The following is a 144,179-nucleotide window of genomic DNA, read 5'->3' as shown; positions in this document are numbered from 1 at the left end:
GCAGGATATCAAAGCAATTTGGGATATGATCTCCATGATGAGAGGATATACTTAACCCCTCCTCCCCCCCCCCAAAAAAAAACAAACATGAAAAGTACATTTTTGTAATCGTTTTTTTTTTTTTTTTCCCAGACATTTTGTTTACTGTTTTTGCATGGTTATTTTAAAAACAAGAATAAATATTTGACACCATAAACACATGCAAAACTTAGGTTTTTGTTGTGATATATGGTCGGCCTGATCTAATAATTTATGATTATTGTTACCCTATAAAATGTTTTGGGTTTTTTTGGTTTATTTTCTCCTTAAGCCTTAGCAATTTATAATCCAAGTACAATAAGAGAAAAAGCTTCAGCTTGTATGTTCCATCATCACAGTCATGTTAAAATTGAATTAAAAGTAATGCACTTCTGAGAAAACAGCTAAGTGATGTGCTTACTCAGAGGCGTTAAGGGACAACAATGTGAAATCTGTGGTATGTGATGATGCTGAAAGGACACAGACAAGACATGAAGTGACATATAAAGACCATTATAGGATTTTGGCTGTTGTGAATTGCACTGCTTAAATGAGGCAACGTACGGAAAATGAATTAAGTTGCCTAAATTTCACTGTTATTGCTTTGTGCACCAGTCACAGTTTCCAAGAAAATAAGTATTCTCTTGTCGAGGTACTTGCACGAGTGTGCTGTGAGGGAGGATATGTGCGTTCAGGTGCTTGAGCTTCCACCTGCATGTCTGTTGGTGTACATGCAAGTTTATGTGTGTGTGTGTGTGTGTGTGTGTGTTCCTCTCTGCACATTAGCGGTAATTATAGTCAGTAATATCCCTAACGAGGAGAGAGGGACAGGCTGCGTTCAGAGCAGCAATTACAAGTTAATCAGCTACCATGTTGTTGGGAGTAATTAGGCAACGCTGTGAAGAGGATTTAGATCTCAGATATTTACTGCAGCAGTGTGGGAGTAGAGGTGTGTGTGTGTGTGTGTGTGTGTATGTGTGTGTGCGTGTGTGTGCACGGGTGTGTGTGTGTGTGAAAGACGAATAGGTGGTGTGTGTGTGTGAGAATCACTGCAGTCAGGAGACCTTTAAAGGGATTTGTCTTAACTGTTTTCCCTTGGGCTCCTATGTCTACAAACCATACCGTTGTTTTAGCTTAGGTGTTAATTAGGTTTGAGCATTTATTTCCAAATGAATTAATTGATAAATTCAACCACATCTCACTTCTGCATCAACCACTGCAAAATGTGTGGCAGCTTGTCATTTACTTGGCGTGTAAGTATCCTGATTTTGCTTAAAATAAGATGTTACAAGTGCCACCCACAAGCCATGATGGGGTAATATTAATTTCTTAATTACAGAGTATTCCTCATAAATAATTTAACATTTTGAAACAGAATGAAAAGCAACTCAAATCATCTGTTTAAATTATTTTGTGCCAACAGAGGTGACAGGAGCTGGACAATGTCAGTCCACCTGCATATAGTTTACTGCAGCATTACTGTGCATATACTGCTGTGTCAAGCTAATTAGGTGTTAACGTGTTTTGGCGTTGAACGTGTGTGTGAGGCCTTTTTTTTAATTGTTTGACTGGGAGGAGAAAGCTGCTATTCAGCTCCCTGCCAAGTGCCATTTAGGCTGAGGTGCTAATAGCAGGGGTCTGACACTGATACACACACACTTTAATTGTATGTTGTGTTAATGACACGCAGAGGAGGAGGGAGGAAGAAGGGTGAGGGGGAGAAAGACACAGAAAGAGACAGACAGGGATCAGCCAATGACCTGTGTGATGCAGAGAGACTGTTCTGACAGCTCATTGCCCAGTCCCGTCATCCCTGCTGTGTCTGTATGTCTGTGTGTGTGTTCATGCTTTTGTCTGTGTGTGGGTACATGTGATAAACATATTCTCCAATGCGTGATTAGCTGATGAAACACATTAAAATGATGTATCAAATTACCATATTAAATGTTTAAGCTTTTATTAATTTATTTTTCACAAATTCGAAGTACTGAAAAAGGCAGTGCAGACAAAATTGCTTTTAATGGTGACTCTGTGTAACGTGATTTGATTCAGTTCATGTCTGTATTATTCAAAATAACATGCATAATGTGACATTTATGTTGATCCTACATTTATTTACCTTTGTTCTAAATGTGTTAATAATTTTAAACCATATGTAAAAAATACAAACATTTAACTACATTTTGCAGTAAAAAAAAAATTGGCTGAAATAAACCATGCCAAGTCGAGCACATGTGCATATAAGTCGTTCTGAAGCTTGACTACATTTCCAAGCCTTATTATATTATATTATAGTTTTCAAAGAACATGTTCTCATATGCTCATGATCTTGCACTATGACATTTTTTTTGGTCAAATTTAACAAATCATCATCATGCAGTTAGACTTGATGAATGTGACATAAAACATTTCAATCAAAAACCTTTTTTTTGTCTCAGATGATTGAAAGTAAATGTAGATTGTATGGATGAGCTCTTTATTACAGTATTAATTAATGATCTCCCCTGTCTAAAAAAGTTGACTACTATCATCAAAGGTGTCCAATATTCAGCTTTACATTTATACCAGCAATCTGTTTGTAATTGAGCGTCACTCTTTTTTTTTCAAATTAGTATTGAGGTTTATCGGTGTTAAGTGTGGGTGTATCTTTGAGCGTTTGTGTCACTTTGTTTGTGTTTGGGTGGAGCTGATGCAGTTGTAGATGCAATGAATCCGTCACATTCTGTGCTATCACAGAGGCAAAATTGTGTGTGAGTGTCTGTGCATGTCAGGGTAAATGATAGAGGAGGCTTGGATTGACCTCCTAATTACTGCAGCAGTGATGGGAGGAGAGACAAGAGGCCAGAGGTTAATAGCTGGGTTGTCGGACAAGAAGGCAGAGCAGGGAAGAGGAAAAAGGAGGGGGAGCAGTAGAGAGTAGAAGGGAGGGTGAAAGAGGATGGAGGGAGGAGAAAGCAGAGAAGAGGAGGAGATGGACAGACGTTGGTGTAGTTGGCATGAGAAAATGGAGCACCAGTGGCGCCAATATCTGAACCAGTTCCTGGAATTTGTACCTAAAGGTGCCTTACTTACTTTTATTACTCTTTATATAATTACAAAAATGTAATCTTGGTGAAAAATGCTCACTTATCACCAACAGCAATTTATCAAACTAACTAAATAAATTCATGATTGTTAAGAATTTTTGATAAACTTAAGATGAGCTGATGGATGGTTCAACTTCTTCAGAGCTGATTGTGTGGCTGACACATACATTTCAAATATTACAAATTTTGCAGTGTTTGTATTCGGTGTTGTCTCACCCAAAGGTACACTCATGTACTGAAAAAATACTATTTGGTACCCAACCATTGTGAACAAAGAACAAAGGAGAGATGATAGTCATATTGAAGAAATATTTTTCAACACATTTTGCCTTTAGAGATTTAGTTCATGAAGATAATGAAAAAATCGTTGCTGCACCGAGCCACAATTCATCCATTCCAGCAGGCCCTGTAAACCATGTTGTCATTGCCTTTCAAAACAACCCTTAACATTTAGTTGATTTCAAGCAAGTAAAATCAAATTTATCATGAAGACTGTGAGCTTAACACATTACAAAGCAAACCACCAGGAATGTGTGCTTGGCTGTACTTTATTGGCAGAATCTTGACTTATGACATTATATTGCAGTTGCAAGTTGATCCAGGTTCAACGTTTCTTGTACTGTTTTCTGGAGCCCCTTGCATTTTCAGCCTGCACCAGATCTTTAAATGGATGTGAGTGCGTGCTTCCTAACATCTTACCTTTACATGTGTAAAAGCTCTTATACCCTGGTGAAGACAGTGTAGTCCACCCACCCACCTATCAGGTTTGAGCTTATCCCAGCATGCATCAGGTGAAATGAGCAGAGATACCATGAAGAAAAATCAGAGCCTTCTGATTTTAATTACTTCAGGCAGCAGCATCAAGCAGTAGGTGCAGAGTGACCAGTCCCATCACAGGTTGTTAAGGGCTTAACCTGTCATGACACTGGTTGAGTCAGAAGGCCCTTGGGAGAAAAGTTGACCTTGGTTGGGAAAGCATTACTTTGTATTCTCATGCTGTTGTTGAGTGGATTCTAATCTAGGCCATGGGACCAGAGCAAACAATGTAGTTAACTGCTGGTGAATAAAAAAAATCACAATTAATTTAGACAGGCCCCCTCCAAAATAAAAGCAATTTCCCCTCTGTGTGCGTCTGGTACAGTTTGTCTGTTGCCTGGAGCGCTGAGAGGCGATTAGAGCGCCTGAAAAAGGGGGTTAGAAGACAGAACCTCATCAGGAATATGGAACGGCTCTCGGAGACAGACGGAGACACACCAAGTGACACCTATAACCCAATTAAAACAGGAGCAAATGAGAATGCAAAAGACATATTGAGTATCTGCGAGAGACTTACATGCAAATTAATCTGTATTCTGTCTGGTTAGGGAATGGGTGCTGAAAAACCAGTCATTCCTAGAGATATAAATGTAACGGACAGGTTTCTGACAGTTTGTGGATATGTCTGTTCGGGAAATCACTTGAGCTCAGTTTTTTTTTTCAAAGAACATATCATAAAATTTAAAGGAAAAACTGTCACAGACCTTATCCATTCTCCAATAACTGTTCAAGTGATTTACTTTTATTTCAGTATCATGAAATCATTCAATGACCCTCCTTGTCCTGTATGAAAGCAACTGTACTTTACATTTTCTCCTCTCCTACAGGTTTGTCTCCCATCTGTATATCAGTTATAACAGTCAGGTAGACCTAAGGTATTAGGCAACTGGGTCAGCTGGATCCTGTAAGTGTCACCCTGCTTGAATGACTAAGAATGTTGCAGACTAAACTAGGTCTAATAGTCACAAACGATGAAGAGAGTGTCTGTCTTTCATCTCACTAAAAGTTAAGATTGAAATTTCATAGTGTGCTACACAAAAAATCAACAGTTCTGGTTTGGCACAAAAATGACTAACTTCATGTAATACTTTTAAAAAGTTTTGTTCAATAAACAATCACATTAATAACTTGATGCTGGTGCTTGATGCTGTTCTGCTTATCTGAATTGAATTTTTCATTACAAACCATGTTAAAATAACAAGAAGTAAGTGTTAGTAAGATAAACAGTAAAAAAAAAACAAAAAAAAACCAAACACGACTTATAATTGAAAACCAAAGAATATATCCAATACATTGAAATCAAATTGGTCAAAACTAATTAAATCAGTATTTCAAGTAATTTAAAGCACTGCTTTCCCATTCTATGCTCCTAGGGCAGGTTGCTCCAAAATACTTTATCTTTTACAACAAACATAAATAGCAATTAAGTTTTGCCCTGGGACAACTGCTCATAAAAAAGATAGTAGTAAACATGTTGGGGACTCGTACAAGGAACAATGAGGCCTCAGCACTTGTTTCAGGTCTCAGCCTGCAGTCTGAGAGAGAATTGACGTGAGAGCACTGCAGAGTCTGATTGTAAACATTATGGAAACAATGATGGTGGTGTTCTTGTTTGTAATTAATTGCCCTGATTGATTCCGACTGCAGCTTGCTTTTGAGTGGCATTTCATCATGATGTTCTTTAGTTAACACCCCCACTCCCCGCTAATAAGGCAACAATTAAAACAGTCATTTGCATCTAACATTATACCCTCTATTAGCTAGTGAGGGAAGAACGTAGCTGAAGGGGGCAGAGGTTGCTGTGTAAAAACACAAAACAAAATTTGTGTGTAACCATGCAAACACACACAATGACACACATACACACACACACACACACACACACACACACACACACACACACACACACAAGGAACCGGACAGTCTAGCGCACACGCTCAGACTTACACACTCTCTCCTTCTGCACTGCCCAGCTGATTTATGGGAAATGTGACTGCCAGTTCCATGACCCTGCGACGGTACTCCATGTCCGACCCTTGGTACCCTGACACACACACACAAACACACACAAGCAGGCACCCAGCCATCACTCGTAGGAATATGAGTTGCCACGCCAAAAGACGGGGGGGTCCACGGGCTGTCCTTGGGGCTGATTGGCTGAGAGTTGTCAAACGATCACGGCGGCGGCGAGCAGGGGGCCTCTTTCCCCCCTAAAATCAATTTCAATCAACGTGGAGACGCAATATTATCAAATGTCAAGTCCACCGCGGCCCTCGGCCCCGTGCTGCAGCAAAAAATTATTCCTGACAGCCACTTGGCGACTTAATTAAGTGCAAAAAAAGGGTACGGGGAGCGAGGAGGGGAGGAGACGGTGATGAAAGGGAGGGAAGAAGGTGGGTAGGGAGGGATGGGGGGATTAAGAGTCAAAATATCTCAATTGGTCAGTTGGTCTTTTTCTCTGGTTGACTGGTCGTATTGACAAGGCCTCAGAATGATAGCCTCACAGGGGAGCAGTCTGGAAGGGAGGGAGAAGAGGGAGGCCTGAATGGAAGGAAAGGGAGAAGGGTAAAATGGGAGGAATATGGGAAGAATATGGAATATGATGAAGAATCACGAAAAAGGAGACAGAGAGGCAGGATTGGGGTAGGATGTGAATCGATAGAAGTCGGGTGTAGGGAGAGAAGGGTGGACATAAGGGGGGGCAGATAAAGTTAGAGAGGGAGACAAGGAGTAGTGCGTGAGGAGAAAGGATGGAGAGAGGAAGAGAAAAAAGCAGAAATGTAGAGATGGTTGAGAGAGGGCTAGACGGAGGGATACAGGAAGAAGAAGGGTAGACGAGTAAGTGGTAGTTTTTGTCAATAAACTACCACTCCCTCCACACAGACACACACACACACACACACCCTTTCATCCGCTCGCCGGCTCTCTTGATATTGAAATGATTCCTTGGGAAATAAATCACATTTCGATTGGCTGGTAATTGCAGAGGATCGATCAACGTGCTTCGCTCGACCCTCCAAGGGATATCCCTCACTTTATCTGCCCCACACACACACACACACACACACACACACACACACACACACACAGACAAGCGCACACTCAATGGGGACCTTGAACCTCAAGGGAGACCTGATACCTGATTGGGCGAATCAGTAAACATGAGCTGCTGATTGTTCCTATGCAGATTAATAAGAAGGGGGAGGTGGGTGAAAAAAAAAAGAAAAGAAAATGAGAGAGAGTTGGTAAAAGAACGGGAAGGAGAAAGGAAAAAAAAAAACAGGAAAGAATTTAAGATAATAACTTAGGCTGAAATAAAGTCATAACAATGTGAGGCAAAAGATCAGCCAGAATATAACAAGCAGAATATTTATAGTACCATAACCACCGTGTTATTTCCCACCAGAACATCTCACATTTTAAAATGCTGTGTGATTCATGAATGAGTAATTTTGATCAATTCTGCAATCAGTCGGCAGTTAGGGGTCCGTCTCCCTTCATGTTAAACTATGATTTATAAACGGCTAGAGGTCATTATGACGCTACGGGCACTTTATCAGGCTAAATGAGAATGGCCTTTCTACTCATGTTCTCTGTATGACAGGGACAAGCAGGTTGTCAATACAGGAATGACCCTGCTGGAGGGCTGAAAAGACAAACACAGACATACACATACACCGGAACATACAACTGGATGCCTGTTTGCACACATTCAATAACACAAATGGAGACATGAACACCTGCAGCTGTCCGGTACACAGACATTAAAAGGTGGGAAGAAAGCAAGAAAAAGTTTTTAAAAATGTAAAAAGCTACATTGCTCATGCACAGTGTCCCCAAATACACAACTAGGAATTCACATACACAAACATACACAAAGACACAAACCCAGGCAATGGATGAGTCGATACGCTCATTGATCACCTTCAGATTTACAGAAGCAGCACGCACTGTAAACAGCGGCATGGATTTTTCTGTTTCCATAAAATACATACACAATTCATTCACCTTTTAAAGGCAAATCAATGTGCTTCTGTGGACGTAACAAATTTCTCTCACATGCAGTGTAAAAAATAACAGACAGGGTTGTTATTCAAGCATACAATAAACCTGTAGAAAAGCTGCTGTTGAACTGTGAAATATGTTGTCAGGGATTCAGATTTATTTGCACAGCTGGAAACAGCTGATTGACTCTATTTTGAGTCCTCTTCAGAAGTGTACATGTAAGTCTTGATTATGTTTATAAAAAAACAAAACAAAAACAGGAGCATATGTTCTGAGACTCACTAGGGAACATATACAGTGTTTTGAAAACAAACTGACGTGGAGTGGTTGAATGTGCAATTAGATTTCTTACCAACAAACTAAAATGCTAAAATGTTAAGAATAAATAAACAACACTGTGATGATAATACGAAACACAGTCTGCAGAGATTAATATGTAACAGGAAAGATCGAACTCCAAAGGGAGCACAAAAGCAAATGTTTTATCCAGAGAGATCATCACTGAACATTGCTTTGTGTGTGTACGTGCGTGTGTGTAAGGTAGTGGAAGTGCTGCAGAGTTTTCAAACTAGCCGATTATTTTGGTTTTGTGTTGCATGTTAGCCACCCTTCTATTTAGAGGAAGTTTTATTTTCTAACCATTTCAGCGAGGCAGACATCAGTGCCTCAACATCTTAAAAGTACAGCTTTTCGAGAATTTGCAGAGTAATACTTATTATTTATCTCTTTGCCCAATAACAAAGCACCATGACACAGGTACATTACTCCCATTTAACCAAAAAGCATTACTGACGTCAGACATCATCTGTTGTAGGGGGATGAGTCTTGGCTTACATTCAACGTTCAGATTAATTCCAGTGCTGTTAAATGGTGTCACAACCAGTCAAGATCTTTCTCACCATTACCTGTAAAAAATGTGGATGGCTTCCAGGTCTGAAAAATGAAACCAATATGGAAAGTTGCTGTGTCTCAATTCAAGGTCTGCATCCTGCGAAGGACCCTTTGCAGTCGTCGAAGGCAAGTCCCTTGGAGAGACGTTGTTAACCGAGTCAGCCATTGTTAAATGGGATGGTCCAGTCTTTGGAGCACTTCCTGGTAGTGTCACCAGATGTTTTACCCTTACATCATGATTTCTGATGCCCTGGCCCGCTAATGTGATGATCTACGTCACACGATGTCGCCATTTTTTCTCTTTCTTTTTTCTTTTTTGGGCGAGCAAAGAATCTTGGGATATGTGAGGCCATGAAGGATAGTAGCGGTGCATCCTTCAAAAAGAGAGAAAAGAAGGTTGCATTTGGGGGCTGCATTTGAGGAGCCTTCAGATTGGGACAGCCTTCACGCGGTGTAGTGACGTGATTGGCCTTAAAATGCGGCCTCCGCATCCTGTCCAATGGCCAGTAGGGTGCAACTACACTAGTTGTTACAAAGAAATGAGAAAATGACTCTACATATGGAACACTTAACCATAAGCTTCTAATGAGTTTATGGTCTCAATCGCTAGTGTCAGGTCTTCTTCAATAGAGCATGGTGTTCTTTTTATAAAAAAGTAGTCTCATTTGGAGTAAAATACATGAAAAACAGGGTGCTCTTTTAGGCGTTGTCAGCTAGATGCAATAAATAGAGTTATTTTCATGTTGAAACAGGAAGGGGTTTTCCCTAAAGATTCCCTTAAGTTGAACTTTGGTCAAACTTGGCAGGAACAATCTCTGGTCATATACTATAAATGTGCAGCCCCGTTTTGAGAAAGTTATTGGTTCAATTTCGTGTATTTCTATGTATCTCTATGGAGATGCATTATTGTTCCCATCTGCAGCATTAATTTGAGATAAATGAGCTCTCATCTTTGTCTAAAATGTTCTAAATCCCATCAGATATTGCGCCTTTGGGAGTTTTTGAGTTATTTCCCACCCTTTTGTTTTGTAGATTTATCCTTCATGAGGGAGAAAGGGAAAGCCATTAAAATGTTTATATTAGAAATGTGTGTATTTATGGGTGTTGGTTTCTAACCACCAAGTCTAACTTTGGTGGCTTATATCATACACAAACACTCAAACACACACATACACCTACACACCTAAGGGTGCTTTGTGTAAATAAGCGTGCCTGCACCCCTGTAGGGAGGTCAGAACACCCATCCATCTAACCCTGCCTACAGTCATAATGCACACACACACACACACACACACACACACACACACACACACACACACACACACACACACACACACACACAGTTTCTCTCATTCACACGCCCACAAAATCTGTCTGTCTCTCTTTCTCAACACACACACACATACCTCTTCCACCCTGCAGCCATCATTTACTGGTTTGTGTTCAGAAAGTGTTTTGGATGTGTAACACTAGAGATGACACGGGAAGACACAGGAAGACAGAACACTGTCCAGAGGTCACTCTGTGTGTGTGTGTGTGTGTGTGTGTGTGTGTGTGTGTGGCTTTAATGTAGTCGAGCTACAGAGGTGGCAAACACCTGCGGAGTCCTTCTCATGCTGCTCACTCCTTAATGTCTTTGTCCCCTGTATACTAACACACACATCCACGTAGACAGGCTAAATGAAGGATTCAAGTTTTTTAGATAGAGGAGCTTTTTGTTGGTGTATTTTTTCATTTGATGAGTGGAGAATTGAAAAGGATTTTTGTTGTGTAACTCTCTCTCTCTCTCTCTCTCTCCCCCCCCCCCTCTCTCTCTCTCTCCCTCTCCAGGGAGGTTGCGGTGCTTTAGCCTCTTCCTGCGAGCAGACCTCTCATCACCCTCCCTCATGATTTCTAATGTTTAGGGAGGGACTGAAATGCAGAGAAGATAGAGGTGTAGATGGATGGAGAGATGGATGGGGGGAACACACAAATAGATGCAAAGGTAGGCAGGGATTATTTAAAGACATGTTGATAATAGCAATAGTATTTTAATTTTGTTACATTATTTTCCAGGTCCATTTAAAAAAGAAATGCTTATAAGTTATTCTATATCTTTAACCCATTGACCTGCTGGCTTGTCACTTTTGTTGGTACATTAGTCTGAAGTTTGGGGGAATGGGTAAAAAATGATGCACAAGACGTCTCAAATATCTCTGTTTCATAGAATGGTGCAGCCATATAAAACATGAAGTATTGAGTTTTAAACATTGCTTTAGTGAGAAGTGATGAAGAATACACAAGATACTATGAGATGGTGTGATATAAGATGTTTTTTACTAACCTTAATGCTACTTAAAAGCTGTGCACTCATCCACGTGTTGTCATTATTATCTGACTGAACATCTAGAACGAATAAAGGCGTCTAATGAAGTCAGTGAAAACTGTGTGAGTGGATCATACTTGGTTTTGGGATATCCAGAGCTGCAGAAGAATGTAGGCCTCCACCAACACCTCCCTTACCTAAACTGTTAGATCAGGAGAAGGACAAAGGAAATGGAGACACCTTAAATACAACTTATTGTCTACAGAAATCCAAAATGCACATGATATTGATGTGCTAGCTACGGCAAGCTTATAGTTACTATTATTGATATTTAGTTTTATTAGTTATATGATATGTGGGCCAGCTATTCACCCTCAATCAAACTTGCTTGAATGAATTAATGTATGCAAGGAAGGGATCAACATGAGTCATCAAACATATTAAGAAAGAAAAGAAAGGTCTTGTGATGTAAAAGCATCGAATAAGAGACAGGTGAACAACAAAGATATCAACAATGGAAGAGAACTTGAGAGAACTTTTTCATTTCCATTTGTCCTTAAACATATATGGTAAGATTAAGGACAGTTGATTTTGAAATCAGTGATCATTAATTTCATGTGGTCATGTGTATGTGATTTATGTGAAAGCTTTGTGTGATTTTAATAGTTTTTTTTTGGCCCCCGAACTCTGAATAAGAAAACTGTCTTGAATGATGGAACTTGTGAAAAAAATTAATGGTTGCTTGAACCTAGAATAGTCTTCCTTGTTGCTTTGTTGTTCTAATTTTGTGAAGTTTCTGTCATTCAAATATTTCAGATTTAAATGTTGTCATTAAACTGGAATTTTCTAACTTTGATACAATACTTTAAAATGTAGTAATATTTGACACACAAAAGATTGTATTAAAACAGGCATTTAACAAGGCTTGTTTATTTTGTTAAATACAACAGCATCCAAATCAAACAGCACTTGAAATATTCAAAATATGTATGTATCAAAAAAAGCAGAAAAAAGATTGCTGACAAAGATGTGTGAAAGCAAACAGTGAATGCAGGCTGACTTAAACCTGTCTATCCATGTACACAGAAGCCTATACACATACAGTACATATACATGTGTTCATACATGAATGCATAAATACACGCAGTAACATTAACATAAATCAGTACATTTTAACCACAACATAAGATAAGCATGTTGTGGTTACGGGGCATTAGCAGTTGTATTTACCATCCTGACCATCACTTAACAGCGCTCACTGTCTCTGTCTGTGTTTCTGTGTGTGTGTGTGTGTGTGTGTGTGCGCACATGTTTGCGGGCGTGTTAAAGCTTTTAGTAGGACACAGACCGAGCAATTCCTCATCTCTAACTGTCAGAGAGACCTCATCTTGTCTCTCATTGTTGTTTTGTGGTTCTGGCAAACACACACGCAGACACACACACATACACACACACACACACGCATGCATGCACGCCTCGAGAGTGCAGGTCCCTCCTGGTTTGCCCAGCCCACACACAACACTCCACCTCCGCCCTCTCACTCCTTTTATGTTCTTAAATATTGATAAGTAGCTTTGCAACATTAATATCTTAGATGGCTTACAAGAACACTTAAATAAAATCTCACTCCCCCTCGCTCCCGCTTCCTCCCCCTCCTTGCCTCTCCTCTGGCCTCTCACTTGTTTTTCATTTGTGTAATGCATTCATCTGTTTGGGAAGTGGAGGAGGGGGGGATTATAGGGAGTGTGTGTGTCTGTGTATGTTTGTATAATGAAAGTGGGTACTCCTTTTTGGATTAGACAGACCTTTTGATGTGTAAAGTGGTGTGTTTTACTGGACAATCAAAGCAGGGTCACAGACTAAATTGTTACTGATTGGCTGATATGTCTTTATTCAAATCAAATAGCAAGGCACCTTTTGCATAGTTCTGGTTTATTAAAAATGTGATAGACATAGCGCCAATATTAATACAAATACCTTTACCAGTTCTCTCACTGGTGCAACTGATCTCAAGTTAAAGTGACTACAGGCAAACTTCTAAAAATGGAGGACAATTCAAACAAATGTTCCTTTTGTTAGAATGCCCCAATAAAGAAAAAAAAAATGATATCGCCCAAAAAATAAATCACCCCATCCTTTAATTTCTTAGCTCAAGAAAAAAAACTCAAAATTAAAACATACCAGATTCCAGAGTTTGCTTGAATTAGGTTCAAAATGTGATCTAAAATAAAGCAGCATAATGAAAAAAAAAAAAAGAAAAGAAGGGAAGCACTACCAACACCACTACTTGCTTGCTTTTAAGTCATTCGGAGGGCAAAACCGTCATTGCGTTGTCTCCATTTCATTTTTTGGGAGGAAGAATGTAAAGTGAATGCAGAGTGAATGTAGGTGCTTGAGTGAGTGAATAGACAGAGAACTAACACAAGGGAAGCTCATTCAACCACAACCTGCTGTGAAAAAGATGTGGATATATTCACATTTAAGAAAGAGAGAGAATTTTTTTCACTTACAAGGGATGACAGTGATTTGTAACTTAACCCATAGTACAGGGCCCGTGTGTGTGTGGGTGGGTGTGTGTCTGTGTGTGTGTGATTCTGGTGTGTGACTTGACAAGTTTCAATCCTGCTGAGGTCCTGAGAGGCTGTTTGAGAGTTTTAAAGGGATTAGAAGGGGATTAGGGACCAACTGGGAGGGATTAGCCCCCCGACTCTCATAGCTGCTCACATAGTAGATAACAGACACACAATGCCTTTGACAAACACACGCACATATATACCTTGTGACTTCTGGACAGTGTTTTGTCTTCCCGTGTCAAGTGTCTACATATTGTTTCAGATCACTTTACTAACCTTCAGTCAACTTTTCACTGCACTTCCTTCAAAGTCATATCACTGTAATGGATGCCTCTAAAAATAATCTCAAAAACAAACCACATCTGGGTTATTATGTGAGTACACAAACACATGCGCACACAGACAAAAGGGCCTCTTGACCGCGTATTTACCCGAGCGCAGCCTCTTCCTTCAACAAGACAAATATTTGGTCCAGAGCGCTTGCCACTTTTGTGTGTGTGCGTGCACTGCGTGTGTGTGGTATAGGGTGGTTTTTCTGGGGGAAGCCAAATGGAGAAGAGTGATAGGCCGACGTACGGCGAGGTTCATCAAAGTCACGGCGCACGACGGCACTCATTTTTCATTGGCTGAGGGGTCCCGCGCACCTGCAACCTGCAGCAGCCAGCCCACCTGAAAGAGAGGGAGGGAGGGAGGGAGGGAAGAATAAGAGAGAGAGAGAGGGAAGGATGGTGACAGAGAAAGAGTGTAAGAAACAAACATGAGAAAGAGTCGCTTGAAGAAACAAAGAGCATGAGGGGAGGAAGAGAGAAAGGGAGACACGGGTGGTTGGGACAGTTTGAACGACAGCGTTCTCCCTTTTACATTTCACACCCGGACGCTCCTCGCACCGCTGGGGGGGAGGAGGCAGGGAGGAGGTGTGGAGGAGGCGTGTGTGCTGTGTGTTGTTTTGCTCAAGGGAGAAAGATGGGCAGATACATTCTGAAGATGTTATTATTATACGTTTACCTTGTTTTGGGCTCACAGGGGGACAAAAGAACGACACACACACAAAGTGTGCACACACAGACAGCACATATCCACATACTGCACACCAGCAGACACACACACATATAAACGGATATGTGGTAGAAGTCACACTCTGCTTAAAGTTCACTTTGCTAAATCAAAAAGTTGTATTTATTTTACTCACTCTGATGAGACCCTAAGATATTGTTGTATTGGCATTAAATCATCTGATGTTTGTTAGGTGTTTCCCATTTCTCATGATCTGCTAAATGAAAAATGTTGTAATACTGGCTTGTATACAGCCTGTCTGATTGTCTGACTGCTTTTCTCACTCAGAATGTGCTGTGGTGATTTCGCCATGTTCAGAGTTCTCAGCCGTTATTCTGGTTAATTCTCCTTTAGTCTATTCCCGATTGTCACATCCTGAATAACTTCAATTATCTACTGTCATCTAACAACTCTTCTTGTTCAGGTTATGTCAAAAGACCCAGAGGACTGAACCTGTTGCTTTTATAACATGGAAGACACTGTAAGAGTAAGACATGTCAGTGGGCATGTATCAGCCAATCAGAAACAGGCTCTTTCCAGAATACATGTACTTCTTTTTTTAAAGTTTTATTTCAGAGCATAGTAGGGCAGAAGGATTTTTCAAATGCCTTTTTTACAACAAGATAAAAAAGTATGTTAACACTAACAGCAATTCAGTGTGTGTGTGTGTGTGTGTGTGCGTGTGTGTGTGTGTGTGGTGGGAATGTGTGTCACCTGCAGCAGGTTGAGGTCATCATAACCGTGTGATGTCCATCGCGCCTGTCAACACACGTTTGATTGTACACACACCTCGCCGTTGCCCCCGGCAATAGAAAACCCAGCGTCTGTCCGCTATACTACACGCTATACTGGACCCATCACTCAGCCACTGTCACACAGACACAAACACACTCAAGGAGACACACACATGCAGGTAAAGACACATATAAATGGACACAATGTGACAGAAACACATACTCACACCCGCATGGTCCAGCAGACACACGTATCACTTACACACTCCATGCTGCCGCTTTGGTTCAAACATACACACTCTCACTCGCTCACAACAGACGGCTTACACTGGAAATGAAGCTAATCCATCACCTGGAACACACACACACACACACACACACAGCAGGCACCGTCACCTTCACAGCTCACCTACTATCATTGTGACATCCATGCCTGCTGGACACTGTAGCTGCTGTGATGAATTCATATAAATACACACATACTCACACACCCAAGCACAAGCACCGCATAGAAGACCAACGAAATGCATAAAGGCCTTCTAGATTTAGTTATGTTTATTTTGTTAAGTTCCTCTTCAGTATGCCTTCATCCTTGCTTTTGTCCCATCTTTGCCTCTGTCACATCATTACACTAACTGATCACAAACAAAGTAACCTTTGTAACCTTCCTGCCACAGCAGACACAGTCACACACATTTCTACAGATGTCATTCAAATGCTGCAGCATATGATACAACATGTAAAAACATAAAATAACGGGCTGGAGCAAACAGCTGTATTGTATTTGGGAAAGAAAATTAATATTCAGAGGATAAAAGAGAATTATTTAAAACATCAAAACATCAGGCACCCAGCAATGACATTCCAACAAAAAATGCTCATAATGGCTTAAAACGGAGGCTCTGGCTTCAGGGCCTTCTGATCCCTCATTCCCCTGGGCATGTGCCTGGTAAGCCCATTCACAAACCCATCCATTCCTGTACAACTTAATTAATTTAAAAGTCACACCTAAAACTGAAAACAAAGGTAAACACAAAGTGGAAGAAAGATACATGACATAGCTTTTACTGCAATCAACATTTGGAACAAAGGAAATTGAAACATCAGTTTATTTTAAAGCAGTTACACAATTATATACTTTCATAAATGATGAAGTATCAACATATATCTCAAATATAAACCATATCTGTTTTAAAGAAGTTATTATTCACTGTGGTCATTCTTTCTTTCCATACCAGCAGTGAGCCAGTTAATTGTGTGTCTTAACTGTCAAAGACAGGAGACAACACAAATAAACACATTCTCTAAGTAGGGTACTTAAAGAACAGGTGTAAAGTGTAAAATGAGGATTAATGTATATATTTTAGTTAGGTGTGTCAGGGGCTGCTGCTGTGCTTGCCTCTTTGTAGGCTTGAATCATTGGGACATCTAAATGGAACAGAACCATTATCAGTGTTTCCCTTGTACCATCCCCTCTCTGACAAGCCTAAATACCATCTGTTAAATAGGCCTATTATTCATTCAGGTGAAAACACTGCAGCAAAAACAATCCACAGCCACAACTAATGCAAACCAAAAACGAAATGATCCCCCAAAACAACGACAAGAGCACGGAATTCCTTGGAGAAACACTGGCGTGCGTGTTTTGACAAATGTTCGCCAGCAGCGCTTCAGTCTCGTCCAGCAGCTTGCTGAAGGCTACAGCAGCGTCGTTTCGTTGCTCTCTTGTTACTGGGCTGTAAATTCAGCGGATGGGTCCTGTCTCTGCGTATTGATCCGCTCTGTCACCTTGAACCTCGGTATTGACACATGGGGCGACGCTGAGCGGGGAAAAGCGGCAATTTACAGACCCTCAATTATGACATTCATAGATGATGTCACAACAGGGGCATGGGGCTTTTGAGACACACCACTCACACAGTTTGTCGTGAGGGATTGAATCCATTTGTTTGAGCTTTGTGCACTAAAATACACACTCAAACACACACCAAGCAAAGGCTTTCCATCCTAAAGAGCAGTTAATAGCACCCTGTGTGCGTTTCTGCACACACATACAGTACCTCTACGTGTGTGTCTTTGTGTGTGTAAAATCTCTGACAGTCGATCTAATGTCTGCTGTCCTCTCATTCCCCAGACAGATGGTTCACTGGACCATGTCATTAGCAGAATACAGTCAGCCATTATAATGTCATAGTAAATACCACGTATTAGTAGTATGATAGCATGAGGCCAAACATACTCTGCTCCCTGCTGAAACCCTCAGCTCTGTATCTATTGTCCAGTAAGGCCAGGTGTAGCAGTAAAAGCCATGTAATTACTGCACAACAGTCAGACACAAACATTTTTATTTTCCTGCATGAACCTTGTTTGCATTCAGTGATACAACAGCTTCCAAACTGTAGCCTAGAGCTCAATCAGTCAGGTTTGTGACCAGGAACATCTCTTTAGGGAAACCTGAAAAGGAAATGCTGTCCACATCCTAAAAAGTGATCAAGTACAGTAGCCATGCTTCAGCAATGCAGCCCAGTCACCACAATAGAATGTCCTATGAATGGTTTTGTCAGTATTCCTACAATATGTGTCATATCACATTGCTTTACATTATTTTCTTATTGTCACGTATAGAGGAAAACAGGTTGTTGGTGACTTGACAGCTTTGCAAAACAAGAGACCACTGTAAGAGTGAACATTTGTAATCATGGAACCTCTGAAAACATTTTTAACAAGACGTCTGGACATCTCCAGCTGTGTAAGTGGCAGCAAAAGGAGCCAAAAACATGATCACTTCCTAAACCTAACCAAGTGATTGTTGTGTCTAAAGCTAAACGGACCATAAGCACAACTTCGTCGGAACATGGAATTAAAAACTGGACTCAAAGATATGTAAAGTTGCAAAAAAGAAAACAATTCACGATTAACAGGAACGTACATTACCAACAGCTGTTCTGGTGAACAAGCAATAACCACTATTGTTGATGGTGCTTGTCAGGGTAAATCAGAGGAATGGAAGAAGCTCTCATGGAAGCATTTATTTAACAGATTAATGAAAACAATTTTATGCAGGCCTGGACAAGATTTGACTTCCAACAAGTACAGCATCATGAGCTATTGAGAAAAAAAACAGCACAGTTTTCAAAAAGAGCAAATGACTCTGCTTTTGGGCCCTTTTGCCTCCTTTGAAATAATTATAATATTTCTATGACCCAACTTTGGGTCCTGACCTTCACATAAAGCACACTGCTATATTACATTACAAATGGATTTCAAATTGAAGCCATATCATATGTCACATATCTGATTCAGTAAGTAGTGGCCAGGGGCCACCCAGCCATCGTTAATACTGTATTCACAATCCATTGATGAGATCATGAAAAACTGTGCGCGCCTGTGTGTTTGTCCTCCTAAGACTTACCCCTCTATGTATTGACACACACACACAAAGAGAGACACACTCCCTGGGGCCTGAGGGCTCTCAGCGTTGACCGTTGAGGATGTGGGTCAGAATGAGAGGGCAAAGAGGGAGAGGCTCTCAACGGCCCACACAGATGGGCCACAGTCGCACACACTTAGACAGACACACACTCTGGGAGGTCAGGGTTCACCTGGAAAAGCTCTGGTCACCGGCCATCCATCAGTTTTATTACTGAGCCATGTCAAAACAGAGAGTGGACAGGAGATGTGACATACAAACAGATTGCTGAATTCTAACCCTAACCCTAAACTTAAAGATTCAATATAAGAAAAGTGTGGCGTTAAAGTTCTTGTAATGTTAATACACTTATGCACATACTTTGTGCACTTTTGCTTTTTCTCAGAAGGCCTGCATGTATTTATGAATGTCTGAGTGAGTTCATGCATCATATGTACTTTAGAATGAGGTCTCCGAGGTAAGTGTGTCTCTCGCTATGTGTGTGTGTATGTCTGTCTCCCCTTATTTCCCGGAGTTTTCCCATGGGAGAATGGCGGCCATTTTGTCCTGTCACTCCCCCGTGCTTTTTTCCCTCTTCGCCTGTCCAATAATGACAGTTTAATTTGCCAGCCAATTACACCTGAGCGGTATTTAAATGAGCCAATCAGGACTTGTGACAGGATGACTAGTCGCTCCAGTTAGCACTCGACGCAGAGGTCGATTTACTCTCTGACTCACTTAGTGGTGTTGTTTGTACTGTATGGCCAACAGTATTTTATTCTGCTCAGTTCTATTATATTTGTATATTCATTCAGCAGATATTTACTGTTAGTACATACTGTGTACTATGCACATTAAACTGTTTTAAATACACCATTAAAAAAAAAGAAGTCCGTGAGATATTACTTTAATTTAATAGAATATCTACAATATTTTGTGGATTCACAAAAGGACAATAAAATGAAAAGGAGGAAGACAATGTAAAAGAGGAAAGAAGAGAACATGAGGCAGAGTGGAGGGGAAACTGAATGAAACAAAAGGAAGAGAGACTGACAGGGGTCAATCCTAATCCTCTCTTGGCCCGTGTGTAAATAACGTCTAAGCATCTTATCCTGCTCATTTATATAATGGGGGCCTTCACTGAAATACTGTGTTCATAAGCTTCTTGAGGCCTTGTACGTGTTTGCTCAAGCCTTGTGTGTCTGTATGTATATGTGTGTGTGTGTGTGTTTCCACACATACTGTATTTGTACAATTTGTGCATAGACATCTGAAAGTGTAATTGTAAAACGTGTTTTGTGTATGTACTGTGGGTGCTTTCTCAATGTGTGTGTTCTGTTTGTTTGGGTGATAGTGTTGTTGGGTGTGTGTGCGCGTGCGCTCCTTGATTAAACAGCCCCTTTAATCTCAGCTGCTTCCTGCTTTCCTAAGATCCCTTCCAATAAGCGTAAATGCCTCCTGACCGCACAATAACTGTAACTGGGTTTTTTAATACCAAGCGATGGTAAGTAAAAATAACCTGAGTCTAATATCTTCAGATTAAACACATCTTTTACAGTGCAGCTTTGGCCTACTGTGCTGCTTTAAGCTCTGCCCCCCCTCGAACACACACACGTACAAGCACAGATACACACATCCGTAGACACCATGCATTGCATACACACACTGAACACATATACTTTTATAATCACAGTGGCGTAACCATACTTAAAAATATTAAATGTTGCTAGACGGCTTTGCAAATTTCACTGTTAAATAAGTGACCTGACCTGTGAGGCCGTTTGGCACCCTGGAGAAATTACTCTGCTTGACGAGCACGTAGAATCATCAAATGATCACATTTGGCTGCATGCAGTCAAATAGGGAACCTGTTAGAGTAATGACTCACTGTGGTTAGGCCAAAAGCAAGGCAACAATGCTGTCAATGTTGCAGATTTAATTAGAGTAGGAGTTAGTCACTAACTTAGGTCTGATAATGTACCTGTAGCCGGTTGATCCATCAGTCCATCCATCATGATGCTGTACGTGATGAAACGCTGATGAAATCTGAATGATCAAAAATTGAGCTGATTTAACATACTTACTCATACTTTAATCACACCATGTGAGTGAAATAGAAACGAAAGAAAGAAAGAAGGGAGGGCGGGAAAGGAGAGAAGGTACGAAAGCAAACAAGACTATAGAAACGGGTAAACAAAGGAAAGAGACAGATGGGAAATCAGGCTTACGTTTTATGTGTTTGGTAATTATTTCTCTAGTTAATTTCCTTTTGCATTTAGATGCCTTGTTAATACTGTTCATCTGAGATTCATGCCAATAACAATATTGAAAGTGAGTGATGAGGATAAGTCGGGAGAAGTCTAACAACCATAAGAAACAGGACTGATAATTAGAGTTAAGTACAAGAGATGAATGGTGGGGAAATCAGATGAGGTATAAGTAGAGAGACAGAGACGGACATTCTGGCAGTGGTCCAGTCATCACACTGAGTATCTCTTATTGAATTGAGGGTTAAAGACTCCATGTCTATAGTCACAGAGAAACACACACACCCACACACCCACACACCATTGTTCTTTCATGATATCTGGACACCTCTGAGTGAGGGGTCGTTGCACATAAAAGCACAGACACACACACACACACACACACACACACACACACACACACACACACACACACACACCTGAAGCAAAGCATGCTTTTCATAGAGCAAGAAGAAATCCTGCTGTGCGACTGAGAACATCCTCCATTAACTCCATCACACACAAATACACATATGCATGTACATGTCTGTTTCTCTTCATGTCATACACACACACACACACACACACACACACACACACACACACACACACACACACACACACAGTGACGAGAGGAAATAAAAGGAAAGGAAGAGATTAGAAGAAAGGCAAGATAAAAGGAGAGGAGATGAAATATGAAAAGGAGACAAGACGAGGAGACAAAAGAAAAGAGAGATAAGGAAGGATCAAGTCAGGAAAGAAATAAGAGGATAAGAAAGTAAGGAAAATGTAATAAAATTAAAGAAAGAAAGAGATAAGATGAGAAGAAAGGAAGGAGGTCAGGAAAGAGCTACAAAGGAGAGGAAAAGTCATGAAAATACAAAAGTGAAAAAAGGATGAGGTGGAATGAATAAAAAACAAGAAAATGGAGAACAAAGCAGTGGGCAAGATAAATGGCAAAAAATAGGAGGAGATGAAAGGAAGAAGTTAAACATGAGGAGAGGAAGGATAGAAGGAAAGAATATGTAAAAAAAAAAAGAGGGAAGGAAAGGGGAGTTTCGAGGAGATGAATGGAAAGAAGGAGAGGAGACATGAAGAAAAGCAAATGGAAAAGAGATATTAGAGGAGAGGTGGTGAAAATGAAAGAATATCAAGATAAAGAAATGCAGAAAAACAAGATAGGAGATGAGAAGAAGAATGGAAAGAAGCAAGGAAAGGGAATGAGAGAAGACAAGAAATAAAAGCAACAGGACGGTGAATGTGGATAAAGAAGAGAAACAGCAAAGCAGCAGCCAGGAGATAACAGAAAAGGAACAGCTGGAAGAAGGAAGAAAAAAAAGGCAAGGAGAGAGGTGGCGAGAAAATGGCAAGGGAAGGGAAAGAAAAGAAGAAGAGACGGGAAAAGGAAAAAGTAGATGATAAGAGAGAAAAAGGAGAAGGTGTGAAATCATGGCAAGGGACTAAAAGTGGAGAAAAGTAGAAAAAAAGCAGAAAAAAAGGAAAGCAGAACATGAAGAAGATGAGCCAAGACAAGGGAGCGCATCGAACGTCTCCTTTGTTTGTGCTCCATCTGTGTCGGCGTGATTGCAAACAAAACGAGCATCGGCAGCTCAGTTAGTTAGTTAGTTAGCAGGGGAATCAGTGAGTACTTAGGCCCCAATTATCCACTAAATCTGCCTCTCTCTCTAAATGAGATTATTGCCACACACAGAAGCTGTGGCTCCCATTGGGTTCCATTAACTTTGATTACTCCTCATTATTTACTTACAGCTCTGCCACTGTTATTGCTTTCACTCACACACACACACACACACACACACAGAAAGAAGACGAGAGGATGGGGGGGCACCATACAGGGAAACACACATATATTGATATACAAACACATATTAAGTCTGAGGAAGATACACTTAACAAAAGCACAAAGTGTAAGTATAAAGCCTAAATAGTGAAATGGCACATTTGCGCATATAGCAAGAAAACACAAGATCTTAGAAGAGCAAATGGGAATTCAGACACAAAGAAGAGGGATGCAGAGGGAAATAAGAGCTTAAGGATTGCATGTATGTGCCAATGGGAATGAAACAAGAGGGTGAAAGCAAAAGGGGTGAAGAACAGAGAAAATGACTATTTAAATAGAGAGACAGAGGGAACCAGCAAACACCACCATGATCATTTCATTTCATTGCACACATGCTGGTAATACAGTTTTTGGGGGAATGGCATCAAAGAGAGAGGGAGCTGAAAGAGACAGAGAAAGCAACAAATGGCTGTGTGTGTCATTCCGTAGTGAATCTCAAAGACAAAAGGGTGAAAACAAAGTGGAAAAAAAGAACAAGTGCAAATGAAATGACAGCTTTTCTCATTTGTTCCAGAATTTACAGTGAAACCAAAACGATTTCAGTATTTTTTGACTATGACGATGTGAAGTCACAGTTGTTGATAACGACTGTTGCCCGTCAAAGGTAGAAGCAGTGAGGTGATGTTACAGTGCTGGTGGCATGCAGGGGTGAGGGGGGGTTGAGTGGCACAAGCAGAACGGCCCATCAGGATTTTCTCCCAGTGCTCCGGCCTCTTCTCCCTACTTGTAGTGTGTCACACATACAAAACACTTCAAGCTCCATCAGAGAAGAGGGGGCAGGTGAGGATCTAAAAGGAAGTGTCACCTAGTGCCCCCTGGTAACGCAGTTTATTTAGCGCCATTATGAATGGTCAAAGAACCTGTTATGGATAGGGTGAAAAGACAGTAGCTTGTGAGAAGAGCCAGTTGGAAAGGAAAAAAATGTTATGGTACACCAAAGAGTAAAGTGTAGAAGTGCCACTACTTTGTACTGGTGACTCATTCATTTCGAGTGCTGCTCTAAAACCATGTTGATATGAGGCGAGGGTGGATGCTTCTTTGGTATAAACCTCACCATCACACCATAAATGAACCATGGAGTTGGCATATCTGCAAGTAAGTCATACTGATTCATCAAAATGCTCTCATCAAAGTACAATTAGGTTTTATTAGAGCTTGGCTTCATCTGCAATGTCGGTTCACTGAGCAAAGCGGACCCCTGAGTTAAGATTTCCTGCGTTTGTCAGTGGTCATATGCAGTGCATGCATCAGAGAACACTCGTGTAATGTATGTTGAAAGGAAATGACAAACAGTATATTTGTGTCATATGCAACTGGATAAAATGGTGAATGAGTGGAGGCACAAACTCTTTTATTTGAGGTCTCACCAAATAAACGTATAGATTTTTTTTTTAAGTATTCATACGAGCTGGTTGCGGAAACAGAAATTGTAGAACAAAAATAAGTGCTAAATTAAATTGCTAGAGAGGCGGAGAGGATCTCAGTCAACCCCTAAGCAAACATTTTTTTTTTTCCTTCTCTTCGACAGGGAAAGTAACACTTGTGTTTTTAAGGAGGCCCCTCACCACATAAGAAACACCTCCCTCGAACCGTTACTGTAGAGAGGAAACAAGTTTGTTTGGTGACTGGAGAGCTGTTTAGTTGTTGTTTTGGGGCCATGCCCAGCGCTCACGGCACACTTTACTTTAATGCCACACTTTGTGCACTGAGCTGCCACACAGGCCAAATCACCAGGGCACAAGTGTATGTGTGTGTGTAAATGTATTTTGGCGTAGTGTGTGTGTGTGTGTGTGTGTGTGTCTGAAACCCATTACCACATCAGCATCAAGAGATCACAGCTGTTTCGCCTCCAAACTTTCTGGTGGTGTAAAAGAGAGAAGACTATACAGAAAGCCAAGGGAGGGGGAAAAAAAGGAAAAGGCAGAGTGAGAAAACTCAGCTCTGAGGCCTAATTTCACTGACATTGTCCCTCGCCTAATTGCAAAAATCCCTCCGTCTCTCCTTCCCTCCCTGTCGTGCAGCTCTGTGGCGCTCCAAGGTAAAAAAGAAGTCGGGTTCTAATTTCATTTCGGTTTGTCTTAGGACAACTCTTAGATGTTTAATTCTATCCCAATTTCATGTAATCAGGCAAAAGACTTCCCTAGAGGGAGGGCAATGCAGGCCAGGGCCAGGCGTGTGCTATTTGCAAATGTAATTGGTCCACCTTTATTCTGCTCTCCCTGATGTTCAGCCCGTCTTTTCCCTTCTCTCTCCATTATCTTCACATTCCTCTCTCCCTCTTTCCATCTCTTCCAGTCGCTCCATATCCTCCCTTCCTTCCCATCTCCTTCCTTTCCTCCTCCCCTGTCCCTGCCCTCCCCTTTAGGCGAAGACAGCGTGGTTGTTATTGTGATTTCATATTTTCTTCTCATCCCTGCCTCTGCAGCCTCTGGACATTGACTACAAAATCCATTATCATTTGTATATTTTAATTATGCAAATGAGGATAGCTCAGCTGGCCTGTTGGAGGCTGCAGGGGAGAAAGCAGGAACTCCATTGCGGGTGATTACAATTCATCCGCTCGTCTCGCTTTAATTGTAACAAGCTAATTACCTTGTTTCCATTTAGTTTGAACAATGCCAAATAGAAAAGGGAACAGTGATAGCTTTGGCTAACTCACATTGCGAAGCTAGCTGACAGGCATGAAAGAGAGAGGGAGGGGGGATGAGGGGAGGAGTGACAAATGAAGGAAGTAAAAAAAAAGACGGGAAGAAAGACATTGGTAATGCAACTGAGACCGGAGTTTACAGCTGTGCAAAGTTATCCCTGCAAACAGGGTAAATATATGATATGTGTTTGCATCGTTTGCCTTGCAGGATAATGTTGCGTTAAACTGCAGCAAAAAATGTAGTCATGTTGAACTTTTTTGCCGTGTTTCTATGCCCGTAGCCCTGTGCATCATGAAGACTGACATACCTAGTGGTCGTTGGAAGGGAAATAATTGTCGACGGCTCATATCAATAGACCGACGGCTTGCATTAGGGGTTCTGTAAATTCATGATGCTTTTTCTTGCTTCCCTACGTCTGAGTTTGTTAGACATCACACAGCATTTCAGACATTTGCTAAACTATCACACAAACTATCTGAACTTAATTATGTGACTCACTTTATTGATCTAGCGTCGTCATCTGGAAGTTAATTGTGTGCCCGTGGGCATGCAGATGTTAATGATGTTTGTGTCAACAGATTGACCTCTTGCCGACTGATAGTGGAGAAGTGCAAGTACATGAAAAACCTTGAAACAAAAATGTCGACGTAGAAGCAGCACCACTTTTGAACAGTGTCGGGGTTGTTAATCAAAAACAAAAAGTTTCAAATATGACTTGTCACTATTTGAATTAATGCATCACTTTGCTTGTTTACTGCCTGTAGAAAGTAATTTGTTACCACACTCATTACATTATTTTTGCATTACCCCACAAAACACCTGAGATAACAATGTAATGTTAAACTGTAACGGTCCAATTTATGAGACAGCTGATTTTCGAGTCTCATTCCCGGCTCGTCACATACTGACATTTTTGGTTGGTGGCCAACCCTGTTTACCAAGCTAGGACATCATGTGTTAACGACCTGGAGAACTCAAACATCAGCATTTGACAAGTTTTGAATGTAACTCAAGCCATGGCATTATAATAGACTAGTCCATCTTATTTGACATGTGTATCAGTTTGTTGGATTACAGTTGAATGTCAGGAGAGGTTAGGCGATTTGTGAGCAAACATACATTGAAAAGGCTTTTTTCAACGCAGACAATTGAGAAATGTTATGTAACACGCAAATTATTTAATTATCAACTGTAATATGTTTACTGAATTTAAGAATAGTTATTACTGATTTCCCTTATAAAACTGTTCCTAAACCCTCATAGTACTATTAAAAAGTAAGCGTATTATTCTCAGTGATACTGAGGTTACTGTTCTGGTTAAATGCACTCCTGTTTCAAACAAGCCATTGTTGTTGCATTGGCGTTGAGATCGTAAAAACAGTATACACGGATAGGATGATAAAGCTGTTTTAGCATTCAGTGAAATTGTTTGAGATCAATAATAGAGTTAAAGTCAACTAGATGTCATCTTAGATGATATAACAACCCCATAACCAAAACTTGATTCACTGAACAAGTTTCAGTGCCCCTTGTTTCTCTGCTGCACAGAATAAGAGTTCGGAGAAGGCGGCCTCTCTCTTTACACAAAGAACTCCCCTGTAGACTATGTGCAGTGAAGAATTAGTCGAGGAAAAAGCTGATTATTTTATTCCTTGAAGAGCAATATTGTCAAAAAACTTCTCCCTACATTGAAGAACAAAGGCTTTCATCCTGGACTCACACAGGCTTAAAAGCGCATAACAGACTCCTAGTCCGCTTGGATCCCTCTACATGAGACCAGGTTTTTCGTTTCTGCCAGAGGTGCTCAGTCTCATATTCACTCTGTTCAGAGGTTTCTCACTGAAATGAGTCCAGGGCTTCTGGGGATCAAGACCAGGCCTCAGCTGAACAAGATCTCATTATCTCTCCCTCACAAAGACCCATGTGCACACAGATGTGGGGACGTACTGTACATAGACATACACACAGAGATATATATTCACACATGCACACGCCCTGTCACGCCACGATGAGCAGCATGTCACAATGAGGGACCCTGTATGTGTGTCACCATGAACACTCCGACGTGAGGTATATTACAGATTTAAAGGAGATAATATATTCTGCCAAGAGAGCTCATAAGGCCAAACTTCTCTCCCTCCCTGTATTTGATGTGCGTTTTTGTTTCCCATCCTTGCCCTAACACACATTGCATGCAGTATACAGGTGCAGATACACACTCAAGTAAGCGTACGAGAGTTAAACTGAACCTGCATGACCACATTCACTTTTGACATACAAATTCATGTACTCATAAGTGACACATTCCACACACACGCACACACAAACACACACACACACACACACACACACACACACACACACACACACACACACACAAATATTCACCTTATCTCCTGTCTTTAAGAGGCAGCTTGGCATTTTCGTCTTGCCAGCTCCCACCTTCTGCGTGCCCACCTACTTTGCGTTGCCATCTGGGAGAGACTTGAAAGGTATTTGAAACTGTCTTCCTTAATCATTTCCCGGATCCCGCAGGACACGCTGCGTGACGTGACGGAGGAAGGAGTGAGGGAGGGAAGGAGGGAGTGAAACAGGAGGGGGAGGGACGGGGGAGAGAAAGTGATGTCACATATCAGTCAAGTCCTCTCCAAGGGTTCAGGAGGAACGCCCAGTGACACAGATGGAGGGAGTGAAAGACTTGAAATGAAACCAGTTTTTCTAAAAAGACTCAGTAAAATAAGTGTTTTCATTGAGGAGATGCAGGAATCATTAATATTCACAAGACAAGTTATGTGACTCAAGTTATAATCTTTTTGCAGCGATCGCTCAGCTGGGACATGGGCCCCTTTCTGCCACCACCTCCATCCCTTCTCCATCAGTGACATAACTAGTTGTATATTAAGATGACATTAGATTCCATGTTGAGAGGCTTGATTTACTCTCTATGCCTGACCATTAGAAAGTTCAATAATCCATGCTTTTGCTTCTTATATTACCCCCTCATGCTTGATTCCTTCGTAGGCATTTTTAGCAGAACACTCAAATTAAGTAAATTTAGCGAGCCAGCGACAATAACACAGTATTGATAAAGGTTGAGAATACCAGTCGTTTCTAAAGCTTTTTCTGATTCTAGTAGAGTCTGTATCAACTCTAAGAGGTTTTTGAATCAGAGTTGGCTCCTCCAAGTCTGAAGCCTTGGTAACAGGTAATAGTGGATTGCATCATTCAGGTTGAGAAAAAGTTATTACCAAAAGTAATGGATCTTGGGTTCTTGTTCACTTGTGAAGGTAAGGTAATGCTTGAGACCGACAGGTGGATCACTGTGGTCTGGGCATTCCAGTACCAGACTGTTGTCGTCAAGATCGAGCTGAATCTGAATTACCAGTTATTCTATATTTTCTACCCCGCACCCATGGTTGTAACCTCTGCCAAATGACCACAACAATCACATGAAGGAAAGTGTTTGGAATGGGCTTTGCCATATTCCTTTCAATATTAGAAACAAAGTTAGGAGTTCAGACATCCAGAACTTTGAAAGGAGCCAGTTGAGCCTGGGGATGCCTCAATCGGGAAGAGCAAGAGAACATGGGTGGGGAGAAGAAAGTGCAGAGTATCTTGCTCACCCTACTGCCACTGCTGCTAACCCAGATAAGCAATGAGCCATAGGTTGGCTGAGCTGCAGTAATCACAGTGCATTGCTGTCCTTTCACGGAATATTCTGGACCTTTTAATGTCATTCCTATGTAGCGTGTTCAAGTAGCTTTCTCTCAATACGCTGCACTGTGTCCCTGTCCAGGGTGCTGAAATACAAAAATCAAAGCCTTGCTAGAACAACTTATTTCTTTTGTACCTGAATCGTTATTTTGAACATTGAGATCAACATTGAATTAAATATACTCTACTAAACTAAATAAACTAGAAAAGGTCATATTACTCATTGTTTGTCCTTATCAGATGTGTGGAAATCTGCAGTTATAAGACTTGAGCTGCGTATGCTTTAAATCATAATCCTTAAAACCTATGTCACATAATAATAATGGAAACATCTGGGGCCAATAACTCCCATCATTTTCTACTTACACTCGGAACATTAACTTATATTTCTAAGCTGTAGGCATGCACATTAATGAGTACATTTGTGTATCATTGCATCTTTTAATGAATGGTAAATCTCCTGTACTTTAGTCCATACTCAGGGCTCTCCCCAGACAGTGGAATCGTGGCGCTGTGCCTCTATACTGCTAGTTCAGTGCCACTATACTCATTTTCAATGTTAGCCGCTTTGTAGTGGGTGAGGGTGATGAGCAAGCATCCGCGTGTCCCCCGCCTGACAGCGAGAAGCATCCTCCCACCCACCCCCGTCCGACAATAGCGACCGTCTCCCCCCCCCCTCTGACGACATAGCCATAGCTTATTTACTTTATAGTCCTAGATTCTAGTAGAATCAATGTATGAATAATTAAATCCATCAAGATTCAAGTTTTTCAAGTGTCAGCCACTACAAAACAAAAATATATTCTACACTGTGATTATGTACATATCAAAAGGTCAAGGAATACTTAACCTTAACTGTAACCCTTTGTACGGAAATGTGCCGCCAGTCTAACCTCTGATCCTATTACAACTCTCGATTACTTTCAGATACAGATGGCATGGTATGATTAAAAGCTGCTGTAAATACCAGAAAGTCTTAATGTACAGAGACAGAAAGTAAGTGATTTGATATCCTTGGTAAATATGCAGCGATCACAGATCACCCAGTACAGCGGCTAAGTGACTTGATGCCTATTTGACCTATATGAACAGTATTACTGTAAAACGCCATGTGTCTCTAACTACCCAGCCACTGTTGTTGAAAACCCCATAACTTACACCTTGGTATTTTTCGTATCTCAATAATGAAATATAAATTTGAATTACACATGTCCAGACAGGTTCTGGCAGTTCTCAAAAATATAGAATCCAAGCAGCACACTTTTCTTCATTTCGGTAGCCACTAATAAGCTTTCTTTAGGCATCTATGGGATTTAATGATGACTGCATCCATATGTCTATAGCCATATGTCATCCGACTGTGTGTGTGTGTGTGTGTGTGTGTGTGTGTGTGTGTGTGTGTGTGCATCTGTTTATTTGTCTGTGCGTGTGTGTTGTTGGCTATATGTAAATAGTGATTCAGGTGAAATCTGTAATGACTTACTAGTTACATGTCATTGTGATACACAACTCTCCAAAATTCTTCACTTCTTTCTCACTTACCTTCCAACTGTAAATAAAGATGGCCCCTGAATGAAGGCGTACCTTTGGATAAGATACAACGTGTGAATAAGAAAACCTTGGAATTCCAGTGAATTACTTCATTTGTAAGATATTAACAGTTCAGTGTGCATGTACGAAGACAAGCATGTTTGTAGGTATCTCGCCATTTGTTTATAAACTGTGGTAAAATCATTGAGGTAAATGCGTTTTCACTTAAAGATTTCATAAGACATGCAATAATCTTAAATGTCAGTCTACATTCCCACTTCGTACATACAGCACTGTACATGATGTACATTATGCACACCCAAAGATGTGTGCAAATGTTAAAAGCTCTCCCCGGAATGTGTTCGGCCTTTGGCCGAGGATGAACTTTATGGTTCAAATACATCTCAGAGGCTTATAAAATTGTGAGCTGCATCAGCTGGAGAGATGACGGCCATATGTACTAATCCCATATCCCTGGTATGTAGGAATCACAGCCTCTGACAGCACACCTAAAAGTTTGAGTCCACTAGGTATGCTTCATGATATGACTTATTTGGCTTTTCAGCCATGACCTGCAGTGATTTAAATCACAGTAGGAAGGCCAATAACACACCAGCAGCACTGTCTGCCTGTCTGTTATGTTATGTGTATAGGTTGTATTCTATTCTCTGTAAACTGGTAATTAATCTCTTAATGTCTGCTTAACTGGACCACATACTTTTTCCACAGTTCCTAATTATGAACATCACAGCTATTAAATACTGTGTCAGCATCATTTTAAGCTTTTTAGACTGACTGTATGACGTTTGTGATTACACAGTAGCCTTCTTGGTTGATACCAGAGATTTAACATTACCTCAAAGTATCTTGAGTTTTGGCACATTTATATGTTTGTATGTTTTAAATGTTTTTCCAATTCTTACTTTTGTACTAGGCTGCTTTTTTGAAAAGGATTCTGGAACTCACTGGAAATGTCAGATCAAAACAATATTGATATGATAAGAAATCTTTTCAAGTGCAACATTTTCAGCTTTTTAACAAAGGGCAAGATTTGTTGAAACATTCTGCCTTTACACAAATTGTCTTGCATAAGAACATAAACATTAGATCAGAAGATAATGGCAGGTATTAAAATGTTCTTTGACTGGTGTTTCCCTTTTTAGCACGCATCAATCAAATGTTACAAAGGCTAACGGACAGCACATTTAAAGATCTACTTTCTCTTAAATATCTTGTTTATGACCTCTGGCTTTCAAATACATCTCAGCGGTTTAGGTTGGGATCAGGGAAAGAGAGTGAGGCAACAGGAGAGAGTTAGAGAGGAAAACATAGAGAGGGATTTGAACATTTCCGTTCATTTAGAGATCAGACACTCAGAGGATCATCTTAAAACTGTGTCTGAAAAATAACCATTTTAAATCTCTTGCGCCACATGACCCTGCATTTCTCTCCTGTACTCATGCCTGAGTGTGTGACATGTACATGCACTAATGTTGGAGCAAACATCTAAACTGCACACACAAACATGCCGCATGGTTAAAAATATGTGTAAAACCCCAAACATTAAACCCAGATGTGATTGTTGAACATCTCATTCTAAAAACATGGCTGCTTTTATGGCGAGACTTTCCAACATGTTTTGGAACTTAACTCTACATGACTGCCCCCATTCAACCCCAAGTGCATTAGTACAGTGCACTGTAAAGGGAGTTTTGTCACCACTTGTGAACAATCCATGGATGCAATGCAAAGACAAGTTAGGGTTATGGAAGGGACCTGAATTTTGCAGTGCTCCTCATCCAGAAAAAAACATGAATGAACCAAGCACTTTACGTCAATAATCAGAATCTGGTCCACTGACTCTAAGATTTTCAAAAGAGGGGATTCAACAAAAAAGGAAAGAATACCAAGACGGGTTAAGGGGTCAGAGATCCCCCAACACATAGACACATTTTGAACATCAGATTAATGAACATTTCAGCACATTCACATTCACATCCATGTCACCCATGTAAACACCTTTGACTTTCAACCTGGTCAGACATCATTGCCTACAATCTACAGTTCTGAATGAGACTGCCCCAGCCCGGCGGAACTTCTGCTTTGTCCCCTCGAACTAAAAGAACTGATCTACCATCAAGTTCTTTATTGTTTCTTTCTTTAAATAGAGATTATTCTGTGACGTATGATGGAGAATTGTGCAACATTTGTAGGCTTAAAAAAGGTGTGTAATTGAACATTTTCTGCATAACAGGTACAGGGGCATTTTTAAAATGACTTACTACACCCAAGAGGAAGCATGTACAAGGCAAACCAAACAGGACCCAGGACAGAACTTTGGGGAACATCAAAACAGATGAGGAGGCATAGCTATAAACAGTAACTATCAGAAATTCACTGTCAGAAAGGAGAACCAGACATGTGTCCTGCATGATCATTGCATTAAGATGTCTTTGTAGAGTGGAGTGGTTGGCAATATCTTGTTTGAAATAGGCAGGGTCATGATCAGGTTGTGAGTCAGTACAGACAATGACTATTTAAACTTACCTGGAACTAAAGAGATCTAGCCCCAACCATAAAAAACAGCCCCAGATCAGTAGTACAAAGAAGTTTACATCTGTCCACATAGTTTTGGCCATCTTGTGTACACTGTATCCTGTAATGACCTGTACCACTTTTTATGTCAATCTGTTTTTAAACATCTGTATTTGCGTGTCACTTTCTGCTCCCTGCACACAGAGCACTTTCTTTGTTTTTAATGCTCTGCATTAATGGTCTCATGATTAAACTTCTGGGCCAATCAGAGTAGCAGAAGGCCTGGGATTACCACTCCAACATCTGGGGGCTATGCTAATGGCCCGCATATGTTTTTAATGTTTAGATTTAGACATCAACATGTTGCTCTTAATTTCATGGAAGAGGACGAGAGGGTGAGTGAGGATGGCGTGGGGTGGGATTTTGTCTTAAAATAAGTAAATCACGACTGATGACAAGAGACCCACCCAAAGTGTGTGAGTGTCCCTGAGCACTTAAGGAAGCCCAAATAGCCCCATCTGTCAATTTTACACTGTGTGATTCTTACTTAGCGCATAGAGCCCCTGTAAGTGTAATATGCTGTGGGGATTTGATAAAAACCAAACACACACGCCAAAGACACAAACATATTTATGCTCTCAGCTATGATTTTTAATCCATGTTTTAGAGTGAAAACTGGAGTGTTTCAAGAGTCAGAGTCAGGTTAGCGGGCCAGTTCAGGACAACTGGATCTAAACTGAATGTGTCATAGTTTTTTCTTTTAGTGTTGTTTTTGAAATCATCCCTAGAAACAATCATCAGGATGTTTTAACTGAAAGATAAGAGGAGGATAGGATGTGTTTAATTTCAGTTACATTCACCATGAAAGTTCAGTCTTACTGAACTCTGACAGAGAGACAGATACATTGACCTCTGGTTACAGTATATAGAGTGTTGCTATTTCAGTCAATCCCTTTTTGTTGTGTCATGTTAATAGAAACAAACATCAACAGTGCCTTAGTCAGTTTTTTTTTTTAGTTTAAATGAGACAAAGCAGTGCTTTGAGCTTCATGCTAAAAATCAGGATGCTTACATGCCCCCATTGACAATGCTAACATGCTGATGATTAGCAGATTATATTTACCAATGTCCTCATTTTAATGAGGCCCATTCAAGACATAAAGTAAAATACTGTTAAATTCAGATTTTAAGCAGATGACTGATCAAGAGTGAAGAGGACGCCTCTTGGAGCCTTCAATATCTGTTGTAAATTTAATGGAAATCCCATCCGATATTTGTCGAGAGTAACAAGCAAGATGTTTTACTGTATGTTCAGGCATTTTTAAGTAGACTTTAGTTAAGCAAACTCAAATTTTAAATGTAACACCAATTGTGTAACAGCAGGTTCACATAAAATCCATTCTGATCATAATTACTGCACAAAAGATGTTTAACTGCCCTGATTATCACACTAAAATGTAATCAGACTCAAAAATAAGTCTTATAATTATGTAAGGATAATGTACTGCATGAATGAACCTCAGTTGGTGTCCAATGTTGGCATTAAAAATGTTTTTCTTCTCCTATTCATAACATCTGTCATTAGGTTGTGAAAAATAGATTATATTAATGTTGAGGGGAATGTTTGTGTATGTACTTATGCCAGCGAGCGTGCGTCATATGTGTTTGTCAGTTAGCACGTCCCTCAGGCTTGTTGTGATATCACCGTCGCAAACAGTCAAGACTCAAATTTCTGTCATCATTAGTGCCGTCAGATCAATGTCACATATCCCGTGTGTCTCTTTCAGCCCTGTTGTTAATCCTTCAGTTCACACACTGTTGTAGAAGGGTATTTACGCCTCAGTGGATCAGCAGTGATTCAGCGAGAGATCAAGCAGAACAATAATAATAATAATAACGATGATAAGAGCTGTTTTGATGCTGCGTTTTAATGCGGGGGATTAGCACATCAAAAACAATACAGATGTAAAACCCACACATATGTGCTGCGGATGATCCTGTTTGGAAGTTGTTGTGTCAAAGAAACAGGATGTTTTTTTGTGTGTGTGTGAAAAGTCAATCCGGATACATTTGCAAAATTAAAAAAACAATAAAGTGAGGAAGGTAAAGGGACACTGACGCAGTGTCACTTGTTCTTAAACCTTTACATTTCCCAAACGTTGTCTTTTTTCCAACAGGTACGAGTACTTATATACTATAAGCCCATCTGAAAAATATTAACTAGTGATAAACTTTTCACTGGTAAACTAATCAAGAATAACTCAAAATAAACAATAACATCATCATGGAGTTGGACTAGTTCTTTTGCTCATAAGAATTATTACATATCTGGCAAAATGACAAACTGTGTATGTTATTTGTTATCTGCAAAACCTGCTGTGTGTGTTTTAATCTCCGGCTGCATGCTTCTCTGTGTGTGTGTGTCACTGTGCCTGCCTCTGGTGTGTGCCTATCTGTGTCTTGCATATGTGTTTCAACTTAAGCCACATCATCCTCTCACACTCAAACACAAACACACACACACACACACACACACACACACACACACACACACACACACACACACACACACACACACGCACACACACACACACACACACAAAGAAGAAGAAAAAAAGAGAGGTAATACTTGTTATTTAAACACCAGAGCAGATAGGCAGCTGAGCAATAATTATTTTCTGGAACAATAATTATTACCATTTAATTCTGTTGTTTACCATTTTGCCCGGTGGCCCCTCTTTAAAAGCCAGCCTCTATCTATAATGGCGAGCCCTTGAGCAGAACTGCATTTAAGACAAATATCAAATAATTAAAAATCAAATAATTGAAAAATAAAAGTGCTGCTTTTTTGTGTGTGTTTGAACATTAATTGCCAGTGAAATGTGTGAGCTGGTTCTTCCCAGGAGGTGGTTCTTGGTAAAGTTTGGTGTCAGATTTCATATTTTTGCATATTAGGTTTTGAAATTCATGTTCTACAATGACATGAAGTGATCGCTTGGAGTTATATTATCCAAACGGCAGCATTTCTCTGTTTCCTTCACATTATCGTAGACTATTATTTGCCCGTCTGTCAACAAGGAGAGAGGTGGAAGCTTTTTACATGCATTTGTGATATGTGATTTTTCCCTTTTATTTTGCCATTGTTTTAGTGTCAGTGACATGTTGTTGATCGTTAAATTAGATTTTTGCCTGTCTATTCTTTTTACATCATAGAAAAGATAAACAGAGATCAACTCTAAACTGTATAATCTGGCAGAGATCTCTGATATTGTGCTGTATGTTTGAGGGGATTACAAGCCAGATCACAATTAAAGCTTGTCTGGGGTGCAGGGGCCATCCTGACATGGGACGACACAAACACCAGGTCCACACACACACACACACGCACATGCACACACACAGAAACACATGTTGGGATTTAAGCTTGCATTCCCTGACAGTGGAGAAAAAAAAAAAAACATGCTGATGAAGGAATACATCACTGTATTATAATTGTTTTGGGTTTTTTTTTTATTTTAGATTGACAATTGTCCAAGTTCACTTATCAGAATGATGAATGTTGATAACTCCCAAGGCTCAACTCACACACAATATGGTGGATTTGCAACCAAAGAGGAACCACACGTTGGACATCAATGGCCACGGTATGCACAGGCCTCAAGTCACAACTTCTAAAATCTTGGCACATCTTCCCCCTTTTTCTACGGGAAGGGAAATATTTTCTTTCCACTCCATAATGACAATTCCTGGCGCATTACCAAAAGCTATTTTGAACGTGTGTTGAGTTTTTTGTGGGCTGAATTCCTTTTCCTTGGGGCAAGACAGCTGAAGTAAGACATACAGATAGGAAAGAATATTTTCAGAGGAGAGATATCCCCGTTTCATTTTCTAACATGAGAGTTGCTGTATGAGCCCAGACCATTTTAACTAACAATAGTGCTCTGATGGGATGATCTCATGTTTTAACCAATTGTCAGAGGGACAATAACAGAGGTGTTTACACACCCACATTTATAGTGAAACAACTGCTGATTGATATAGCTGATGAGGTCACTGATGGCTGTCTTTCTGTTTGATGTCTGTGGGAAACCAAACTCTTTCCCCTCTCTCCTTTTTATTCATCCCCTCCATCCTCGTATCTCCGCTTCACTCTCGTAGCCTGGTGATTAAGCGGTAGATTAACCTCCAGTCCTCATTAATAATAGAGGAATAGAAAAAGCCCTGGTTGTTCCGCTTCCTGTCTGCAGCACTAATAGAGCCCTTAACGTCCGCATTAACGCAGCTCTTGTTTACTCTGGCAGATGGACAGACGAGCCAGAAACATGGAAAAGTGGAAAGGCGCGACTAATAGATTCATCGCATGTGGTGAGATGCATTTAAATGACATGGCCAAAAGTATGTGGACATGTGATCATTACACCTGTATATGATTGTTGGACATGTAGCAGGAGTGCAATTTGGGACTGGTTCCCATTCAGCCACAAGAGTGATGGTGGACAATAAGGGTACATTTGACTTCATCCTATTGGATTTCAGTGGGTTTGGGGGTCATAGCTCTGTGCACGCAAATCAAATTCCTCAACATAAAACTCAAAAAACGTTTGATTTATTGACCTTGTTTTTGTGTATGGGGAACCGGTAGCACACGAAAACAACCAACACATTCTCCCTCCCAACTTGTCATATTCAGCAGCTTGGTCAAATTATAAACCTCCACCAACCCCTCTAGGTGGCAAAAAAAACTATTGGTTAGGAATTGGAAAAGATCATACTTTGGGTTTGAATACCTGCATTCAGTCATGTAATGTATATATGTTCATGTTCTTATGTTACGTAAATAAAAACTAAATCACTTTCAATTCTTGGTCACAAACAGGATGTGAACCCTGGCCCCCAGAGGGGATGTCCAATGACTGACCCACCCAACCACCCTGTGATTGGACGTTCCTCGCTCTTTAGACTACTGCACTAGAAGGACGCTTCAAGAAACACTGCTTAAGAGGCACCTACAATATCAAAGATACAGCCGCTGAACAGGTTGCTGCAGTTGACATGTTGGGACTGGTACAGCTAATGGAAAATGCTGGAGCAGTAAGATTGTTTTTGGGATGAACGGGGGGGGGTCTCTACCTGTCGATCAGATTCAAGCTGCTGCTCTTGCTCCTTGATTTACCGAGGCTCAAACTTCGGCCACCCTGTGACCCAAAAGGTTGCGAGTTTGATCCCAGCAGTAGTATGTGCCCATGAGTAAGACTTGCAACCCTCACCTCACCTACTGTCAGTTGCTGTATGAGCGCCAATAAAATGTAAAAGTGCAAACACAGTAAAGAGACAAAATACTTTCACTTCCATTAATCATGCCTTTTTCTTTTCAAATGTGCTCATATCGTTTAGGAGTTAAGCACTTCACATATGAGTACTAGGTTAATAACAATGAAGAACTTAAGGTTTTGTTGAAAAATAAGCTTTCACACACATGCAAACACACACACACACACACACACACAGATTGAGACAATACTGAGTACAGGCCTTATGGGACGACATTTGTGGTAATTCATTCAGAATCCATTTTAACGCATTGTGCAGGCCTAAGTGCCAATCTTCCTTTTTGGTGAGTTTCCATGATTTTATGTCCCATATAAAACGACGCAGTTTCCTTCACAATGGCCTATTTAAGTTACATTACCGGCGAATATTCCCCAGTAAAGAAAATTAAGCCGTGATACTGTGAGATCATCTCGGTTAGTTATCTTCTCCCCGCCGAGATGTGTCGCTTTGACACCCCGTGGAGAGCTGAATGATTCTCTTGGACGAGAGATAATAGTCTGATACGGAGTGTCGCTTGCCTCTGATCTCTCTTTTCTGTGTCGCCTTGCCTCCCTTTACAAACCTGACACAAAAAAGATATGCTGTATGTTCGGTGTTGTATAATGCTGTTAACCATAATTAGACTTACAAGGGTTGACAGAAGTAAAATGACGTTGTATGTATCAAAACTGTTAAATTAAGATGACGGGACAGAGGCTAGAAGAAGTGTTCTTCCCAGTTTCCTCTTTATTTACATTCCTAGTTGAAAGTTGCTTGAATGAATCCCAAAAATGTGACAATTATCAACACATGTATTGCATTGCTGAATCCTAACCTATTGTGATAAGAAATTATGTTTGTATACAGTATAACAGGCACAAACAATATTAATCCACCATAAGTTCTACTGACATGTTACCGCTTCACTTTCTTGTACTCTGTTCAAAGATCGATCTGAGCTATATTCAGATGGTAAGACATTTAAAAAACCAGTACGGTGGTTTAATATGTTTTAGCCCATTAACCTCAAATTGTACAGTATGTTACATTACTGCCACTGGTTTTCTATAGCATACCACAGGGTTTTTTAATAGATTTCCTGGCTTAGATTGGTATCAGAGCTTTACCACAAGCACACAAACATGCAAACAAGAAAGTGTTGTCAGAACATTTCAAGTCCATTATGAGTAGGTGATGATAAAACTTTCACCACAACAGAAAGCCAGCTAAATACTCACTGAGTGGATTTTAAGGCCAATAGTAGTAATGTTTTTGTAGTTACGTAGTCCATCTCTGTGGTGGAAATCGGGACACTTGCTCATGTACCGCTCTGCTGCTGAGAAATGTGGCTCACCTGTCCACATTCAGGGAATTGAAATGAACAAATCAGCATACCACAAGTTGAGAACTCTGCAACTCTCATGAAAATTGGAAAAATACGTATTTTTGATTTTGGGGTGAACTGTCCCTTTGATGCCACAGCTGAATGGAGTTTAACAAATCTATCAGTGTCTTTATTATGTTGGATTTTTGCATAGTGCAAACAATTTCAGGCATTTTGCTTGATGGTTCCTCAAACAAACAAACAAGAACACACACACACACACATCAACACACACACACCGTACCTCACCCCCTCTGACCTTGTAGGCTCGCTGCTCGCCTTTAAAGCGCACTGTAGCGCCCAGCAGTCTGCCTGCACCGGAGCTAATTGGCTTCAGCTCAGTGTTCAATGTTAACGTCTCATTACTCATTCCACTTAGAATAACTTGCACAAGTTTGCTTGTGTTCAGGGGTCATTAAAAGTCAAGCAAGCCTTTAATTACTAAGCCGGATCGTTCAGTAAGTAAAGTTGCGTCTCCCGGCAGCTCTGAATGTATCAGTCCTGTTCAAAATCACTCATGAAACACAACTGCAGTCATCCCATGTCGAGCAGTCAAGAGCTCCACACGCCATGGCAAAATTAAATTGATCATGGGAATCATAAACTAATACCATAAAATATTAAAGCCTTTCATTGTTTGTGACAGGTCATGATTCATTCTACCACAGAGACACCATTTGTGTCTAGCATATATATATGGGAATATCAAAGAAAAATTAGAGAGGATAAAATTGCTACAAGGTACTCATAAACTCACTAAATGCATTGTACACACGCTATAACTTCATGTTGCTATATTGTATGGCTATATACATTCACCAGCTCCTTCATTAGGTACACCTGTACAGTGTTACGCAATCCAGTAGACAGCTCTGCCATTAAAGGGTTTTTGTTGACATAATTTTACTTTATGTTTATTATTGAGATTATTGTTGGTGCTTGTATGCTGCTGGAGTGCTTGTATACTGAAAGGTCTTCCTAATATTTGTCTCCTCATGCATGTTTACAGATTATAAGAAACATCTCTCGGTATAAGGTAGTCCAGTTCAACACCGCTGCAAAGTCCAACCTCAGTAAAAAACAGATAAAAAACCTCTCTGTCAATCGAAGCTGAACATTATGATCTGTAAAGGCAGAATTTGTAGCACAGCTTTTGTATTTGATTGCATTATATTGCACAAGTGGCCTAATGAGGTGGCCGGTGAGTGTTGATTTAGTGTAAGGCTGGTTGTTTTAGACCTTTCACCCTGGCATCAGTGTGTAAGTGTGAAATGCAAAATAATATATATGCAATTTTAAAGGTTGTCTCAACACTTATTTTAATGGTCGGCTCTATTTTCTGTGTGCTCAGAGACAGACTAGATCACCTGATCCCGTCTCAGAGGGAGACTGGTCTGTACGGAAATGGAGTCAGTTTAATCGAATTAAGTTAGGTGTGGTTTTTTTTCTTTTTCTTTCTTCTTTTTTTATTCAAAACACTGCAGGGATATCTTGTGATAGACACCCCAAATGTCTCTGGAGTTAAAGATCTGGAGCAGGTAAGACCCACTGTGTTGTTAACCTACTCTCACATGAACCTGCATCGGTCTGACACAGAATCAACATTTCTATATGGACTTGTTTCAAGTGTCTCTTTCATGTAATGCAAACGAAATGTTGTTTTTTTCTTTTTTTTTTATAACCTGCTACAAAGACATGTGTTGTTGTGTTGTATGTTTTTATATTCCTGATGTGATAAATTGTCTTTCTAGTTTTACTATTTTTTTGTTTACTTTTTATAATCTTCAGTGGTTGTCACAACAGGACTTGTTTATTTTGTTAGTTATTTACTTGATCGTGTGTTATTATGCACCACCTTCCATTTTTTATAGTTGAGAGGAAACTGCGAAATACTCACAAGCTCTCACACCACTGCACAGGTAATTTGAGGTATTAAGAAACAAATGCACTTTAATTTTTGACCCCTCCTTTTGTGTATAGCTTGCCTCCATTGCATTATGGTCAAATTAATTATTATGAACAAATGTGAGAAAAAAAAAAAACTCATTACTTTATCTTGAATGATAAACATTAAAACAAACACAAAAAATAAATAAATAAAAGACTAAAATCCTCTGGGGCCTAAGCATTCAATTATAAACGATTTAAGGCCTTTGGTGCAGTTATGGTTGATCAAAACACTCAGCCTCTCTGAACATTGCATCATGTGTGCCTGTTTTTTTTTTGTTTTTTGTTTTTTTTGTTAGAATAATTTTTCAATCATTCACTCTGGCTAATGTTGCAGATCTTCCATGAAATACGGGAATCTTTAGTGGTTGGTCTGCCGTGCTAATTGGCACAACCGCCTCAGGCATGCTCACATCCAACAAACTGAGGACAGGGAGAACATGTTAAGATGGAACCACGACAAATAAAAGCCAAATCAGAAACAGATGGCTCTATATGAATATTACACGGCGTGCTGCTTCAAAGGGGACATTCTAAATAATGTTGTGAATAAAACGAAAAATGACCAAAATGTTATAAGGCATTAAAATAGGAGCAATAAAAATTAGCTTTAGGATGCGGTGGATGTCAGCGTAGCCTGATCACGTGCTGCTGTGCGCCCAGATGTGTCAATTTAACTAAAACTGTGAATAGAGTTCAAAATTGTTATCGCAGCCGTTTATTATAGCCTACGTACTTTATTAGTGCTGCAATAAAACAGATGTTAAGAAAGAGAGAGAGAGAGTCATGACCCGCACGCATGGTGCCACAGCGGCACGAGCGCACGCACGCACGCACCCGTGCTCGCGCGTAAGACCCACACCCCTCTTCAAAATCCACAAATAACCTTTTTTTTCCCCTCATCAAGTTGAATGGGCGGACTTAAAAACAACGTCAGCACTCGTCATTATGATTTTTTTTCGCCCAATTTATGTAAGATGTGTGTTAATTGTAATGCACAGTTAAATCTTGGCTGCAGATCAACAGAAGAGTCCCATTCAGTAAAAGACGTGCGGCATTAACTAAGGATTAAAACTGGGGCAAGCAGGGCGACTGTGCACCATATTGTAGCCTACATCTGCCTTTAAATCCACAATAAATTAATAAAAGCACTGGCGGATGGTTACACCGAGGACTGGGAGATGTGTGGCTTGGCACACAGTTAAACACTGATTATATTCTGATGAAGGAATAATCTGAAACAATTTGGAACGAGGCCGGGAAATACTTTTTGTTATATTAAACCAACCAGATTAAATCCGTGGGACAAAATTCTTCACTTTTTTGGGGGCGTGAAATGTTTCATTGATATAATCATAAAATCGAGGCTGCGTTGTGAGTCATGTTTGCTCCGGTGTTTTTTGAGAAAAGGAGGTGATGCATTTCAATATGGTAATCGCTCACCCGGGGCATGTTTCATTTATTGACAGATTTGATGTTAAATGTCTCGAGCTCACTTAGTGTTGTAGCTCTTCATTTATTACGTTTTGAGCTCACTCTCTCCCTCTCCCTCTTCCTCCCTGCTTTGACCCTTCGAGGTCACACAAGCAATTCTTTTTTTAAACGCATGATTAATTTCTCAGTAGGGCGACCGGCTAATGCATTATGAGAAAAAAAAAAAAGTGAAATGTATTCCAAAGGGGCTAATAGCGCTATTGTATTCCAATAAGCCCTTTTCCTGCTTCACATGGTTTAGACATGCTCCGCTTTTGATAACATGTCAGTGACATCTGTCTCAGGGAAGAGAGAGCAAGTTGCGCATCATCTCAGCCCTCACTAAAAAAAAAAAAACAGGGGATTTGTCGGTGATTGATTCATTAGTGATGTCAGTGCAGCCTAGCTCATTGTCTTTTTGTAGTTTTAATATAACATTATGGCTGCATTTCTTGGCGCGAGAGTATCAAGGCTTCCAACAAATAAATTATATATATATATATATATATATATATATATATATATATATATATATATATATATATATATCTATATATATATCCGGACAGAAATCTGCGGGTAAATGTTTAAGTTACGCTAATAATACATGAAAAAATCCCATAAAAGTTACGTGGCCTCATCACTAAGCTCCCAATATTTCTGAAAACATTTCATGATCTTTTTTTTTCGTTCGTAAAAACATGTTTGTTTTTTTTATTAGCTAACTGTACCTGTGTTTTTGTATCCTATCATCATTTCCTCTCATCGCTCTATTGTGACGTCAGCCGTCTCGATAGCTGCGGCCCTGCGCGTGGCTCGCGCCCGTCGGCCCCCCTCTCGTCCCACCGCAGCCAGTGTTCCCGTGGCGTCCGTCCGCGAGACAAAAGCACGCGCGGTGACAGCCTAAATTGGTTTGAAAAGGAGCAGATGGGGCTCGTGCTCTCTGCTGTGTCGCTTACGCACAAACAAACACACACACACACACACACACACACACACGGATTTGAGTGAGGGTAAAAGTGACCCTGTCATGTTTATTAAGATGCTATTGAGAAAAGATTGGGCTAGAATAAATTACAACCTTTTTAACCAGATTGAGAGAAATGCTTAGACAGAAAAAAAAATACTATACAAAAACAGGTTTGATTAGATATTAATTACTTTTTTTTGTCTTTCTTCTTTTTTATTACTTTAAAAGTTTTTGTGAGTTTCAGAGATTTTATGGATAATAGCGAAGGTGACTTTTCTGTTTTAGAGTCTACAGCATCTAGAAAAAGAAATGGCTGACATTAAGTTATAACTTCTCTCTAACAGATATCAGGATACAATATCTTCTTTTTGACTTGCCAAATTACTCACTAAAGTGTATATGCAGGGCTTAGAATGTGTGACTGAATAAACTCACCAGCTGTTTTATTGCATCCCTGCTTGTTTTGACCCTGTAGTAATTATTTATTTCATCTTAAATCTGAATGCCTGCCTCAATAACAGCAGCAATATTGTGCATCCTGCAAAGTTGGTCTAACCCCAGCTCTTTGAGAGACAAATTAGTTCTTGTTTTATCCAAGAATACTTCAGAGAAGGGGTCTGTTTAACAAAGTAATGGTATTCTCTATATAAACAATCCTCTTGAATATAGAGTTCAGTGGTAATCTGTTACCAAAAACATGTTATGTTTGACATTTACACTGTGAAATTTACACTGGAGGCGTACAAGGTTTTTGTTTTCTCCATCCCAGACATGAAACACAGTAGGCCACAGAAGAATTGTCCTGAAAACAACTTCATTAAGTTCTTTTAATTAACAAGCGCAATCAGTATTTGGGACACCACTTCACTGCATCCCCATGCAGAGTCAAATGAGATCCTTCCTTGCCTCCTTCAGCCATTTGCTGATGACTATGAGGCAGCTAATATCTGGGTTACAGACTTCATATTTAGGTCTGTGCCTTCATATCTGTAATTTGCCTGCATATTTTTAGTGGAAGAAGTAATTGAGCAGCAAGAGCAAGATGCCTGGTTTAAGATCTTGGAGCAGGGCTGTAGCTAGGAATTCCTGGGACCCCACAGTGAGAGTCTCAGATCTGGACCCCCGCCTAATTATGTTCAATGAAATAAAATTACGCTGCAACTTTTGAGGGCCATCACTGCCTTGTACAGAATTTGGCGTTAGCTGTGAGCTGGTCTGACTGCTAATTACAACATACAGACTACAGAGTGCTTCCCTCTGTCTGAACAACCTACACATGCATACAGAGCCTGTTTCAAAGAAAGAAAAAAAAAAGCCTCCTTATCGTTGAATGAGGGAATCAGCTTTACTGGCAGACCTCTGATGTCCATCTGCTGCCTCAATCTTTACTCTTTCTGTCTGTGGCCCTGTGGTCAGAAGGTTTTCTCCACCTGTGTTTAAAAGCCACAGTTCTGATGCCAGGTTCTTCTGGCTGTCTTCTGCCAACCTCGCTTTTAATCAGAGAGTCACACTCCTGGGTTGTTTTTTCCAACCATAAATATCTAAAGACACAACTCAAACACACACAGTCCACCAGCAGACCTCCTTTGACGGTGATATCTCCTAGTTCTGTCACTAAAGGTGGCGAGCGAACTAAAGTTCAGTTCAGTTCTCTCCCTCGGAGACTTTCATCGAGTCGTTTCGTGCGCGCGCCACCCTGCACGCGCAGGATACCGTCCGGGCTCGAGCGTCCGCTCCGTTTAGTTTGACTAGAGACGTCATATTAGCGGTTCAGTCGGACGGCGCGTGAATGAGAGGAGGAATAAAGTTGTGTGTGCGTGGAAAGGTGTGCGTGCCTGTGTGTCCTGGACGGTGGGCTGAACTCGCGCCGCACGCCAATCAAACGCAAGGCAGGTGCGTGGGGGAGAGAGAGAGAGAGAGAGAGAGAGAGAGAGAGAGAGAGAGAGAGAGAGAGATTAGGACGGCGCGTGGCGTCTCTGAAAAGCGAATAAAGCCGGCGCGAGCGGCGCAGTTTACTCACATCTCACGAGCTGCTCACTCGACGGGGACAGAAGCCGGTGCACTCAGTCCATGCGTTTCCCGGATATAACTCCGTGAAATCGTTTAGTTTTACGTGTCAAAAATGAGTTTTTTAGAGGTTTGTAGGATAAATCCATTTCTCTCGTGACGGAGATATTTTTTATTTATTTAATTTTTTTTCTTTTGACGCTGTGACCATTTGGGGGATTATTCTCCGGAGTCAGAGGTAAGGACTGCTCGACCACTGATGTAAAGTTGGTTAAAATGTTGGTGAAACTGTGAGACAGAAACAGAAACCTGGCTTCAAAATGATTTAGAGAAGAAACCGCTTGTAAAGATTTGTGTGGATAGCTAACATTCCTTTGCATTAATTTGGAATTGCTATCGTCTTCTACTTCTTCTTCTTCTTCTTCCTATTATTATTATTATTATTATTATGATTATGATTATTATTATTATTATTATTATTATTATTATTATAAAACTCTCCCGTTTAGTCAACTAATGTGGTTCTATGTAAGTTTAACACGATGCCTGACTGAAATGGCCTACACTGTTACTTTGCTAGAAACGAAACTGAAATAAAATCATAGAACAACTTCGATATCATGTGTAATGTGAAGCCAGTGTCTGAACACTTCAGTTAAGGTGTGCAGACTTTGTTGTTCGGCCCACACAGCTCGTACCGTATCAGTTCGTATTGCGCTGTAATGAGTTGTTCTAATTCAAAACCTGCCTGTTTAGAACATCGTAAAACTACATTATATTACGCTAATGTTTTCTTGATATAATGTGTAAATAATTAGTCATGAATGTATATGGAATTTGTTTTTTTGTTTTAAAAAAAAAAAAAAAACATTTGCTGACATTGCTGAAAGAAAGTGTTTTCTCTTTTTTTTCGGAAGTTGTCAATATTTTCTTCTGTTCTTAAAACATGACACACGACATGTAAAATTACTAGAATATAAATTGTCAACTTTATGAAACATTAAAGCCAAATAATCTATAACTTTTGATATTAAGCAAAAAAAAAATGCCTTGTGTTGTACATTCATCGCACAATTTGTAATTGTAATTGTGTTAATCTCAAAAGTAATTGCGTGATAGATTTTGCTGTCATCCAGCACATGAAAATGTATCGATACAAACTTTAATTTTACAGTACATTTTCTGCCAGTTTTATTATGATTCTTCATAGAAAATATATGTGAACAAATTCGGGACAAAAAATGGAAGGATACATAATTTTGACCAGACAGTGTCACTTAAAGGAGGCTGACTTGAAAATAAAATTGTGCTGGGGGCCGAAAAATGCCACATTTCTGTCTGTCTTTGGGACGAACTTTTTAGGTTACAACGTTTTCTCAATAACAGTTTGTGCTACATCAAAATACGAGATCAAAACATTAATTTGTCCCTATTTATTTTGGAGGAAATCTTGATGAAATTGTACTTTAATTGTGACAATTATTTTAGAAGAGTGTGTTATTATTCTGTCTCATAGTTTGTTCAACTACTGTTGAAAACAAACCAAGGCAAAAACACTCATTACTTTAGAGCAATGAACAAAGAGCCATGAAATGCTACAATGTCTATTGTCTTGCGGATATAATTTGATAAATAAAAAGATTGCCTAAATAAAACACTTTCTGTTTCTGTATTTTTTTCTGTACTTTTTTAATTAATAGGAGCAACAATAGCACCATAACATGTTGGATTTTGCTTTATACCAAACGCTTTGTAAAACCAGATCAATGATTATTCAGTATATGTTTCTCCTATGCCCTCAATAATTTTGTAAGCGTGCTTGTGATGACAATTGCATGTTTGGGTCCTTTATTCTTTGTTTTTTGCTTTACAGTGATGTCGCATATCCAAATTTAATTAGTTTAAAAAATAAAGTTTATAGATATATTTTGGCTTATGTCTTCAGATTGGAAATCACAATTACTATTACCTTTTTTTCTTTATTCAAAAAAAACAATTGTGACCTTTAGCTAGATAATAAATCTTTACTGTTTCATATTGTGTGTAATACAATGGGTTTAGAACATTTAACAAGAAGGATTTTTTTAGGATTAAAAAAATAATGCACATGGACCTCTTCTCTTCCCTTCTTCTCATGCAGGTCGTTCTACAAACACCTTTCCTCCATCATGGACAAGACCCATCTCTCAAGCCCTAATGATATTATAATGACGAGCTCAACAGGCCCCTATCAGCAGGAACCCCTGACTCCACCCAGATCTGCCCATCACCACTCCTCATCCTCTTCAATGTCCTCCCCCTCTCCGTCCTCCTCCTCACCCCTCAAGCCCAACCAGGTCGGCCAGGTCATCCTGTATGGCGTTCCCATTGTGTCGCTGGTCATTGATCACAATGAGAGACTCTGCCTGGCACAGATTTCCAACACACTCCTCAAGAACTACAGTTACAATGAGATTCATAATCGTCGGGTGGCGTTGGGCATCACGTGTGTCCAGTGCACTCCGGTTCAGTTGGAGATTCTTCGGCGGGCCGGTGCCATGCCCATCTCTTCACGCCGCTGTGGCATGATCACCAAGCGTGAAGCAGAGCGCCTGTGCAAGTCCTTCCTGGGAGAGAACTCACCGCCCAAACTCCCCGACAACTTTGCCTTCGATGTGACGCACGAGTGCGCCTGGGGTTGCCGCGGTAACTTCATCCCGGCACGCTACAACAGCTCAAGGGCCAAATGCATCAAATGCTCCTTCTGCAACATGTACTTCTCCCCAAATAAGTTCATTTTCCATTCCCATCGCACGCCAGACGCCAAGTACACCCAGCCCGACGCTGCAAACTTCAACTCCTGGCGACGACACCTCAAGCTTAGCGACAAAATCCCAGCCGATGAGTTAGTTTATGCGTGGGAAGACGTCAAAGCTATGTTCAATGGAGGCAGCCGGAAGAGAGCGCTGCCCTCGTCATCCCACTGCTCCTCCATGGGCTCTATGAAGTCTCTACAAGGATCAGTGGTGCCTCACATGATGGGACCCGACCTGGGTGCCCAGAAAAGAGCCCGCTATGAAGATGAGGATGATCTGGATGGAGGCAGCCTCTCTCCCCGTAAGACACCTCGTAGCTACCCTGTCATTCCTGTGCCAAGCAAAGGCTTCGGCATGCTGCAGAAGTTCCCTCCCACGTCGCTCTTCCCCTCGCCTTACCCATTCCCTGCGTTCGGCCTCTGCCAGCAGAAAAAAGACGACAGTGACGTTTCAGGTGCGCAGAAAGGAGCAGGGTTGTCGGGTCTTTTGTGGCCAGGGCGCAAAGACACTTTTTATCCCCCGTTCTGCATGTTTTGGCCACCGAGAGCAGCAGGAGGAATCCCTGTCCCCACCTACCTCCAGCCTCAGCCCAGCGCCCTCTCCTCCCTGGCAGACAACCCCTCTCTCAGGCAGGCCTTTTTAGATCTCTCAGACCCCAGCGAGCCCGGAGCTGTAGCTGGCAGTGGAAACAGTGTCAGCACAACCATGGCCCCGGGCAACGGGGCGACCGCACCCCGATCTGGGCTGTTTGACCCAGAGTGCACAACGGTAACCCCCGACCTTCGCCCTGTGACGTCTGAAGGCTGGCTCAAACTCCTGGACACCCCAAATCTCCAAGCCAGAAAGCCAAGCTACGGCTCAGCGTTCCGCCCTGTGATCAAGGATGCTGAGAGCATTGCCAAGCTCCACAACAACAGCGGAGGTGGCACTGGGGCAATGGATGAGGACTTTGGGGTCGTGGTGGCCAGGTCGGACCGCCACCAGCGGCTATCGCCCAGCAGCAGCTGCAGTTACGGAAGCGAAAGTGGAGGAGACGGAGAGGCAGAGGGAGTGGAGAGTGAGGAGGAGGGGGAGGTGGATGTGGAGTCGTCGAAGCAGGAGGACGAGGAGGAGGAGGCAAACTTTACGAACAGGCCGTCACAGACTCAGACCAACCTGTACCTCTCTGCACTGAGCGACAATCCCGGAGAGGAGAGGGGGAAGGAGAGAGGGAGTGGCGCGGCGTATCCCAGCACCTCCCCTCCCTCCTCCTCGGACCTCATCCAGCAGGAGTCCCCCAGCCTGCCTGCCTCCCCTACTGCCAGCCTGCCTCTCTCCAGCTCCACCCCACCTCACCGAGAGGACCCAGCTTACAAAAACGTAAATATCCCCCCAGGCCACTTTAGCTAATTATTATTTAAATGGTGCTGCAGTCGGGCAGTGATGTGATCTGCATAAGCAGATTGATAGGCTGGTTTCTCCCTGTAGAAATTGAAACAGTCACCCCACTCTGATCCTGCCTAATAGGCCCAGGTGTGGATTGTTTAATGGCCACGGCGTGTTTGTTCTCCCTCTGTCACCCCAGCCTGTTAGGGCAACTCTAATCTTTAACCTGTCGACTCCCACATTAACTAGGCCTCCGAGACGGAGGCGGAGGAGGGAGGTAGAGTCATGAAGAGCATTTTTAAACCAGCACAAGTGAACCCATCCGCAGATTAACATACTAGAAATACATCTCAAGGGAAAAATGGTTTTACCTCATGTTACAAATTAGGTCATAGCAAAGTAATGTTGCTATTACTATTATGAGTGAAATTTTGCACAAAACATATTAAAAAGATTGATTAAAAAAAATATAACGCTTGAAGTAAATTTGGAAAACCATGTTGACACAATCAAAATCAAGCGGCCTGTAATTTATGTTCCAATCTGTTTAATTCATCCACTGTATATAGTTCATTACAGGCGAGAGATTCTAACCGATCATATGTTGTTTCCAGCTTCACAAAAATAGAGACGAAGGACTACCTGCGTACGCAACCAAAGACAACTCCAGCATTTCTGGTAAGCACAGGCTTCATTTTTAATCTTTTAAGAATGTTAAAGGTGGATCATACGCTATAGAAAATACAATTTTGCTCACAAACATTGCTCAACAAAAGTACATTTGTATATCACATAAGATTTGTAAAATTCATTTTCTAAACTGTTAAATACTATTATCTTAGAAGTTTAAACACATTATGTACTATTCAGCATTTGCAAAAACCAAAATACGGTTTCTCTTTCTCTAACATATGTCATCTACAAAAATCACTTTGCTTTTTGCTCTACTGTTTGCATCGGTTGCTTGACCCTACATCTTTCGCCCTGCAGTCGTTTTACTACATCTTGGTCTCATCAAATGTTTGAAAAAGATTTTTTACACCATTTCATCAAAAAGCATTACACAAGCTATTTCAGCAAACTGTTACACACTATCTGTTTCATCAGACGTCCGAGCCAGTTGTATTATAGCATCTTTGTTTCATTTAGTGTCTGAGTGAGTGGTTTTATAGTGTCGCCGTGTCCCTGTGAGGCTCATATTCCTGTGACGTTTCATTTGCTCCTCTCATCTCCCACTCTGACCCTTTCGCTGAAGAAAATGTCTTGTGTGTGTTTTGTGGCGGTGTCGCTCACACACACACACACACACGCACACACACACGTGCTCAGAGGACACACACCGTGTGCACACTTAGTTATCTCCATGTGTCTGGATAACCAGCTCAACCAATGGTCCTTACTGAAAATCTCTTCCTGTCTTGCCTCTCTGTCTCATTTTCTCTCAGAGGAAAACAAAGAGCAGAATAGTTTCTTTGTACCGGAGAGTGAGACCTCAGCGCCCGACTACTGGAGGGAAAGCTCAGGTACACACACTCGATATGTTTTTGTGATTGTAGAGCAGCTGCAGACGGCAAACTACAACTTAATAGATGAAGATAAGACAGCGACATTTTGAAAAGGTACTCCCAGAAGTCTTATTATCAGAACGGCAGGGTTAATTTAATTTCTGCATTCATTTTTTACTGGAATGTAATTTGAATTTCACATTGCACGAGGACATCTGAGGTCTGTATGAGACATTGGCTTGAATCACGATCAGGTAAACAAAACGAAAACACTATTGCAAAGGCAGCTTTTGACTGTCAGCTGCATCTCTAAAAACTAATACACAGAGCGGGGATGTAATTTATTCTCAGCCAGACATTAAAAAGAATTGTCAATATTGAGCGGCCGATAAAAAATTAACACATTATTTTATAAAATATGTGTGTTATGTAATGGCGCCATAAGCTACAGTTGGTATTGTCTGTTGTAATTCAGCACACACAGTGCCAACGTAAAAATGTTCACACATAAAACAAACAATGCCAATTACAAGACTTTCATTTGGAAAAATAATTTAACTTTACACATAAATTACAATGTCCTCTCATTACACAAATGAGACTCTTCAGCTTCAGCTTTATCCACCTCCATCTCCTCCTCCTCCTCCTCTCAGACAGTGAGTTCAGGGATTCATATAAATACAAGGAGAGATGGAACCGCAGTGGAAAGCTGCCTCTGCCGGTGCTCTGCCACGGCTGCTCTCTTTAGCGGCGCTGTCGCCAGGGCTGTTACTCTTAGGGGGGCCGTTATAGTTCAACAAGAAAACATCAGCTCAGAGATAAGCAGCCGCGCTAGCAATCTCCATCCTAGACCCATATCACCAACGACATAATTGCCTTTTTTTCCCTTCCTCAGCGCAAAAAACCCTTCCCTGTTTGAAAAAGATCACAGCTTATTGCCTTTTTATATCTGTCAGGAAGACATTAAAAGTGCTTTATGACATCTGTGCCAACATTTATATCTACCCCCCCACTCCCTCAACCCCTACACACACACACACCGTAATGATCCCAGCGCATAATGTATAATGTATTTCGAAAAATTACACGAAACAAATTAAATGAGACCACCTTTCCCCTGATTGCCAAACGTCTCCCTGGGCGGTGGGAAGCTCTACGTGATTAGAAGGCCTGATTCCTCCGAGTCCCACCACCCCCCCTCCACTGTCTTTAAACTCTCCCTCTGTTTCTAGGGAGAAAAAATAATCTAATTTTCCATTTATGTAATGCAAACCGCCTTGGCTTTGACTATTCACGGTTAATTGACTGTCAAACGAGGTTGTTATCCTCGGGCACTGTCTGCAAATTTGCTTGTCAAATGAGACAGAGAGAGGAGAGGAAAGGAGAGAGAGAGGAGAGAAGAGAGGAGAGCTCTCTCTGTTCCAAATGAGAGAGGGAGCGACAGAGAGAGAGAGAGAGAGAGAGAGAGAGAGAGAGAGAGAGAGAGAGAGAAGTGTAGGGAGGCTCAAGGAGCCGGGATGTGAAATGACTGGAGGAGAATATACATATCGAGTTTGCTGGATCGCTTCATTTAAGGCGCACAATGCCTCATTGTCACAATTCAGACGCGAGCACACACACAACACATTCATACGTACACAGAACAATATAGGAACTTTCAGTGTGGTAAATTTGAAAACAGCGTGTGATGTGAAGATGTTTGTTAAAAAGGGGGAGATGGTGAAGTTTTAAATCAACAAGTACAGTAGCTTCCAGAGTTCTCCAACAGTCAAATTCATTTAAAAAGATCACGGACAAACATCACAGGATGATAGGATGATGATGCTAACTTTGATAACACTGATTTCCATTAATTTTCGGCTCTTCCATCGTTATGCAGACACTGGTGATGGTAGTAAAGTAACACTGCAATTTATACAAATAGTTTAATCTGGAAACTTGGTGGAATGGACATTTAAACTTGTACTTTTCAGCACAGATCTTCAGTGTTAAGAGCTGCAAAATCAATTTACTTTAAATTTCTGGATGAGAGTGTCTTTCTTATGTTTCCTTACCAGGAAGCAATACTATCCGACAGGAGAAGACTGAACATATCAGGGAGCGAGTGCCTTAAATGTCTCCATTTACAGTGCCGTCATAGTGTTATCACACACTTACACTGACATCTAGAGGCCAGAGAGTGAATTACAGCGCTCTGCTGGATAATGGCAGGGGTGTTAGACAGAGAGAGAGAGAAGATGAGACTGATACGAAATCATGTGTTTCATATGAAGCACTCTGTCTGATGTAGTGTTGGAATAGAGTGGTACAACAATTACTCCATGTGCCTGAAATGTTGAAAAGTCTTTGTCTAAATGTGGCCTGTCTCTCTCTGTGTTGTCAGGTGATCAAAGCCACGGTGCGACTTCTCCTGTGCCGCTAAAGAAGGATGTTGAGAACATGGAGAAAGGTAAAGACTGTTCATTTGAGTCACACTCACAATTCTCACTCCTGTACCACCGAAAGTAGGATCTGTCTTTACAGTATATTCATTTCTAACAATCCTTTTTGCATCTGTCTTCCTTCTCTTGCAGAGGAGCTCCAGAAGGTTCTCCTGGAGCAGATCGACTTCAGGAGGAGACTGGAGCAAGAGTTCCACGCTCTGAAGGGCACCTCACCATTTCCTGTCTTCCGTAAGTCTTTTTTTTTTTTTCACACTCTGAAGGGCAACTTCTCCTTGTCTGTCTTTTTAAAGTTCCTCCCCTACCATCTTCATCCTCCATCAGCTGTCTTTTATCACTGTGCTCAATCAGTGACTCAAGTGATAACACAGCTCAGACTAATCACAGATTGTTTTGTGCTAATTTCAGATAACTTCCAAGACCAGATGAAACGAGAGCTCGCCTACAGAGAAGAGATGGTCCAACAGTTACAGATGGTAAGACTACTAATGACACAATCAGTGCTGAATGCTGCTGGAAAATAAATATAATGTATATGCCTTTAAATGACTAATGTAACATCCTTTCATAGATGAATGATAGAAAAAACCTCAGTGCTTGCTTTGGTATTTGATTTTGAAAATGAACGTAATTAAGATCAATTATGAAATACTTACTCAATGAAATATAGATACAGAGTTTGAACAGGAAGAAAAAAATCAAAATCGCATGAGGAAATGTGACTATAATAGCTCAATTATCACTCCAGCTACAGTAGACTGCAGACATCCATGTCTTCAAACTAAAACAGAAATTAAATGAAGAATAAATAAAGCCCTCAATTGGATTCGATTGGACTCTTCTGCTGTTGCTTATGTGTCCATCAAAAGACGGAGCCAGTCGTTTAGTTTGTCTTTCATGGGTGAGCAGTCCCTCTGCAGTCGTCTGAGTGTTTCCGTCCACATCAATCACCGGAGCAGCTGGCAGACATGCTGACAGACGGCGTTTGTCTTTGCTTTCTGACACAAGCAACAACTGTATACGCTTGCGTGCACATGGCCGCAAACCACATCCACCAAAAACACACGCAAGCGCGTGCCGCATTCATGTAACCGCAGAGACAGGCGACTGAACGGGCATTCGAGCTAATTTACGAGCATGTGCGTGCACGCTCAAGTGCACGTGCGTGCATAAATCGTTCAAAATTGACAAATGCGTCTCGAAGCAGCAGATGGATCTGTCTGAGAGTAATGACACATTCGTTTCACACAGACATTCAAATGAATGCCAACAAATGTTTAGATTTATGTTCCTGCAACATGTTTTGGAAATTGATTGAATATCACACCTAAACTTTGTATGTTTCTGACTTTCTCTTTTCCCTTTGTTCTCTTTTCAATTTCATTATGATTTCATTATCAACATTTACCAGACCATATCAGTATACTGTATAGCGCATATGAAGAAAAAAAACTTAAGTATCTATATAAATATGTTAAAGTTTTGTCTGTTTAGAATTAATTTAACATTTGAATCAAACTTTTGCTTCTTTCAGATTCCCTACGCAAACATCATCAGAAAAGAAAAGATCAGCTCCCATCTCAACAAGTAGCTAATAGGTGAGTGTTTCTGAATGAACTTAATGGAAACATGTCAACATAGGTAGTTGTCACACGAGGATATTAACATTTGACAATTTATAATGCAAAACAGCTTTTTTAAAGCTGTTTTGGAAGCACGTTTGGCCTTAATTTGATCATTTACATCCAGACTAACATGCACTATCTGCAAATTAAAGTGCTATCTTTTACTTGGGGTAGTGATCGCTTTTAGATGTTTTACTTGCTTGAGAATTAGTTATCCTTGTCCAGCATTCTCAACCATGTGGTAGCATGTACATTATATTCTAGTTCAGAACGGCTTTCACTTTCACTCGCTCGCTAAACACTTTCTGTAACAGACTTTAAGTATCAAGACCTCAGTCTGTATAAGAACACTGAACATGAATGTGAAACTAATATAGGCTTTTTATTCATGTTTTGTCTTTGCAGATGGAGGCAACAAAATCCCACATTAGAGGAAGAAGCTGCCTGAATTTCTGTCCCATGGTCAATTAAAAAAACAACTTTCAAATGATAATTGACAGAGAAATATTGAAGAGAGACGACAAACAGGAACAAATATGACACTTCATAGTATATATAGACATATCTTTCATTTCCCTGGGACTGCAGTGTTGCTGCCTCTGCAGCACAGCCTCTGTTAATAGCCCTGCACTTCAACTCCGTCTGGTAGGAACACAGTCGGACCAGCTTGTGCTGCTGTTTGGTAGCACGCTGGTAAAAGTTTGACTCTTTGATCCTCTTCCCTGAGTCCACTTTATTCCCCAAACTGACTGACCTGAAAGGGGCCCAAACTGGCAATATGAGGGGACACAGACGGACTCCTGCTCTTTCCGTCAGACTCAAAGCTTTACCCAACCAGGACCAAAGCAACCACACCCTTCCTTGTTTTTTGTACATTTTAGGGCTGAAGATCACCAGGAAGGCAGTCATATCGCTCTGAACTTTTCCAAACTCTTAAAAGACGAAGAGAAAAATGACAGTCTTGACTGCTGCTGGCCCAACTGTACTGTACATAGACCAAACTGTGGATGACGATGGGATTCACACTAAGATTGTTGCTGTTATTATTGTTGTTGCCCTGAAGAGAAAGAAACATACCAACCTTTATTTACTGGCAACATTTGATCCCAAAGGGATTCTCCTCATCATGTCCAGTTGTGTTGTTTGAACAAACTATCCCTGTGAATACTAAGTATCAACATGATGCACCCAGAGTTTATCTGCTACATTTCCCTCACTTGAATATGCCAGATGAAGAACAAAACAAAGGGGAACAAATAAATAAAGTATCAGTGTTTTGGGTTTTAAACCTCATGATGCAATTTGATCAGTATTAACACAGGTGGGTATCACAAAAAGGCTTCGCGCTTTATGCAAACTGTACAGTTATTGAGCAGTTTTAGTATGTGGGTGTGATTTCTCTGAATGTACAAAAAAACGTACAGTATGACATTCAATGCATTTCAGATTTGACATTTTTCACCTCTTCTACCGTTAATTTCTGAGCACATTGAACAGCTGGAGAGTCCTTTGCCCAAAGGCACCCTGAAGGTGCTTTTTACCCTTCGCCCACTTTTTCATAGCATTTATCGACAGGCTTCACTTCCACTCAGAGGTGGAGGCAGCTGATTAGATTTGTGGTGTCTTCAGATGGACACTGAGAGGCCGTATCTCTGTGTTTCCAAACGAGCTTGGTCCGGGCCATTAGCAAGGAAAAAGACTGAAGTTGGTCGGTGTTGTATATCTACCTGTAAATGATTTCACCTGACTGTATAACATGTCATACGTGTGAATACTGAACCTCACAGTGTGACTATCTATGTGTTTGTTTGTTTATTTATTTATTTGAGTATCAGGGCTCAACACCCTGACTGTGAAATATAATTTATTCTAACGTGAAAAGAAAAGGAAAAAGACATGATTACGATGGTGCAGTCAAGTGTATGTCATAAAGAATAAAAATGACCTCAGCCACCTTGTTTATAGAATGAGATGAATGAATGGATGAAGCTGTCATTTACTGAGAGAAATGTTATCCTTATAAACTGTTAATGCAGATGTATTTAAATATGTTCTTGTAGTTTCTCTACTATTTATGTGTAAATTAAAAGTCTATACAATAACCAGGGTGTTGTTTCATGTTTAGGTCTATTAACTGTTAATTTTAGCCAGTGCCTCTGTTTTTCTTTTTAATCTAAATTCTAGATTTGGTTTGTCTGACATTATCATTTTGACTGATAGCAGCACAAGCATATTGGTGATTACAGGATTATTTCATATTTTTACATTTACATGATAAAAATAGATCAGGTCAATCATATGTGACTGGACAACTTATTAAGTCAAAGGCTTACATGGTGGAAGAATAGAAAAAGATAAATTACATAAAAACATACATATAGTACATACTTCTTAAATGAAGAGACCTCACTAACTGATGCACAGGTAGGAAAAAAATACACAAACACTTGAACAGGATAATTATTTTGTGATTCTTATTATTGGTCAATATTCACACACACAAAAAAAGGAGAAAAAAAAGGCCAAAAGGTGATTTTTATTTTATTTAATTTTTCAATATATATTGACATTCTCTCTTTATAATCGCTCCTTTTTCAGAAAGATAACTTGAAAATGGTGGATATGAAACACAATGTGGGCACAAATGAACAATAATAATGTTAAAATAATAATAACCAATAATAAAAAAGAATACTTAAGTTAAGGACTTTAATAAGTTTAAATCAAAGTTTGTTCTGCTGTACGACTTCCGCTTCCCCTTTACGGCATCTGCATCTCTGGGAGTGGTGACCGGAGGGAGGAGGAGACGAAGAAGAAGTTGCCAGCATGGCGTTTACACTGTACTCTCTCATCCAGACTGCCATCCTCTGCACTAATGCAATCGCCGTGTTGCATGAGGAGAGGTTTCTCAGCAAAAGTAAGTACTCTGACATGTTTTATACGACGTACATTAAACATTTTAATGAAGTGACGCCGCACAGCAAGCTAACTGCAGCTAGCTAGGTGTGTAACGTCACGGCACTGTTAGCTGCCTGTTTACAGCACTGAAAAGACTCTGAGGATGGCTCATTAAAGTATATAGTAAGATAAGATTTGTTGTTATTGGAAGCTACTTAAGGGCAAATTTAAGGGAGAGCTGCATGTTTAGGGGTTATAATGCAAAAATACACATAAGTACACTGTCTTTTTACTCTCACCAGGTGATGCTACCTTTGTGATTTTAATATTTTTTTGATCGACTTATTTATATTTTCCTCCTCCTGTCTCTTTCTCTGTGTCTCTGCAGTCGGCTGGGGTGTTGATCAGGGAGTTGGAGGTTTTGGGGACGATCCAGGAGTCAAAGCCCAGATCCTCAATCTCATCCGCTCAGTCCGGACTGTCATGAGAGGTGGGAAGGCTGGTTTCCTTGTGTCCTTGAGGAAAAACATTATATTTAATTGCTGAAATAAGCAGAGTTTTGAGTGAGTGTTATATTTATTAAGACTGGATATCATCTAAAATGTTCTGTCACTTTTGCCTATGAATAAAGGAGTTTTTGGAATGAAAAACAGAACTATTCAACACAGTAAAACACAGTTATCACTTGCATCAGTTTATAATATTGTCTAAACATAAGACAGACACGCAAGAACTTTTCATAAACAGATACAGTAGAAAATCAACTGAATCTGGAAATATTTAATCAGAGAATACGTGAACTCACCAGACTTTTGATACTTGGTTCTTTGTGCCACAGACGCATTTTTTGTACTACCCTTACTTCTGTAATGATGAAAACTTGAGTATATGTAACTGACTTAGTGCCTATTTACTTTCCTGTTTCCACAGTGCCTTTAATAATAGTGAATTCAGCCTGCATTGTCCTGTTACTAGTGTTTGGCTGACAGGGGCGCACCGAGCGCCAACATGAAGCCGGAGGACCAGATGTGTGCCAAAGAACAACCACACACTCACACTTAGATATGTGTCATTCAGAGACTCCTGCCTTTGCCAGTCATCTGGAGGGTGAACAAGTTTCCCAGGGAGCTGGGATGGGAATAGAAAACCATAACCAAAGAGAAGAAGAATTGACCCGTCACCTGCCTGAAAATATGGCTGGTGTGGACACCAAAAGGATGAAATGGAAATTATCTCGGAAGATTTTAATGTCCCACTACATGATGAAGATTCGCTCACAATCCAAAACCTTTGAGTGTTTGTCCTCACTTTCATGATATGTTACCGCCATGAATGGCATTTTTCCATGTGTTTTATCATGTTACAAATGAAAAACTTCAGCAGTCCAGCTGAGCAGTATATAACTATTTATTAAGTGTTGTTACATTGCTATCCAGGGCCATATCTATATATAGCTATATAATTCTTTTTTTAATTGCTTTGTTGGTGAAGATCAGGAGCTTGATGATAGTGAAACAAAATGTTCTTTTTATGACTTCCTCCAATTTGTATTTTAGACCAGCATTGTGTATTTTCCTGGCCTGAAATGTAAAAGGGTTTAGTGTTTTCACCAATTTTGAACTTGAATCCTGTTAAGTGAACGATATTTAAGTCTGTATACACCCGGGACATGAGTCTGGATTTGTGCTAATAGTGTGTACTGTTTACACATCAGTAGTAAATGCCACAAACAGAATTGGGAAGATATTGAGATTGTTTTTATTTTGGCTTGAAATAAACATCTTTAGTTATTTTCATGAAAACTCTTTCTTTTGTTTTGCTGTATTTACGGGTGTGGAGAGGTTTAAGATCAGTATGTTTTTTTTCCACCGGCCTCATAGATTAAATCTACGAGTTAAAGCTTTGTTGTAGTTGAGTTCTTGGGGGAATCTTCAAGCTTTCATGGGATTGCAATTCACGTCAGTTCTTTAACTTGATCAAGAAATTATTTTCACTATTTTTACAGTAGCCCTCCACTTCTTCTTTGTGTAAATATTAACAGATTCCTGTGGACTGTTTGCCCGTCCATCTCTGCTCCACTTCATCAGTAATCCCCATATGTTGTGAATTATCTGAGCTCCACAAACATTTTTATTAACACTACTCTCCTTTTCGATTCTGAATACGCAGGAGGGAGGGAGAAAGCGAGAGGGGAAATAGGGGATCTGCTGGAATTAGAAGCATATGTTTATCAGGGAGATTTGCACAGTAAAGCCACTTTGATCTGTGATTAGTCCGAGTTTAGCTGCGGGTTCACAGGAAAATCTGTAAGCGATCACAGGCGACTGCACATGAATATGTATCTGCACTTCACAGGTCAGGATGTGTGGTGTTTGTGAGTCTGTGCTGTCAATAATAAATCGTAAGAGTGGTGTTTTGACAGGTTAGTTTCCACTCCTATTCATTTTTAATTAATTCTTTGTGGAAATGTATTTAAAAAGTAGACATCAAATCTGTTATAAATTGATATTTGTCTATAAAAAGTTATATCTAATGGCCAACAGAGCAAAAAAGATAATAATTTTGCCACATGTTAGAATTTAGGATTAATACTGAAATTGGAAAAAAGAAAAAAAAATCACTTTCAGTGTACTTTTAATGTTGTTTACTAACACAAAATGTGAAAAGGTGATGGACAGTAAGGGAATTTCAATTCCCAAAGAATCATCTCAACACATCAAATGAAAACACAGAGTAGACATGTTGAATTTCAATAACATTAGTGGATCTTTTCCAAAAAATCCACACTAAAGGAGAAAAAAAAAAAAACATAAAATCACAAATCGAAACATTCACTCAAAACACGTATTTTAATGAAAAATGATTTTAAAAAAGATGGAATTGATTTAGGATATTTTGTCTGGACAAACACATTAAAAGCCTGAGATTAGTTCAACATCATGTTTTTCATAGTTATGAACAACACAACATTAATACATAAATGAAAAATAAAAACAACACTGGGAAACTGTTGTTCACTATATCAAAAGAGGATTTGATCAGTCGTGTCTGGCGTCGTGCAGAGAGGAGGTTATTATCGTTTTGATAATACCTACCACCATATTAAATCTATCTGGATGGCCTAAATGACCCACTAATGCCATACATCTGTTGGTTGTTAGTGCAATGGGATGCATATGTTTTTTCTTTTTTTGTTTTATTATTCTAATGAGTGATTAAGTGGTTTGGGATAACCCTCTTATCTGATTATAATGTATAAGTTGGAAATGAAATAACGTTGAAGGAGAGAGAGAGAGAGTAATGTCAAAATGAGAGTGATATTAAAAAATGTTTTTCTAAAAACAGGATTTAAAAGAGGATAGAAGCAGTAATGGCGTTTGAGCTGTGGGGGCAGCACTGAGCTCAAAGAGGCTGAAACACACTTTTGACCAACGAAGAAGAAACGTCAACAGGAAACAGGAGCAGCTGCTGTTGCTAAAGGTTAGCACGGTTAGCAGTGACATCCCAAATTTGCGCATTTTATTCAGTTACTGAGCAGTTTTGCCGATTAAAACCTTAAATTTTTGTGTCTGCAAAGATGTCGCTTAATGTGCACACATGAAAAGTTTTAGTTACGAGCTTCAAAAGCTGCCACTTTAGCTGTTAGCATCATTCACTGTAGGTAAGACATTGATATTAAAGAAGGTGTGTTAAATTTAAACTGAAACATGATGGCGATTTTTTTTTAAAAAGATATACATGTAGTAACTTTTGACAAGTATTAAACATAATCTCACCGTAAATTGTTTGAGAGGTGCCAGCTTGTAAATATCATAACAGTTGGTGTTGCTGTTCATAAAATGTGCAGATTTCATTTATATGCTCATAAAATCACAATGGAGGGCCACAGAAGCACGCACACTAATATCAAAGTATGTTCAACTGTGCAGTAAATGTGTAGGCAAAACTTAAAACATAAAACTAACAAGATTTTCGACTGACTACAATATCATGAGTCTTAGAGCTAGAATGGGGGCCAGGTGAAATGAGATGTGATACTTAACAGGAGATGAACACTGTGAAATCCTCACAGTTGAGACAAGAAGCAAATTAAGAAGTGCAAGTAAAGAAATATGTACGAATTTTGAATATATGAATAATACCATGACTATAATGTTGTGCAGGAGGGTTAGTGATGCTGTCAAAGGTGTAGACACAGCAAACAACAAAAAGTATGCTCCTATATTTAATGTTATCCTAGTTTGCATCTAAAACATAATCTTATAAAACAATACCACCACCAACAAAGTAAATCCTTTATCTTCACCAGACTTGGGCAGATATTAGACATTATCAAACACAGTGATATTTGCCGTTACAGGCAACATTTTTCACCATATGCAACATCTTTGTGATTCTTCATCAGAGTGGAACTGCTCTGACCGTATTTTAATGACTCAGTGTTATGTCTTGGCGGCTGTCGCTCAGGGGTAGAGCCAGCATCTTGTTATCGGAAGGTCGCTAGTTCGATTCCCCTGGTCTGCATGTCAAAATGTCCTTGGGCAGGATACTGAGCCCCAAACTGCTCTTGATGTGCTGGTCGGCACCTTGCATGGCAGCCACTGCCATCACTGTGTAAATAAATGTATGAATTACTGTCGCTTTGGACCAGAGCGTCTGCTAAATGCTCTAAATGCAAATATCTCACCTGGCTGGCCCTCTAGAGAGTAAAGGGAAGGGACACACTAGCTGCGATTGATATCATACTATTACACGTAATATATATCTAATATGAAAGTTCCTATTTGATATTACTTTGTTATTTAAATGTGGCAGTGTTTGTGGCAGTAATACCTGTTAATCAACTACTACTAATCAACATGAAATAAAAATAGCAATATAACTATATATTGTAAGAAACTACTATGTTGCTGCTTACATCTGCGCTCATGCTTCTATACTAGGACAGTTATGTGAGGAGGCCTGTGACATAAGACACTGACAGATATACAGTTCTTCAAATCTTTTTGCCTTATTGTCCTGTTCAATGGAAGGACCTGCATAAACACTTGACAGTCATTTATAATGGTTAATGTTCACAAGGTCATGTAGAAAACTCAATACAAAGGTCGGTGTTAGAGAATCCTGAAGCTTGTTCAGTTACAGCCTCAGTTTCCCTTAAACACCCTCATCACACACACACACACACACACACACACACACACACACGCTTTGTGTGTGTGTGTGTGTGTGTGTGTGTGTGTTTAAGCTATTATGGATGGCATTAAGAGCATTAATTGCACCCTCGCATTGATAACTACATGATGGAAATCCAAGCATGTCTAAATAATGGGGGCTCACACAGGGAAAGAGCAGCAAAATACAGTCCCGAAAATCTGTATTCTAGGCAGGAAGTCATAAATTCTGGGAACAAACTGGTCAATAATCCTCTCAGTTTGGTCCTGATGCAGGTTTGAACAACGCAGTAATCTGATAAATTCTACCGATGTGAATTATGATTATAAAGGTCTAATCTTTGAAATAATACATTATTAAGGCAGAATAAGCTTTTTTAAAACTGAGTAAAGCTCCATTTACAGCGGACCTTGGTTATATTTGGTGGTTTAAAAAAAATAATAAAAATCTGAATCAGAGACTGAACTCCAAGCAGCTCTTATCTAACAGCGATGCTCAGCGGGTGTCAGGTTTTGGTGAGGACTGAAACCTGTTGAAAATGGCCTTTGTTGATTTTTTTGGCTGTTTTCTTTTAATTCAAATTAAGTGAAAGTAGAATTTCACAAACCCAAAGGCAGTGAGGAACATAAATGCTGCTTTTAGTGCATTGCTATGTAAACAAACTGGCCACTGAATCTCTTCCAGCTGCAAAATGTCTTCAGAACCTCAGCTCATGTTCACCATCCGTTCTCCCCTGCAGGTCTCCAGCATGGCGGGCAGACGGGCTCTGAAGGCCGTGCTCATCGACCTCAGTGGAACTCTACATGTAGAAGACACAGCGGTACCCGGGGCGCAGGACGCCCTGAACAGGTAGGAAACAGCCCACCTACCTTCTGGGGTTATTGCATTATTTATTTGAGTGTGCCTTTAACTGTGGGATGTTTATACTTTGGTGCTGTCAGGTTGCGTCAGGCGTCTGTGGCTGTGAAGTTTGTGACCAACACAACAAAGGAGAGCAAGAGGAACCTACTGGAGCGACTGCAGCACCTCAACTTCAACCTCCAGGTAAAAACATCCAGGGACATTTAGTGGAGATGGAAACTGTGATTTTGAAAAAAAAAAATATAAAATACATAAGACAAAAACAAGTGTGCTGCTTCTTAAACAGAGAATCACATCTTGTGATCTTTGAATTCACCTGAAATTCAGCACATAAAATGTTGCTTTGCTTTCTCTGTTTCTTGTGTTTGACTTTCGGACCGCTGCCTCTTTTCCCCGGCTTTGTTTTTGAAAATGAACGTTCACTCTGCAGGAAAAAGAGATTTTCACTTCACTGAGCGCAGCGAGGAGTTTGTTAGAGCAGAAACAACACAGGCCGCTGCTGCTGGTGGAGGACAGCGCACTGGAAGACTTCACTGGTAGGGAGCTCTGTGTGTGTGTGTGTGTGTGTGTGTGTGTGTGTGTGTGTGTGTGTGTGTGTGTGTGTGTGTGTGTTAGAGAGAAGGAAAGAGAGACAGAGAACTTGCCTCAGCTGTTAATTTGTTTTTATTTATTTTTCATTTTTATTTCCTTGAAACTCATTTGTTTCAGCAATCAAATCAAACAACCTGAAAATGAAAAGTCACTGTAGATATTTCAATTATTGTTCGTCACTCAGTATTTTTCAGCGTCAAACCTTATAAACAGATACAGAAATACAAAAGCCACCTTTTTTATTTATTGTTGCCTTAGCAAATAATCAATGCATTCAATTTATCAATTAACCCTGTAGTTTGCAAACTGTCAAAATGACCAATAGCATCACAAAGCCCATTATGTTTACTTACTGTGACCAACATGAGAAAGTGCCAACCTCATCAGTTCAACCCATTGTGAACCAAAGAACCCCTGTCTGCATGTCTGTCCCTCGTGTATGTGATATCTCCAGGTATCGACACATCAGAGCCAGATGCTGTCGTCATAGGACTCGCTCCCGATCACTTCGACTACCAAACGCTCAACAAGGCTTTCAGGTGGTGCACTCATTGATTTGACGCATTCTTCGGTCAGTCACAGATTGTTTGAGATCCAGTTATTTAAAGACGTATTTCAGACAGGTTAGGTGATTGGGATTATTTGCCTTTACTGATTTTCCTACTTTGCTTTTATTTCCTTGAAAAAGTGGGGTCTAAATCAGCGATTAACTTTGATAATCTGCGCTCTGAACAGATAAAATTGCAGAATCACTTACTATACAGTTCTTTTCCTTCTTTATTCTGATCAGTTTGATAAATGCAATGCAGCCTGGTGATCGTGTACATTTGTCCCCAGAATGATTCTGGATGGAGCTCCTCTCATTGCCATCCACAAGGCTCGGTACTACAAACGTAAGGATGGCTTGGCCCTCGGCCCCGGGCCCTTCGTGACGGGACTTGAATATGCTACAGACTGTAAAGCCACTGTGGTGGGGAAGCCAGAGAAGACGTTTTTCACACAGGTTAGAAATTGATGTTTCAAGAAAATAGAAGAGGCTTTCATATTTATCACAAACATTTAAAATGCACTCTAACTTGACCAAGAGTTTAACTCTTTTTTTTTTTTTGCACTGTCTTAATGAATTGATTGCATGTTTTTGAGGCCTCACATTTTCGTTTCCCTTAAACAGGCTCTGTCTGATTTAGGATGTAGCCCAAATGAAGCTGTCATGATAGGAGATGTAAGTATATTGTCAACTGTGATTCAATAAGCAAGTTAATTAGGGTGTTTTTCAACATTTAGTGCAAACGCATTCCAGTAGACAACGCATGGAGAGTGCAGGCAGTTGTGAGTCAATAACCAAATACAAACTACACGGTACAATATACAGTGTTCAATTTGAATGATGAATTTGTTCAATATATACATTCATTTTCACTATTTGCTAAAATACTTTTAGCCAGCTCTGGAAAACTTGAAATCCAAAGGAAGTGAAACCTGATGAAGCAGAAAAAGATAAAAGTTCTGCTGTTGCTGTTTTTCCACAGGACGCCAGAAACGATGTGGGAGGGGCTCAGAATGCAGGAATGTTGGGAATTCTGGTCAGAACGGGTAAGACAAAAATCTCTTTATTTGTGAATGTAAATGAGTCAAACCTTCACGTAAAACCATAATTATGACAAAAGAGGCACTTTTAAGATTTACCGTACTTTTGTTTTCGGGCAAGCTCATTTTCATGAATCTGAGATTGTCAGACAGAAACTCTGGTCTGTTTAGGCCCTTCTTTGTTTTCTTGGCTGCCTACAACTTTGAGTGAGGAAATGGAACTCCTTAAAAACCCAAGCCCCTATACACCTTCTGTTTACCTTTTTATTTCCTCTGGGGCTTGTAGGAGGTACTTGTTATACCCAGAAGGGCATTTGTTTATTGGGCATTTCCCCTTGTTTTCCATGTTTTATGTTTATATTTGTATGCAGGTTGGGCTGGCCTGTAAACAAGTCACTGCCAGCACCGCCACAATATCTTACATATCAATGTATTTTTGCCTATATTCTTTTCTCATCTCTTGGCTTCCCACCCTCTCTCCTGTCATCTCTCAGGTAAATACAGAGCAGGAGACGAGAATAAAATCAACCCCGCTCCCCACCTGACATGTGACAGTTTCCCAGACGCTGTTGAACACATCCTGAAGAACCTGCTATAAGCTAGAACCAACAGAATCACCTCCAGTTATCACTGTTAAAGACTTTTCGCGTTATAAATAATTTTCTTTCCTCCAGTGTTGAATTATTTCTCTCACCCTCGTCTGATTAAGGAAAAATAACCATCCTATAATGTTAAAACTAAAAGCCACTGCCTGTTGCCGTTAATACAAAGTTGTCATATTTCATCGTTTTGAGTCTGAATAGAAAATATTCAGCGGGTGACTATTGTTTATTTGTGCTCAGGATCTTTGTTCACATACACGAAATGAAGAGAGACTGCATATAAAACAACAGATTTCAGGTTCTTGTTCCTAATGTTTGTATTTACACATTTATTTACATTTCTTTATACATTCATTCATTTCAGTGCCTTGTTTATCCTTTTCGGTGTTTAACTTGGTCTTTTTCTTCTCTCCTCTCAGAAGACAAATCATTTGACAGGCGAAAATGATGAATAAAAAATGTGCAGCATGAGTACAAACATCCCCCCAGGAGTTATACCAAATAGGCACACAGAGTGCTTTAATTTCATTTAATTATTTTTGCTCAGCTAAAGTTATGTCACAGGCAGTGTGTTTGTAAGATGATGTTTAAATGTCAGGGTGTGTTAATGTGTGACAAAAATATGGGACTTTAAAATAAGTTATTCAGACAGACTCGTACTCTCTCTCCCAGGCTGCGTATCTGTCCATCAGGTTTCGGGCCGAGGGTTTGGTGTGTGCGACGACGTCCAGGAAGTCAACCGTTGTTACAGTTTCCAGCTGGATGGCAGGCATGTCAGAATCTCCTGTGAAGGAGAATCCCAGTGAGGCTACAGTGTTTTATCACGGACACTTGACAGAAATATGGCTGTTAATGGGAATATTAAAGTTGTAGGTTGTTGAACCACTACCTTCCTGATGCGACTCGAGAGCGTCAAAGATCTTGCGGACTGGTCTCATGGCGGCCTCCTTACACACCAGTCTGATGTCAGAGCCAGAGTAACCCTCCATCCCCTGAGACACACACACAACCAGGCACGCAGTTTTATACAATGTGCTCTCGTCTCAGTTGTACCAGACGTACATGATAGTTTACAGGAGTAAACACAATTTTTACAGACATAAAAGTTTTATTTATTTTAATCCAAACATGACAATTATAAATATCAGAATAAATTCATAAAAATAACTTGGGAAAGAAAATGTGAAACAGCTAAAGGATTGAACACTTAATAAATAGTTGTAACTGTAACACACCTTCGCCAGAGTTTCATAGTCCAGCTCAGTTCTTAGCTCCACCCCTCCCGTGGAGCTACGAGGAGGTAGCCAATGAGAGATCATGGCTTGGCGCGCGGGTGCGGAGGGAAGACTTACAAGAATCCTTTTCTCTAACCTCCTCAGCATGGCGTGGTCCAGTTCCCTGAGAGGAGGGCAGGAACACTTACACAGCAGTAGAAAACAGTTCGCTTCTTGTCCAAATGTCCTCGATTACCCATATTTGTCTTTTAAGTAAAGGTTTTAATTAAGATAAAAGATAAAATATTAATGACCACTGAGGTTTGTACTCATGTGGTGTGTGTTTGAGTTAAAGTGTTACCATGGCAGGTTGGAAGCAGCCAGCACAAACACCAGATCCTCTGATCTGGCCAGCCCGTCCATCTGAACCAGCAGCTCGGTCTTCATCCTGCGGCTCCCCTCGTGTTCCCCTCTGAAACAACACATCCGCCTGCTGTTACATCAAAATGTATATTCACCACTGCATCAGGCGTTTAGTACTTTAAAATGGTATCCATGCTCAATATACATTAACTATATCATTTAAACTTTGTACAAATGTCTGATGTTTGGTCGTAAAAAAAAGTACATTTCCTGGGATTTAAACTTTACAGATGTTCACAGTTTTCAGTTATCTGTCTTACTTGAGGAAACCTTGACAGGACACATAGCTGTTGGTGGGCAAGCACAGTGGCTAATACAGAAAGTGAACCCCGAACCTACAGCATTTGGGAATAACATTCCAACCACTTGGCGGCTGAGCTCACCCCATGCTGGTTCCTCTCTGGCTCATCACTGACTCCAGCTCATCCAGGAAGATGGTGGATGGGGCGTGGTACCTGGCCAGCTCAAACAGAACCTGCAGGCATAGAGACAGCCAAATTCATACATATCCCATCTAACTCAAGGTAAAGCAGACAATGTGTCTGAAATACAGTATGTAAAGTTGTCGCGTGTGTAGCAGAATAACCTACCCTGACCAGTTTCTCAGAGTCTCCTCTCCACTTGCTGACGATGCTGGAGGCTGAGATGTTGAAGAAGGTCGTCTTGCACTCTGTAGCCACGGCCTTCGCCAGCAGTGTCTTTCCTGTGCCTGTGCAGATGCGAGTCAGATGGTCACAAGACGTGCATGTTAGGAAGAATTAAAATGTTTAGGACTCAGTGAAATTATTTTAAAAAGGCCACTGATTGAGTTTGCTTTCACTCAGCAGCAGACGTCTGACCTGGGGGACCATAGAGCAACAAGCCCTTCCACGGAGACAGGATGCCTGTAAACAGCTGGGGGTACTGTAAAGAGAGAGAAGGAGTCAAATATATAAACTACAACAGCACAGACAGACCTTTTGTAAATCACACTGTAATTCTATAGCTGCAAGCACATTCTTCCAGCAACAAAACATACATTACAGTTCTCTGCAGACTGAGCTGAGTGCAAACAAAACTGATTTTCACTTGATTATTAAGCTGTCAGTGCTGCAAATACCACTTACCGCGCAAATTAGTCTGAATTTTGGTTGGCAAACAGAGGCTGAGTCCAATCACCAAACTGACCTTATACCCAAGAGAATATATAATAATGGAGACAGAAGTTGGGGATTGTGGGAAGGCGGAGGTGCGGTGTTATTCAATAAAACAGGCCGGCAGAACAGAGGACAGACACATCAGTCCTCATCTCCGTCTGTAAATGTCAAGAGGATGCAGACAACCTGATTTGTTGTCATCATATCCATGAGAGGGGTCTGGGTGATGATGATAGAAGTGTGTACATATTTTCCCTGTGTGTATGTGTGTGTGTGTGTGTGTCCTGACTAATGTGTTTATGTGGCAGGTTTTTGTTTGTATGTGCAATCTTTACATGCAGAATCGCAAAAATCACGTGAACATAGGATTATACATACATTCTGCGTGGCATGGCACGTGTGTGTGTTCCTTCCTTCCTCCCTGTCCATCTATCCATCTGTGTATGAGTGTGTTCCCATATTATCCCACATATAGATTTAATGTCAGCCTAACAGAATGGCCTGACCCCGCCACCCTCCTTCTCTTTAAGCCTTTTAAAGGAGATGTATTCAGAATCGAAGACGGGCGAGCGGAGCTGAAATACCAGCGTGGCCGGGCAGCGGCCGCACCTTAATGGGATAGACGACGGCCTCTTTGACTAATCGCTTGGCGTCCTCCAGGCCGATGATGTCCTCCCACCGCACATTTGGGCTGTGCAGATAGATGTCCTTTAGGGGGGTGTGAACACACACACAAACACGCAAAGTGAGGGATGCATGTGGAAGCTGGAAATGGATGCACACACACACAAACACATACATACATCCTGGTGCGATTAGGCTTGTGTAAATAGGTGTCCTTTAGACTGAAACATCAGATAAGGGAAATGGATAGAATCTGGGCCTTCATTAATACAACAGATCAGTTCATTCACAACAAAGCTCTCTGCTGCTCTCTAGTGGACACACTTGGTGTGTCACATAAATCACTTGAGGCCTGTTTCCACATCCTATCGCCACAACTTTACATAAAAGCAGCTCCTCAACATGTTTTATTTTGAGCATTTGTGCTTCTTATTTGTCAGTGCTGGCAGGATAATATGTGTAAATGTGAAGTACCCTGCTGATGATTGCAGCCAGATCCCTCATTTCACCGCTCATTCCAGAAAAGCCGCTCAGAGGCTTCAGCAGCCGCTCCTGCAACAGAGCATGGAGAATCAGCATTATCAGTCTTACTATTGTTTGATCACTCGTGCATTTTATGTTATTCAAATGTCTTGAGAAATCAAAAGAAGATCTAAAATGATATTTGTTTTTCATGTTTTACAGACCGGATTTAACGGTCATTATGAGGATTTTTGCTATTTTCATTTCCTCCTCGTTGCTCAGAGGCACTGGTGTAATTACCATGTGGTCTGAGTAACTGCCAGCTCCTTTGACAGCGTCAGGGACTGGACCTTTGCCATCACCCATCTGGCCCTAAGACAGCCGATACAACATTGTGACACATCAATCTTGAAAATGCATATTACTATTTGTAGAAAATCACCACAAATGACAGGGAAATCTCATTTGGACAACAGGATTTTCTGGGGAAAACAAAAAAAAAACAAAAAAAACAATCCCCTTCATCCACGAATACCAACACAAAACTCCCCAGTACCTTTCTGTCCACGGCTGCTCCGTTTCTGATGGAGGAAACGTTGAGACCAAACTCGGACGACTCTGGAGAAACTGAGGAGCCGTTCTCCTGGAATATGAAAGCACAGGCATCACCATGTTACAATAATCTCTGTTTATTCTAGTTTTCTAACATTGGTTATTCTATGTTTACATTTGCATGTGAGCTGGCCGCTGTCTTCTTGGCTCCATTTCCAGACTGTGGGCTCTGGGAAGGGCTGATTTTGGGGAGAGGCTTCACAGCTGAACCTTGACTCCTGACACACAGACAGTAGAATGTTTTTTTTAATTTTAAATCAGCTTTTTGATTTGTATGTCACTAATGTTGTATATACGTAAGCATGTGTGGACAGCATTACATCCTGAGCACGAAATAAAAATCAAGCCGTGAGACTCACCGCTTTGCTACACCACTTCTTGCAAATCTATTTTCAGCTTGGCCTAAAAAAAAAAAAAAAAAAGAACAGAAAACATCAACTAAATGCAACAGAGATTTAATGAGTGCATCCCAATAATTCTCCTGACACTACCTGGCTCTGCTGTTCTCCTGATGAGTTTGGGGTACTTCTGGAACTTGACGTAGTGATAGCTCTCATACTCCATCAGCACCATCTCCAGGTCGATGTTGTCGCAAACCTCGAACCTCCTCACACCCCCATTAGTCTCCTGGTCCAAGGCCACCGCTGCGGCCCCGTAGCTGGCGAACAGACACCCGACACGAGAACTCACACACATGCATGGCGCTGGAAACATCGCACAGCGACACAAACAAGGTCATCTAAGTCTGCTGTCTTGCTCATTGAGCCCGCAGAGTCGAGCGTGATTTAGTTGAGATGTGTTTTGTTGATGAACTGCAGAGACACTCGTACACAAAATCCCTCACACACCTGCCTCCTCAGTAACGTGCAAATGAACCCTTACACATAAACTAATTGCATTTCTGTCCATTCACGTTGGACTGTTAACATTTGCCACCATGCCACTGCTCGTCAGTCACACACAGTGGCGGCTCTAGACACGTTTTAATAGGGGGACCAGGTTGGAGCTGGATTTTTACATACAACCCGGGATAAAAGGACAAATCCCTCATTCAGACAAGGGATAAATGAGACTTAAAACAGTATTTACAATTTCAACAATTCTGATTGGGTAGTAAACTGCCGAGACACTTGTATTATTTCCGCCTTTCCCTTTAGTACAAAATCATTGCAGGAAATCTTTCATTGTATTATTGACACAGACTCCCTGTTGGGGGGGCCACAGGGGGGTCCAGACTCAGAGTTACGGGGGCACTGGCCCCTGTTGCCCCCCACCCAGAACCGTCACACATTTCCCAACATACATACAACACATACTCATACCGACCCCTGTCCCAGCAGGTGTTGGTATATGAGGATGAGGAGGCTCTTCCTCCGCGTCTCAGTCCTCAGCTCTTCCTGTTGGGACAGCGACACAGATCATTGAGACTCAAGCACAATGACGTCAACTGGAATCATTTAAAGTTTGGTTGAGTGAGTGTGTTTTGATTGTAGGTGGAAAACCGGTAATCAAAGGCCTTTTTCCCTTGAATTTTACAGAAAAAGCACAGGTGAAAACAACGGTCACTTTGGGCTTTAATGGCCATGTGTCTCTGTAAGTCATGACACAGGAAGCCCTCATTAATGATATTATTAACACCTCTGTCTGACATGCCAAAGGTCTACAGTTAAGTAAGAGCATTTAACTACTGTTCTCCTCTATTATGGTTGTTTACACATGTGGAGGGCATCACCGTGGGGAAGGACAGGTTGTGGACAGAGACAGGCTGCCAGCAGAGGGCGACAAAACGCACCAAATGAGAGCCAGCTGTGTCGTTACCTAGGCAACAAGCGGACGCCGATTTAGTGTGGCTCTTGATGCGGCTTGCAATTTAGCCCAATTAGCTAAACGGCTAACTGCTTCACGGCGGGTTTATCTGCCATTTGCCGCGGAACACATGTATAAAATATACTGACCCATCCTTGGACACATATGTTACTTGTCTAACAAGGACAGTCATTTTGGCTTTAAGCTGAGGTAACGTTAGCCAACACGCCCCTCTCTCTCCCAAGAAGCATCGACAGTTAGCTAAAAGTTGTTAGCTGACCAACAGTTGTCCGTCATATCGCCTTGAAAACAGAAATACAAAACTCCTCTTTCACTCACCGCCTCCCGGACTTGATGGGCGATTTTCATTGATTGATATGAAAGCTCCATAATGATTGTGAAAAGTTTGCGAGACTGTAATTCTGTCAGTTTTTATGCTGTTCGTCCGTTTACCGTGTTTTCGTCTCGGGACGTATGGATGTCCCCTCGTGGGCCACCGTACATACAGGTGTGAAGTTACTGTATTCTGTCCTGTGTCTGCCTGCGTGTCTGTCAGTAACAATATTTAAAAAAAGACAATGTGTATACAAATAATGACTGTGACAGTGCCACAGGGCAGCTAAAAGTGTGTGATTATAGTAAGCTTTCATCAATTGGTATAAAATAATTACATGAATTAGATAATAACTATTATGAGCAAGAGATCATTTGTGGTTGAAAGGTCTGAAAAGAAGAGAAATAAATGTTTTGGTCTAAGAAAAACGTCATGTGACAAGTAAATAAGGCTGTCAAGTCTTTAATTTAAAAACAAACAAACGAACAAAAATCTTGTACTGTATTTTTTCCGCAGATCAAAAACGTTTTCCATGTGAAGCATCACAAACTCAGCTTCAGCACAAATGGTAAGAACAGCTGAGATTGATTTAGATCCAGTTTGTGTTACTTACAAATATCGCTGTTGTTGAGAATGAAGCTTCAGTCTCTTTTGAGGTCTCATATCTGTTGCTTCTACTAAATCATGTAAAAAAGATTAAACATAAAAACATCCTGTGATACTGAATGTGTCCACTGGAGGGCAGTGAGGAGCTTTGCTGTGTCCAAAGTGAAGCTATCTATTATTGAGGGCCCAGGTTCTATCTAGTTCCCTTATCTGATTGTTCATTCCAAAGAACACCAGTTTATGCAAACCTTATCGCAGGTGGATGTGTGTATGTGTCTGTGTATGTGTGATGGCTTTCTAATAGTGTGAAATAAATCTTGCTTTGTATTATTTTGGTATTGTTTGCATCGGTTCTCTGCAATCGTTTATGCTTGCATCCATAACTCACAGTGATCGTGTATGCTCACCCCTGGGGTGGGAGGACATCGTTGGCCTGGAGGACGCCGAGCGATTAGTCAAAGAGGCCGTCGTCTATACCATTAAGGTGCGGCCGCTGCCCGGCCACGCTGGTATTTCAGCTCCGCTCGCCCGTCTTCGATTCTGAATACATCTCCTTTAAAGGGCTTCAAGAGAAGGATGGTGGCAGGGTCAGGCCATTCTGTTAGGCTGACATTAAATCTATATGTGGGATAATATGGGAACACACTCATACACAGATGGATAGATGGACAGGGAGGAAGGAGCATCAGAGTGGATGTACAGAGGCTCAAAAGCCAAAACAGCCCATGTGCAATGGTATGCAGCACGTGTACAAAAGCATGCACATTCACACACTCTCACGTCTATGCATGCACACACAAAAGCAGGCACGGGCAAACACGAACCCACCTAGAATACACACACTTCTATCATCATCACCCAGACCTCTCTCATGGATATGATGACAACAAATCAGGTTGTCTGCATCCTCTTGACATTTACAGACGGAGATGAGGACTGATGTGTCTGTCCTCTGTTCTGCCGGCCTGTTTTATTGAATAACACCGTCTGTTCACGCTGCATCTCTCCACCCATCGCAGTCCCTGAGCAATGGGGACAATAGTGAATTGAGATAATTTTGAATAAGTTAAATCTTGTGTGTACATACTGCAGATTCTGAACTAAAAGAATGACCTTGGTTAGTTTTTACAAAAATGTGTCATGTTTGTGAGGCAACAATTTTTTTTGTTTCATGACAAAATGTAAGATTAAGGATGTTTTAGTGTAATTTTCATTTTCATATAAAAGTTTTGAGAATATTTTGTTGATTACCGGGACAATATTGTGAATTGCAGTTACGCTGGACTGGATAATCAGAAGGGGGAGAGCCTGGGGTGTCAGGTGTGACACTGTGGTGGTGGTAAAATGGTTTACATGGCTCATGGGTCAGATCGGAGGGCTCACTTCAGAATTCTGGCCTGGTTTTGTCTTAGCTTTGTACAGGGAGAAATACTTTTCCAGAAACAGGCAACAAAGTCTATCCCTGCCATCAGCTTGGACAGATAATGGATTTCTGCACATACTGCAATTATAGGTCAGTACAAGACCAATATGTACTGCAATTACACACTTTCGTGATGAATAGTGATAACAACCCCTATATTCTAGTGGGGCTTCGACACTAGTAAAGGCTCAGTACAGGTGAGTTCTTTGAGACTGATCTATTTTTGTAGTGGATGTAGTGCTAAAAAACAAAACAAAACAAACAGGCTTGCATCATTTGCCTTCAAAAACATTTATTTTGGCACTCTCAGTTTTACCTTACAGTAAATTGCACATCCGAACATTTAGGAGGTTATTTTCTGTCTTGCCATCCATCCATGAGACCACACTGCTATCTATGCTTCAGTACATAAGCCAAATTACTCCAGTTTTGGGTAGTTCAGAATACATTTTGTTCAATACATTATAATTTAACTACTGTGGAAACCTGATATGGTCCTGGGTGGTTTCAGGCAGGTTCAAGTGTGGAAATGGTGTAACCAGCAGCAGTGATACATTTGTGTAGTCCACAAATAATATTTCTTAAAGGCTTTGATTTTCTGCAATTTCTTCTCAGTATTATGTAGAGGACGAGGCCTGTGGACATCATTTTGTTTTGGCCCTGTAGGGCTAGTGCAAAGTTCCAGACAATGAACAGAGGCAGAGTAGTGTCACTTGAGCAAAAAAAAAAAAGAAAAAGACATCATTCAAGTTCATCTCAACGATTACATTTTCAAACTGACTGTACCAACACTCTTTAAGTTCACGGAGCTCCCTGAAACAATTCAGATGCAGATTTGAAGTAAGTCACCTTTTACTAATTCAACCCACCCCATTAAAAGAGTACAATTACAGTTAAACACAGCAGAGGTTGGAAGTATAGAACAGCAGCATTTTTCCATTTCAAACTGCTCCTGAATTTGTCCAAAGAATAAACGTAAATGTCATTAAGTGATTTGATTCATAGGATAAACCGCTACCAAAGTTTAGAGACAGAAACAAAAAGGACTGGTATCTTTCATATTAAGCCTGTAAAAGTTGGGGCTGTGTAAACATGTGGGAATTGCACCTTTAAAATTTAAAATCTGTTGTAGCACAGCAGCTCTGAAGCTCTGGGTCAACACCATGACAGTAACTGTAACCGTTAAAACACTGCCGTCTCTGAGCTGGCATGAATCAGACTTTGACTTGTACTGAGCCAGAAACAGGACACTGAATACACATCCAGACAGTTTTCTTCAACACATCCCTTCAAGTTCTCAACATTTTCAGAAAAATATATAGCACAGAGAGACAGTTTGATTGATTGTGAATGAAGAAATGGAGCCAAAAGTCAAGACAGGCTTGGTTTTTGGAACATACATGCTTTCTTGGCTTCTTGATGCTGGTTTCCGTTATTGGTTTAAGACATTAAATAAGGACTCTCATTAGGTCCAAATGCATATACATATGAAGTGAGTATTACTTCAGAAAATAGTGGCTTTGCATTATGTATATTGTTTGATTTACATTCCAAATTAATCATTGCATATTTGTTTCAAAAGTAATTCCTTGGTCCAGAGTTTTCATATCACAGCTTCAGTGTTTCACAATTGATGCTTGTTTTTCAAAGTGGTCGTTTACTAAAAGAGTTAACAGGGACTTTAAGCAGTGAGGGTAGAGGGATGATTTGGTATTTGACTTTTATTTCCTCCAATGCTGCTGCGGTCCCCTCAAAAAAGTCACTGCTCAAGATCCCCAATAACCCAGCGCCTGGTTACAATTTATTGTAAGAATCTCATTTGAATATTTAACTGTATGAATGAGTTCTTTTGGCTTCCATTCTTTAAGAAAAAAAAAACACATGGATGCCGTATTTTTAATGGGCACTGAAGACTTTCTGTATGTGGGCAGTTTGAGCTCTCAGAGGAATGTTCATATTGTGCAGTAAGATGCTGATTATCACTGTTGGACTCTGGGGGACGAGCTAAGGCTTCATTCAGAATGATGTGTTCTTGTGTGTCATTGATTTGGGGGAGAGGTACAGCCTTTAAATCACTGGTAGGTGTTGCAGTTTGATGTACAGTAACAGGGTAAACAGGGATGTGATCACATTTGAACTGTCTACAATTCCAGGTTAAAATATTTTAACTTTGAATGATCTGGCACAGATGTTTTCCTCATGCTAGATGTCAGTGGTCGGGTGGGGGGGGAATGGCGTGCGATGACAAGGCGACCTTTTGGTGTCCCTGTGCCGGTGTTCCGAGCCTCAGACAATGCCGGCCTCTGCGAATAGCGTGCCAGCCTCGAGCAGCATTCCTTTGACGTAGACGCGTACGGTGTAGAACATCGTGAGGAAGTCCTGGGTGCTGAACAGGGTGTCTGCCAGGGCGAATCCCAGCGTGGAGGGGATGAAGCCTCGGCCGTACTCCACCATCCACGTCCCGGCGCTCCACTGGACCGACGTGGCCTCGCCGACACTGTGTACGATGGTGTCACCTGTGTGGAAAAAAAAAAGATATGGAAGGAAGTCTTACTTATCTAGTTCACTCGGTATAGAAAGTCATTCATAAGAAGACATAAAAAAATTCAGATTCAATGAGTCACCCGGATAGTATATTTCACTCTTGGTCGTCCCCTCCTTCCACTGTCTGAAGGTGCCGGATATGATGGTGTCAGAAATCTCAGCCCAATAACGACCTGATGAAAGAAGAGAGCAGGCATGGAGTCAGGTTTCTCTTAGTTTCAGGTGATTATACACCAAACAAAAGCACCAATATTTTATTCCATTCATGGCCCTTAATACTACACTCTGCACCATGAATTCAGTGATTTGATTCGACTGTGACATATTTAAAAACAAACCATCTTGGAACTTCCGTCTTTTACGCATGTTTTACAGCAAGACAAACAGACATGACTTTTCCATCCCCATCGTTCCTCACCAGAGTGTCCTCCTGTGTCCACCGCCGTACCAAACAGCAGCAGGTACTCTGTGACCGAGGCGTGGAGGAGGCACATGGAGCCCATCCAACCTCCGGCGTTCACAAACACCCACTGCAGGTCCTCGTCTGGCAGGATGTGGCCAGGATACCTAAGTTCAGTTTAGACTTTATCAGCTGCTTTTTAAACATATGACAAGTAATCACACCAGAAAGGTGATTGACTGACTATGAAAGAGCACGGATGATTGTTGTGAAGGGCATGATGGACATTGTTCACATTTGGAAAAAAAAGTATAATAGCCATCACTTCCTGGATCCCCAAATTTGAATATATTACTAATGCAAAACAGTGTTATCATTACCTCTTCCTGAGCTCCACCACCACTTTGGAGAAGGCCTGCTCATGGTCCTGTCCTGAGAGCAGACATAACATAAATTGAAAGGCACTGAGGGGGGAACAACTTGGACTACACACAGGCGTGTTTGACTTTACTTTGCATTTGAGTGAACTGCAGCTTGGTCTTGACATACAACTCCACATTGTCAAACTCACCTGCGTACTGTTTGGCCAATCTGGCGACGTCTTCTTTGTTGAACACATACTGCTTGGTGGCCATCCAATGCCGCAGCAGCAGCACAACCAGGACGGTAACTGCGCCGAACAAGAACAGTTTTAAACTCGTTCTGACTATAGACATGGTTAAAAACAACAGCGAACAGACAGAGAGACAGCAGCAGGTCGGACTACACGTGGAGAAAGGGGCAGACAGGTAGCTCCAAACACGCCATCGGCAGAGGAGGCGTGGAGTCATGAGAAGACAGCTGCTTCCTGATAAATCGGGGGCGGGGAGTGGCTGAGCAGCCAATCAGAGAGCGAGTCATTCGCGTTTGTGACAGCAACTTCAAGGTTGCCAGCATACTGAAAAACCCCCGTTAGGTAGATTTGATCTATTTTCCATGTTTCTATAAAAGAGTCATTCATAAAGATACATTAAAAAACGCTAAGGTTAATGAGAAAAATGTTATTTTTTGTTTATCATTATTTTCTTGTTTTCACCCTTATTTCTGGACTTTTAGAGGTGCGTCATAACACGTCGATTTGTCCAAAGAGCACGTTTGTTCTCGCTTGTCAGAAAACAGGAAGTAGGCTGTTAGGTAGCCGTGTTAGCTTAAATCCAAGAGTAGTTGACAGCTGAACACTGGGGAGGTGAGAGTTCCCAAACAGCGCCGAATGACCGACCGACATGAGCGACAATAAAGAAGTCAGTTTTGATCCTAAAGGTATGAAGCTTTGTGAGCTTTCGGAGCAGAGTAATTCAAAACTGAGTTTTAAAATCTTGCATTTTATCTTTGCTTGCTAACGTTAATGTCCCAAAACAATGTCGTTGACCAAATATAACAACATATTTATTAAACCAAAGTGATTTTTTAATGGAAAATTAACAAGCCGAAATTAACGGTAGGTCATAGCATTTCATAATATGTAAAAGTGTATTTTACCCCGAAGCTTCCTTTCTCGATAGTAGATTAGCTATTAAATTAACGCTTTTCTCGACGGAGTTCGGTCACATTGGATTTCCATTTCATAAAAAGAACGTGCAACTACGCTGAAATCAATATGTGGTGGTGTCAAGTCAGTCCAGTGCTGGGACACAATTACATGATGAAGCTAATTTATCATGCCTGCCTTCACCCATTGACAGAGTGCTTAGTTAACTTATTGCTCTACAGTACACAGGCAGCAGCTGGACAGTCATGTGACTGGAGTTCCTGCTGCTTTTACTGCAACAAAAACACTGTCATCGATATTATTAACCACATATGTACATTAATCACATGTGCCTGGTTGATTTTTGGTGTGCTGTTTATGTGTAGTGAATTATGTCATTTTTTAAAATTTTTACATTTCATAGATTTATTTATTTATAAGTGACTTATTAAGTAACAATAAATCACCGGCTACAACAATGCTTGGTAAATTTAACAATACACATCAGCACCACAGATACAGATGACTAGATGGTCTGGTGGACTTCATCAGGTCGACATCTTTGACCTTTTTTGCTCTCAAGAGACAGAGCAAGAGACTCAGTAGGCTAACCTCTGTAGATACATGTGACTACATTGAGTTGTCTTTCGTCCTAACCCCTCAGACCACCAACACCTGCGTTATAACCCTCTGCGGGACACATGGGTCCTTGTGTCGGCCCATCGCATGAAGAGACCGTGGGCAGGTCAGGTGGAGAAACCTCCCGAGGAACATATACCTAGATACGACCCCGCTAACCCACTCTGTCCTGGGAACACACGGGCAAATGGGAAGGTAAGATCAGGTAGATACAGGTAATTCAACAGATGCATATATGCCAACATGAGACCACACAAGGCAGCTTGTTAGGTCATGGTTTCCTTTGAACCCTGGTACTTTTAAACATGTCTTTCAGTCTCTCAGCCACTACTTTTACCTCAGCTCCACCTCTCTGTCTGTTTTCTCCAGGTAAATTCACACTATGACAGCACTTATGTGTTTGAAAACGACTTCCCTGCTCTTCAGCCAGATGCTCCAGATCCTGGTGAGGGCCATTACTTACTACAACAAGTAACTGTGTTACCTAACAGAAAATATTTAAAGGGCTTGTATTATGCTCATTGTGTGCCAACTTATTTTTTTTATTGATTACTTGTTTTTGTTTTTCAAGCAAAAATGTCACTCACTTTGAGGTTACACTAACCTATAAATCGATTAACCGTGAAAAATAATTGGCAAATAAATTGCTAATGAAAACAATTGCTAGTTGCAGCAGTTTTTGTGGTTAGTCGTTAGTTACACTCATGTAGATTCTTTTTGTTGATTTAACTTAAGTCAATCAAAGGTTTAAAATAACACTGACTATTATACCTTTACATAGAACATGTAATTTTGCAGGTTGTTTGGCACATCATACTTTATTTTTGAGATAGTTTTATGGCAAAATCAACTATTTGATCGCGGCTACTGGTATATCAAAGTACTTGGGCTGAAGAGCAAAGCAAATGAATTGCTGAAAGTGTAACACATTATTGACAACTTACATTTGCTGTTGTGTTCTTCAGGTTCTGATCAACATCCATTGTTCCAGTCTAAAGCTGCCAGGGGCGTCTGGTAAGAGCAAAGCTTCATGTCACAAACTACAGGTTGATAAATGTGTCCTGTCTTGGACAACTGCACAAGTAATAATTATTTAGATTGATACACCCATCCTGTTATGTATTGAAAGTGACTGAAAATGTATTCAAACTCTATACTAAATCCATTCCAATACATCAAATAACATCATGTATTTGTTATGTTGTGCTTTTTACCGCAATATTCCAATGAATAAATGTTAAACACATAGGTAACATGATTAACATGTGGTTAGAAGGTCAAAAAATATTCTGCGATGCATCTTAATCAGTGTTCTTGTTTTAAAAATGATAATGCATTCAAATTTATGACTAATTGCATCTGAACTGATGAGTGCAATCAGAGCAGTCACGCTGAGGCGCCTCTTGTTCATTGTTGTCATCATCATCATCATAATCAGCTATTAGGTGAAGCTAATTTTGTTAATCAACGCGCTGCGTGCCACCTGTTTTCAGGACATTTTGAACTGTGGCAAAAACAAAATCACAAATCCTTCCACCGTTCAAATATTAAGATGGGTGTGTGTCCTCTGTGGCACCAGCAGATGGGGATGTTTTAACACCACTCTTTTGGATTTTAGTCCAGTGATGTGTACCCACAGACCCTGTGTGTTGGTAAAAGGGGGATTAAAGCTTCCCCTATGGCCAGATCTTGCTTATTCCTGGCACTATGTTATATTCAGTCTTGAAATGTGGACAGCGCTCTGATCTGTAGCCTCTGACTGTTGGATTTATTCACTGTCAGAGTTTATAGACAATCTGAGAAGCCTAACAGGAGAGCTAATCTTTTGTTAGCGTGCACTTACATCATCAACAGAGAGTTAAGTTGCACGAAGGCTTCGCTAATAAAGTTTTCTCTCTCCGGAAGCTTTACCTCACACGGCTCTTACTGTGCCATGGATCAATCAGCAAATGATGCTTCATAACGGCAGCCCACTCACTCTTCATACCATATCAAAGATAAGGTCCTCAGTCTGCAGGTAACACTGTGCTTTAATCTTTAAAGACGCTCAGGAACAATCCCACATTTCGGGAATCCTCGGATGATTCTGCCTGACAGCAGAGTTGCGCAACAGCTGAATAATAGATTAAATCAAAACACTACGCTGCAATGTGCCGGTTGAAACCCGAACCTGGTGTTTGAATCCCATACGTTGGCAGACGTTCAGTCTGTCCGTCCTTGCTTGCCACACGCGCCCACAGAGTAACAATGCAGGGATACAGCACTGATTGATGTGCTGTACTGTGTTTGTATTGACTGTTAAATGTCAGAGTATTTTTTCCTTCCTCGCAGATTGAGTCTTTTTTTTGTGAAGCAGTGGTTGTATGCACTTTTTTTGACCAGTACAGATTTTGGTGTTTGTGTGTGTGTTTCACAGTCACGTCAAAGAAAGGAAGTTGGAAACTGGACTTCTTGTTGCCCTGCAGCAACATTCAGAGAGCCAATTAGAGGGGAAACAAAATGGGAAATGGGATTTGGGGGGGATTTGGGTCGTGGCAGAGAAAAGAGAAATGGGTTGAGGAAATTCCTAATGACTTGTATCACCCCCTTCTCACTCAAAGATTCCTTTTGAGCAAAATGGTACAAAATCCTGGTACAAAAGATTTAGCAACACTATTTTACAGGCTTGATGGTGTCAGGAAATGATCTGTTATGTAACTGTAATTCCTTAAGAACCTGCATATAGCAGACAGCTGAAATCTTATGTCAATCGTTACACTTCACATTAAGTACAGTAAAGCATTATTTTGTAGCATAATCCAGAGAGCCCAGTTAAATATGAATTAAAGGCAATCGTACAAATCAAGAAATAATACAGTTTCTTTGGGATTCAAATGTAACTTTCAGCTCTTGACAGGACATTTCTCTGAAAATCACCAACCGCCTCTAAATTGCACCCAACTTAAACCACTATAGTAAGATCACTGTTATGTCAGTTCCTGGTTCTTTCTTTAAAAACTCAAATAAATGAAGAGGTTATCACTCTGTTATGCTTAGAACACTCTTTTTTGTTAATGCAACACCAAATTACATAATTATAAAAGTCAAGATATTTAGTTTCCAAGAATTTTTTGTTGTTGAATGAGTTGTTTAGACATCATTCAACCCACCTGATACAACCTATTAACTGATGTGTATGCTTGCTCTTGTTTTAAGCCATCCCAGCAGTGTGGCAGTGTCAGGTGAGGTGTGATAACCTTTGCGATGCCCTGACTTTTTTAGCTAGCACCATCATTGTCCAATCATAATTTCAAATGTAAGCGTAATGATTTGTTTCAAGCAACACTATGTATTCCCACAGTTTCCAAGTGCAACACCACTGCTGTAAAGTCAAAACCCAGGTCTGTAACAATGTCAGACATAATGTGGGCGCCAACTACAAACAAAACTCATTATATTACAATAGTGTTCAGTGTCTTGAAAACTTGCATGTTGAAGTAAACATGTATCGTGATCCTCACGAAGTTCACCCTATTACATGACACTGTACCATCAAAATGATTTTGGAACTGTTCTTTTAAGCTGAGAAAGTTACATAATGTTGCTTTAACCACAATATTACAATATTACACCTGCACAGCATCAGCATGTAAGCATTGTCACTGTGAGCATGCTAATGTTGGGTTTCTGTTACATTGTTTTTAAGTGCTTGTCGGAGGTCTACGCACACACACACACAAAACATAACAAAGTGCTGGCAGCTCCTATAATACTCATGAACAATTCATAAATACGACCATTCGGTTTTGCTCAGAGCATAAACACCAGAGTCACGTTCAATTATTGATCAGGAACTAGCTGTCGGGGATCTACGAAGAGCCTGTCTGTCGATACAAATTTCATTTCACTGACTCCAACAGTCGTGCTTGTATCCCCGGGGTGGCACAGGTAAAACTTGGAACTAACATACACATGGACATGGCACACACACACACACACACACACACACACATACACACACACTGAGGATGTGGCTCAACTATACCCTCTTCTAAACTCTGTGCAGCGGTTCAAACATCATTACAGGCTGTCCTGAGGCCGTGTTTCTTTTCAGTTGGTCATGCTCACTTTTTATAAAGAGAAGCGAGTGCGAAATGTCTGTCTCTTATCTTTCCAATTAACGTGTAAAAACATCTGATGTCTTTTTTTTTCTGCGCATTATATCTCAATGTGACCTTCTACAGAACTTTTGTTGTCAAAATACTCTCTAATTTAATTTAGATGGGTTTCACAGGATCTCAAGAATAATCACAGGAAATCTGAGGTATTACGTATATAATACACTGTAATATTGAGCAAAAAACATTAATCTGGTTCCACAAGTTGTTAGGCTTTCCTGTTTTTTCCTTTAAGTGCTACCATTTTTCAGCTGGTCTGAAAGGCACCACTAACAAAAGAAAATCCAAAGAAAAAGATGTCGAAGAAGTCAGGTAGCTGTTTTGTGTGGTCTGTGAGAGATAGACTCATTTCACACCATTCAGCATCGTGCGTCAGATATATTACAGCATTGCTTTTACTTTTATAACAAGGCCAATCCTGAATACAGAAGATCAAGGCTTTTTTTTTTTTCATACGTGTCACGGAAAACTCAAACAAGACAGCAGCAGCGCAGTCGTGACTTATTAATTGCAAACGAGGATTACAAGAGCAGAACATCATAATAAATAATAAAGGAAACGAGAGAGCCCGATAGAAATACGGATCCAAGATGGAGTGAGGAGTGAAGAGTGAACTTCTTTTGAGTAGCGTTTTTCTTCCAAGGTTTTAACACCTGGGATCAGTGCACATGAAAATGTGAGAGAAACGGAGTCAAGGCAAGTCAAGATACCCATTAAAAGTATTAAACTCCAACTTTTTTTCATCTTTTTACTTGTTACACATGCACTCTAAGAAGTACTGACTGACCGTGAGAGTGTCACTTAAAGAAGGTGATCCGTTAACAGCACAGTGTTTGACGCCATTTTCTAGCATTGCTCGGTGCCAATCCACAGGCTGACATATATCTCAACAAATATGTGATGGATTTCCTGGGGAATCTTTGCGTTGGTTCTGTTATCTTTGCATCCAGCACCATCATCAGATCCATGAGTTTGGTTTGTGACCAAATCTCTATAAAACTAAATTCTCATCAGCTTCAGCTTTACTTTATTTTGAGTACAAATTAATATGCTGTACGCTAGACTAAGATGGGTGCCGCGGTCAGCGTTAAAAACAGCATGATAGCGCTGTCGTCGTTAGCAGACTAGCATGCTGATGTTATTTGCATTTAGCTCAAACCAGCACTGTGTCATGCCTCACAGTGCTGCTAGCATTGATGCAGGCTCTCACTGTTGCTTTCTGTTGCTGAGTCCAAATGTCTGGACTTAACCGCTCCAGCAGACCTTGCAGGCATGTTCCCGGGAAGTCTGTGAGTGCTGAGCGCTGTCCAAACGCACAGTTCACCCAGTCCACCAGGGGCCCCGAGCGGAATTTCTGCAGACTTCCAGAGAGTTCACTTGGCGTGCAGACTTCACCGGATTTCAGTGATTTAATTACACACAACTCAGTGCAACATGGATGCGATGTTATCACTTGCTTACCAAAAAAATCCCCAAGAGAACACATTATGAATGTTTATAAAGTGGTTATCAACTTAATGAACATGTTCAACAACATTATGGTGCTGAAATGAATAGAAGTACAGGTTATAGAGCATTGATTCCCATAGCGTGGGTCGCGAGAGGTAATTTACGATTTAAAAAAAAAGTCTTTACATTATACCTCATTTTGAAACTTTTCTTATCCCGTGTTATAAATCAGGTGTTAGAAGGGTTATGCTAAATACCAGAGATGCTTCATAATGTCAAGAGGTAAACTGTATAGCTTTATACAAAAGACTTTAGAATTAAATACGGGCATTAAATTATCATCTATTCTGATGTGACAGTTTGTTACGATGGTGCTGCAGTGCTTAAGGAACGTGAGCCATGGTTTGAGTAGTAGTAACAGTAGTATGGGCCATGATTGTAAGAGTACTGTAGGCTTAATTATATGTTGATTCCGCTACAGGAGATACTTGATGTTCCCTGCAAGGTGGAAAGAAATGTACTTATATCGGCCTCGTCAGTCGGCCCAAATGAGTTTAGGAAACATCGGTATGTTATGTACCCCTACTCAATACACTGCTCATGTTTCAGTCCTTAGCCTGACTCTCACCAGAGGGAGGTATTTTAGCTCAGTTCTGACATACTCAACATATTTTTACCAATGCATTGTAATTGATTCTCTGTGCAGCCTGAATTATGTGATATTGATACAGTGCATCATCATTCCCACACCAGCCAGCATCTCTGATGGCTCCTCTCTGCCTTCCTCTTCATGTCTTTTTCAGCAAGGTCATGTGTTTCCATCCCTGGTCGGACGTCACCCTCCCTCTCATGAAAAAGCATGAGGTTGTCAAGGTGATTGACAAGTGGGCGGAGCTTGTTGAAGAATTAGGCGCCACATACCCCTGGGTTCAGGTACTGTAGTCGGCGCATTTCCTGTTCACACTCACACATTATTGATGGAATTTCTCCCGGGGGGTCGGAAACGTATAAAACTGTAACTGGTAAACTTTTCATCCCGCACTCCAGCGTCACCAATCAGTTGCTGTTCTGCTCTCACATATTTTTCATTTTAATGTGCCTTGTATTGGATTGGATAAAACTTTAATGATACCCCTGGGCAAACTCGCAAAGTTCAAATGGCGGCAGTGCGAGAGAGAGCGATTTAAATGAGATGATATGTCGAAGTTTATACGACTGGTAATTGAACTCTTCCTTTATCACATGCTGAGACTGATGCAGCCATTAAGATGCTGTGTTTCTGTTGATAGGCATTGACGTACGTCTTTACTGGTTATGTTACATTAATAGGTATACAGATGGACTGATGAGCGAATCTGGAAGAACACAGAGTACCCATAACCCCTCATAAGCCGTCACTGGAAGCCTTACATCGTGAACAAATTAAACTGTTTTTTTCATAGGATAAATTACGATAGAGCTTTCCCTCACGGATCCTTCCAAATATATTCAAGCCCATTTCTCTTGTTCAGACTCTGTATGACCAGTGTGTGCTGTGTAAAGCGTTGCCATTCTTACCTTATGTTGACAGGCAAAAGTGAAACCCATAGAGATACTGCATATTCTACACTTCTGACCTATTGTACCACAATCCAGGCGAAGGGAGTGGTCTCTTAGCCTGGATTGTGGTGGATGTTGGCAGCTTTCTCTGCATGGCTGCGAATCCAAATTCCTATTCAAAAACGCCTTGCCTCGCTGTATCAGAACAGGACACTCAATCATTCTGGATCCCTGAAGACTCCCCGTAAAATAAACAAAAGCACACAGCCGCAGGGGAACTAGATGCGTTAACTACCAAATACCAGCACCGACGACAGCGCCATGCTGCCAGATTAGTCTGTTCCTCCAGAGACAATTCTGTTGAGTCTCCTCAATCATCATTTCAAAAGTACTACAAAGACTTTTGACTTTGACTGAATAAAAGCATTTTTCTGTAAGTCACAGTTTACTTGACCAGCCCAGTGCTGACATCCAACATACTGCCCTTCCTCGTCTGTTAATATCTTTGCGGTCTTTGTGATTTACCCCACCTATATGTTGTCGCTCCCCATACCCAGTGTAAAAGGTAAACTAACCTTTCCGTGTATTTTCTGTTTTTAGATCTTTGAGAATAAAGGAGCTATGATGGGTTGTTCGAATCCACATCCTCACTGTCAGGTAGGAAATGCGAACCCCATTCCTTTTACATAGGTGTGTGCACAAAATGTGTAAACATTGAGTGATTTCGACTGCATGAATTAATTGTTCATCCCTGAAGTGAGAACATGAAGGTCAGGAAAAACATACTTTCCATAAAGTATGTTTTTGATACACACAGTCCACAGTTTCACAACCTGCATAGTCTCATCTCTCTCTGTTTGCCTATTTGGAAAGGTGATGCAGGCAAGATGAACAACTTGAGACATTTCCTATCAAACTGTCGCTTCACAGTGTGTCGGGAAAGAGCACAATCAGGACAAAAACAGACAGGCGGTTAGCGGGGGTAAACAGAGTGATAGGTTGAATTTCAAGCAGCGATGCTGTTGTCAGTGTGGTCAAAATAATATATCAGCTCACCAAACAGTGTAGAAAACAAGTGAAACTGCCTTAAACCTATAATGAAAAAAAACCACAAGCACACAAAGGAAGAGAGGACAATTTATAATTTATGGGTATTGCTTTTATAGACTCATTCACCCTTCTAGGTGTTTTTGTGTTCACTCTGACCTATGAGATGGATTTCTGAATGGTCAGGGAAGCTAAAGCCATTTCTCCACCTGTATATGCTTCAATAATAATTTAAAATTCACAATTCTAAAAAAATGTGTGTGTTTATAAAACTTATAGGTAAACACAATTTGTCTCCAAATGATTGCATTCTGTTTTTGTCTACATTTATGTCCAAACATTTCCCCAATAGAGTATTGCATGCTGATATGATCAGCAAACACATGTAAATAAAGATAAGGACAGAAAAATGATGGTACACAGATGAAAACCACTTCAGATAGCAGACAAAATAAGGTAGCACACAAATCAAATCCTGCTATTTTTTTTTCTGCACGTTTCCAAAATGTTCAAAGGAATAGCTGAAAAAAAAAGAAAGTTTGCAACATTTTTACCAACCTAAAGTACGCTAATTACCAGGTTATACCGCATACCCAAAATGTTGAACTGTTCCTTTAGGATAGAGCCTTTTAACAGTAGACTTTTTTTACTTTAATGATAGCTGCACTATATTTAGGTGAACTACTTCCAGGACGCTGGTTTTGTGCATGCTCACTCACTGCCATTGCTCACTGGGAATTAAGCCATCTTTAACATTATTGGTCACACAGGCTGTTTTCTTGCTTTTAAGCAGCAGTTTTGCCAAATTTCCTTTCACATTGTGTGTACAGGGGACAAGAATATTAGAAGTGAAAGCAGAAAAAGATGCTTCTAATAACACTACCATATTTTACCCCCAAAAAGTACTTAAAATAGAACATTTGCAAATGTTTGAGATGAGGAGCTCATTAAAGGTATTTTTGTAATGTAGCCGATTGTATTGATAAGTTCCTCCTCCCTGGTTGATTAGTAGCCTGAGTCTGTGCTGTAATATACAAATGAACAGCAGAGGGCAGTATGTGACCTCAGAATAACATGGTTTTCATAGATGCTCTATGAATGATCAGGTCAGATTTGTGGTTGAGGTTTTTATTTTTATTTGTTGCTTTAAAAAACAACACGAAGACACAGCCACTGTTAAATGAGACGTTTTCTCATTAAGATATAACCCCAGCAATACATTATGAATCTCAGCTGCCGACAAAGCATTGTTTGTGCTTGTGTAATTGCTGCCAGATCAAAAAATGTGTTTTGTTCTCACGTGGTCTGATACAAAAGAATTTCAAATCAAACCTGGATCCAGGCTTTGATGGAAGCTTTTTAAAAAGTTTCAGCAGTTTTGTTTCTTGTCTCTTTTTTTTTTCCTGCAGTCCAGATTTCACCACTTTTTTTTGTTTTTTTAAGACATCAAAGTCCAAGAAAATAGTTAATGCGTAAATTTGTGTGTACAGCCAGACAATCCCTTCAGGCCAAAAAAAAAGAAGAAAAAAAAAAGAAAAAAAACATAAGAAGCAGAAAAGATCTAAAACTTTGAAGGAATAACGAACAGAAAATGTAAATCATGTTCTGGAGGCAGCGTTGCTTCTGATAACTTTTGGTCTCATAGGGATGGAGCTGTATGTATTTTTATGTAAGAGGAGGAAGGAAATCATTATGCCTTTGGAATAGCAATATGGTTTTTACGTAAGTATGCAGTATTAATTCTGCGGAGTGCTTAGAGCAAGTTTGAAAACATTTGCCTCTCAGGCGTGGATGGTTCCTGAGTTCATATTTACTCACCGCTCTTCAAGAGCAGCACTTGAAGTTAAAAGGAGCGATGGTGTCATCATAGCTTTTAAAAGTGATGCCTGTTATTTTTTTTTAGAATTACTGTCCCGTGGGAAAAGTGTATATCTTTGTTTTTTCTCTGTGTATTATCTCTCCTTCTCTGTGAGAAATGATAGATCCGTGCATACAACAAAGCAGGTGTACAAATAGACCCATGACTGCTGATGTTGGCAGGTGTGCAAATCCAACAGCACGCTGCTGTACGTTCCCCGGAGGCATGCAGATGTACAGTATCTGCAGACGTAGCTCACACTTCAACCGTGTCCGTCCCTTTTTGGTGTTTCCCGGCTCGCGATCATAAACATGCTGCAGCCTTCAGCCAGTGTTTAAAAACCATCATGTTGACATTATGCTACGATACTTTCTGCTTCTAATGTGCGGAGAATCACAGGGCCTAGGGCGAGAATACGAACAAACGCTGATAATTTCCAGCTTTTTAAACAAATATGTATTTCGTGTATATAAGCGCGTTTTAGTATTATTCGTGCATCTAAACCCAGGGTGATGCAGCTTTATGACATTTGCCCTCAAGGAAAGACCAGCAGAGACTAATACACTGCCTCCGAACGTCAACGAATGCCCGCCAAATGGACCCCCGGTGCATTTCCTCTATGAAGTTAACGCAGCTTTTTCTCCCTGTTATAAAGAATTTGTAGGAGCTTATGACAGTGAGTTTCTCGCACTGCATTCCGGAGTGTTTAATCAGGAGACAATTTGCCTTGCAGCCTCGAGCAGCGCTGCTTGAAGCGGCAGAGAATGCCTCTGATTATTACTCTGTTCGTGCTGATGGAATACTATAATTGGACGACCCACTCCTGGTGACACGAATACAATGTAATGGGCCTAATATCTCTCTAACAATTAAGACAAAAGGGTAAGAATACCCCGCAGGAGCAGTTTACCGTCATTCCTCGTCGGGGGAATATGCTCAAATAATGCAAAGGAGCGAAATTAGACCACAACCAGCCCCACAAACACCCACAAACAGCTTTCCTCCCCAGTGCTGCAATAACTAATCAATATGCTGGTGAATGTCTAACTCATCCGAGCATGAATATACACACACTTTAATACACACTTTTACGCTGTCGGGTTGCATGCACATACTCGTGTCCATTAGTTTGGATGATGTTATGACAAACCCATATATAACTACCCCCCCCAATGGAAACCTGAGTACGTTCTTATCCCAGGTAGTGATTTATCAAGCTGCAGCGAGTCAGTAGTTACATTTTAAAGTCATTTAGCACTCTATGCCGGCTTTTACAGCCATTAAAATACCATAAAGCACAAGCATAAATTATCCAAATGTTTGTCGTGATCCACAAAAAGCTTTCTGAAATGCAGTGGAAGTACGTTATGAGGCTAATTTCGCAGCATAAAAGCGTGATTGAACACCGAAGTGTGCTGCTGTTTTGTGGAAGTAAGTAACGCAGACAAATGTTTTCCCCGAATGAAACGACCCGCAGTATCTCGTCTGTTTTAGAGCATCAAACTGCCTGTTTTTTTTTCTCCAGGGAAGTTTACTTTTCCGTTCACAGTCAATACAGACGTCTCGTTTGGCGTAAATACTGTCTGCTGCAGAATGACAGTTGGTGGCTGATGAGAGGAAAGTTTCAATGGAGTGTTTTGTCTCAGTCCAAACAGCTGCTTTAAACTTGTAAGTCTTTATTTAGAGTTGTTATTAATCACAATCAGGCAGATCATTTTGCCTGTGAGGGTGTGTTTCTGCCTCTGAGCACATGGATCATTGCTCTGACATTTACATTCTTGTTTACTCTAAATCTTAATATTTTACAACTGCTACAGCTGTAATTTAGTGTGACTAACAATATGCTTTGGAGTATTTGTAGAGTGATGCATTTGTTTCTCTGCAACCCAACTGCATATATATATAGGTTTTTGCACACCAGAGTAATGAAACGTTACCTTTCTTTATGTTGCAGCGTTACATTTCTCCGTGTTCATTTGACAATATTATGTTGTAACAAGGCTGTGCTTATGGTCTGGTTAGGCTTAAGCACAAAAACCACTTGGTTCGGGTTAGGAAAAGATCATGTTTTAGTCGCCAACAAACACGACTAGAGATGGAGACATGAGGTCTTGTTGATTAATCCTTGTAAACATGACTGGAAACTGGAAAGAGTTGAAGACCTAAGTATTCACACACTTGACAGGATTAGTTAAATACACTGTACCACTGCATCTAATTCAGCCATGTGTGGACAGGCAGTAAATACAGGCCAGCAAGTCTAAAGGGGCATGCTGCAGACAAGCAACAGGTCTTGAACTGGCTGAGACAGAAACAGCCTGACTGCATAACCAAATGAGCTGAACAGATGATCTGGTTGAGCAGAATATGCAGGTTTAGATGAAAAATCTGGCTCTTGTGTGTGAGAAACTCTGAGGTTATTTGATGGGGTTTGACAAATTCCAGAAGAATGCAGAAGTTTGTATGGGAGCATATTTAGCTGGTTAAAGACTATTTTCAACTAGAGTTTTATTTTGACCTATGACTAGGCTTAAAGCCACTGAACACTTGGTTTCAAAGCATTCCTCTGTATGATTAATACTCAGTAGTACATAGTAGGATATGGATAACAATCTAGAGTTTAAATCTTACAAACTCAGCTAATCTTCTCCTGATATGAAACGACTACAACTGTTCAAGTTTTGGCAGAAAGTGTTGTGACATGCACTTTCAAACCCTGCCGCTGACAATCTGCTTGAGAAAACATTTATCAGGACCTTTAATGTCTGTGGACGGAACCTGGCCGATGTTGTTCACTGTGATGAAGTACCTGTCTTAATTATGTTTTAGAGTCTGCAAGTTGATTTTCGCACTGTATTGATATAAACGAAAGCCGGTGCCTGCCAGGTGAAACCCATTTATCAATCTAAAAAGTCTGAATGGAAAGAGAAAAATGAAAATGAGTTTTGAAACCCAGAAATCTGTGCACCTGGGAACCTTTATCGATTGAGTGGTATTGATAAATGTCCTCGTTAAGTCACAGATTTAATGAGGTCATTTGAAATCAGGGCAGCAGGAAAATCAGCTTGTCGCCCCTTTTATTTTCTGAATGGAGAATATCCCACACTTAACTTGGAAAAAGGTTTTTATGGATTCCTCTCTCACCATCATCTTCCTCCATCTCTTTCATTTTTTTGTAATATCATAGGTGTGGGCCAGCAACTTCCTGCCTAATGAGCCTGCTCTGTCAGACCGCTGTCAGAGGTCCTACTATCAGAAACACGGAGAGCCAATGCTGCTGCAATACGCCAGACAAGAGGCTGAGAGAAAGGTACTGCTGTGCACGCTAACACAAAGACCAATGACGTTTTAAAAGGACATCTAAAGCTCAGTTTTACCCTCACGGACTTGTTTTTCTTGATTTACCGTCAGTTTGATTCCACCACTGTGGTTTTGGGGAAGAAATATTAATCAGAAGAAAAACATCTTCATTGACTGATTTCTCTGTGACTGATAAACTGAATATACAAACTGACCTTAAAGGACAACAACATTTCATACAGTTTCACTTTGTTTATATGCATATGAAGAAAAATAGCAAACCCTTCTATTTAAGAAACTGCAACCGGCAGATGTTTGACATTTTTGTTTGAAATTGACTTAAACAATTACTTAATTATCAAAATAGTCTGCAGGCTTATTATATTTTCGATAGACTAACTGATTTATTGAATAATCTTTGCAGCTCATTGAAGTACTAAAATTAAAAAGTAATTGTGACTTTGTTGAACCTGGAATAATAGTTTGAAAAAAAACAAACAAAAAAAAACAACATGGCGTCCAAATGTGCCAGAAATCTGCCATTACAGGCTACAGAGGTCTGTTTATGAATCTGTGTTGTGAATGTTGTGAATAAGGGAAGTAATACATGTCTTATAGGACCAGGATTTATTGGCATACGGCAGATTGCAACCAACTGAATACCCCTCGTCTCATACTCCCTATGAAGGAAACTAAAAATATTAAAGGCCCTCTCTAGAGGCTTTTGGTTTGTCCCTTTTGGGCTACTGTAGAAACTGGCAGTAAATGAAGTGCTTCATTTATATTGCCCAGTGGACTCCCCCCTCACTGAAATTTGGATTTGAAGACCATGAGCAAAATCAGGAGCGATGATGGGGAACCTTGAAGCTGTGTGATAATGGTTTATAATGAACTTCAAAGGCCTGCTTTAAAAATGAAAATACCTCAAAATATGCAAAACAGTGACATTGTGTTTTTCTCACCCTGACTGCCCTCGCTGCCTCTCCCTTCATCCGTTCACCTCCACCCTTTCCCGCCATCCTTCTCTCCCTTTCTCTTTCTTCATCCTTCTCTTTTTTCCCCCCATCAGCATCCTCTGCCTGTCGTTCAGTCAGTGAAGCGTGTGATTGGACAGCAGAGACACTCATTAGCATAATGCTGCGGCATCCATCTTCAACCTGCGTGAAGATTAGAAAACCCACTGTGTGTGTGTGTGTGTGTGTGTGTGTGTGTGTGTGTGTGTGTGTGTGTGTGAGGGATATTCCAGCCATGTGTGTAAAGCTTCAGTAGTGGTAACTATCCCAGACAGGGCCTAACTGAGCACTGAGCACATTAAGCATGTTGGCAAATGTCTTATTAGTAAGCAGACATTTTGTGGAAACTGTGAACGAACTCTCTAAAGTAGAATTAAACTTGACGGAGCCATGACTTTTTAGTTTTGCTCCCCTGAGTGTGAAGAGATGACTCACTTATGCCACTTTATTATTTAATACACTTAATCTCTGGTTATGTTCTCAGCTAAAACCCTTTAGTCGTGTTTATCCAGTGATGAGCCACTCTGGCATCACCTTAGCTTTTGTAGGCTTTCATCTTTAATCATCCCCTTACTTTAAATGGTGATAAACAGGTCTTAAGTTTTTGTTATGCGGTACATACAATGATAATTTGATGTCACTTCGTGTCACCCTTCATCCACTGTTTCCTTGTGTTGATTTGATCTTGTGCACAAAGTTTTAGACTTAATGTATTTGTTTTTTGGTTTGTCTTAAGAGATTAGTTTGACTCCAGGTAAAGCACTCGTTAGCTTACAGCCAACAGTAGGATGTGACTTACGATACCACTGAAATGTCTACACCGCAAATCTGTATGAAACCAGCAGCTGTTAGCTTAGCTTAGCATTAAAGGGAACGGACAATTGGTACTATGTCCCAAGGAAGAGTGCCAGGCTTGTAAGCACCAAACGTGTAATTACACGTGTAATTGCAGCGTGCCAGTAAGAGGAGGGATGGACCTTCATTGTAAGATCGCACTTGGTTTGAGTTAGGCAAAAAAAAAATTTCTTCAGGGATTCAGGAAAACATGGTCGTTGGGATTAAAATACCTACAAATTCCGTTATGATCGTACTGACATTAAGTAAGCAACTGAAGTCACGTACATTGCGAAACTTAACTACTGCGCTGAAATAAGTCACTTTTGACCTTTGCTTTCACACTGGACACTTGTCCTGCTATTTTCCCCAACTGTTCACCCTGGCCTCCTTCTGATGCTGACTTTTGGCCCTTCATACTACTACCTGACTTCCTGCTTCCACTAGAGGTCACCGCGAACAACAAATGTCAATATGGCTCATAATAAGCTGCTTTCACGCTGTGGCCTAAGTGGTTGTGTCCCTGATGACGTTGGGCTGATAAAGCTCCAAAATTCTTTGTCAGAAGTTTAGGCAAAGTACAGCGACTTCTTTGATGTTTTTCATCTGAGTGGGTCCCATTTCTGCAACTTGTTAACTTTTCCTGGAGCAAATCACGGCCATTTCTTTTGTTGATTAGCCACTTCACAGACAAAGCTGAAATCCAATTGAGGTCCAACATAAAAGGAGGGCTTTTCTACTCTGATTCAGCTTTGATTCAAGGAGAGGTCTTTAAAGCGTAGTAAAGTATTTAATTCTTCTTCAAAAATTGACTTTGGGCTTGATGAGTATAGAAGAGAATAGAATTGACCGAAGGAGTTTGTAAACAAGAGACAAAGGAGTGGTTGGAGACAACAAGGACAGACACAGAGGCACAAAGTCAAAGAGAGAAGGAGATAAGAAGGCGAGAAGGAAAGGAGAAATCAGACGGGCACTGATTCATTCAGGGAATGAGCTTATACCTGTTCTACTGGGAGTGTGTGAGAGTGAGTGTGTGTGAGAGAGAAAGGACGGATAGCATTAAGGGTTCGAAGAGAGCGGAGTAGACACTAGACAGCTGCTCATGGGGACTGACCTTTATAAAATCAGAGTGGAAGCAGAAGTGTGTGTGTGTGTGTGTGTGTGTGTGTGTGTGTGTGTGTGTGTGTGTGTGTGTGTGTGTGTTTGCTAGGATGCCTCCAACTACTTGTTCTTGTCTGTGTGTGTGTGTGTGTCTTTTCACGCCTGTCCCTCTGAGCTGGGGTTAGGACCGTAAATTGGCACACTGCAGTGTTTGGAGGAGCTTGAATTGGGGTTCGGCTCCTTGGTGACACTCTTGACTTTGAAACAAAAACTTTCTAAGCTAATTGAATGGTGCTCTGTGGGATTTGCAGTCCGTGAGGTGTCCGCTTTAGGACATCCTCCGCTTCCTCTCTCACTCTTCACTTCACTCCACTCCTCCTCCTCAATCTTCCCTCTCCATCCTGATTCTCTCTTAGTTTTCGATCTTCATTGTTCTTCTTTATAATCCCGTTAAAGGCAGGGGAAGAAAGGATGTGGAAAAAACAGTGAAGAGGGTCAAGAGGGTATATTGAAGAGGAGGAGGAAGCTGAGACTGGACCAGGAAAAAAAACATTTTTTAGGTTATAGGTTGGAGTTGAATATTCAAAGTCCGTGTTTGTAAGTTTGAAAATCAATAATGCAGATATAAGTAATGTTGCTAAAATGTCCTCGTTTTCATCCACTACTCATTTTCATAGTTTCAAATGATGTGTTGAAAGGGGAAACTGTACTCGCTGTGTTATTGCAACAGGCAGTTGAAATATTTCTATACTCCAAATACAGTTCATTAAGAGAACTGACCGGTATTCTTTTTTCATGTATGTGTTTTTCTTTGTTGTTAAATGCCATAAGAATTAACAAAAAAAAAGAGAGAACTGACCGCTTAGGAATTACACAAACCACTGGGAGATTTACAGCACAGGATGCCCACACACTCTCTGTCTTTGCTCTGGTTATGTTGAATTTTTGTTTAAATAGTTTTCTGTACTATTCACACAGAACAGCACAACATATCCATCATGTATACATGCAAAATAATGACATGAGAAGGAAAAGAAAGAATTAATTTAAAGAGAATACATGCAATTCACACACCCACATCCCATCTAACAATAAGCCAGAGGAAAGACACTCTTGTTGAGGAGTGAGTGATAATTCAACAGTGCAGTGCTTGGTAGACAGGACATGTGAAACCAAACACCATTGGATAAAACAGTATATTGAACACCACAAATCCAACGTGGGAACACTCAAAAAGCATGTGGAAATATGTGCCAATGGGTTTTTGAAACAGGTCGACTTCTGGACCCTCTCTAAATAGCAAGTGTTAGGCTTACAGCTAGCTAGTTAGCTGGATATATGGAAAGGAATCACACACTGCACAAACTGATGTAGCTGCTAGTGAACACAAACAGAAATATCATACAACTATGTTGCTCTGTGGAACTTTTTAGCCCATTTTAACTCATTGTTTTGATTTTGTGGCTAGTTCACTGAATGTTTCTTTCCAGGAAAGCGGCTCTGATAAATTCACTGCATGCCACCTGCCCAACACCAAACAAAGTTTGCAGCTAGCTGGGAACACTGGAGAACATAAGGAGCATTCAGCAGCTTTACAGCCATACATTTGTGTTCCTCAGGTGACCAGAGGATTAGAATGCCAATGTTACTTCCATCTGCCGTCTTAAAAGCCCGTTGTTTCCTAACAACTTAGGCCATAACAACTCGATAACGTTGTTATCTGTCAGGATGGTGCGTTATTCTTCTTGTTGTGGGATTCTTCTGCCCCCAAGTGACCAAAAAAAATCAGATAATACAGGTTCAAGAACTGCACTCGACTGGCTATCGACCGTGCTGCAAACTGTTGTTTATGCTCTGAGGCCTTCGCACGCCAGCATTTCCATTTCAGTCTGTGATTGATCAGACTGAGTTGTGTTTGGAAACTGTATCTTAAAATGCAGTTGCTGGAAGTCCAATGCTAAGAAAAACAGGCGAGGGAGAGCCGTGTTGTTTTTGGATTAGCATGGAGCCGACTACCAACACGTTGCTACTGCTGCTGTACACACACACACACACACACACACACACACACACACTGAGCTAATCTATTTCTGTTGGATTGTAATACAAAGGTCAGGTCCTGTTTGTGCCCACTCATCAGCTTGTTAAATCTCAGCTTCTGACACATTCTGCATTTAAGCAGTTTATGATAATTGGGCTTCTTGCTGCAAACAGCCAATCCTGACTGACTTGTTTTGTTTGTTGCTAAATAAGAGTGTGCTCAGTCAAGCTTTTCTCTATATTTTCCTCCACTTAATATTCCCTGTTTTTACTTGCGTCCTTCTGGTCTGAATGCATGGTGGAAGGTGACTTAATAAGCTGAAGCAGTGTGATCAAGTTCATGTATTTATTACTGTCTTACTTTATTCATATAATTGTGTTCATTATAAAGTGTGAGGGTGCATGGTGATTTCATCTGCATGCTGAATAAAGATTCAGTGTAAAACAGTAATTACCGGCTTAATAAGCACCAAACAAGCAGAGAGAGGAGAAAAAACAAAACACAGAAAGGCACATTTTGGACTGGATGAAGGAGTTAAACCATACACTCAGAATTTATTATATAGAAAGCAGGAGTTAAAAATACTTAATTATGTCAGGGGGGCAGGTTTGACTTTGCCACTGAATAAACAAACTTTTTTCAGATAATTTCAACTCAACACCTGGTATGCTTTCATTTTCCCTCTGGGGAAGTGTACTGCCATATTTGATATGCACCTGCTCTACTTTCTAATGCAGCATAGACAGGGAAAAGATGGTCTGCTACATTTCCTGTGAAAGTGTCTGATAGAATGTGAAACTGGCCAACAAGCTTTCAGAGAGGCAGAGCCCTGACTTCGTAGTAACGCTAACCATGTTGCACTAGCTTCAGTAACTACAACTCAGCTACAACATGAGAATGTTCCTGTGCAGCAGGGTGTGCACCATGGGCTTTTGTAACTTTTTCTTTCTTACCGATGATATCCATTTTTTCTAATGGTTTGGAAACAGTCCTGCACATCAAGCTAGTGCAAATGCGAATGCTGACTCTTTCTAAGATGTTTACCATGTTCACTGTCTTAGTTTAGCAGTTTGACATGCTAGCAATTTATCACCAAAGTCTGATGGGAACCTTGTTAATTTGACCAGGTTTGACTATACAAAAACATGACTTGATCATGGCCTTAGATTAAAAAAAAAAAAAAAAAAAAAAAATGAATGGTTCACCAGCATTAATACAATTCATCCTGACTGGAACATGGATGTGTACACTAAATGTCATAACCATCCAGCCAGTAGCTGTTGAGATATTTCTCTTGAAACCACAGACGTCACCTTCATGGTGGCACTTGTTGAGAGTCATTCAGTCGGGTTAATCCTCTGGGAACTATGAATGTGGGTCAAAATTTCATGGTAATCCATCCAGCAGTTGTTGAGTTTCCACTTGTCTGGCCTTAAACTGCCAATCTGATGACATTTAACCCATATTGGTGCTGGTCTTGTATCACAAAAATAAAAGAGTACACCACTACTTATTATGTATTTGCAGCAATATATCATGTGTTTAAGAATGTACTACCTGTATGCCAGTTGTGACAGCAGAGAGAACTTCACAACTGCTGTGTCAGATTAAGTTGTGCGGCAGGAGTTTTTGTAATTTGCATTGCTACAGGTGATTTTGAATTGTGTTGTTCACTTCTGAGTGAAACTTGGCATCTGCTTGTATGTACTGGTGTTTTTGACTTTGATGAAAAGTTCTTAAATGATCATGAAATATCTTACATAAAACATTTCAATATTGTCTCTTTTAGGAGCGCGTGGTGGTGGAGAGTCCTGATTGGCTGGTGGTGGTCCCATACTGGGCGACGTGGCCCTACCAGACGCTGTTGTTGCCCCGACGACATGTCCTCAGGATCACGGACCTGACAGCGGAGGAGAGGGAGGGTGAGTGAAGATACTGGCAGCGTGAGTGACTTGGAGCGCGATAAGGCAATTAAGACAAGTTTAAGGTGAGTCAGCGGCTCAGTGGGGAGCCTGCAGGTTTGATTCCCCGCCAAGGTGCCTCCTGTGAGTGTCTGTGTGTCTCTTCCATGATAATTCACAACACATGCCAGCTTGTCAGTGAAGGAAACTTTTATTTTGCACCCTCCGTGAACTTTTGCTTCAGATTTGCCTCCCTTTTGCTTCCCTTTTCTTGCTTAAATCGTGGCGTTTGAATGGCTCCAGCAGATGTTGTTGTCAGTGAATGAATTCTCTGAAGATCCGGTTGATCTAGTGAGATTACCGACCATTCTTTCTCAAGGACAAACACCGCAGCGTCTTTAAATTAACTAAGGGCTCATTTGGAAGACTTCTGTTGACAGTCGCGAGTCTGTTTATCTGATTGAGCCCGTGCGTAATGAAGTCGCGAAGCCCGAGGCACAGAGATAAGAAGGATGAGTGGGATAGGTGTCTTCGGAGACACAGCCCATTACCGCTGTTTCACACTGAACTTCGGAGACGAATCAGCGCGGAATAACAAATCGAAAACGGCTCCTGCAGTCGGAAAGATGTCAGGAAGGATGATGTTTTTTGTGGTCTGAACTAACGTCTGATTCAGTGCTTCCAGTCACATCAAACTATCGATTCACAGTTTTTGCCTCGACTGTAGCTTGCTTTAGTTCCTTACTTGCTTCAAAATTTGAATACGTATTTTGATTATTTCTATCTCTTGAAGGTTTGTGTTACAGAGGAACTTGTTTATGTTTATCTAACTATTTTTTTTATGTCTCTGACTTGTTCTTGTTTTCAGGCATTGCTTTCATTTTTAATTTACTCTCAAGAATAATAAAAGTTTCATCCTCTTTTCAGTGTGCAGCATTTCTAGCTGTACGTATCTTTCTCAATTTTCAGGGGCTATTTTTTTTTTTTTTTTCTACTTCAACTCCCCTTCCTCGTGGCATTCATTATTGACAGTACTCACTTTCAAATGTATTCTTTCTTCCCCCCTGCCTACCTTCCACTGTCTTCTAACTGTATCCCACCTCTCCTCTGTCTATCAGGTCTGGCTGACATTATGAGGCGCCTGCTGACGAAGTACGACAATCTGTTTGAAATCTCTTTCCCTTACTCCATGGGCTGGCACGGTAAGACAAACAGCGGGAGAGTGGGAAGGTTGAAAGGGAAAAAAAGTTTTGGTATAAATGGGATAACCTGTTTTAAGTCTCTTTTGGAGAGAAAGACAAAGAGGGAGGGACATATGGGGGCAATGATTAAAGATGATTTAAATTTTAAAGTCAGTTTGATATGTGAATGAGCTCCTCTCGCAGTCATCTGAAGGCTCGTCTGAATCTTAATCTGCAAAAGCTGATCATGAAGTGTATGAAGTCTTTTCACACTCGAGGTTTTTAAAAGACTCCGTTGGGCCAAATTAATGCAGAGTGACAAGCGATAAAGAAGGAAGAGATGCATTACAATGCTTTCACACCGCGCCTCAAGTTTTTCTTCACGCCCTTCACAGTCCTGCCGCTCTCGCTTCTTGCACTTTCACTTCTTTATCCCCTCCTCTCATCCCTGTCTTTCCTCCTTGAAGTCGGCATTCACTCTGTGTTGTGCTGTTGACGATAGATTGAAATCATTTGTGGGTTCTCTGCACATCTTTTCAGTCTTTTCCCACTGATGAAATAATTTTACCTTAGCTGATTTCATGCACAAACAAGGCATTGTTTGTTTAGTAATTAGCTTTTCCATTGTGATGGGAAAGATGTGTGTAAATTAAAGTGCAGCCTAAGGTTTCCTACAGGTAAGATAACTCACTCATTATCACATCCATGCATGCATAGAACACATCACCATCACCACAAAGTAAAGTAGTGGGTCTCAAAGGAAAGAGCACTCACAGTGTGTTTAAGCTTTGAATGATCATATAAAGTCACATATATGATCTTTATATGATCAATACAAAACACTTTTGGGTATCATCTCCTACAAGTTGTTATTGGCATCTCAGAGCTTATACATTGAGCCGACACATAGCATTGTTAGCATTAAAACTGAGTCGCTTATCTTTACAACTGACGAGTATTAATCTAATATTCACATTTCTTATAGCTCTATTTTTAAATAAGAAATTAAGATATTTTAGAGAAACATCTGTTTTTTAGCTGCTAAATGCTAAATATTCAAAAGCTAGTTCCTAACTGTGCCTGTATAGCATTTGGTGCTGGTAAGGCATTGTTCTCTGGATTTTTAGCTGGAATAGATGCTGATGAGTAACTGCGGAGAGCGATCCAAGACAATACACTGTCGGTGGTTTTAAAAAAAGCAACAACCTAACAATGAGCTGAAAGATGGTAAAAGGCTGCGTAGAGCTGGGGGGGACTGGACAGCTGGGCGATGGCTCTAAAGATTTGTCGCCATGAGCGACACCTTTCACATTACATATGGTCTTTTGAGCTACTGCTAATATGAAATATTGATTACAGTGGCTTTAAGGGTTGATACACTGAAAACAACCCAATGGTTTCAGTATATTTTGCTGAGTATTTTATACTGGAAGGAAAAAGTTTCCCACTTTATTTATGAGTTCTGAGAGTTAGACTTGTTTGTCTCTGCTGCCTGTCCTTCCAGGTGTTGTTCAGACTTTCTTCTAGGAGCTGGCTCACAAATTCGTGTCCCCAGAGAAATGGTGAATAATCACGTTAGAGTGAACACAGGAAGGTTTTTACTTTTTGTTTGCTGAACTTCTCTTGGCCCTGGTGCAGAGATAAGTTGTAATCCTGTCGTTTGAGCTCGACAAAACAACCGACGCATCAGATATGAGCATTTTACATACGGTGTGTCGAGCTTTACGTTAACCTCATTAATTAAAAATTGGCATCATGAATCATGACAATGTTTATCTTTCACAAACAATTAATTCTTTCAGCCTTATTAATTATTTATGTCCACACACATTCCTCCAGATCATTAATTCTAACGTGTCTTTGTCTCAGTGACATGAGCACTCCTCTATCAAGTAACCACCTTTTAAAAAGAGCGAGAACACGGAGTGCTTCAGAGGCTCAAAAGCTCAAGGGAAAAATTGTCATATAGTCTGTAGAGGGATGATAATGTCACAGGGGATGAAGGGTGATTTCCTTTGTCAAAATGTTTCTTTTGAATCTGCTGAACCTTTTTAAAAGTTACTGAAGGCTTTACATAGTTTGGTACGATTTCCATGGCTGATATTAAGATCATAATAATTCAAATATTGTTAGTGGAGACTTTTTGACACAAATCTACAGTAAACTACAATATTCTTCATAGTTTAAGTTGCTTCTTTTTAATGTTTGCTACAATTTTCTCATCATGTACAGTTTAATTGCGCTTTCACAATTGTGTGACTGGATCCTGCTGTCCTATTCCCCTGTGGTAACTTTGGCAGCACAGCAGAACACCACTGTCACAGAAGGCAAAAGAACCAGTACCGAGACAGCGGGCAAGAAGATAAGCAAGCAAACATGCAAAGAATGCTCGAAAATGTCATTCTTTGCAGTGAGGTCCCAGTAACCTTTTCCTTTTGACAGAACATGCAGAGTGAAGCCAATTTGCATAGATCTTAGAAACAAAAATCCAAAATATACCTCTTTTGCATCACACCAGTCAAGGGGTGGTTATTTATCTTCTTTAACTACGGCAGCGGTAATGGTTTGATTGGCTTGGTGTGATGAAGTAGCTCGCTCAAACACAGAGGACTGCAAGCTTTGGGCAGACAGGTGTGGAACATCCTTCGAGACAACCGCGGTGCAGCACAGACACCCACTGATGTTTACCTGCATTGAGACGTTGAGCGAATTGTCTGCGGTGAGCAGGTTCGAGCTGGAACAAAGGTTAGCAGAGAGCAGTGAGGCGATGAGTGATGTGTGACAGAGAGGGGAGCGGTGTCACCACGGCTGAGTGGTCTGAGTGAGCCTTGCAGAGGCCAAAGGTTGCAGGTTCAATCCCTGCAGCATTCTTGTCCTGCCGAGTGGTTTCAAAGAGTGGAAACCGGGCTGTTCGCCGAATGTATATTATTCACATAGGTGTCATTTAGACATGTGGCTGCCACAGTTCGAAATGACACATCAGGACGCCATCACTTCCTAAAGGCATAAATAGTAAAAAAATGTGCAAAAAGAAATTGTTTGCACCAGGAAATTTTGACTAACGAATGAGATTGAAGGAATTTTGATGTGCCATTGTGCAAGACTACAGCACGGATCTACAGACATGTGACAAATTAAAGTAAAAACCTAAATCACTGAGTGGAGAAACTGAAGGTTCTGTTATACTGTGGGAGGCATTTTGTTGGCATGGTTTGGGTCTACCTGTCGCCTAAGATTGATGAGTCATTGTAAATCAATACAAAGTTATGAGTGGTCCACATATTGTGTGTTGAAACGGTGTCGTCCTGTTGGGAATGATCTCTTCATGGATGACAGTTCCTCCGTCCAGAGGGCGTGAGTTGCTGGATTGTTCGTTAGGTGTGAAAATGATGTGATTCACGTGCTGTGGCCTTTGCAAAGTGTTAGACAGCGCGTGTTTTCTCACATCTGGAGAATAACGTGTGTTTGCAGCACTTTAGAAATCCACTATGATGCTGTTTGTCACACATTTTTCCCTATACCAACCTAACCTTTATATACCTCATTGCATTTAGCCATAATGGGATTTCCTTTTTTTTTTTTTTTTCATGAAACATGCCCACCTTTATATATTGGTGTTGCCTTTGTCACCGTTGCTTAGATGCTTCTTGTTTGCAAGCAGGACACGTTTCTCTGACAGACCTCGGGTGCGTTTCTTTTGCACAAATTGCATCTTGGACCAGATTTGACGTGAATGTTTGAATGTTTAGCCGGTCCACCATTTGTGGACCAAAAATCGGATGGATTGCCATTGAATTTTGTTCAGACATCAGTAGTCGACGATGATGATGATGATGATGATGATGACAATGGTGATTCCCTGAGTCTTCATTTGTGGTTAAGACTGAAACGTATTTACAAAGTAGAATGACTTTTGTGAGTCGGGTTCATCCACTTAATCATCAGGACAGAACTGTTGTTGCTTTGCAAATACTTGCAACATTCCCATCACCCTCATCTCTGCTGAGTGTTAATTAGCATCTATTAGTGCGCTAAAAGGCTTGGGGGGGCATGGATGAGCAGGGGGAAACAAGGAGCGAAGCCAAGTTCAAGAGTGATATAAATAATGGAAATAAACAAACGCGATTTTTCCTGGCGCTAACATGCTGACCTTCATTTCATTAAAATTCTGCCTGGATCCTTTTTTAATTGTTGCTTCCCCCAGTAACTGTTAATTATTGATAATCTGGCTTTTGTTGTCCAGGAAAAAGTTTGAGAACCACTGCACTCAATTAAGATGCCGATCACAGATAACATTATACCTGTTGAACATAATCACGAGAGCGCTGTCACTGTGAGCGTGTCCGCTTAAAGCACCGCTGCCGGCCTCGCTCAGCCATCGCATAGCTGAAGACTCTACGTCCTGTTCCGACATCGAATGGAATAATTGGAATAGTTTCAGAGTTTGCTGACTTTCTAATTAAATCAAAGACATTATAGCTCCAAGGTTAATGGTGTCTGTCCGCGCTATTTCAACACAGACCAACAATTACCACTGGCAGGAAAAATTCTTATTAACAAGGTCGACCTCCTCAACAGTTTCCATCAGGGTGTGTACCTCATTCTCCTTCTCTTTCCCCTTATAATGTTTTATCTTTTTCTACTCCAATTCCAAATGATCGGGCTTCTTGTGATCTCTTTCATCTTTTACGAGCAGCTTCAGGCCGCTGAGGTGTGCGCACAGTCCTGACTAATAAGAACTAACGACCAGGTTGAATATTCAGGAGGTAACTCATCAAATTTAAGATGTTGAAAAGACCATTTTCAGGCCATGATTGTATCATCTAAGATCCATTTCATGGGATGAAGTGCGATAGCCTTGTGAACGCCTTTTTATCACCTGACAGACTGTTTTTTTTTTCTTTTTGTTTAAAGCAAGTCAGCCCACATGAAAGACGGTTTATAAATAGAGAGAGATGGTACACTGCGAATGAAGTGTGGAGAAAAGGACAGAGGGCATGAGAGGACACTTTTTTTTTTTTTTTCCCTTTTCGATTTTATCTGATATCAAATCTTTGAAGTAAAATCTCAGTCTAAAAGTTGCCTGTGGTGAAGGCTCCTACAGATCTTGTGTTAAGTTCTGGCTTTAATCTCCTAGTCTGTTTTATTTCTAAGATGGAGACTAAACTCACAGGTCAAGGTAGAGATATGTGTTTTTGGCAGGTAGTCGATTGATCTTACTTTCTGTGGCGTACGGGGTGGCAGATGTTTTCCTCCATTTTCCTTTTTCAAGTTTTAAGTGAAATTTCTCTTGAAGCAGCTGATGATGCTAAAAAGTCGGCCTTTACACTCTCTTCATTAAAACGTACAATGCGAGAAGAAGCCGTAATACTATGCACATGCATGTCTCCAACTTAGTTTTCAAACTAAACCTGCCTGTATAATTATCTGTGAAATGTCACAGTTTGGTTTATAAGCAGCCTCGCTTTTCTCGTTTTGCAAAAAAAATGAATTGATCGAGAGGAAAGTGTCAAGATGAAGACGAGGATGCCGAAAGAAAAGATCAAGAGCGAGGCCACGCAGCCAAGTTGATAATGACTTTGGTATTACACGTTGAATACAATAAACAGCATCACTCCACCAATGGCTTAATGTAACCCCATAGGTTTCACACTGCAATACACATTGGCATAAAATTGGGATGTGGGCATATTTGTTTTCGCACATGCAGAAGTCATGATTAACAGCAGTACACGTCCCATGATAATATATATTTTTTTCATGCCACATGAAAAATGTTAAGACAGAGCGAATCTGATGAAGCAACACGCAACACTTGTCCTTGTTGGTTTTAATGCAATTGTTAACAAAATAATGTCAGTGGCATCCTGGTGTGCACTGGAATATTGATTTTTTTTATGTTTTTTTCCCGTCCACTGTAGTTTGCCATGTACCAGCTGCCCCCCAAAGAGAAGCACTGCTGTGCAGAGGGGATCTTCCGTTTTTACCAAATATGTTATGTTTCCAACTGTTTGTTAATTGCTAGAACTTTCACTCCCAAAATAACAGTGTTATTTTCACTTCATCGTGGGGGATTAAAAGGAAAATAGACTGCTGAGATTATAATAGAGCACACGGTGAGTCTGTCGTGTGCGCACACACACACACACACACACACACACACACACACACATATGGTATCCGCACTGACCACCTAATTCTGGGAACAAACACTCTCACAAAAAGAGCTGGCCCACCTAATGAGTTGCGTTATCTCCCCCGTCTGTGTTTGTGCTTTATTTTAGCTCATTTTGAAGCAGCCGGCTTTTTATTTTGGGGCTAGGCTTATTAGTGGCAAATATGAGGGGAGAAGTGGTTGGAAGGCGTTCGAGTCGCCTGGGAAATTATGGATAAGCTAAATCTACCTGCTTAGTCCGTCAGGAGAAAAACACACAACACATTACGGACTGTTTTATCTGGTTGGATAAAGGACCGCAACACAGCAGGGGAGAGATGAATGTGTTAGGGGGGCAGAAAGTTAGTTGCACTGAATTGTTACAGTACATTGCAATACACAGGATGTACTACATAGAAGCAGTAGAACATATATCACTTATACAGATACTGTATTGTTACACTGTTACAACTGGTGGGCCCCGATCCATAGGTATTTTCTATTTCATTCAAGATTATGCAATAGATGACGCTTTCCTATGCTCACACACATGCAGCAGAACAAACACACCCACAAACCCAATCTAAAAGTGCTTAATTGTCTACTAATAGGAGCCTCCATCTCTATTCATCCCTTATCTGGACTCCTTATTCCTTTCTTTGTTCTTCCTTTGTCTTTCGTCATCCCTTAGTTTCCTTTATATCGACCTCCTGTCTGCGTCTGATCAGAGCCCACTGTCAGGAAACTCTAAAGGAAAAAAAAATGCTCTTACTGAGAATATAATGTCTGCAAGGATTGATGAACAAACCTGTGTGTTTTGTTTAAGCAAGATATGTTTTGGCTTCTACATTTGATTATCTTCTGCCGATATCAGAAAGCAGCACAGGCAACCAGCGGGGCTATTAGGTGTTAAATACAGTCTCAAATCACTGAAATGTGTCTTCGATACTGAATGACCCTCATGAGAGGATTAAGAGACTTGTAATTAGAGACTAATATTATCACATGGCCTGTGTTCAGTGAAATATGGTTTGTAATTTGCTGCAGAATTTTTTATTCTACAAATTGTGGACATGGCAGATTCGAACTGGATTAAAATAAAAAGACAATATCCGGACCTTTCCAGCTATCAGTGCTCTGGGGGCCTTACATGCCTCTGAGAAAAGCTTTTTTTTTTCAGTTATACTCAGCCCACCTTGATTATTTTTACCAGCCGGTGTGACCGAAGCCTCTGATTGACTGGGTGAGTAAAGCTGCCTCTGTGTCTCCAGTCTAATGTCTTCCTCTCTTTTTTTTTTAACCAGGAGCCCCGACCGGCCCCCATTTAAAGGAAGACAACTCTCACTGGCAGCTGCATGCTCACTACTACCCTCCTCTGCTACGTTCAGCGACGGTTAAGAAGTTCATGGTGGGGTATGAGATGCTGGCCCAGGAGCAAAGGGACCTCACCCCTGAACAGGTGAGTACTGGAACATACCTCTGTGAAAACCCGGGTTTATACAGTTGGGAGACTAACTTGTGTTGAGCTCGTTGAGATCACAGTTACATTTCTGGCATCTAGTTGATTTTTAGATTTTTTTTTGATGCAGAGCTTTTTGCAGTTAAAAGGCGGATGCTGATGAGTCACAACTCAGATAGGAGCTTTGAAGATTAAACTTTTGACCTTTACATTGGAGACGTCTCTTAATTCATTGTGTTACTCATTTTTTCAAGTCCCCTGATTTAACTGTGAGATATGAAATGAGAGGCTTTGTTTTCACCCCAGGCCACCAGAGGCCCATCATCATCAAAAGCTGACCCTTGTGCTGCATACTAATTATAATGCAAAAACAATTGCGTTGAATTCCCTCTCTGCCTTTGCCTTTGTCTTTAAAGCTGTATAACATCTTGGCACTGTTGTGTTCTTGTATTTTTAGGCTGCTGAGAAGTTAAGGAACCTACCAGAGGAGCATTATAAAAATAGAGAGAACAAGGAGAAAGGAGGAGGAAAAGAGAAGGAAGGAAAGTAAAAATAAAAGGGGGGGGGGGGACAGCTTTACTGAATGGATGCATTGCTTTTATTTCATGATAATTAACTGTGACATGATTTTCTGAAATGGTGCAACATGTTGAAGGGCCTTACGGAACACAGGACATTAAAATATTCTTCCTTGCACAATTTACAGTATATGTTCATATTTTAAAGACATTTCTGTGCACACAGAGCCACTACTGGGCTCCTGTTTGCAATTATAAACTGGGCTTCTTACAAAATGTGCTTAGGAACCCGTCCTCCGTGTTTCAGGGAGATAAAGAACATCATTCTCCTCTTCTCAGCTGTCCCTTCTGCAGAATTTAAACAAAGTTTGTTTGTTGTTTGGTTATGTTGGAAACCTTTCAACCACAGAGACTTTCCCTTCCAACAACACAATGAGTTATTTGTGATTCAAATGAAGTCCTTTGTTTCTCAGAGCTGTGTTTTACACGGGACGCAATTCATGAATGAGTCTGACAGCTTTCAGTGTCAAATGTGTGACAGAGTAATGCTTATTTTTATATTGAAAATAAATCATTTGACAGATGCCATTTCTCCTGTTTACGTGAACGGAGTCAATATTATGCTGAAATAACATTGAGTTTGCTTCATGGAATTCATATCAGCTCCAACAATGTGTTTGATCACAGAACACCACTATTCCAACCCAATTTTCAGAATATATTTTGTTCCTGTTCATTTCTGTATGTTGCAGCTTTACATTTCTTCAGGTTCAGTGTCATGTTGTATGGTGTGACAATACTGTCCTTAGGATCTGGTTAAGGTTTAGGTATAAAAACCGTTTGGTCAGGGTTGGGAAAATATCATGCTTTGGTTTAGATAACCTGTTTTGTTCAGGTCATAAACATGTGATGTGAGTGTGATATGAAATGTCAGTGTGGTATGCAGCCTATTACATGTGCAAACATGCACATATCAATGGTTTGCAGAAACATTCACTGCCAACATTTTATCCTGTCGAATGGACCATGTCTTCACTGTCTGAATCGCTTACAACTTGTCATTCACACTCGGTTGAATAGCTGGAACAAGTCAAGGATTAAATACAGAATTTCGATGCTTTGGTGGTATGCGCACGCCACTGCTACACTGGCAGATGTGTTCATTGTACTTATTCGACAGTACGCCTGCCAATGGGGGAACAAAAGTGCTCTAAATAAGACAAGAGGTCGGGGATGGCTAATTAATGGATGAGGGAGTGATTTGGGACAAGGCATAGTTTTTAATATTTAAGCACCATGGAGAGAGAAATGGAGAATGGGGTTCAGCGCTTCAGCACCACGGAAAGAGACATTGAGTGGTCGAGTTGGACTGTTTTAAGCACCGCAGAGAGAGACAGCGAGACCTGAGGTGGATGTTTCAGGATGGGATCGCATTTTTTAAGTGCATCTTAATCAAGAGTGCGGCAGGGATGAGGCACTCCTGTATTGTACTATAACACAGCACTATGTATATTTCACATCATATGCTTAATTTACATTTGTTCCGCATGCAGTCTTCATTCTAATTTATTCCATTATAATTAAATACTGAATATAAAATTAGAATTTGGAGTATCCGCTGTTTCTACAAGTGTATATGCAGGAAAGTTCAATGGATACTCTCTAACACATTAAAGCTGAAAGGATGGAGGCACTCGTGTGGCCTCGGATACCTGCAAGGTTCAAAACAACTTGAACATGCACTTTTGTTGTTTGTCAGCTGACTTGTTAACCATGCAATCAAAAATGCCAAGTGCGTTCCCAACATGTGAAATGAGGTGTGCTCTCACCACGACGACAGCAGATGGTAGTGTTGCTTAAAAAGTGAGGAAGATGACCGGGATTTAAGCTCAGAATCTGACTGCGCTTCAGCCTAAACAAATTATATTAAATGCAATTTTTTTTTCCCTTTCTTTTCTTCAGCTGAAGTAAAAGCTTTACACTGGTAAACTTTCTCTCCCTCAGCAGACGGGTCAGGGTCAGTCAGAGAGAATTGTACCGCTAGATAGGTGCTCAGTATTGTGCTGAAGGACACTCGAGCAAGACGTGAGAGGGCAAGAGTCTGTCTCCTGGAGTGCACAGACAGGCTTTATGTCTGTTAACACCACTCTTCTGCAGACATGTTGTCAGTGTCAACCTCTTAAACACATAGTTACAGTGCTCATGGTGCCTTTTTATAGAGGAAACACATTCTGCTGAACAACAGTCCCAGATAATGGATACTTAATACAATCAAAGACTCTGAAACATGCATCGCTGTGAGAAAAATGTTTCTTGATCTGGCAGTAAAATTTGGAGCAGTAGCAGTTGATGAGATCGAATAATGCAGAAGCAGCAGAGGACAGACAGTGATCCTCTCAATGTATCAACAAATTCATGAAAGTGTAGTTTCTGATGGCTTGAGGCACACAAGTACAGGACTGAGTCTTGAATTTTGCATCAGGAGCAGTGTTGTAAAAAGTACCCAAGTCATACTTATAGTAAAAGTAAAGACATCATGTTAAATAGTACTTTGGTAAATATAAAAAGTCACCCAGATGCATCATACCTGAGTAAAAGTCTTAAGTACATTTCATATTAGATATTTTAAGTATAAATAATACAAGTAAAAATGAATTACACAATGTTAATTAGACTATCATTGTGAAATCTGCGGAGTAACTACTAATAAAAGTACAATATAACAATAACATTGTGTTAAAACATGACCTTGTTGAAAGACAAAGCCACCCATAACTTGACTAAAAGTCTTAAAAGTATCTCAAATCAAAAGTAATTAGGCATTAAAACTACAATTAAAAGTGCATTATACATGTATGTGTGGATATACCGCATTGGGGCTAAAATTTTCGTTAGGGTCCTCACAAGTATTTAAGTACAAGCCTGTGTGTGTGTGTGTGTGTGTGTGTGTGTGTGTGTGAGTCCTGATCATATTCTAATTAAAGCAATTTCAGCCCCAACTGCCTGTCAAATTAGTCAGATGGTAAGGATTGGTAAGGACCATATGGCCATTTCTCCCAGAACTACCTAAGTTTTATTTTCCACCTGTCAGGAAGCCTCTGGATTCACTTCATTTCAGCGTGATACCAAAATCAATTTGCAGAAGCTCCATTTTCATGTCGCCACGGTGGAATTTTTCCCGAGGAGCTGTGGGGTTGGTCGCTACAGTAGACTGTGCAGGTTTGGGATCTTGGTGAGTCACCGCACGCCCCGTGGGGAGGAGAGGCGTAGTAGAGGGTGTGTGTAATGCCAATCCAGCGGCGAGCTGCAATTTTTGGGAGCCAAGGATGAGTGTGTTTTGCGTAGACGGATTAACACGGTGCCATGAAAAATTAAAAAAATCCAATCAATTACGACTTCTCTCTGTGCTAATAACTCCCCCAGGTCTGTCCAGGCCAACTAATCCTCCATCCAAAACACTGGGTAGCCGTGGAAATAGCTGCATGCGTCATCTTCTTTCCAACAAGTCTGGCTATAGTGTCCCCTGGAACTCCACATTTTTTAATTACAATCAGGGAGCGCAGCTTACTATCTATCCATCTATCTATCTATCTATATCTATATATAGATAGATAGATGGATAGATAGTAAGCTGCGCTCCCTGATTGTAATTAAAAAATGTGGAGTTCCAGGGTGCTCCTTTCAAAAAAATTATTAAAAAAAAAAAAAATGTATCAAATAATTATCTTTCACACACACACACAACATAAAAAATGAGCACCTCAGAGAACTTTAGGGGCTCCATCTACCTCAACTACTTTAAGTGGGATGTACCTGTACTGTTGTCATCTCTCCATAAATACTTGGTTCTGTTTACCCCATCTTGACAGATGAATATGGAACTGAAGTTCCTTTGCCTTCTTGTTTCTCGAGGTTGCATCATTTAGTCTGGCCTCACCTTCTTATTTTTCTCAGATCAAGAGGAACCTTTGGCTCCATTCTGCTTTCCCCATCCCCACATTCAGCTCGTATTTAAGGTGAATTTCACTTTTATCGCGCATAAGCATTGCATCAGATATTACTTATCCATCATATTTCCTGCTTTTTAATGCCTTATTTAAGTTGTACCCCCGTCCCATAACGTCTTACGTGAACTGGAATCCACAGCGAAAGTCTAGATGCGATTTTTGCGTGTACTTTAGTCATCGTCCATAGCCGTCAAGTTTACACCATAGTCAACCCAATCACCAGATTAAATGTTGTGCTGGTGTTTCTTCTTTTGAACTTTCATCAAATAAATAATTTTCATTAATAATCTTGGCTCTGTAGCAGATTACAGATTATCTATAGGTTGGCAGCTGTATACCACTGATTAAGAAAAAACTGATTTTGCATGTCCTTGCTAAAATCTGTTTCAAACAGCCATTATCGCTCCTTCTTTTTATTGATTCACCCACCAGCCCCCTTCAGGCAAGATTTTTTTTTTCTTTTTTGATGCTGTATTTCAGATTTTTGTGGTGAGTGGGGGGCTGTAAACGTGCCAGGGCACGAGGGCAGTGACATTTCCACACATGGTGACACACACTCACCGGTTTCATTATTTATACTACTTCAATCTCAGTTTCTCCATAAATTATTAATATAGAGTCCAGGTTTTGTTAAAATATAAGGTTGAACAGTGAAGATGTGCAGGTTTACAGACCGGGAGGTTCTCTGAGGGCACGGATGTTGGTTTGACAGTGTGTGTCCGTGTGTGTCTGTGTGTGTGTGTGTGTGTGAGTGTGTGTGTGTGTGTGTGTGTGTGTGTGTGTGTGTGTGTGTGTGTGTGTGTGTGTGTGTGTGTGTGTGTTGGTGTAAAGCCCTTTTTATGTACTGTGACAGACCTCATTCATTCAGGTCAATATTTATCCAGTCCTCCAGGCTCACCATGGATCCTCTTCTCATCTATTTCATCACTCCTTCGAGACTGTGTGTGTGTGTATGTGAGTCCAAGATTTTTTCTTTTTTTTTTTTTTTATATTTCTTTCTCCACACAGATAGCTAGAATATGTGTGTGTTTGTGTGGAACCTCAGTGTATCTCCTTGGTGGCAGAGGAAGGAGGATTGTTTTCGCTCTCTCGCCAAACAGATTCTCATCGCTCGTCTTTTTTCCTGTGCCGTTCTGGTTGAGGATTGTTCTCCCAGCACAGCTAATGATGCCAAATGTGTTTTATGAAATCTGGTTAGTGAGATTTGCATGTCCTCACTGTAACAACATATGAAGTTGAAAAAAACAAAACAAAAAAACAGGAAGCAAGCTATTTGAGCATTCAAGAATATGATTGCTGGAGGGTGGATACAAATGAATGAACACCTGTGTAAGAGCCGTACAATTTAATACACCAGAGATCTTACTACTCACACCTCTGACGTTTTTTAAACAATATGTGTTATTAAAAGTATTAAAAAGAGCAAGGGAATTCAGTGGGGATAGGAATGGCTGTAGTGGTTGGCACTTGCGTTACCTGACGTGAGTGAGGCTTCATTTTTGTGAAATAAGTTACAAACCAGAGGACAATCTTTTTCGAAACCTCACTAAGTAGCTTTGGTATCTAAACCACCAAACCACAGCTAGTTGACAACATTAACAACAGTCAGAAAGTCGTAATATGTCAAATGTTTGTCAGCAAGCTTTTACGTAAGCTTCATTACGTTGAAATGTACTTCTGCACAGCCACACACTCCTGCACAAATGTGTGCACCAGTTGTTTTATAAAGTCATTTTATGCAAATGCCTTGAACCCTTTAATTACGTTAACATCAGTGCTAACACACTCAAAATGATGACGCCTACAAGCTAACTTTTAAAAGGTATAACGTTTGCCATGTTAGTCATCTTACTTTCTGCATGGTAAGCCAAATGCCATATAATATATATATATATATATATATATATATATATATATATATATATATATATATATATATATATATATATATATATATATATATATATATATATCTCAAACTGGCATAATGCTGTCAATCATACTGAGTCTAATTTACACCAATGATGTGCTGACCTTTACGGTTCAGTGAGGTCCTGACTGTCCAGACGACATTAGATTTATTAAAGAATTTATAACCTCCTCTCCTCTCTTCTTCGGGTAGATGCAGGCACAACTAACAGCTCAGTAGACTCCAATTAGAGGAAGGCATGAGCGAGCCTCTCTCCTGCTAATCTGTCACCTCGCCGGGTGCTAGAGACCCTGAGATGAGACAGAGGGAAGCAAGGGATAGACAGGGAGGTAGGAGAGCAGGGCATGCAGGGAAGAAGCAGCAGACGGAGGAGGGTGAGGTGTGGCGGCGGGATGTGAGGACACCGCAGAGTGACTTCATTTGAATTTAAAAGAAAAATAATTTAAAAACTTCCACCTTCCGAAAGCTACAGCCTCAGACATTATCCTAGTCGTATCAGGGCCTCCCTGGCACAGCAGTAACGTTTCACTGTTACATAAGATGATTGTATTGGGCTGTATTATGTTGGAGGATGTTCCTGCAATTTGTCTCAGTTCATAGCTCGAGTGCCCTTTGTTACGAGGCTGTGACACGGCACCCTCCCACTCCATCTGCGCACTTCATTGTCATCCTCAGTTTCAGCAACAGCTCTGACACACTGCATCATCTTCATATAAAGTTGATTTGCTGTGGCTTTTGTTTTTCTGCTTAGCCTACATCCAGCGAACAAGGAGCCACATTAGCATTTTTTCGGTGTTTTTGTTAGTGTGGTTTGCTCTCAAGCAGCTCCTGGGAAACATATCGTCTATGGCCCGATATCTCAAGAATGGTTTTAGGGCATTTCTTCAATTTATCCAAGTGTCCAAGTGAACATTTCTAACACATTTGATTAGATTTAGATAGCCAAGGGTCAAAGGTCAAGGTATTTGTGAACTTATCGCACCCCATTATCTTGAGCACACTATCTCAGACATGTATTGAGGGTATTTCTTCAAATTTGGTAGAAATGTTCAGTATGACTAAAGGCTGAACCGATTAGAATTTGGTGGAGGCTAAAGGTTGAGGCCACTGTGACCTCACAAAGCACATTTTTGGCCATAACTCAAGAATGTGTGTATTATATCAGGATTGAATTTCACACAAATGTTAATTAAAACAGGATAACATGGTGAAGGTTTGACATTTGATATCTCAGAGGTTGAATGCACTGTCATCATAATGTCCTATGAAAAAAAGGTTCTGGCCATTATTTGATGCTAAAGCCCCGGAACACCAACTTGACTGGTGTGTACAGGCATACACCCACAATGCTGTACATCTATTTAGTTTTCTTGCTCACAACATGTCCCTTCTTTTGCTCAAAACCACATTGATGGTGATGATCTGTGGGTTTTTTAAGCCAAAATCTCCAAAGCTGCAGGGTTGGGTCACAGCAATTGACCCCCTTTCAACTGCAACGACTATAAAAATCTTATAGATTAGCTCCGTCTTGTGTTTATGTATCACAATCGTTTATTATTTGCATGGTAGGGCATTCTTACTTCCCACACACTGCTATTGGGCTATACAGCAGCTTGTGACCTTTCTGACCGATAATGCAGATACAGCCAGTTCAGAGAAGGGATGTCACACAGGGAGTGATATGTTTTCTGTTTTAGCACAGTGCACTGGAAGCAAAAGGAAAATCATGATTTTTGATACAGTTTTTGACATTTGCAATGACTGACACGATAAAGGCCCTGATGTGAATTCTGCTTTAGGGGGAGGACGGAAGATTAAGACCCAACCCCAAATAAGAGAGAAACAGAAATAAGACAAAACCATAGCGAAAATAAATGACAGATTCAAAGATGAAGTTTCTTCTGTCCAATATTTGGAACATTTCCAAATATGGCCATAGTTACTAATATTATTTGGAAGTATTCTGTTTTCTTTTTTTCCTTTTGACTGTGTTGGGTCATCTGCTCCAACTAGATGTAGCCCTTAGACATAGGACTCTGCAGAGTTTAGTCTATAAGTATAGTAAGGCTAAATAAGGTTTAGCTCACTAGCTACCAGGCCTTCACACTATAAATCCAGACAGATCCTCTTTGTGCACTCAAATTTGAAGAGAAGGTACAAGGGATTCATCTTTCTGTTGGAAACGGCAACTTAACAGCTGTGAACTTTGAAATCAGACTTTCCCTTGTGTGCAACACTTGTGCATTTTTCAATTCTCAGACAAACCCACAAGTCATCTCTGCCTCAGAGCACTATTTCGAATCAGATCAGCGGCGGAGCTCAAATGAGGCTAAAAACATTCACAGTTGGCCCAGGCAACCATGCGGTGCTGGTGTAATGGAAGTAGATAGAGAATTGTTTTTCTTGACATAGGGAGACTCTCTAGAGAGTGAAAGCTATGATTATAATACAACCAAAGCAGGATTCAGACGCCACCACAGCACTGCAAAACCTTCATAAGAAATCAATGAAAAGTAAACCAGTGCATTATCTATTTAAATTAATAATGGAAAATCAAGGTTTCTTGCATGGATCATCCTCTGGCAAAGATTTTCAGGCCAACCATGACTTCATTCTGCCTCAGAGCTGTGTTTGAAATTGGACCAGCAGGAGCAAATGGGGATGAAAACTTTCACGGCTGGGTTTCAGAGTCGTTCACGAATGGTGGTATGAACATGAGCAAAGGATACGCTATATGGACAAAATTATTTGGACATACCTCCTCATGATTTAATCCAGGTGTTTGATTTAGTCCCATTGCCAAAGGTGTATAAAACCCTGGAGCAATGGAAACATGTTCTGTGGAGTGACGCTTCTCTATCTGGTGGTATGATGGAAGAGTCTGGGTTTGGCGAATGCAGGGAGAATGTTATCTGGCTGACTGTACCGTGCAAAGTGGAGGAGAGATAATGCTATGCGGTTGTTTTTTTCTGGGATTGGCCGAGGGCCCCTTAGTTCTAGTGATGGGAAAGCTTAATGCTTCAGTTTACCAAGACATTTTGGACAATTCTATGCTTCCAACTTGGTGGGAAAGGTTTTGGAACGTGTCCTGGCATGACTGTGCCCCAGTGCACAAAGCAAGGTCCATAAAGGCATGGTTGGATGAGTTTGTTGTGGAAGAACTTCAGCGGTCCACGCAGATTCTCAACCTCAACCCCATGGAACACCTCTGGGATGAACTCGAACAGAGATGGCGAGCCAGGCCCTCTAGTCCAACATCAGTCTAACCTCACAAATGCTCTTCTGGATGAATGGGCAAAAACTCTCTCAGACACCCTCCAGAATCTTGTAGAAAAGCCTTCCCAGAAGAGCAGAAGCTGTTGTAGCTGCAAAGGGGGAACCAACTACATACCAGTGCTTATGGATTTAGAATGGGATGTCATTAAATCTCCTGTAGGTGTAATATGTAGGTGGTCCAATACTTTTTTCCATATCATGTAGTTTTTCATGGCGTAATTTAGCGAATCTGAAGGCAGAAAAAATAACGCTTCCATAACACCCCAGAGACATTGTTATTACTTATGTGGGCCTGCTTCCCTCTATATATTGATTGCAGGGGCACGCAAATGAATCACAGATGACAGTAATAGACGTTTAACTGATAACGGTGACGTACAAGACAGATTGCACGTAACATTATTAACATTAATCCCCAATTAGCGCTCGAGCATCTGTCAAAATGTTGATAAGTGAGTTGTCAGATGTGGTACTGTGTGAGTGCGAAAGCAGGAAGAACCTCTCTGTATAAATAAGATGCAGACACAGCTCAACCACTTGGTGAGGGTGACAGTGAAAATCATTATAGCACCCTGCTCTCCTTCAATCCGTCATGTTCCATTGTAGTCTATGTGTTTATCCTCAAGGCTGCCACGAGTTGAGGGTTTGTGCTATATTACGTGAAAATATTAGTAAGTGAAACATACTAATGAGTGCTTTCTTGTGATAAGTAAAAAGGGGAAAGCAGTGGGATCCATTACCCTCTTCCATTTAAAGCCAGATGTTGTTAAACAGCGCGTGAGTGGAGTTGAGTCTCTCAGGAGTCAGTGAATGCTCGCTTTCATTAGTTACAGATAGATATGCTCAGTTTACCGTTCGCCAAAAACACGAGCCCGCTCAGTGAACACTCTCTCTCAGTTCATGTACAACACGCTGGTTATCAGGCACATGGCATACCTTCTATACAATGATACACAGACTGTATTCTGCCTCCATCCTCATCCCTGATTGTATCCTCCTCGTTCTTACTCCCTCTTATCTTCATCCCTTTATCATCATCTTTCTTATTCTTTTACAGCCCCCTTTCATTTTCCACCATCTCCCTCTTCTGTCTCCGCTCTCTCACCCTCTCCTCCTTCTCCCCCGCCCCCCCCCCCCCCCCGGGATAATTTATCAGCATAAGTGCTGACTAAGCAGCTGTTGGTGTTATCGTGTTGGGGGTTTTTTGTTTGTTTTTTTATAACATTGACAAGAGGAACAGATACAATCGATAGCCCCACGGGGCCACGTAGGAGTTACGTAGCTTTCGAGAGAATTGGCAAGCAGATGGATTTCAGAGGCTCAATATTAGCTGCCGCACGTTCCCTTAACAGCAACTCATAAAACAGAACAGAGGGCTGCTGGATTATAATATTTATTAGTCTGCAAGATAAACAGGATAAACACGCGGCTTTATCCCCAAATCTCTCACACTCACTGTGGAGGGAAAATGGCTAGATCTGGAGAGGAGACAGATACATCTTCATCCACCATCAGATATACCCCCCCCCCCAAAAAAAAAAGACAACAGATCTTACTTTAGTAGATAATGAAATGGGCACATACACATACATGCACGCCGAGAGGCTGCGATTGATAACCCCGATGCCAGTCAAATCAAGATAAGAAAGATTGAACGCCGTAGGACTTCTGGGGTAAGCCTCCAGGTCTCTGGGCTCCGAGGCAAGAACAACAAACGGTCTTTTATCCTGTTTGCTATAGCGCTGTTAAACAAACACTTGTTAACCTATGCTGTCCACTGCTGCTATGTGGATGTTATCTCGTCAGCTACTCTGTAGTGTTTATTGTTCCATTTGTTGTCTTGTGGAATTTGTTTTACCGTAGAAGTTCTCTACAGGGAGCAGACGAAACCCAATTTTACCCCATGGGGACAATCTGATTGCAGTTTTTTTAATTCCCAAATGTAAATCTATCTTCGCTATCTGGTCGTGGAGAGGCTTTGAGCTTTTCCGTATCACATAAAGGAGGGGCTGTTATTTATCAAGCGTGGGGACGCGTATGTTTCAACTCATCATGTGGTCTTCTCCATGTGTGATAAATAAAATCGCACTGGGGATACAGTGAGCAGACACTTCTCCTTATCTCAGATTGTTTTGTCTCTCTTTGAATGTGTTGAACCCATAGCTCTCTCTCTCTCTCTCTCTCTCTCTCTCTTTTCCTCCAACACCATCTAAAATGAGTACACAAACAAAAAGACAGGCACTGTTGGTGAATTATTGACATCATGTAAATGCAAATTCTGTTTAATTTGAAAGTTTATATTGAAGACATCAATCAAATAATAATTTAAAAAAAATCAATTTACAGAGCTTGTAGGGAGATGCAGAATAAAAATATCTCTTTCCTTAAAAAACTTTATTATCACCGTGAAGTAATGATTTTAAAATGTTTGTCGGGTCCAAATGTTTTTTGCTGTTATAATTACATGGCATCCATGTTTCCTCAACATCAAACGTCTTGGTAGTTGCTAGTTCTAAGAATTAAAAAAATTGAAAATGTCTGACTTTTTCTGTACTGGCTTAATGTTAGCTACATTATAGTTAGCAATGTCGCTTCTAGCTCAAGCAATGTTAGCAGTAGCACCATTAGCTTTAGCTGATATTAGATAGCTATCATTAGCAATATTAGCTGCATATCTGCAGTCACTTGAGGGCTCAGACAGTCGGAACAACAGCGCTGTAATGGAAGGGGGGAAAATGGAGTGCCACATTTAGTGGCAGCATGTTATCAATAATACTTTAATTCTTATGCTGTGAGAGAAATGCAGCTGCATTAATTAAATGCAGCTGGATAAAAGTTGTTTTTTTTAAAGTTGAAAGGACAGGGTCATTCATAAATCTGCCAAAATCCTTTTAAACAAAAATGAATGCGCATTGTCCTTTTTTCTGCTGTAATGAACAAAGTGATGAACGTGCAGAGGAAGAACAGGAAGCAAACTGTTAATCAGTCCTCCAAAAAATGCAATATCCCTCTCTGCTCAGCCACAGGAAGTCTATTTCATACTCAGCACGTCCCTCACAAGACCACAGATGTCTGAGGTGGTGCAGGGACATACGCACATATGCATCAGGTGACTACTGCCCTTTTTTTCCTTTTTTTTTTTTTTTGCTGTGGAGTCTACTATTCTACATCACTTCATCAATATGTAAAAGATTTAGATCTCTTCCCTCTGCAGAGGGAGCTGGGGGCAGAAAGGTCTTCTGGGAGGAAGATTCACTTTAAAACAAGTTAACACTGTTATTTATTGGTAGTGTTTTTATATCCCTGTGGATAGGGAGTGGATACAGAATGTGTGACATTATGTCTCCAGTGAAGCTGTGATTGATTTTTATAGAAGGACATATTTCTTCTCCCTACAACAGCAGCTGTAAATGTCATTTTTTTTTTTGTGTCAGTCCCTTACAATCAAATAAGACCTGCTTCTTTCTGGGCAGAGAATTTGAAACCAGCATGCAACAATACCACAGGGAGAAATGCATAATAGATGAGGCACATATATGATCCCCAAGATCCAGTTCATATTTTATATAGCTGACAGTAGAAAGCAACGGGAAACATAAGGTGATAGAGGAGGAATGGTATAAGATAAACACACCTGAATGTTTTTTTTTTTTTTTTTTTTTTACTTATGAGTTATACGAAGAGACGACAGTTCTAGCACTCCTCACTCCATCTGTCGTCTTATTATTGATGTTTTGTGCCTTCCTCGTTGCATCTTCTCAACAAGCGTGCGCACAATACAGCTGAAGGAATGAATATACCAGCAAAGATGGCGAAATTCAGCCAAAGCAAAAACACGCAACCACAAAACAATGTCTAATGGTGTGTTTGATTGGTATGAAAGATTAATGTAGCAGATGTTGATTCTGGAGAGAGTTGCGCAACAACAGAAGGCTGGGAAATGAATCTGCCTTTGATAGAATAAATAATGCAATGTCTATTAATATATAACAAACAAATGTCAAGAGAATAAGTGAAATAAAATAAGTTTTCATCTCTTTGGTCCCGATTAAACCCAGCTTATTTCTATGATCTGCATATGATTTGGCAAAGGCTTTTGACGCCAGATGCCCTTCCTTACGCAACCCTCCCCATTAATGCGGGCTTGGGATCAGCAATTACGAATGCACTGGCCTGTGCAAACCCCAGTGTCTAGGGATCAGAAAGAAATACTTAATGCTGCATTTTTTTAGTAGATATAACCAGTCAAATGGGTGCGGTTAAAACATAGGAAATGTTTTTCCAATGAAGTTTATTGTTAGAGGTCATTTGAAACCGTGACACTGTTGCTGGCAGTCGATATGTCAAACATTTGACATGACAGAGCCTAAAAGAGAGAGAAGACGAGACAAAAGAGGAAGGGGGAATGACAGCCGTCGCAATGACTGTTGCGTGAAATGTCAAGAAAACGAATGCTTTGTGAGAGCAGTCGGAAGTCAACCGAGAAAAGACTGACTGCATGAAAACAAAAACAAGACACACAGAGAGTGATGAAGCGAGGGACGGAGGAGTGAGGGAGGAGGAAGTGCAGAGTAACCCGGAGGACAAAAACAGTGACTGGACATGTGTAGTGATCAGTGCGGGGCAGAGAGCAGCACACTCAGGAGACTCAGTCTGTACAGTACGTGTGTGTGTGTGTGTGTGTGTGTGTGTGTTTGTGTGTGTGTGTGCAGCTGCTGAAAAGTTCTGACAGTCAGTAGTGAGTGGTACATTTTGGCTTGCTATGATTGTTTTCTTCATCTGCTCTTAGTATTATTGTTTGGTGCAAGGTGCTATACAAATACATTTACGTCGCCTTGCCTTTCAAAGAGGCACAAACAATGCGACTGTCGGATCTCTGAATCAGAGACTGCGGGCACACATCAGTACACATCTGTGTAGCAGCGTTTGCAAAGGTGACACAGTTACTTACCATTTTTTCACAGCCAACTGACCAATAGCATCATCTGACGCAGACCTTTCCCATTTTTTGGCAGAAACAGGGGTTTTTCCTTGGCACGCATGCTTCATATCACTGACTGCCGGCTGTCGTCATACCTGCTGTACAACTGTAACACTGCTCTGAATATGCAGATTATCCTGAGTCACACAATTATTTTACCTGGCAGAGAACAAGGCCGGTGGCCTGGAAGACTGACGCCTTGTCTTCTAGTGATTCAGCCCGGCGCTGTGGTAGCTGCTGTGGATACTGGCACCAGATTAGCTGGCAGGAGTCCCATCTCTCAGCCTCATCACACTCCTCAGATCTTTTCTTGTTTGTTTCTTTAATCGCTCTGTCAGTGTGTTTCATGTTTATTTTGTGCATGTGTATTTGTGTGTGTGTTTAGCTCACTGTAGGTGTCATTGTCCCTTTTCTTGTTTTGTCTCAGGATCAACTGCAAACTCAGCAGTACAGATGATCCCTCTGTTAGTTGCGGCCCTTTATTTACTTTATTTACAAGGCCACTAACTGTAGTTGACATACACAAAGGCACGGATCAGTTAGTGCTTAGTCTGTTGACAGTTGACGGTCTATACTGAATCAATGTGAGCCACTGAGTGCGGACCGAGCCACACAGGGCTGTATTGACAGCGAGACACAGTGATGACGTCTGACTTGTATAACCTCCACACACCTTATAGTTTCAAAGATTTCTGGTTGATTTGGCACCTGTGTCTACTGATGGTATTGCAAGTGTGTTCACGTAGGCTACAGTTCACCAGAGTTCTGTTCAAAATGAGGTGTATTGAACACGAATCACAGCATGCCTAATGAGGCTACTGTGTCAGAAATGCACCAATACGAGAGAATACTGCTTGTGTGTACAGTGATCCATATGGTGCCGGGCAAAGTGTGGACTCAAAGAGAGAGAGGCTGGTTGTTGTCTTCCACAGCAAGTTCAGTATAAAAGTGCATCAAGTGTGAGTTTAATGCAGATGCTGGTGGTAAAAAAAAATTAAGTGACCACATACAGAGGTGATTACATAGTGGAAATACATTCTGTTTGGATGTTGGATGACACTGGCGCCAGTAGTTTAAAAAGTAAATGCTCAAGCAACAACTAATAGCTTCGGATGGATTATTTTTTCTTTCATCTCGCACGCACAAATTACTAGCACACATGTGCGACTTACCGTACCTCATGCGCACAAGATAGTAAATCGCACTTGCGAGATAGTAAGTAAGATGCAGTGTCACTCTGGCTCGAATGATTGAATGTCGTGAACATTGTGGTGTTATCATCAATATACCTGTTACATGTACCTCTTTCCGTTACACAATAACAAAAGGCGCATGAAAAATGACAATACCAAAATATCAAAAAAACAGAGTTCGTGGGTACACAGGCAGGACCCATCATTAGTGGATACGGCCACAATCATATGAATAAGACCTATGTTTGAAAACACTGGAGTTTCCCTTGCATTTGAAACTATACTATGTAAATGTGCATCATGTTTGTCATCATATATGTGTTGGATTAGAGGTCTCCAGCTGTAGCAGATGGCCATACGATGCCTCGGGCATGCAGCCATTATAATTTGCAGTGTTTTTTTCGGGGTCACAAGCTCTGATCCAGCCACTCAGTGTCCCAAGGTGAGAACAAACCAATCAGTGTACCAGCAGCCAGTCTCCATCCCACAGCCTGGCAGCAGCAGGTAAACAGCAGCACAGCCAGCCAGCAGCTGATAAATATTGAGACAGCTAGCCAGGAGCCAGTTAGCAGCCACCTGGCCAGCTAGCAGCTGGTCACCAGCACCTGAACTAGCCAGACGCCATCAGACACCAACCAATCTGTCAGCCACTGAGCCAGCCATACCACAGAGGGTTCACAAGGACGACTGAGGTGAGGAAAGGTGAGTTAGAACAGCCATCAGGTGCTTAAAGTCAGGACATGTTTGTCGAGGTTGAGCAGGGAAAATACAGGATCTTCATGATCTTCATCTCAATACATGTATAGTCCGTGTTATGTGTCATCACTACAGGATAACAAGCAAAAAAAGCAATGCGTTGCAAGTTGAAGAGATGAAGTCAGTTCCACTTGTGAACAGGTTTTTCACGGTATGACTGTTAAGAAACGTGATACTGATGTCAGGTTTCACATTGCTACAGATGCTGACTTTAAAGAGACATATCATGCCCATTTCATGGTTCATAATTTTATTTTTGCATGGTTTCATGCTCAACAAACACACCAGTTCTGTCCTCTTCTACTGTTCATTGCAGCAGTGCTGTATTGCCCCTTGTAAATGCTCTGTCTTTTTAAAGCCCCTTGTCCCAAATACCCAGTCTTCGCTGATTGGTCAGCTCACACACACCTTCACAAAATTAGATTTTATCAAATAATGCATTAAATACTAGATAGATATAGACAAATAACAGCTAGTGGCATTCATCATTTTCAGAAAAAAAAAAAAAAGAATCTGTCAATCAGTTGTCATTTTTACAAAGCAGTGCTTACTTTTTTCCAAACAGAGTTCAACTCTTTGGCACGTCACACTACAGACTTTTTCCTGGCTGGCTTCTTTGATAGATGATCTTGTACCCTGATGACTTATTTTTCAGTGTGCAAGACTCAACAAAAGAAGTAAACAAAGAGACAATGGGCTTAATGCGTTCCCTCAGCAGGCTGCGTTTGAAGAAATGACTTTAATAAGGACCGTATATTCATCACAAAAACAAAATCCTGCAAATGACGAAAAAAAAAAATGTCAAAGCAAGATAATGGAATTATCCCTCCATTCAAGTAGACTGAAAACATGTTATTTATTCACAGCCCCTTCATGAAATTTCAATACATGCATTTTTCTAGAATGTCCTTGTGTACCATGAATGCACAATGTGTACTGTACAGCTAAAACTTTCATCAGACTGCTTAATTACATTTTCTCATTTTTGCTAGAAATGTTATTATAAAATGAACACTTTTACATGATGTCATGCTCTCGATAAGATAAACTTAAATATAGGTTACTAAGTCCTTTACTCTGCCCCAGCCAGTTATTGTTATAATGGTTATCACCCTGACTGTCTCTATGTTTTCTTTTACGAAGAAATCATTTTTTTTTTACTTTAAAGTGCTGTGATCGATGTCTTATTTCGCCAGGAGGCGCACAGGTATTTACGAGTGAAAATCATTAGACAATGAAGCAAGCTGGCTAGAAAAATGCTTAAAACAAATCGAAATGCCGACCGCATCCTTGTAAACCGCATAAAACACAACCAGCCAGCATTCTTTGATTGTTCTGGACAGCGCTCTCCCCGTCAGTTCCCATCTGCCGAAGTTTTATTGGACGGGTGAGATAACGAGACAGCTCCGCGGTAGAAGATGTCCGCAGATCAGAGACACACACTCCAATCTTGTTGGTAATTTTCTCTCACGGTGTAACGCTGATACATGACAAAAAGCAAGAGTAAGATGGGGAAATATTGGCTGCCCACAGCAGAGGGGTGCAGCTCTCTAAATCTCTCTTCATGTGCTGCGTTCAGGGGTTGGATTTTTCTCTTTGGCAATGAAATCCAATCACATACCAGCCATCTGCTGTCATCTCTGGGAGAGCCGGCACTCAGCGAAGTTTAGATCTGATTTCACCTCTGTAGTTACACCGAAAGTCACAGCAGTAATAAGAGGAGAACGTTACTTGAGTGGCCAAGAAGACATATACAATTACTTGAAATCACTTTGTAAAGGATTTGAGAAATAACTGTGCACTTTATTGTATTTCTACATCGTCAAGAAAGATGGAGACATTTCACACCAATTTGCCTTCTCTTGCCACAAAATGTGTTAGAAATCACGTGCAGTATTTATTGCATCCCATAGCTTGTCAGCTGATGATAGTTGAGCACAACCGTAATATGTTTACTGTAAAAGTTACAAGCATTGTAATAACCCTCTTAAGTAAGTATAAACAGCGAGGCTGTTGGTCTCGACGCACATCTCAAGTGACCGCTTGTGGGCGGATCTTTCTCGCTCTACGTGCAGATAAACACGTACAACTTCGAGGCTGTATCTGTAAGAAAGTTGATTTCTTTAACCTACTCCCAACTCATGGCTGGAATTGTAGGTCATCCCAAAGCGACACTCAAAAATCTACTTTCTTACAAATTGGACCTTTAATGCATTACTTTTGCCGAATTTACAAGAGGGCCCAAATGAAAAGAATTTGTCAAAGACAAATTTAAAATTTTGTTAAAAAGATTCTCCTAACTTAAAAACTCACAGAATGAGTGAGGGGAATTTCTCTCCGTCCTTGTTGCTTTTCCTTTGATCTACAGCATGGTAGCTTTCAAGTGTGCTGCTGTGTGTCTGCTGTGGTGCACAACATTCTAAAATTGTTTTAGATTGCTAATATGTATTGGATATAAGTTAGCCCGGCCATTCAAACTGATAGGAAAAACATGGATGTCACAGACCATTTATAATGATGTCACTAAATAAACTGACCTCTCAGCGTCCCTGGTTGTGTAACTTCTACCACTAACTTATTCTACTGACATATTTGAGGAAATTTAGCAGCTCTCAGATGCCCAGTTTTTTTTGTTTTTTTTTTAGAAGAGACAACATTATGACTTTTGAAGTTGGGCTTGTAAGATGTAGCAGCTTCTCATTTTGGCAGCCAGTTTGAAGAACTAATGATTTTCCATTTCAGTCATGTTCGACCCCAGACAAACCTTTTTTTTTTTTTTTCATTCCTTAAAGTCAGTGTGATTTCTTAACCCTCCCTTAAACAAAGACTACCTCACACATCTGCCCCTAAGTCAGGTCCAGTGTCGGGTTCGAACACAGTCTTTTTTCTCCTCATCGATTACAAAGTGTAAACAAGCTGTAAACTCCCAGTTGATAACTGTGGTAGCAGTCATAGCTTACCCATCAGACTAACTATAAAGGTTCGCACACCATCCTAGTTTAGCGCTGCAGTCCAGGTCAACCATACAAGGACAGTTTTTTTTATAACCTGTGTGTGCAGGACACAGCAGATGCTCTGCGATGCGCCTCTGATGACACACCGCCTCAGGGTGGAAACAACAAGTTTTTCCCAAGAGCCCAAAAAAACTTTCCACGCACAGTCTCGGCATAACACCATCTAGTTGTGCATTCGATCTGCATATTTGTCCACATGACAGAAGTAACCATTGAGATAATCACCTCTCCCTGTCCGGTATATATTCCAGACATTAAGCTGACAGCCTCCAAACCGCGTACTCTCCACAGCAGCTGTTGGCGCTGCTCAGAGCTGAAATGCTACCACCTAGCTGTCCAGGTTAATCAACCACAAACGGCTGGGAAACCACAATCTCTGCCAGAATGCTGAGAGGGGAGCCGGGTACAGGTTGACAGTGACGCAAGGGAGCAAGGCACACGTTCAAACAGTCAATTTACTGTTCTCCACTGATGTCCTCACAGTGGGACGGGAATGACATTAACTAAAAGGCACACGTTAAAGATGTTGTCACGCTGCATCATTACCTTTATGAAGTCTTACCTTTAAGCCCTCACCTGGCCTATGTTATAAGATTTAAGCAATAGCTAGACCATTGTTTTATCAGGTTAAATTGAATTAATTGCATACAAAATAACATAACAATAGGTAAGTGAGCCTTAGCTCAGCAGTTAGCATTTTTGGTGTAAAAGCTCCATGGCTGTCTTTGTAAAGCCCCGGACCAGCACACACCAACATTTAAATTACACTACCATGCCTATATTAGTCTGTGGTGGATCAAATGCTACCTCTTTAATCATGAATGAAATAATGACGAGAGCCACAGCAATGGCGTCTGAATTGTAATACAGGAGAGACATGTGTAATATGTAAGAGTTTTGGTTGAAAACATAAAAACAAAATGATCAACATAATGGGAAGATTTAACAGTTTTGACAGTATGATGTCTATTCATTTTATTATAGGGATTTATACTGACGTTAGCATGTGCCAGGACTGACTTTATATAACAAATACAGGTTTTACTTTTCTTTTCTTTTTATTTACCTTTTGCCACAGAAATGGAGGCCGAAACGACTTCTGGTGAGGACACCATTTACCAAGATTGCTTTCTACGAAGACAAAGGACACAATTTGATTACTTTGTTAAAATGGTCAAATAAGCCTTCTCTCTGCTATCCCCCAAAAGACAGACTACCTTTCCCTCTGCAAAAAAACAAACCATTCCCCAAATTCCCCTAATAATTTGCATACATCCCCTTAGATACAGAGCGTGTACTATTTAAGGTCTGTCATGTGTCTCTGTGCCAGCTACTACACAGCTAGAGACAGCAAACCTCAAACTGAGGAAAAAGCAAAACCCCTAAAATTGCAAGACATCGACAATTGGCTCCCTAGAAATCAAGCCTGCAGTTGCTTATAATAAGCAGATATGGGAAACGTCAAGACTGCAGAAAGGGCATGAAAAAGTCAAGAGGCGGAAACAGCGTGAGGAGAAGGAAAGAAAAAAAAATCGTGATGGAGGGGAACGGAGGGGGGAAACTGACAGAGAGCAGAAGAGTGGTAAGAGGAGAATTATACCCAGTGTATGTAATTACTGCAATAATAAGCTATTCACCCTGTGTGACCAATTTTTATTGGGCAATGTGACAAGTGGGAAGGACGGTAATTGCTGTCCTAAGAACAATGCAGATTAAAAAATTGATGAGCCCATCAATTTAGATGACTGCAAAAGTGATCGTGTGTGTTTGTTCTGTGTGTGTGTGTGTGTGTGTGTGTGTGTGTGTGTGTGTGTGTGTGTGTGCGAGACAAAGAAAAGAGACTGTGTACGGAGAGTGTGAACAGAGAGGGTGTGTGGATGTGCATCTGATAGTGAAGTGGTGTGTGTGTGTTTAGCGTTGCAGGGTGTGGGTGTGCACTTTGTGTGTGTTTGAGAGCTTGTTTGGTAGATGACAGTAAATGACAGCTGCTGGTTTGCTCAGGGTCTCTGAGCTTGTTATAGACTGACCAGGGATAATGGAGTGGACTGTTCCCTCTGCACACACACACACACACACACACGCACACACACGCACATGCACACACAGAGTACTCAGTATGTCAGCTTCTGTTAGAAAGTTGTAATGACTTCAAGTCATTTTCAGGCATCTTTCCAAAGTTGTTTCATTGTGGCTGATCTGCACTAACCTGACAGCCCAGATGGTTTGTTTCACAAATCCATCTGGGAAGGAGCTGCTAGAAACTGTGTGGGAAATGGCAGATGCTAGGAAGGTGATTGTATGAATCATCTGTCTGTAACCTTCTACCACGGGGAAACTTCAACCAATCGGATCAACAGCAGGAGAGCCCAATCACCTCTGCCAGTTGTTGAATCAAGCTCTCGCCGAAGCCGGTCATGAGAAGAGCAAAAACACCCTTTACTTCAATGCAAATCTTGTTTTAATGTCGAAAAGTTTTCAAGTTCGGATAAAACTGCTGCTGTGGCAGCATCCAGGGTAACCCCTTTGTGGGTTGCAATTGTTTACAAGCTGCAGTTGCTAAATTCAATATGTATCCAAACATCCAGGTTATGGTTCAGTAGGCCAGATATCCTGTAATAATAGAAAAGATACATTAAAGTAGAAAAGACCCTTTAAAAATGACTAAAGTAAGAACTGAATTGTTACCCCCTTATTTCATGTCTTGTTCCTCATACATATATGCAGTGGAATGTACTGTACAGGTACCATTAGTACAAACATTAGTACATTACACTGTATCTCTGGAGTACTTATGCTGTAATTCTGAGGTTGCAATCTAAACTCAAACTGGTATGTAGGTGTGCTGACCCCCTTTTCGGTGTCGGCATATGAAAGTTGTTCTACATATATGTATTCCACATCTACGTGTGTGTGTGTTTGTGTGTGCGTCTGTGTGTGTGTGAGTGGGCGTGCACAAGTGCGATGGTGAGTGAATTTATTTTTTGAATGAACAGACCGTGAAATAGTTTCTCAAAATCTGATGAGTCTCCAGCCTCGACGTTATGTGTGGATGGATTTAAAACTTTCAAGTATGTGTAGTGTGTGTGTGTGTGTGTGTGTGTGTGTGTGTGTGTGTGTGTGTGTGTGTGTGTGTGTGTGTGTGTGACAAATACTTTCCATGTGTACAGGTGTATAATATTTCTACTTAGGCACATTGAAGTGATCTCATATTCCTGCATGCATTTCTAATGAACGGTTTGTTTTTTATTTTCTGGTATTTGAATCATGCGTGTATGTGTTGCCTGTGTGTGTACATGTGTGCGCGCGTGCGTGTGTGTGAGCGAGTGTGCGCACAACCTTGTGTTTTGAACAATATTCCATTTACTGGCTCATTTACCACAGGTGTGATCGGGTGGGCTGCAAAAGTGGCTTTGTTTTTGTGCGTATGTGTGCGCACACCTGTGTCTCGGGGACCCAACAGTGGCTGCTCAACATCAGCCCGGGCTCAAGAAATATGAAAGAAAAGATACATACTGCCATATTTTTTAGGGTGTAATATTTCAGGGGCGTATGTCAGTGCACTTGATATCTTTTTGTCACCTTTTACTTTATTTGCCCTGTACTTCAGTCTGTTTCAACCATCAGAAAATGTGCTATATAAAGAAACAACTCGTGTATTATTTTATTGGAGGTTAAGAGGGTGACTTCAGGATGTTGGAAGCCATAACCAGAGCGCCTCCATCATGGCGGAAACAGTCTACAGTAGTTAAGTCAGGCTGTACTATAGGCTGTCTGTCTATTTTTATGTTCCAGCTGTCTCAAACCAGGGTGGCTCCCACGAAGACACTTAGCTTCACAAAATGGGTTTTCAGGTGATGTTAGCTGTTAAAAAGCCCTTCAACGCTGTGAAAAACAAGCTAGCTGATGTTTTATTCCTCTGGCAGAAGAGACAGTAAAAACCTTTCTCAGGATGTTCTATAAACACTCTGAGCAACTTTAGAGGACACAGTGACTGGAACACCTGAGTGATAGAAGTTCTAGACCACAAGCAAAGTTAATGTTATACAGATTTAGCAGCTGTACTTTGAAAAAATGTGTGACCCCGGGCTTAGTTTTGCAACAGTCCTTTATTTAGGCATTAATGAATGAACCAACAGGGGAAATCTAGTTTCAGTGAGAAAGGATGGGACACACTCTCATGGATATGAATATATTAATAATAATATTTTTCTTTTATGATGTTACTAGTTACCTCTCCTCATGTGTCATGTTTTGTTTTACGTCCTTTCTGTGTTGTTTCCAACCTGTCTTCCGTGTCACCTGTGTCTCTTGTTTAGTCCATAAGGTTTCCCTCTGCCAGTGATCAGGTTGTCTGTGTTCTCTGCTCATGCCTCTTTAGTATTCCTGCGTGTGACGCTCGTGCTTTGCCGGTTTGCTTTTATTTCAGTTTTTCGAATTACTCTTTAGTTCTTGGAATTTCCTCTGCCTGCTTCTGCTGTTTGTGTTTGACCGGAGTCAGCTTTTTGTTATTAAATCTGGCTCTTTGGCTCTTGCACCTGGCTACCTGGTGTTTTGTATTTGGGTCCTTTTTTTGAACTGCAAAGTTATGAAAATGGGAAATAACTCAAGAGTGGGTTAACACTAAATCCAGTTGTTGTTTGGAGTAACACACTCACTTTAATAAACTGTCGATTGATTCTGGTAGCAAACAGAAGTTATTTCATTTATGTCCAAGTTTTTTTTTTGCTGTGGTGATACTTTACTACGAGCGTGCATCTGAGTTTGGTCGTGTGAATATCTCTTTTGGAAAAAACTATTTCTAAGGTCGCAAGAGTGAACAGACAGGACAGTCAAAACTAGAGTTACCATTTTACTATGATTTCATGAATTCCTAAAGTGTTAAAACATCTGAGAATGACTCACGCACACACATCTGTTTAGACAGGAGGCGAGATTGATGAGCACTGGAGAAACTATGTGAGAGCTGTTGGGGGGGTGAGGGGGAGTGTCAGTGGTCCTGGGGCACTGGACCACCAAGATTTGAGAGTATGTTTTTTAACCTTGTGACGGGAGCATGTTCAAGCTAAAACAAAAGCTAAAAAAAAAGTTGCTCTTTAAATGAAACATACGATGCAGGTGATTTTTTCCTGATGCAGAGCTATTTGGCTGTTGAACGTACCTTTGACATAGACTATTTGCTCTGTGCAGCGCGTACTCACTTTTACTGAACTTAAAACCTCCTGCATTTAAAATACTTGATGTACCCTGGAAGTATACTCAGGGTGTGTTCAGTGCGAACTGGCATCAATGTTGACTGTGCTCTGCGAAGTGATAGAGCACCACCCCCCCCCCCTTCTTAATTATCTCTAATCTGACCTGTCACTTTATTGCCCTCCCGTCTCTCTGCCTGTCATACCTAAAAATCCCCCGTCCCACAAACCCCACCTCCACTTTTGCTTCCCCTCTGCCTCGATTCTCTGCCTGTCTGCCCCCTCCATCTCTTCATCTTGGTAGCGTGCCTCTCTGGTATCTGGGAATGTCTCGTGGTTCTCCTCTGCCAACTTTCTGTCCTGCCTCTGACAGATTGTCCCGTGGCAGATGATATCGCTCAACTAGACCCTGTCATCAAGGGCTCCGAGCTTGTGTGTGTGTGCGGTGCGTGCGTGTGTGTGTGCGCGCGTGTGTGTGAGAGAGAAGATGGAACAAGAATTAACAACATTTCAGTTTCAAAGTAAGAAGACACAAAGAAAAGAAATCCATTAAAAAAGTTTTTTTTTTTTTCTTTTCGCGAGGGTGTTACAGCACGCAGAGAAATTTGTGAAACTACCACTGGCCATGCATGCCAAGGTCATTTTTCAGGCAGTCACATGATGAAAGTATAGTCTAGAGATAATCCAGCACCAAGTCTCTCTGAGGGAATTCAGACCTGATAATAACATTCGCCCCGAGAGACCTGATCACAAGTGGACATTTTTAAGTCTGTTGGTGCACACCTCTCGAACGTCCGCTTGTGGTCGGCTCTCATGCCCCCCGCTCTATGTGACAATAAAACATGCACATCAATGGGATGAACAGACACTGCTATTCGCATAAAGAAAGACATATCTTAATGTGTGACATTTGCCGAATTAACAAGAAGGCCGAAATAATCAAGAATTTAATGTAGAGAGCATTTCACAATGTTTAAATGTTTCTTCTAAAGCAACAAATCACAAAATGTAGTGATTTTTTTAAGTGAGTCTGGGGTCCACTGTAAAGGATGACAACAGTCAAAACTGTGCATTCAAAAATAAAAAGAGAAGCAGACAGGCCGTGCAGTCATGCCACAGGAAAATGACCCCTCAATCAGCAACAGTTAAAATCAAGCATTTTGTCAGGGAGTTTGGTGATATGTGTAATCCAGTCTTTCTGTTTTTGTGGCTTCTTCTGCGGCCCAGACCCACCTGAGGTAGGTAACTGAAGTATCCACTTGTGACTGGATCATTCAGGATGCATACCGATACCATGTCTGAATAGGGGCTCTGGTTGATACTCTAGCTCACTTGTTCTTCTGTTGTGGAGCTTTCCATGGTGCTGAACTGCCAGCTATTCTGTAGGAAGGACCTGCTGTGCATTACAGAGTCTACAGCTTTCCAAAGCATTCAAATTACCATTTAGTTGACTAAGAAAGCATTATCACAAGATAGTCTTGTACCGTGTTAAAACCGTGCAGGTGTAAATCTGCAACTCCTTTTCCGCATCTCTTTACTAAATAATTATAGACGCAGGTGGCAAACAAAATGGAGGAATCTGTGCAAGTCACTGGAGACGCAGTCAGTACAGATGCTTTCACACAAAGCACCTGGAATGGTTTTGTGAGCGTGAGGATTTGAAGAAGCTCAAGTATGTTCACGCTGTTTTAGTCATGCACAAATTGGAAAATGAAACAACCAATTATTTAATTTATGGAATATATATATATTTGTGAGAAGACCAGAGCTTTTGCTTCACTCATCTGACTGCCTGTTCCCCGATAAACACAATAAGATCATGTAGCTCATCACCGTTGCCAAAAAAAACCAAACACCTTCTCCTCTCTTATGCCTCTCTCCTGCCAGCTATTTCTCTGGCAATGCATTGGTACTGACACTAAGTGAGGACAGACAGGAGACCACAACCTCTGAAGTACAGCAAGGGATTCACTTCAAAGGACCAGAGGACGTCATCGGGCACCAAGCAGTTTTTTTTTCCATAGGCCTGAAATACAGTTAAACGGTGATGACGTGAAATGATGCAGCAAAGACAGATGTGTTGCCAATTTACACCTGAAATTGAATAAAACACACTCCAAGCACTGACATGATTGTCTCAGATCGTGACTCGTGTTACATCAGCAGCAATAAATCTCGAACAAAACAAACACACACAAGCGGTATTAAACTAATCTATCTATTTGATTAAAACATGATAATACCAGACACCCTGCTGACGAAGTAATATCTGGCTAATAGATTTGTTCTTGGCAACAACAATGTTCACTTGCAGAGTAACAGAGGGGAATGTTAACAACTTAACTCACATAAGACCTTCACTGGACCAGGGCCAGGAGCCAAAATACTCCGTGCATGCTAATGCAAAACAATTTTTTTTTTTCTTTCCCAAATGGTATAAACAAGTTCACCCCATGAATGCTGATGAAAGTTTAGCACAAAATAACAGAAAGCATGAGCACTACAATGGAAGGTGATATACAATAGCAGTAATGACTTGCTTTGTAAGTCTTATAATGTTCAGTTTTGATTAACAGTGTGACAGAGAGGTGTAAAGTTCAGTGGTCACGGTGTTGTGAATTTCATAATATTGAGGTGCTAATGTTGTGTCCAGTCTCATCCACAACACATACATGAAGGTGCGCGGGTTTATTGTCAGTGACCGGGAATGACATAGTTGTACAAATATTCACAAAGCACAACAACAACAACAACAAATAGAAAAATGACTGCAATGAGGACAAACGTGTAGAAACACAAATAGAACAAACTAGAGGATTACACCAACCGCTGTACACCAACAGTGATTCTTGCAACCCATGACTACTACATTCCCTGACTGCATCTCGCGTGGCTGTGAAGATACCATGTCGACACGATCTAGTGACAGACAGACAGACAGACAGACAGACAGACAGACACCTGGCAGAGGACTCAGAACTGCTTTCGTGGCAGTTCCCGCTACTTGAACGGTTGTGAAGTTATTGTCATGACAAGCAGCTGTGCAAGGGACATGGTACACGGGAACAATTGGAGCTTGGATACAGTGACTTAAAACAAATACAAGCCAGTGGCATAAAGTGGGGGGCAAATAGTCCTATTTCCCTTCCTATTTCCTACCCCCTACTTTTAGCCCCTTTGCTCAGACCATGGCCATCTTTGAATTCAGCCTTCATTTTGATCCCTCCTACACACACTGACTCTGTGGTATTTCCTGCTAGATTAGATATCTCTAAGACCACGTGTTGCCATAATGACAGTCAAGTAGAACACCTCACCAGCCGACACATGACACTCAGCTGGTAATGAAACTGTGCATTCACACAATGAGCTTTAACCTAAATTTGTGCAAACGAGAAAGACAAAGTTACTGTCATAGCTACTCGAATGACTTTCAAAATTACAGCAGGTGAAATAAAAAAAGTTAAAAAAAGTTAAAAAAAAAAAAAAAAAAGCCCCCCCGTCAAGCAACAACTGCCGAAATGCTGTGTGCTTCATTTCAGCCGCCCAATGTGTCACAGATATTGAAAATCAATTACTAAGCAGCGGCCCTGAGGAATTCTCACACACAGGCAAACACACAAACGCACATGCTGTGCATTGTCCTGCTGGCAGAGACAGAGAGCAGGCTGCTGGGGGAAAAGAAGTCCTCATCGACCAGCAGTCAAACTTTTAATAAACACATTAAATCCTTATGGATCCTCCCGCTGAGCTGCCACTAAATGGCACTCATGAGGAATTAGCAGTAGGCAAGATTAATTGGCTGCCTGGAGAGGGAAAAGGAGAGGATGTGCTGGATGATAGGGGACAAAAAGGAGGAACGAGGGAGAGCAGGTGAAAAAGAAGACTGGAGGCGTGGAGGAAAGGGACAGGGTAAAACAAAAGTCAGGACAGAGGGTGAGAACTGAAGAGAGAAAGACAAAAGACGGAGGAGGAGAACAAGGGGGAGTGGAAGAGAGATAGTTACAGAAGCGTGGATGAAAGTTGTAAGTGGGAGCAAGAGAGTGTGGCAGGACTTTAGATTCAGGGTCACTCCAAGGAAACCTGGTGGAAAATTAATAACAAAATGTCCAAATTATCATTAAAGATGGATTAGAACATCTTTATGTTCACTTGCCGGCCATCCATCAGCCCGCTACTGTTTCTTGCAGCTAAAAGAGGCAGGAACTAAAAAAAGTCATTATAAGTAATTCAAAAGTTTCCTCAGAGACATGTCCTGTCAGATGAGACTTTATGAATAGGTCTAAAAGGAAGCAGAGGTTGAAGGCCTTTTATTTATTGCATTACACTTTTCCAAATGTATGGCCAGTGTAAGTGCCACATGAACAGGCCTGAATGTCCTCCGAGTAAGAGGGGGAAATGTATTTTCTCAAACAAATGTGCTCAGACTTCTCGGTACTCGAGTCAAGGTGTGCCGTGGCCGTTGAAGTGGCCTGCGGATGGCAGTTTTCTTTCCAAATATCCAGCTTTGCAGAGCACCTTCTCCTTGCTGAGTGGCTAGTTTGTCACATCGCAGGAAGCAATTCTAAGTTCACAAGTGCTGTTGAATTCTGCTGAAGAAGAAATGAACTGTCTCACAGATCCACTTGTCCAAAGCGGGTGCTGCAAATGGCAGCAGGCCCAGAGGTTCAGAGAACTTTATACTCAGCGTAGCAGAAGTTGATTAGTGTGCAGTTCCAAATTTGAAACTGAATTAGAAATTGACATTTTTACTCATAAGAACTCATATTTTTAAGGTGCAGAGTGCTTAATTTGGCGTGGTTCCTCCCTGTATAGGAGTAGTTGTGTTTTGTGCAATTAAGTACGTTTTTACTCCCGAGTGACTCGGTGATGTTGATATTTCCCGGAGCAGTGCTTTGAACTGAATGTTTAATTTCAGCATGCTAACATGCTCCCAGTGACAGTGTGTAACCAGGTCAGTATTACCCTACATTGTAATGAAAATGATGTTGATATAAAGGTAGGCGGCTTTGTTTAAGAAACACACAGGAAAAGATCTGGATGAAAATGAAATCGTGTTCATCACCTGGAGGAGACTGGTTAAGGCTGCAGACTCCATGGCTGCTGAGGACACCCACCTGCCCTTTTGTTCACCAGAGTCTGAGAGACTGGTGAACCTGCAGACTGGACTCAGACCGCTGGAAGAAGGTACCACACTTGTATATGGCTCATTTGACTGAATCAGCCATAAGTTTTGGCTCGTACACTCTTAAAAGACCAAGAAATATGTAATGATCTTTAATAAAGTCCCATTAAAATAACACGGTAACACATGATGATGCAGCCGGGAGCAATTCAATGACATTTACTGTTGTCAGTGTTAAACACTGTTGTCAGATGGCTCGGTCACAGGTGAGTGAACTATTCTGTTGACTCAAGATCATCTTTGTTAAAACACACCGTGCCCTAAAACTGAGAGAACAGATGGCGCTACCTGACACACACACACGCACACACACATGCGCGCACACACACACTTGCTGGGTCAATAATGAAACACATGGTGAAGCCTCATTTTGAGGTGTAGATGTAGACACACACACACACACACACACACACACACACACACACACACGTACACTCTCAGAATAAAACAAACCTTGTCTCAGTGACAGCTGCGAGTGTGTATCCTCTGATCTTTGTCAGTGTGTGTGTATGGATTACACCAGTCAGCATGTGTTCGGAGATCCGCTTCATCAACAGATGGCTAATTGCTTTATCAATTAACCATGAAAATGTTAATGGAGCCTCATTATCAATTATTTAATTTGATATATAACTTATTAATCAAGCAGAGTGTAAATTAGCACCGAGACAAGGGCAAGTGCAGTGCAGAAATGTGAAGTGTTTAATCACTTTTAACTGATAGTCTGAAGGTTGCTCGAAATTCCAGTTTTACACACTTACATCTTATTGTGGCAGTAATCCAATTAGGACAACATTTCAGCACGATGTCGTTGTGACGTTCCTCAAGTTCAGTTATTCAGCACTGTTTTTCTTCTTTTAATCTTCTTCACCTCAAACTCCTGGAAGGGTCCTCCTGAAGTTCAAAAGATTTTAAAGGACACCCAGTAAGCTGTTTTAGTTTTTTTTGCCTTTCCTTCTGTGTTTGTATATGTTCTTGTGCATTTCAAATAACTTTAAAGTTAATAGGCCACACCAACTGAGGCTCACAGAAAACACTACCCCTGAAACGTCTCGTCAGTAATCTCGCTTTTAATTCTGTGACTTTGTGACATCACAGTACGTCGCATATTTACATAATCTATGACTTCCTCCAGTTTGGCACGGAATGATTAATTTAGTGCAGCCGCTCTGTTATTGTTAGCAGTGCTGGGAAGACAGGAGGTAAAACAGAGTAGGCGGAGGGAGAATACAGAGCTGCTGCACCGAACAGTATGAGAAAACATATGTAATAAAAGCATTAAAGTATGTAAACCTATTCTAGTGGTAAACCAACCTGAAATCATGAACCTGAAAATGAGCATATGTCTCCTTTAAAACTGATTGTTATGCTCCAGCCTTTAAAACATTTTAAAGATCGCAGTGCTGGTCATCTTAATTCTTTGGTCTGATTGTAAAGTCAAACTGTTTAATTACCTTTAAGCAGCTCGTACCACTCTCTGATTACTCTTAATTGCTTTTAATTATTTTGTTTACTGTCATCGTTATTCTTTTACAGCAGTACTATTTTTAACATCTTCGACCTGTTGGTTTTGCTCCAGTTATCCTCTTGTTTGTAGCACTACTGTAAATACGACTCTGACAGCACATCAGCAGTATCGACCTACATGTAAGGTTAGGCAGTGAGGATAGCAAGCCGCCGTTAAACATCTGCATTCATGTGAAAGCTGACGGGAGCATAACAAGGCCAGAGTGTGCATGAAAATCACTCGCACAAAGACAATTCCTTCTTCTTCTGTTTTATTTTTCAGGACCACTTACAACTTACATGAAAGGGGCAGTAATACAAAGCGGAACGCCGAGTTAGTGAGGAGGAAACAAGGGGAAGCAGAGGCAGCAAGGAATTGAAGATGAGAATTCCACTCTAATGGACGCTGCTCAATCAGGCTTCTAACACCGTAGACGCAAAGGTTTCAAATCACGGGAAGTAAGGACTAGTCACAAAACTATGCAGCACCTTAAGATCTGTGCTGGTGCTACTGGACACTACATCTGTCCTTTAACACTAAAACAAGGAGATGATTTATTGTTTCTGACAATAAGATTTATCATTTATAGTCATACATATAATGCTCTAAAACCTCCATGAACCACATCTCGCTATGGTTAAAAAATCCCAATGTATTTTCTACTTAACCCTAAATCCCCCAATTGGGGGACCTTGGGATTTTTAACCCTAACCTTGCAACATAACATGCAGAGCAACCACAGAGCCACTACTGCACTAATTATGAAAGAATATAGTCATATCTTATAACAAACAGCAGCAGCTGGGCTACAATGTGTAAAAAACATGTTTATATGACCCAAACACAGCCCAAACACCACTCAAATAAACAACTAAACATCAAACTTCATGAATCACCCTAACCCTAACCCCTAACCCTAGAAAACTGGCTTGGGGCTTAAAAGGTTAAACTCTACTGTATACTGATCATAACCTCAACATGGCTGACTGGGAGTTCAGTAGGCATAGTAAACCTTTTCAGCACCCTGGACAGAGATGTAAGGAGGCCCCTAACAACTCTAGCTGTCCACAGGTATTTCTGAGAAACAAAGATTTCAGCGTTTTTGGCTTTTTGTACATGTCCAAATGACATTTTATGTCACTGAAAATTGACCTTTTTGGAAAACTCCTTCAAGGGTGGAGATATTGATGAACTTTGTTTTCAGTGTTTACGTCTGGACGGGCAGAAACTTTTGGCAAAAGATGTAGCAGACAAATGTCTTTCGATATTGGAGTCTTTCAGTTCGTACACTGACAGGATGGATGTTATATTGTTCAACGTTACATTAAAAAGAGTTGAATGGCCTTTTATAACACATTGAAAGTAAAGAGAGACTCCTGCATAGTTTTTCCTTCTGTCGCTAAGCAACAAACCACATGACACAATCTGCTTCCTGCAATTTCTACACAAGAAAACAGGAAACAATGAAACATGGGCACCATCTGACATCAAACTGCAACACTATGACGCCTCTGCCAATTAATCTTCACAAATAAAAGCACAGTTCTGCAGTATTGGGTTTTATGGGGTTGTTTCTGATTTTCCCGGGACTGTCTTGCCACAATTTGTTCTTTTACCATATGCAGCTTTTATTTTTGGCAGCTGCGACTGTCATCCCCAGTTCAACAGTAAACTTTGCCATTCTTGAATATTCCTAATTTTGTTGTGTTTTTCTACTGTGAATATACTAAATACTCGACAGCCACTTATTATGGACATGGGACTGTGCTCATATATGTTTAAGTTGAAGCTCCTCTGTTGAAGCTGCAAAACGATCAGTATATGGTTCAGATGAAGTACACCCAGAAGGTGTAACTAGGATCTACAAATAGATGAGCAGGATTTATTGAAATAATAACA

General features: G+C 40.8%; 6 protein-coding genes and 1 long non-coding RNA gene across 13 annotated transcripts; 4 read left to right on the top strand and 3 right to left on the bottom strand.

Moving 5' to 3' along the window:
- Positions 1 to 29,316: 29,316 nt before the first annotated feature.
- On the bottom strand, positions 29,317 to 31,733 carry LOC119030619. The gene is made up of 3 exons (XR_005078350.1): positions 31,608 to 31,733; positions 30,902 to 30,943; positions 29,317 to 29,445 (listed from the first exon to the last, which is right to left on the bottom strand). It is a non-coding gene; the product is annotated as an uncharacterized LOC119030619 (long non-coding RNA).
- A 14,843-nt stretch (positions 31,734 to 46,576) lies between these two features.
- skor2 (SKI family transcriptional corepressor 2) lies at positions 46,577 to 58,247 on the top strand. The gene is made up of 9 exons (XM_037117444.1): positions 46,577 to 46,753; positions 48,656 to 50,669; positions 51,290 to 51,353; positions 52,121 to 52,198; positions 54,564 to 54,629; positions 54,754 to 54,852; positions 55,030 to 55,097; positions 56,156 to 56,219; positions 56,652 to 58,247. The coding sequence occupies exons 2-8, from the start codon at positions 48,684 to 48,686 to the stop codon at positions 56,210 to 56,212; spliced, it is 2,418 nt and encodes an 805-aa protein (XP_036973339.1). The 5' UTR covers positions 46,577 to 46,753; positions 48,656 to 48,683; the 3' UTR covers positions 56,213 to 56,219; positions 56,652 to 58,247.
- Positions 58,248 to 59,002: 755 nt separating this feature from the next.
- Positions 59,003 to 61,047, top strand: ier3ip1 (immediate early response 3 interacting protein 1). The gene is made up of 3 exons (XM_037116588.1): positions 59,003 to 59,163; positions 59,533 to 59,634; positions 60,075 to 61,047. Exons 1-3 carry the CDS (start codon positions 59,073 to 59,075, stop codon positions 60,128 to 60,130), a joined length of 249 nt encoding a protein of 82 aa, XP_036972483.1. The 5' UTR covers positions 59,003 to 59,072; the 3' UTR covers positions 60,131 to 61,047.
- Positions 61,048 to 62,502: 1,455 nt separating this feature from the next.
- hdhd2 (haloacid dehalogenase-like hydrolase domain containing 2) lies at positions 62,503 to 68,027 on the top strand. 2 transcript variants are annotated; one of them, XM_037116586.1, is made up of 9 exons: positions 62,503 to 62,624; positions 65,059 to 65,168; positions 65,261 to 65,363; positions 65,611 to 65,716; positions 66,226 to 66,310; positions 66,609 to 66,774; positions 66,943 to 66,993; positions 67,301 to 67,364; positions 67,853 to 68,027. In XM_037116586.1, the coding sequence occupies exons 2-9, from the start codon at positions 65,068 to 65,070 to the stop codon at positions 67,954 to 67,956; spliced, it is 780 nt and encodes a 259-aa protein (XP_036972481.1). In that variant the 5' UTR covers positions 62,503 to 62,624; positions 65,059 to 65,067; the 3' UTR covers positions 67,957 to 68,027. The 2 variants fall into 2 exon arrangements, with proteins under 2 accessions (XP_036972481.1, XP_036972482.1); XM_037116587.1 differs by lacking the exon at positions 62,503 to 62,624 and adding an exon at positions 62,631 to 62,805.
- A 232-nt stretch (positions 68,028 to 68,259) lies between these two features.
- On the bottom strand, positions 68,260 to 74,860 carry katnal2 (katanin p60 subunit A-like 2). Of its 6 annotated transcripts, none has more exons than XM_037116577.1 (16): positions 74,577 to 74,860; positions 73,758 to 73,828; positions 72,923 to 73,089; positions 72,791 to 72,827; positions 72,547 to 72,649; positions 72,376 to 72,462; positions 72,120 to 72,191; positions 71,832 to 71,909; positions 71,343 to 71,498; positions 70,437 to 70,500; positions 70,188 to 70,306; positions 69,981 to 70,072; positions 69,536 to 69,646; positions 69,196 to 69,358; positions 68,850 to 68,952; positions 68,260 to 68,744 (listed from the first exon to the last, which is right to left on the bottom strand). In XM_037116577.1, the coding sequence occupies exons 1-16, from the start codon at positions 74,625 to 74,627 to the stop codon at positions 68,605 to 68,607; spliced, it is 1,614 nt and encodes a 537-aa protein (XP_036972472.1). In that variant the 5' UTR covers positions 74,628 to 74,860; the 3' UTR covers positions 68,260 to 68,604. The 6 variants fall into 6 exon arrangements, with proteins under 6 accessions (XP_036972472.1, XP_036972474.1, XP_036972471.1 ...); XM_037116579.1 differs by having other exon boundaries at positions 71,343 to 71,441; positions 74,577 to 74,847; XM_037116576.1 differs by having other exon boundaries at positions 72,791 to 72,833; positions 74,577 to 74,842.
- Positions 74,861 to 76,872: 2,012 nt separating this feature from the next.
- Positions 76,873 to 80,384, bottom strand: sigmar1 (sigma non-opioid intracellular receptor 1). The gene is made up of 5 exons (XM_037116584.1): positions 80,116 to 80,384; positions 79,925 to 79,976; positions 79,563 to 79,711; positions 79,225 to 79,317; positions 76,873 to 79,116 (listed from the first exon to the last, which is right to left on the bottom strand). Exons 1-5 carry the CDS (start codon positions 80,372 to 80,374, stop codon positions 78,887 to 78,889), a joined length of 783 nt encoding a protein of 260 aa, XP_036972479.1. The 5' UTR covers positions 80,375 to 80,384; the 3' UTR covers positions 76,873 to 78,886.
- Positions 80,385 to 80,673: 289 nt separating this feature from the next.
- Positions 80,674 to 111,826, top strand: galt (galactose-1-phosphate uridylyltransferase). The gene is made up of 11 exons (XM_037116583.1): positions 80,674 to 80,843; positions 81,716 to 81,885; positions 82,060 to 82,135; positions 82,656 to 82,704; positions 88,100 to 88,229; positions 89,436 to 89,492; positions 94,928 to 95,050; positions 101,819 to 101,951; positions 103,049 to 103,132; positions 110,570 to 110,724; positions 111,182 to 111,826. The coding sequence occupies exons 1-11, from the start codon at positions 80,807 to 80,809 to the stop codon at positions 111,272 to 111,274; spliced, it is 1,107 nt and encodes a 368-aa protein (XP_036972478.1). The 5' UTR covers positions 80,674 to 80,806; the 3' UTR covers positions 111,275 to 111,826.
- The last annotated feature ends 32,353 nt before the right edge of the window (positions 111,827 to 144,179 follow it).

Source organism: Acanthopagrus latus, chromosome 12 (genome assembly GCF_904848185.1).
Source record: "Acanthopagrus latus isolate v.2019 chromosome 12, fAcaLat1.1, whole genome shotgun sequence".
Classification (NCBI taxonomy): Eukaryota; Metazoa; Chordata; class Actinopteri; order Spariformes; family Sparidae; genus Acanthopagrus; species Acanthopagrus latus.
This window is presented reverse-complemented; position numbering and strand designations above follow the sequence as displayed.

Coding starts and splice junctions, on each gene's coding strand:
- skor2 (XM_037117444.1), top strand. CDS start 48,684: ATGGACAAGACCCATCTCTCAAGCCCTAATGATATTATAATGACGAGC. Junction 54,853..55,029: donor CTCACCATTTCCTGTCTTCC/GTAAGTCTTTTT, acceptor TGCTAATTTCAG/ATAACTTCCAAGACCAGATG. Junction 55,098..56,155: donor TGGTCCAACAGTTACAGATG/GTAAGACTACTA, acceptor TGCTTCTTTCAG/ATTCCCTACGCAAACATCAT.
- ier3ip1 (XM_037116588.1), top strand. CDS start 59,073: ATGGCGTTTACACTGTACTCTCTCATCCAGACTGCCATCCTCTGCACT. Junction 59,164..59,532: donor GGAGAGGTTTCTCAGCAAAA/GTAAGTACTCTG, acceptor GTGTCTCTGCAG/TCGGCTGGGGTGTTGATCAG. Junction 59,635..60,074: donor AGTCCGGACTGTCATGAGAG/GTGGGAAGGCTG, acceptor CTGTTTCCACAG/TGCCTTTAATAATAGTGAAT.
- hdhd2 (XM_037116586.1), top strand. CDS start 65,068: ATGGCGGGCAGACGGGCTCTGAAGGCCGTGCTCATCGACCTCAGTGGA. Junction 66,311..66,608: donor ACGCTCAACAAGGCTTTCAG/GTGGTGCACTCA, acceptor ATTTGTCCCCAG/AATGATTCTGGATGGAGCTC. Junction 66,994..67,300: donor AAGCTGTCATGATAGGAGAT/GTAAGTATATTG, acceptor GTTTTTCCACAG/GACGCCAGAAACGATGTGGG.
- katnal2 (XM_037116576.1), bottom strand. CDS start 74,627: ATGGAGCTTTCATATCAATCAATGAAAATCGCCCATCAAGTCCGGGAG. Junction 72,463..72,546: donor CGGCCAGCTCACATGCAAAT/GTAAACATAGAA, acceptor TTCATATTCCAG/GAGAACGGCTCCTCAGTTTC. Junction 70,501..71,342: donor CCGTCGTCTATCCCATTAAG/GTGCGGCCGCTG, acceptor CTCTCTTTACAG/TACCCCCAGCTGTTTACAGG.
- sigmar1 (XM_037116584.1), bottom strand. CDS start 80,374: ATGACTCCACGCCTCCTCTGCCGATGGCGTGTTTGGAGCTACCTGTCT. Junction 79,977..80,115: donor ATTGGCCAAACAGTACGCAG/GTGAGTTTGACA, acceptor GTCTGCTCTCAG/GACAGGACCATGAGCAGGCC. Junction 79,117..79,224: donor GAGTGAAATATACTATCCGG/GTGACTCATTGA, acceptor TTTTCCACACAG/GTGACACCATCGTACACAGT.
- galt (XM_037116583.1), top strand. CDS start 80,807: ATGAGCGACAATAAAGAAGTCAGTTTTGATCCTAAAG. Junction 82,705..88,099: donor AAAGCTGCCAGGGGCGTCTG/GTAAGAGCAAAG, acceptor TGTCTTTTTCAG/CAAGGTCATGTGTTTCCATC. Junction 89,493..94,927: donor ATCCACATCCTCACTGTCAG/GTAGGAAATGCG, acceptor GTAATATCATAG/GTGTGGGCCAGCAACTTCCT.